Here is a 144,179-nt window from a genome sequence, read left to right as displayed (position 1 = left end):
ATTGCCCTTCATGAGACACAGATAAAGCCAGCTGTAGAGTTAACAGGAAACAGTGTTTCTCCCATGGATATGCTGCAACTGTAATATAACAATCTCCTTAAAGTGTCTACTGCTTTTTTGCTCATTGAGAAACTTTGTTTTCTAAGTCTCATAGACCATCAGAAATTTTGTTACTTAAAATTATGTCAGTAAGATGAAATATTCCACTTTTGTGTCATTTACTTTAATACAGGTTGCCGTGGCTTCCAGATGAGGGGCAGAGCTTCAAATAAGGATTTGGGAACATGTCATGGCACATGTCAGCTCTAGTTCCCAAGGATATAGAACTCTAGGTCCAGTTGGTAGTCCAGACCTTATGTTCAGCCCTTTACGGAGCCCTGCCTTGCTCTGAGCCTATCACAAGGGTAATTTATTGAAATTTGACCCTTTCCCCAGAATTCGTTATTTCCACATTTCCTCCATGTGCAGTCCGTGCAGGTACTTTTACAGTAATGGGTATTGTCAGACTGGTGACTTTGTCAGCTTATTGGTTTGCTCCTGGAAGTCTTACGGTGATTGGGCTAGGACAGAAATCCATTCCAAGTATAAAACACAAAAGGACAGAGAATCTGATTTTAACTGAGGATTCAGGATTGCTTCAGGAAGGCAGCTGAATTAATGATTTATTAGATGTTGTCACCTTTTAAACAGTTCCGTATTACAGATACGAGACCAAATAAACTGAAGTGATTTTTCCACTGTGACAGTTTTCGGTTTAGCATTGAATATATGTATATGTCATGCATTTACATACTATATACATTAATATAGTGGTTTTATATATAGATAGATAACTTCTCTTCCACTAAGTAATACCTCTTCATGGAGGGTGGAGTTTGTGCTTAAAATTCCATGTAATTTTTTTTCAGTGTCTTGACCAGCGTTGTGCGTATAGTAGGTGTTCAATAAAAACTCTCCAAGACAAATATCGCATGATATGACTTATATGCAGAATAAAAAAAAATGATACAGTTGAACTTACAAAATAGAAAAAGACTCACAGACTTAGAAAAGAAACTAATGGTTACCAAAGGGGAAAGGTGGCAGGGGAGGAATAAATTGGAAGTTTGAGACTGACATATGTACACTACTATATTTAAAACAGGTAATCAGCAAGGACCTACCGAATAGCACACGGAACTCTGCTCAGTATTCTAAAACAACTTAAATGGGAAACAGATTTGAAAAAGAACAGATGTATGTATATGCATAGCTAAATCACTTTGTGGTACATCTAAAACTAACACAACATTGTTAACCAACTGAACTCCAATATAACGTAAAAATTAAAAATAAGTAATAAAACACTTTTACACATAGAATCAAAGAAGTTTCACATCTTAGTTATTTCCTTGAGACTTTCCCCAAGTTTGAAACCTAAGGTATTGTGGCATCCTCTTCCTCACATTTCTATCTCTGTATAAAGTACAAGTTACCCAGATAGTGAGGTGCTGTGCAGTTGAAGCTTTTTGTAGCTCCATCTATCTAAATGTCAGTAGATAGATGTATTTGTCATAATGTGCGGTAAGTGCAAATAAGCCCCATGTTAGTAGTATCACTAGAGATAAGATCAATACACAGGAACTCAAAGAAGTGATAAGCTGTCAGATTGCCCTCTAAGGAAATACAGAATGTCATTTGTAGCTGAAAATGTGCAGAAGTAAATGCACAATTTCTCACTCCAACCTGATTTGTTTTTCAAGCCTCCGTGTATTTACTTTTGTTCATTCACCACTTTGGTTGAAATAACCTTTAATTAAAAAGAGCTCAGGAAAACTACTGATGGCATTAATAGATCTCAACACAGCAGCAGCGCAACAACAGTCTGAATTCACTGACTTGCCTTCCAGGCGGGCCTTACCCTTTCTGTAGAGGCTGATGAGAAGCTGATGTCTCTGGCTCTTAGTGGCTGCTGGGGGATCTATGTCCTTGATCTACTTATACCTAAAGTAACACTTTTCCTTGAAACTTGGATATTCAAGGATTCATAAAACCAGCAGAAGTAGGAAGTAATAAACTTTTGAGAAACCAGAAAGGATTGGGTAAAAGCCCACATTCTGACCCCTCGCTCTCTCCTCGTGGTTGGGCCTTAAAATGCATGCTTACTTGACACGTGGTTCTGAAAGCTCTCAGTTCTACTGTTTCGTCCCTAATGAGTGTTAGTATATTAGATTTTGAGTTAGTGTTCTTGTCCCTACCTCCTAGGTTGTCTGGTGAAGCCTGATCACTCAGTGATGTACACCTGGAATGGTTTTTGTTTTCCCACTGAAGGCAGGTGAAGGAACCAGGAGGGAGTCTGTCCCAGGGTTTGCTGTTGCACTCATTGGTGTAATGCACTGCGTATGTGAAAAATAATGAAAATTCCCAGTCATGATCCTAAGCTGCTTCGGTTTTGATAATTTTTCCACAGAAAGATTCAATTCTGTTCAATAAGTATTAAAAAATAGTTGAAAAGGGAAAGTGTAAAAGATAATGTTTAAAGGAGTATTTGCTACCTGAAAAATGAGGCTGACAAGTAGTTGAAAATATAACTACTGAGAATTCCTTGGCAGTTCAGTGGTTAGGACTTTGTGCTTTCACTGCCCAGGGGATGGGTTCAATCCCTAGTTGGGGAACTAAGATCCCACAAGCTGTGAGACATGGCCAAATTAAAAAACAAGACAGGGCTTCCCTGGTGGCTCAGTAGTAAGGAATCTGTCTGCCAATGCAGAAGACATGGGTTTGATCCCTGGTCTGGGAAGATCCCACATGCTGTGGAGCACTGAAGCCCATGTGCTACAACTATCGAGCCTGTGCTCTAGAGCCCAGGAACTGCAACTGCTGAGCCCATGTGCCACAATTACTGAAGCCTGAGTGCCCTAGAGCCCATGCTCTGCAACAAGAGAAGCCACTGCAATGAGAAGCCTGCACACTGCAATGAGGAATAACCCCTGTTTCCCACAACTAGAGAAAAACTCCCTCAGCAATGAAGACCCAGCACAGCTAAAATCATTACAAAAAAATTTTAAAGACAAATACTACTATCTGTTGAGCACCAACTCTGTGCTAGGCAGTGTTTTGGATTGTCGTTGTTCAGTCGCTCAGTCACATCCAACTCTTTGTGACTCCACGGACTGCAGCATGATAGGCTTCCCTGTCCTTCACTATCTCCCAGAGTTTGCTCAAACTCATGTCCGTTCAGTTGGTGATGCCATCGAAACATTTCACCCCTCTGTCATCCCCTTCTCCTGTCCTCTGTCTTTCCCAGCATCAGGGGCTTTTCCAGTGAGTTGGCTCTTTGAATCAAGTGGCTGGAACTTCAGCTTCAGCATCAGCCCTTCCATTGAGTATTCAGGGTTGATTTCCTTTAGGATTGACTGGTTTGATCTCCCTGCAATCCAAGGGACTCGAAGAGTCTTCTCCAGTGTTTTGGATACTTGACACTTAATCCTCACACCTCCCTGCAATCCAAGGGACTCGAAGAGTCTTCTCCAGTGTTTTGGATACTTGACACTTAATCCTCACACCTCCCTGCAATCCAAGGGACTCGAAGAGTCTTCTCCAGTGTTTTGGATACTTGACACTTAATCCTCACAGTCACTCCATGATTTGGGCTTCCCTGGTGGCTCAGAGGTTAAAGCGTCTGCCTCCAATGCGGGAGACCCGGGTTCGATCTCTGGGTCGGGAAAATCCCCTGGAGAAGGAAACGGTAACCCGCTCCAGTATTCTTGCCTGGAGAATCCCATGAACGGAGAAGCCTGGTAGGCTACAGTCCATGGGATCGCAAAGAGTCGGACACGACTGAGCGAGGGGACAGAACGGAACTGGGAAGGAGATCCAACCAGTCCATTCTAAAGGAGATCAATCCTGGGTGTTCATTGGAAGGACTGGTGCTAAAGCTGAAGCTCCAATACTTTGGCCACCTCATGCGAAGAGTTGACTCACTGGAAAAGACTCTGATGCTGGGAGGGATTGGGGGCGGGAGGAGAAGGGGTTGACAGAGAATGAGATGGCTGGATGGCATCACCGACTCGATGGAGGGGAGTTTGAGTGAACTCTGGGAGTTGATGGACAGGGAGGCCTGGCGTGCTGTGATTCATGGGGTCGCAAAGAGTCGGACATGACTGAGCGACTGAACTGAACTGAACTCCATTTACAGAGAAGAAAAATGAAGCTTAGCAAGGAGGAAAGACGACCAAGGCAAGCTCCATTTAGATACAAGTAACAGAAAAATCAAATTCAAATAGATTAAATAAATATCACCTTGTGTGGAAGCAATCTATAGGTAAGTAGCTCCAGGAGTGATTAACCTGATAATCCATTGGAATCATCCAGAGCCCCATTTTCCCCATCTTTCTGTTGTGCCATTTTCAGCAGGAAATTCTGTGTTCAGGCTCTCTTCCTGTGGTTGACAGTGAATAGTTGCTGTTTCAGGCCTCTTATCCATACATCATCGTATCCAGCAGCAGAACAGACAGCTCATCCTGGATCGTCTTTTTTAAGAAAAAGGGCAATTTCCTACATACCTCCCAGAAGAGTTCTTATGTGTTCCATGGTCAGAATTACAACACGTGTCCATGCTGAGTGGATTGCAGTGATGGACTTAGTGAGAGCAGGTGAAAGAGTGTGTCTCCTTGAGACAAATAAGGCTGCATGGAAGGCGTGTGTGTGCACATTTCAGATTGCTGGATACACAGTCAACAATGTCTGTTCCCCTCGGAGCAGAGCAGGGACCTATCCCAAAGCCTGTGCTTGCCTCATGTATTCCCGAAACTCACATGTGCATAAATGCTTCCTGTGTATGGCACTTATGAAATATGTGACTGGAGCAGATCCCAGAGTTTAAGAGATTTACACTTGTAATTACGTTTGGGTTAGATAAGTATTAATATTTGTTCACTTTCTCTGAACATTGGCCAAATGGTGTGTGCAGCAACTGTGGTATTGAAGAGTGTGACTTCATGGAAACAAGACAACATAACTCCTCTGACTGGTTTTAACAGTCGCTTCTTACAGAACGTCCCTCTTACTGTCTCCTTAGTGAGGAGTGGCTGTGGGCTCACGAGTTTGAGAAGACAGACAGATTGAGGAGGCCCTTGAATTTCATTCAGGCCAAGGGGTGGTTTTCTGTAAGGAACCTGGAGTCACTGAAGACTTTAGCCAGAAAAGGACATGCATGTGTGCTAAGTCGCTTCAGTCGTGTCAGACTCTGTGTGACCCTATAGACTATAGACTGCCGGCTCCTCTGTCCATGGGATTTTCTGCACAAGAATACTGAAGTGGGTTGCCATTTCCTCCTCCAGGGGTTCTTCTCAACCCAGGGATCAAACCTGTGTCTCCTGCATTGGCAGGCAGATTCTTTACCACTGAGCCACCTGAGAAGCCCACACTTGTTCTAGAATATAAATAGAATCCTTCAGCTTTCACTCAGCACTCTATATGTGAGACCCCTCCACACTGTTGTGTGTATCAGCATTCATTTTTGGTGCTTAGTGTTACTTTTGTGTTGTTGAATAGCATTCCACCTCTTTATTTTGTAAGTTGTTCCCTGCCTCTCCTCCTCTTTCCTTGGAAGCAACTCCTTCCCCTTGTTCCCTTCCAGAGCATTAAGTGTGCTTTCTCCAATAAAAGCCAGAAAGATTTTTATTAGAGGCAAGGATGTACAAAGTGTTTGGCTGTCTTTATGGAATAGAAGAGGGAAATGGCAACATTAAAACATAAAAGTTAATCTCAATAAATTAGGCTACCACTTAATTCTCCAGAAAAGAGCCAGTTCGGCCTTAAGTTAGAGAGGAGCCTGGGAACAAGCTCAAGGGAGTGGTTATGAAAGCTGGTGCAGAGCGGGTGTCATGGAGCTCAGTGCATCGTTAGGCAGGGCAGAGGTGGAGGAAGGAGCATGCTGAGTAGTGTAGCCTGGATGGTGCTGGAGATGACTGGGTTGGGGGTGAGGAGGCAGGTTGAGAGGTGGATTTGGACTCAAGTTCCTAGGAGAGGACTTCCCTTGTACAGTGGTACAATGGATAAGAATTCACCTGCTAACGCAAGGGACATGAATTCAATCCCTGGTCCAGGAAGATCCCACGTGCCATGGAGCAGCTCAACTACTGAACCTGAGTTCTAGAGCCAGAGGGCTGCAACTATGGAAGCCCGTGTGCCGTGGACCTGGAGCCCATGCTCCGCAGCAAGAGAAGCGACCGCAATGAGAAGTCTACACACCGCAACTAGAGAAAGCCTACGTGCAGCAACAAAGACCCAGCACAGCCAAAATTAAATAAAAGGAATTTAAAAAAAGTTCCCAGAAGAGGTAAGAGCTAATAGGATGGAAAGAAAGAGGGGGCAGGTTAAGCCTGGAGAAGAATGATGGCTGGGTCCTCTTCTTGGAAAGCAACAAAGCAGGAGAGGATGACATATTCACGAGTGCGGATGCTGCAGCCCCAGCTCCAATGCGTGTCCTCAGCATGACACAGCTCCTTAAGAGATTTTTTTGTTCTATTTACTCTGAACAGGTGATGTTGATAAAAGGTCCCGCTTCAGGTTCAAGGAGGTTGGATTTCAGTGCAACACGTGTAGAGGAGGCCTCTCCCAACTGCCCAGGGCTAGATAGTAGAGATCACTCTCCCCAGAGTCAGTCTGTAGCCTGTCTATCACTTGGTGGCAGATGGCAGCAAGCCCTAAGTTAGGAACCACACCATGATGTGTTATCAAGAGACTAGGCACACATTCTTTGATCAGATCAACCAGGGATGGAATTACCTGGCTCTACCAACTGTGATTAACATTGGCTGCAAAGATTGGCAAGGTGAACCTGGGACATGCCAGACTTTGAATTCAGGAGCCCTTCTGGTTTGTAATCATTATCAGAATTGTTATCTGCAGCACAAAAGGGGCTCCTAGCAGACCAAATGGGCTTCACAATGAATGTGATGCTGCAAATGTACAGTTTGCTCCAGCCAGAGTGCTTCTGTACTTCTTGAATGCATGCCAGTTGGTGATACAGGGAGGCAGTGATGCTATGATGTTTTTACTTGACCCCAGGATCCTGGCTGTGTTCTGGAGGGTTGAAGTTGCCAGAAATCTGGCTATGTCTGAAAAAGGATGTATATTTTTTAAAACCCTGGCAAGTATTCTCAGTATGGGCAGTTAACAGGCCCAAATATATACAGATTAAAATATTCATAAGTATATTTTTGACTTTCTAGGCAGAGGATACTGTTCTAAGACTGCTCTGCTCATTCACATTGTAGAGACTTTCTTATCTGATGTTATGGATTTTATCATTGATACTTCTAGGAAAAACTCATTTCCTACCTCCCTTACCCATGAATCTTAGGACTTTTTGTCATTTCCTTCTGAAAGGAATGGCCCCACTCTAGTATTCTTGCCAGGAGAATCCATGGACAGAGGAGCCTGTTGGGCTACATATATACAGTCCACGGGATCGCAAAGAATCAGACATTGAAGAAGGAATTCATAGGCCTGGACTCCATCTTAGGCCTGTTCATGCTGATCATGCTTGGCCACCTTTCCAATGGACTCTGAACTCAGTGTTTAGTGCCTATGAAAACGACAACAGAAGGATAAGACCCCCTCTGGACAGGCAAGATCGTATCTAGGTTACTCATCGCCTAAGAGAAAACATACACTAATCACCCCTTCCTCCATATAGGCCATAAATTTTCTGTATCTATTGGAGTGTAACCTCGGGCTTATTGATTATTGGCTAATTGTTTGACTGTTTGAGCACATGAGCACATAGCACGTGAATGATGGGGTTACTGGGGTTGTATTTTCCTTGGTTTATGTAAGTCTCAAGGAATTTGGAGTGGTGGGTTCAGACACGTACACATGGGGTATAAAAGATTTTCACAAATTCTGGTCAGGGTCCTTGGCTAAGAGGAGACTCTGCCTTGGGCCCGCCGGTGTAATAAACTGCACTCCACTGTCTGCACTGTCCTTCTGAGTGAGTTTGTTTCCCGGAACGCGTGGCTACAACAACATGACTGAGTGACTAGCACTTTCCCCGTCTGTTACCGGTGCCTCTACTCCTGTGCGTGTTGCAGCCATTAACCTTCCGAAGAATAAAGGATATGTCTAGGAGGCTGTCTTTCTGGAAGATGTCTGCCCTCAACGACACTAGTTTCTCTAAATGTTTAGAAGTCAACTCCTAAAATTCTATCAGTGCCCAGAGAGTGGGTAGAACTAAAAACTGGAGGCTCTAACAGTGTGTCTGCAGCAGTTTCTGCTTCCCTCCTCTCTCCTGCTACTCTTTTTTTTTTTTTTTGATATGTAAACTCCCTCTGCCTGGAGGCAGATGGACCCCGCCACTGAGTGCCTGGAAATGTGCTCCAGGCCTTTGAGAACTTGTCCTCTGACAGATGGTGGCAAATTAAACTGGCAATTGAAAAAAGACCGTTTCCAGGTCCTCTGCTGGGGACGCGATTCCAGAGGGGGAGAGGCAGGGAGGACAAATAGCTGAAAGTGGCCAAAAAACATTTGGTGCTTGGCGGCATCAATTTGGCCAATAAGTACTTCCTGAATGCCTATGTAGGAGGAGCTGCTCCAGGCACTAGAGGAAAACAGAAATCACAAAGACCAAATTCTGTCCTTTATCTAGTAAGACTGACAGCACCTGGAGAGGTGCAGGGACAACGCTAGGAACGAAGGCTTCTCTAAGGGTGAACGGAAAACTGTAGCCACCCTACAACGGGGTAATGTGTATTGAGGGGTAGGTCTTGAATACACAAAGAGGAAGAGAAACAAAATTCCAGGGTTGGAGATGACCCTTGGCAATCTTCTCAATTTAAAGGTTGGCAGGGACTTCCTTTGTGGTCCAGTGGCTAAGACACTGTCCTCCAATGCAGTGGGCCCTGGGTTCGATCCCTGGTCAAGGAACTAGATCCTGCATGCTGCAACTAAGACCCAGCACAACCAAATAAATTAATTTAAAAAAAAAAAAAAACATGGGGAAACCAAAGCCTCTTTTCAACATCATGGAGTGGTTTGTTCAAGGTCAAAGCCACTCAGTTATCTGGTACTCAGTGATTACTACTACTACTGGTAGTACTCATACCATAAATAATAGTACTAACAATGCTATGAATGGGAGTGGTAATAATAGCACTAACAGTGCTACTAGCAGCTAAGATTATAGAGCCCTTACTGTGTACCAGCCGCTATCCTCGGTGCTTTGGGTGTGTTATTTAATTGAATACTCACAGCTGGTTATGTTGTTTTTCACCTCCATTTCACAGATGGAAAAACTGAGGCAGACGAGTGCAAGGAGCTTGCCCAAAGTCATAGAACCCGAAAGTGGTGGAAGTGAGATCTGCCCCAGGCAGCGGGGCTGCACAACGTGTGCTCTTCGTTTCTGAGCCACAGGGCCCCTCAGTGCAATGCTCCTCATTCCAGGGTTTCTCATCTAGGGCTCCTAGTCCTTGAACTGGGCAGGTAAGGCACTGAGAAGTCGTTGAGCAAGGGAGTGACATGACGAGAGAGATACTGAGAGTTGGTTTGTGTGGTTTCAGTGGTCTGGGTGGAGCAGGGAAGAAATGGAGGAGGGAGACCGAGTAAATGGCTGTCTAGATATAGGTGAACGTCTGGGCCCCAGCAGGAATAGAGAAGACTGCACTGGGCAAGAATGATGTTAGTCATCATTCAACTCACAGTAAGAAGTAGCCAGTCCAGTGGCTTATCCTCTCAGAAGACAAAACTCTGACCTGTAGAAGGAGGGAATGGAGAGAAGGTGAAGGGCCAAAAAGGCGAGAAGTAGTTCAGTAAAGAGAAGGGGCAGAGAGCGAAAGTGGAAATGCAGTGAATAGGGATGGCATCCCCCCGTTTCTTACTTATAGATCCTGGTTTTGAGGGGATGGTTTAATTTACTTTACATAATGCCTGTGGCCATTTCTCATTGCATGAGGGTAAGAAAGAACAGAAAGAGAAAGCTGTGATCTCCTAGCGCAGGTGTCCCCTACCACCAGGGTCTAATGCCTGATGATCTGAGGAGGAGCTGATGTAATAATAGAAATAAAGGACACAATATATGGAATGCACTTGAATCATCCTGAAAGTAAACCACCCCCAACCCGGAGTCCATAGAAAAACTGTGTTCCACGAAACCAGTCCCCGGTGCCCAAAAGGTTGGGGACCACTGCCCTAGTGGGCATAGACCTTAACAATGGAATAAACATCATGTTAGGAAATGAAGAGCACACACTCTGGAGCCCAGCTGCCTGGGGCTGCCTCAGTTCCAGACAACCACCAGCGGGTTTTCAGTGATTGGAGACGCCCTCAGGAAGGACTTGTTATCCCTCCCCCAGCCCCTCGTTGGGAGGTCTGCAGGGCTTCCTCGTCCCAGGCATTGCCTTTGCCTGGAGACCCTCACCCAGTGACTGACAGAGACAGAGTATAAAGACAGACATCTTGGCCCAAAGTGGGCAACCCTGACAGCAGTCTACACTCCAAACTTTTGGGCACCCGGACTGGTTTCGTGGAACACAGTTTTTCTATGGACTGGGGTGGGGGGTGGTTTGCTTTCAGGATGATTCAAGTGCATTCCATATATTGTGCCCTTTATTTCTATTATTACATCAGCTCCTCCTCAGATCATCAGGCATTAGACCCTGGCGGTAGGGGACACCTGCGCTAGGAGATTACATCTTTCTCTTTCTGTTCTTTCTTACCCTCATGCAATGAGAAATGGCCACAGGCATTATGTAAGGTAAATTAAACCATCCCCTTAAAACCAGGATCTATAAGTAAGAAACGGGGGGATGCCATCCCTATTCACTGCATTTCCACTTTCGCTCTCTGCCCCTTCTCTTTACTGAACTACTTCCCTTTCTGGCCCTTCACCTTCTCTCCAGTCCCTCCTTCTACAGGTCAGAGTTTTGTTTTCTAAGAGGATAAGCCACTGGACTGGCAGCTGAGACTGATTCTGGGCGGTATAGAAATTCAGCTCTCCGTCTACCCAGTCCCGCCTCTGCCCCTGCCCAGAGCTTGCCCACTAAACTTCCGAGGCACTTCCCGGGAACACAGGGACCCTCAGAGAAGCCCCTGACTGCCTTGTCTGCCACCCACTGTGGCCTGACTGCTGTGACGGGCGGTACGTGTCTCCTTCCTGCATCACCACGCGCTTTCTCTCCCAAACCGTTTACGTCATGGAAGATAATTGAAGAAAACTTGCTTTTCGGGCAGGCAGAGGGGTAGCACCTCCCTTGCTAGAACCTTCAGACAGGCCTGGGCAGTATGGTTTAGCTCATTGTTGATCACGGATATTATACATTATTATATAGAGTATAGAATCGCTCAGAAGTTTTCGATTAGAAGTGATTTTTTATCTGTGTGCAGTCCTCAGACTCCCCCAGGCAAACTCAGAGGTCTGGCAGCTCAGGATCTATTGATAGATCATCAGAGTGTGTGTGTGTGTGTGTGTGTGTTAACTACAAATAACCATAGACCACAGGCAGGAGGGTCTCTGCAGCTCAGGATCTATTGATAGATCATCAGAGTGTGTGTGTGTGTGTGTGTGTGTGTGTGTTAACTACAAATAACCACAGACCACAGGCAGGAGGGTCTCTGCAGCTCAGGATCTATTGATAGATCATCAGACTGTGTGTGTGTGTGTGTGTGTGAACTACAAATAACCACAGACCACAGGCAGGAGGGTCTCTGCAGCAGATTCTGCTCTGGGCTGGCGTCTGCTTGCAGCTGGCCAGGCTTGGTCGCCTTCCTGTGTATGACGTGGCAGCAGTTGCCCCTCAGCTCCTGAGTCCACCTCACCGCAGATCTAGTTGCACCATTCATGATTTCTGAATACCGATTACCAATCCCAAATGCTGGAGGGAGAGAATTTGGCTACCTTCCTTGAGTGACATGGCCATCCCGGTTCAACATCTGTGGCCAGGGGCTGGTGGACAAGCGTGCCAGAACCCTGCACCTTCACTGGGGGTGCAGAGTCTCAGAGGAAGGGGCTGAAGTGAGCTAGGGAGAGGACCCCTCCCACCCCCCACGGAATGATTAACTTTATATAATGTGTGAATCTGTCCTTGGAGGGTTAAATGAGGGATGACTAGATGTCTCAAGATATTTACAACTCTCAGAGATGAATGCCCATGATAAAGAGAAGCAGAATTATAGCGTCAGGAGGAACAGAATAGACAATAAACAGCTATTTGATTTACAGCTGTCCCTGCTTACCCATGAGAGGATACCTTCCAAGACCCCACTGGATGCCCCAAACCGTAGATAGTGAGTTCTGAAATCTAATATGATGTTTTTCCTGTACATGCATGAAAGTTAAAGTGTCAGTTGCTCAGTCATGTCCGACTTTTTGGGACCCCATGGAATGCAGCCCCAGGCTCCTCTCTCCATGGAATTCTCCAAGCAAGAACACAGGAGTGGGTAGCCATTCCCTTCTCCAGGGGATTTTCCCAACCCAGGGATGGAATTCAGGTCTCTTGTATTGCAGGCAGATTCTTCACCGTCTGAGTCACCAGAGAAGCCCCATACCTGTAATAAAGTTTAATTTATAAATTGGACACAATAAGAGATTAACAACAATAACTACTAATAAAATACAATTACATAACAATATACTGCAATAGATAGCATATTAAAAAGCAGAGACATCACTTTGCCAACAAAGGTCCATCTACTCAAGGCTATGGTTTTTCCAGTGGTCATGTATGGATGTGAGAGTTGGACTGTGAAGAAAGGTGAGCGCCAAAGAATTGGTGTTTTTGAACTGTGGTGTTGGAGAAGATTCTTGAGAGTCCCTTGGACTGCAAGGAGATCCAACCAGTCCATCCTAAAGGAGATCAGTCCTGGGTGTTCATTGGAAGGACTGATGCTGAAGCTGAAACTCCAGTACTTTGGCCACCTCATGCAAAGAGTTGACTCATTAGAAAAGACCCTGATGCTGGGAGGGATTGAGGGTGGGAGGAGAAGGGGACGACAGAGTATGAGGTGGCTGGATGGCATCTCCGACTTGATGGACATGAGTTTGGGTAAATTCCGGGAGTTGGTGATGGACAGGGAGGCCTTGCGAGCTGTGATTCGTGGGGTCGCAAAGAGTTGGACATGACTGAGCGACGGAACTGAACTGATACTGCAATAAAAGTTATGTGAATGTAATCTCTCTCAAAATATCTTACTGTACAAATTGAATGCCTCTTTCATCTTAACTAGGTGCTTACTACGTGTGGTGGCTCTAACTTCTGCAGTTTGAGGTGTGACAGCAAAACGAGCACAGATTCCTTTTTCCTTTCTCATGATTTCACAGATACATTTGTTCTTTCTGTAGCTCTTAGCAACCTCTGCATATGATTTTTCCCACTTTCCTCATTAAGTTGAAAACTTTCCCCTTTTCACTTAAAAGAGAGCACTTCAGTCTTTGGTATATCCCCCCCGAATCACCAGCAGCACCACTCTTGCCTTTGGGGGCCATTACTGACTCACCGGAAAAGACTCTGATGCTGGGAAAGGTTGGGGGCGGGAGGAGAAGGGGACGACAGAGAATGAGATGGCTGGATGGCATCACCGACTCTGTGGACATGAGTTTGAGTGAACTCCGGGAGTTGGTGATGGACAGGGAGGCCTGGTGTGCTGTGATTCATGGGGTCGCGGAGAGTAGGACACGACTGAGCGACTGAACTGAACTGAACTAAATAAAAGTGACTTGAACTCAAGCCCCAGGATATCACAGCTGTTGATCTGATACCCAGTCTGCTACAAAGTAACCAATGGGCGGATGTGCTGGACCTAAAGCTGATCCACTTCTGGGCGGGATTTAAAATTTTGCGAGATTTCATCGCGCTGCTCAGTGATGCATGATTTAAAACGTAAGGATTGTTTACTTCTGGATTTGCTATTTAATATTTCCTGTTCGTAGTTGACCGTGGGTAATGGAAACCTCCGAGAGCCGAGCTTCAGGTAAGGGGACGGCTGTCATTGTAAAATGGACAAAGGAGGCCGGGAGACAGACTCTGGTGCTTCTGATTGGCTCTGAGAATAGCTGTATGTGGTGTTAGATATTTAAGGGAAGGGATCTGTATTTGGGTGATGAGCTGTCGTTAAGTCTCGGAGTGATATTTCCATTGGCATTCTGTTGGGCAAGCTGCCCTCAGATGCTCCTTTTCAAGCCCTGGACGTGAGCAGTTTCCCCAATATCCACCAGATGGTACCTTCCTACCAGAAATTAGGTTTCAGGCTGAGGAACTCCACGTGGTTTTTCTGCCCTGCAGACACGCTACAGATTTCAGACGCCTGTCAGCTACAGTGGAAACAGGAAAAGTCAGAAAGAATGAATCCCGGGGCAAAAGTGGGTAGGGGAGCCTATAATAGTTTTATTTTCAAGAATATGAAAAAGAAGTCTAGTGTTATTTTTGTAGTGGGGCAGCTGCTTGTGGAGAGTGGACCAGAGTCCTAGCAAAGGTCATGTGTGAGGTGAGGGCTGTGTGGTGAGCCCCCTGAGAGGATCGGAGCCTTCCATGATGCCTCTGTGTCATCCCATGAGTTGCCAAGTGCCTTTTGCTGGCCTTTCTCTGAAATTATAACTGGTCACTGTGTTAAAAAGAGCCTTTGTTGGAGAGACTTCTCAGTTCCTTCAGTACTTTTAGTCCCCACCCCTGGGTTGTTTAGCATCCCTGGACTGGGGAAGGTCATGGTGTTTACTGCAGGATGATTATTCTGTCCTGGTGCCTAGAGCTTTCCTACTTTCAGCACTGAGAGCAAAGCAAAATCATATGGTCAGTGATCCTGGTTGACTGAAATGTTCACCCCAGAGAAAACAGATCTTCACACACGTTCAGTGAGCCGGGCAGTTGAATAGGGCAGTGGGATACCATTTTTTTTTAATATTTATTTTTTATTTACTTATTTGCTTGGATGCACCTGCTAGTTGCAGCACACATGATCTTCAATCTTCCTTGCAGCCTCGGGGGTCTTCTAGTGGGGGAGTACAGGATCTGTAGCTGCCACATTCGAAATCTCAATTGTGGCATGTGGCACCTAGTTCCCTGACCAGGGATGGAACCTGTGCCCCCTACATTGCGAGTGCAGAGTCTTAGCCACTGGACCACCAGGGAAGTCCCAGTACTTTCAAATTATGAGTCACTTTATTGCTGGTATTTTCTTAGCAGACCCCTTTGCTCCATGAAGCCAGAGGGAGGTATGTCAGGAGAGTGCTGGAGAAAAGGGCTTTTTTCTTGACATTTGAGTTTCAGAAGTTTAGGTCTTTCCTGATAGACTTGGGAGCACAAGTGGTAAATAGACACAGTGGTCCCAGGTTGGTAAGAGAGAAGGGAGGGGTGTGGGGTGATCAGAGAGGGCACTGGGGTGTGCCTGAAGCCACGGAGGCTGTGCTGCTCTCATCTACCCTCAGCCAAGTTCCCCAGGGAGGGCTGGGCTTGTGGGACCTCAGGGTGAATGCCTGAGCCCCTAGGGAGGAAACAGGAAGGGTGTGAGAGTCTCAGAGCAGAGGGCCACAGAGATTCAGGTGACTTTGAGAGGCACAAAAGCAGCAGGGGCAACTGAGGCTGCCGAGAATTTCGTTGTGGCCAGGGCATTCAGGCCCACCTTTGCCTGCCTGCCAAAGCCTCTTGCCTTTCCTTATCATTTTTCTGTTTCCTGCTACTTGCCTGATATTTTGGCCAAACTGAACTGGGCCCTGTGCCCCGTACTTTCTGCTCGAGCCCTTGAGTTAGGCTGTATCTTGACTGAAACAGGTCTTTCCTTTCTTGTTTCCTGTCAAAACCTTACCCTTTATTCCAGGCCCAGCTCATGAAGCCTTTCCAAGTCTTTCCGAAACCAGCTGTCAGCTCTTTTTCAACTCTGGCAATGATCTTAGAGTAATTTTTACAGGCAGCCTCTTGGCGTTTGGTATTCCTCTGAGTCCCCATGGCACCCATGGTAGGTCTCAGCTAAGGTCTGTCGATTTGTTGGGTGCAGTCAGCACTGAAAGTAGTGCTGTATTCCACGTGCACTGTGGATAGTACCTCTTGAGGTGTGATCGAAGCAGACCTGTATGATTTGGGGAGGCACTTTGTGCCCTGGCTTCTCTGGTCCTCTGGATGGAAAGCTCTGTTATCAGGGCCAGAATATCATAGTACTTATGGATTCAACCTGTGACTTCCCAGAGTGCTTAGGGAAGAATAATCACTGGGGCCTTCTGTCTGAGAACCTGATCCTCTTGCTCTAGGGGTGGCTCTTCTGTCTCCCTAGTAAAGCACACTGGCATTATCTAGCCCCTTGGGTGGCCTGATTTCAGCACTTTGCTGACTTCCTTTCATTCCCAGATCTTCTGCTGATGCCTGAAACCCTAAACTGGCCACACACATCTGTGTTCTAAGATCCGAGATTGAACATGGAAGGCAGGTTTTTCTGGGTGAGGAAAAGAGTGATTTAAATTTTCACTGAGGTCTAAGTTGTTGATAGCAGAGTTTTTCCTGAGAATGACTTTCCACTTGGAGGAGGAGAGTGGGCTGGGAGAGAGCCCTAAGCTGGCCTGTTGACCAGGAATGGGGTTGGCAGGAAGAAAAGAGCAGTGGGTGGTGGGAAAGCAGTGGGTGGGGACCCAAAGATGAAGTTTATCTCCCTACCCCCTTTTATATCCGGGCTTTGTCTCATTCTGACGTTCTACAGAAATGGATCGCTGACTTTTGATTTCATAAACCTAAAAAGTATTTTTCTAAAATCACTTGCGAATACCAGAAGGTTACCATTATTTATTTGATTAAATAAGAATGTTAACAATAAAAAAACCTCTACCACATATTGTTGCCATCATTTCATAAAATAAAGGAGGTTTTAATGATAAAATATGTATTGGGAAAGGCAATCTCAGATCAAAGTGTATTCCTTCAAATTGAATGAATACCTTTACAGAAAAAAACAAAAAATGACCACTTTGCCTCTGTCTGTCTTCCTTTGCTGTGGTCCCAGGAAAATGTTGGCAGGGTCTGACATCCAGGTTCAACTGGTTTTTGAGAATCACATCCACCCTGGTTCTGAAACCCAATCCTAGTTTACAGTTTAAGACACCATGCTGACCCCTGGTGGTCCAAGGGAGTAACTGTAGCAGCTAAATGGGTCTCAATATATTAATATTTATGGCCTCCTCCTGTTGATTAAGGTATGTTGATTTCACCAACCAGGCACTAAAGGTGGGGCTGCATAGGACAGGGTCACATGAAGATGAAGAGAGCCAGGTCCTTAATACCAAGGAGTTTTCCTACGACACTGACGTTTCAGACAAAAGTTAGCAAAGATGTTTGGATTTGTGTGTTGAAACATCTACTCCCTGCCAAGGTGGTTTTACTTCACCTCTGGGTCCAGAGGCCCAGGGTAGTCATTGACCCCTGTGTGGTGGCATGCAGTCGATCTGTCAGCATCCGAGCAGGCCTGTGAACTAGGGTCCAGTGGCCACCTGGAGCTTGATCTCCATCTCCACGTAGAAGCCTAAGCCCACAGGGGCTGAAGAAGCTGGAAATTGACAGCACTGACTAATGTAGCCATGGTGCTTCTCGCACAACATTCCTGCTTCCAGCTCCTCAGTGTCTGTTTTTTTTTTTTTTTTGGTCACACTGTGTGGCAGGTGGGATCTTAGAAACCCAGACCAGGGATTGAACTCATGCCCCCTGCATTGGAAGTGCAGATTCTTAACCACTGGTTAAGTCCTGTTCCTCGGTGTCTCAATCCTACTTATTAGGCCATCCCCAGGTCAGACAAGGCCACCTTTCTCTTGAAATCATCTGTGCCTCCTCCAAACCCACAATGATCTCTCTGCCCTCAGGACTACTCAGGACTACTCTCTACCATCATTTTTTTCCTCTTGTTTTATTTTCCAAGTAGACAAGTGATTCCTGGATGGCCGAGGCAGTATTTTATCAGTTTTCTCTCCATCACTGCTTCTCAAATAATATCTCAGTGCTTTTAATTTTCTCTTTTATTATGTAGAGGAGCTGCCTACTTCCTTTCAAATATTAGGGCTGCACTTAAGACTAATCAAAATATTTTTCATCAAAGATGAGAAATTAAGTCATTTTAGGCAATTGGGCTGTAACAAACAATCCCCAAGTCTCTATGGCTTAAATTAATGGAAGTTTTTTCTTCCTAATGCTACATGGCCCGTGCAGGTCATTTGGGAGTAGGGTTGCTCAAATCAACAAAGAAAATATAGGACAACCAGCTAAATTTGAATTTCAAATGATCGATCCATTTTTTTTTCCTTTTAGTGTAAGTACGTCTCCAGAAATACATACTAAAAATTATTACTGTAATTAATTGAAGTTCAAATTTAACTGAATACCCTGTATCTTATCTGGCACCCCTATCTGGAGTTACCTGTTGAGGTTTTCTGTTGTCCTGGTAACAGTCTTGGTGAGGAAGAGATTGAGAGTGACATTGGGAAGGATGAGAGGATGAAAAAGGTGGTACCCAACCCACAGCCCATTCTACAAAACAGGACCGAGGCTCAGGTATTGAGTAGATTAAAGAGGGCTGTAAATTCTTTGCTTCTCATCCCCTTGAATCTGGGCCAGGCTTAGTGGTCCAAAAGAATGTGGCTGAAGTGACACTGCATAACTTCTGAGGCTTGGTCAGAAGAGGCCTTGAAGTTCCTGCCTCAGTTTCTTGGGACATAACCTCAAAGCCCCAGTTGACTGTGTTAGAAGTGTGACCACCTTGAGACCACCGTAAGCTGCTCCAGTTTACAGTCCAGCTGAGCTCAGCTTTTTAGCCATTCACACCAAGGCCCCCAGGTATGGGTGAAACTGTCTTGGACCCTACAGTTCATCCTGCATGTGTGCGTGTATGCTAAGTCACCCCACTTGTATCAGACTCTTTGTGACCCTATGGACCATAGCCTGCCAGGCCTCTCTGTCCATGGGATTTTCCAGGCAAGAATACTGGAGTGGGTTGCCATGACCTCCTCCAGGGTAGCTTCCCAATCCAGGGATTGAACCCATGTCTCTTAGGTCTCCTGCATTGGCAGGAGGGTTCTTTACCACTAGTGCTACCTGGGAAGACCTCAGTTCATCCTACTCACCATCTAAATACCACAGACTGGTCTCAGTTGATGCCATGAGGACCTGAAACATCACTTAGCTAAAACTTGGCCTGAATTCTCAACCCACAAGTCACAAGATATAATAATATGGCTATTGTCTTAAAGGCACTGAGATAATGAAGCAGATAATACACACTTAACACTCACTCTCAGGTACCTGATTTTCTTTTCCCTTTTCCCAGATCATTCATATTGTGTGCCTGGATGCTATAAGCAGATTTCACCCATGAGAAGGCATGGTTAGCCTGGGATCTCCATCTTCAACAGAGATGGCCTAGATAAACTTCTTTTAAGTAGAGTTTGGTCTATACTGCAAGTACAATTTTGTTGTCAGCTTAAATCCAATAAGTAATCAGTCCAATGTTGAGTAAGCATCTCCATGGGGAGGAAAGTGTGCTGGATGGTGATGGAAGAAGACTCTCTCTGTACATATCATGTAAAACACCTCACTGCAGTTTAACAAGTACACATGCATGCAAGTCGCTTCAGTCGTGTTTGACTCTTTGTGACTCTATGGACTGTACTCATATGCTTAATTAATTTGCTTTTTACCATTACCTTGTGAAGCAAATATCATTTTATTACACTGAGAAGTCAACTGAAACCAGGTCACATAAGCAGTAAGTGCCAGAGATGGGATTTGAACCAAGACTTACCCACCAATTCAGATCTCCTGTTTACTTACTGATAAACAGGAGACCCTTTGTTCATTTCCAGTGGTGCCTTGACTGAGCATTCCAGCTCTCTTTTGGGCTTCCCCTGTGGCTCAGATGGTAAAGACTCTGCCTGCAATGCAAGAGACCTGAGTCGGGAAGATACCCTGGAGAGGGAAATGGCTGCCCACTCAGTACTCTTGCCTGGAGAATCCCATGGACAGAGGAACTTGATGGGCTACAGTCCACGGGGTCGCAAAGAGTCAGACATGACTGAGAGACTAACACTTTCAGTTTACCCACCAATTATTTTCCATGACGTGAAAGCCTTAAAAGACAGATGCAAACCTTCATTCTACAAATAAGAAGATTGAGAACCAGGAAGAAATAGTATCACTGCTGTGCTTTATCACTAACCACAAATCTATGGCTAGGATCACTCCAGCCTGGCCTTAAAGGCTCCCTCGAGGGTAGACCAAAACTGTGTTGAATGAATGTCTTCAGAACTGTTGCCTTACGAGGGGTGACAGAGATGAAATCTCCACTGCCATTTCTCGTATGTTCCCAAGGAACATGAGCCCTCAGTCATTCTGTTTAGCTCCTGGCTGGGGGAATGTGGGAGCTATAATTAGGCTGATGAACAGTTCGTGGGCAAAGGGCTGGATTGGTAACAAGAGCTTTTTGGAGAGAGCATCCTCCCACAAAACCATCCACCTCTGTGATCTGGGATGGGTCACAGTTTCATCTTTGCTCCAGAGCATGGAAAAGCAGAAAAACAGTAAGTTGGTGGTGCTATTTCTGAATCATAAGTTACTCAAAACACCATTCCTGGCTTGTTCAGGATATGTCAGTCTGCCAGGGTGTCCAGATCCATGTCAGCATTGGTCATCAGCCTGGGGAACAGTGAAGAGGCCAGTGTGAAACATGAAATAGGTATAGACAGAGAGGGACCCTGTGTGACATGGACAAGAATTCCGAATGGAGTCAGACACTGTTAAGTTGAAGGCTCTCTGGAGATTAAGTATTTATGAAGCACTTTGTACCCACAAAGTGAATTTCAATCATTTCTCATCTAAAAACACAGTATTACTGGTGATACATGTATTTGTGTTATGGCTGATGCCCCAAACTTGAACTGCTACCTGTACAAAGGGGGACATCTTCATGCACCTGAGATCTATTTTTAATGCTGTTGTGAAGGAAGAACAGGAATTTTGGACACATATAGGTGAGTCTTGGTCTGGACCCATCATGAAGTGGGTTGCCATTCCCTTCTCCAGGGGATCTTCCCAACCCAGGGATTGAACCTGGGTGTCTTGCATTGCCAGCAGATTCTTTACCATCTGAGCCTCCAGGGAGGCTTTAGTCATTACCCTGCAAACCTGTAATTCTCTCATATGGCACTTGTGGAAGTTCTCGCTCTCCTGTTGACAGGCAGCTGTGCAAAGTGGATTCTTTGGATGAACCTCTGGTAACTCTTCCCTCTTTGTTCGACAACTGGGTGGTTGGCCTTTGTGTAGTGCTTTGTGTTTGAGATGACCAGATGACTGGGCTGAGGGTGATTGTGAGTATGTATGGCTGAGATGACCACACCAATTAATTTTCATCTAGAATTTAAGGTGAACACTGCTTTGCATTGTGGCAGTTGAAGCTGTTTGCAAAACTAAGGGCTGATTGTGGCTCTTTCTAAAATTACCAAGAAGATTCCAAGAAGTGTGCCAACATTTTAGTTTTCCTCTAACTCTTCAAATGACCCCATTTATAGATAGACGTCTCTCCTTAATCTAGCTTCTCTCTGCAATGGTCTAAAATACTGCTTTGCTCTTTAGTTAGGTTTGTTGAACATAAGCTTCCCTGGTGACTCAGTGGTAAAGAATCTGCCTGCTAAAGTAAGAGACATGAATTTGATCCCTGGGCCAGGAAAATCCCCTGGAGAAGTAAATGGCAACCCACTCCAGTATTCTTGCCCAGGAAATCCCACGGACAGAGGAGCCTGGTGGGCTATAGTCCATGGGGTCGCAAAAGAGCTGGACATGACTGAGTGACTGCACAATAGCAACAACAACGGTTGACCATAGTAGCTAAAAAGAATTTTATAGACCACCTGGTACAAACCTCTTATTTTTCTGTGAAGGAGCTGAGATTCTGAAAGGTTAAAAGGAACTGGAATCCATGTTTTCCAAAACTTCCTTCTGCTGTGTATTTTAGAACCTTGTGCTGTTGGATGTTGTTAAATGTGTTCCCCTAGCTCCACTGGATGCTTTTTATGTTGGACTTTTCTACATTCCACAGCATGCCTTGTACAGGGTTCATCCACAGCACAGTCAATTGGCAGTTGACTGGTAATGTCTGCCAAGATAGCCCTGTTGAGGAGGAGTCAGTAAGAACCTCTCAGGCTGGAGAAACTGGCCAAGTTTCTCCTGAGATGTGACCTCTACCAAGAGGACTTGAACACCCCAGCTCAAGTGCCTTCCCTCCTCCATCTTCTCCCACATCCATCTCTTTCCTTGCTTGTCTTCCGCTCACCTTGCATTATCTGAAATACTCTTTCTTGTATATTGCCTTCTTCTTCCATTAGGATATAAGCTCCAAGGGACTTCTAGGGGTTAGGACTCTGTGCTTCCACTGCAGGAGACACAGGATCGACCCCTGGTTGGGGAACTAAGATCCCACAAGCCATGCAGTGCAGCCAAAAAAGAAAAAAGCTCCAGTAGGGCAGGGATCGTGTTTACCTTGTCCACTGCGTATCTGCTGTGCCAGTTAGAGTGCTGACATGTAGGAAATGCTTAGTAAATACTTGTGGAAGGGATGGCCAAATGCCATAGTTGATTAGAGAGGTCTGTTACAGGTAGTGGAGGGACCAGTCATGATGTCAATACCAAGCTTTTGTTATCACAGGATTGGTTAATAATGGCCGAACAATTCTGGATGTGGAACTGGTTTCCTTCTGACATCCAGCTTGATTCTAGTCCATCTCCTGATGTCCAGTTATTAGGTACTATGGAAATAGGAATTTATTTTCATCACTGCTGCTGCTGCTGCTGCTAAGTCGCTTCAGTCGTGTCCGACTCTATGCGACCCCATAGATGGCAGCTCACCAGGCTCCCCCGTCCCTGGCATTCTCCAGGCAAGAACACTGGAGTGGGTTGCCGTTTCCTTCTCCAATACATGAAAGTGAAAAGTGAAAGTGAAGTTGCTCAGTTGTGTCCGACTCTTCACGACCCCATGGACTGTGGCCTACCAGGCTCCTCTGTCCATGGGATTTTCCAGGCAGGAGTACTGGAGTAACAATTTAAAAGGAGAAGGCACATTTTCTGCTGCTATCTCCTTTTCTCAAGAGTATAATAGTGTCATATTCATCATAGAACATCTATGACATAGCACAGTTCTTTGCACAATACCATTTGTGTTTTTCCAGTGTCATTTTTAGAGGGGTTTTCAATCTTCTTGCGAATCTAGAATAGCTTCACCAGGACACCCTACATGGTACACAGTACATAGGGCCCATTGATGTGACTGATTGAGACTCAGATGTGTAAAGCCATGAGCAGAGTTCAGGTAGATATCCAAATTAAACTGTCCTAAAGCAGGGTGAGCAGTGTCCATTACTTTCACACTGAATATTGGCTCTTCTCATCCATCCCCTCCTGCAAGTCAATATCTGAAATTGGCTAGTGTGAGGAGGGAGAGGTTTAAGAAAAATAAAAGACCAAAGAGAGATTTAGGGCTTAAATATATTTGGAATTCATCTCTCTTTCTTTTTATCTCCTTTTAAAAAACTGTGGTACATATGAAAGCATTTGTAGCAGGTAGAGGTTTTCAGAAATTGGCTCTTTTTTAACGCAGTCAATACTGTTGTTTCATGTCAAAACCAAGACATGATTCAGTGCCCTGGTAAATCTGATTTAATATTGCCTAGGACTCTGGGGTTGTATGCCATCTATACTCCTAAATTTGATGGTGTCAATATGACCTGACATTTAATTATTTGCATAGCCTATTTAAAATTAAAATAGCAACAGGCTTGGAGTTCTTTTCAAGCCTTAATACACTCTCCTTTTAAAAATATATTTTTCATAAATTACTGTGCTGTCTGGCAGGCCATCACATTCTTTAGTTCCTGTAATAAAAGGGGAATGGTGCTATGTGGGTGTGAAATGTGAAACGTGGAGGAGAACACAGTAGTTAAACAAGAGTGGACACTGATCAAGTCCATTAATCAAAGCGCCTTTTAAACCTCTGCACATTGAAAACACTAGCATCCAGGGACTGATTAAAGAGGAAATATAAAATGGCAGAGGAGGCCCAATAGCTGCCCAGGCAGGTCACATCTGAGAGCCTCTGATTAACAGAATGTTGCTTTCAGTGGGATTTGTTTTCCCTGGGTTATCTTTTGAAGTGTATTTGCTAAGAAACAGTGGGTCTGAGCTACAGTGTCTCCTTCTCATGACTATGGCAAAATCACCAAATCAACATTACAGAGGCTTGCAAAACTCTTCAGACCAGCATCTTACATTTTTCCATCATCAGATTACGCTCCTGACATCCATGTCACATAAATAACTTCTCTAGTCTTTTAATTCCCCCTTTCCAGTGTTCCGTATCCAAGGCCACAAGGATTCCTTAGCATTTTTGAAGGATACTTTATTTTAATTTTTTTAAGTTGAAAAAATGTTTTTTGATGTGGACAATTTTTAGTCTTTATTGAATTTGTTACAATATTGCTTCTGTTTTCTGTTTTGTTTTTTTGGCCTTGAAGCATGTGGGATCTTAGCTTTCTGACCAGGGACTGAACCCACACCCCCTGCATTGGAAGATAAAGTTTTAACCACTGGACCTCTAGGGAAGTCCTGAAGGGACATTTTAACCTTAGAGGTCATTGTCATTGGTGCCGTCTAGTCATTCTGTGTTGCTGTTGTTCAGTCACTCATTTGTGTCCAACTCTTTGCCACCACATGGACTCCCTGTCCTTCACTATCTCCTGGAGTTTGCTCAGACTCATGTCCAATGAGTTGGTGATGCTATCCAACCTTTCATCCTCTGTTACCCGCCTTCTCCTGCTGCCCTCAGTCATTCTTTGGTTTGCTCATTATTTTATTCACCAACTCATCCAAATATATTTATTAAACATTATGTCTAAACACAGAATCACATGTGAGAAGAAAGGCAAAAAGATTTCATGACTGTTCTCTGGGTGCTTACTGTATGGTGGAGAGAGAGGTCAACATTTACCGTATAACACGGCAAGGTCTGGCTACCCCAGGCTCTCTGCAGTACAACGGGAGCAAGGAGAAAGCAACTCTGAAGTCTCCATGGGTGGTGCAGGGGAGGGGTCTCAGGGAAGTTCTCAGGTAGGAGAGGAGTTGGGGGCTTGGAAGCACAATGTGAGCAAATGCACGTGCAAGGGAGTGGAGGCAACAGAACATGACTTGCTCAAACCAGCAAGTACAGCAAGAGTGAGTGAGAATGAAGCGTTTGGGTGTGGGTAGGCAGGTAGGATCTGGGTTTTAGAAGATCTCTATGCCAGGGGATAAGGGCAAGTCATCCCAGGATTTCCAGTGGGAGAGATGCACTAGATTTCTATGTTGGAAAGACCATTCTGCAGCTGCATGGATGATGGGTGGGAGTCAGAAGAGATTTGAGCAACAGAGAAAACTAGAAGCTGAGCCCTAATCTGTGAGAGAAATGGCTAGAACATGAGCTACTAAGAGGAGTGGCAAAGGGAATTTGAGATATGTTCTAGAATCTCCAGGGCTAATATGAATTAGGCCAGATATGGTGAGAAGGAGAATTTCAACTTGTTCCAAGGTTGCTTTTACTTTAATCTGCTCACAAAACCTCAGGGAGGCAGATGATATGCCGTTTGTGATTTTAGGATGGAGGAAGGTCTCCCATGGCCTCCCTTGTTTCTAGATATGTCCTGTATTTTGGATGTTTTGGCAACCAATGTGTTGAGATGTCTGCCAAGTCAGAGAGAGCAAAGGCTGTGGGTTTCATGACCCAGGACACATTGGCACCTAGAACCACTGTTAGCTTCATGCAAGACCAGTCACACTAGGGTCTGAATTCTTGGTCCTGAGATTCTGAATGGAGTAATTTCCCCCTTTTAATATGTGTTTTGTTTTTTTTTATCCTAAAGTGAGTCTGGAGATGGGTAGCAATTTTAGGATATTTGAGTTTGAGCTGTGTGTGGGACTCACGGAAGATTTGGGTCTGGAGTTGGAGCCTGAGTCATCATTGAGACTTTAGAAAAAGATGGGGTGGAAAACATTACTATATGTGAAGGATGGAGAATGTGCAAGGCATCAGGACAGAGCCCCAGAAAACATTTGTATTTAATCAGAAGAAGAGGAATGTTATGGACTGTTTGTGCTCCTCACCCTCGCCCCCAAATTCATATTCTAATTCCCACTGTGCTGGTATTTAAAGATGGGGCCCTTAAGGGTGGGATTGTCGTGATGGCCTTGTAACAGGAAAAAGGGAGAGAGCTCTCCCCTCCAAGTATATGCACCAAGAAAAGACTGAAGGCACACAGAGAAGATTCTGTCTCAAGCCAGGAAGAACACTCTTACCAGGAATTGAGTCAGTCCGCATCTTGCTTGGACATCCAGCTTCTCAAACCATGAGAAATAAAATTCTGCTGTTTAAGCCCCTCAGTCTAGGGTATTTAATTATGACGTGCTAATGTGTGCTAAGTCACTTCAGTCATGTCCGACTTCTTGAGACCCTATGAGCTGTAGCCCGCCAGTCTCTTCTGTCCATGGGATTCTCCAGGCAAAACTGCTGGGGTGGATTGCCGTGTCCACCTCCAGGGGGTCTTCCCGGCCCAGAGATCGAACCCACATCTCTTATGTTTCCTTCATTGGCAGGTGGGTTCTTTATCACTAGCACCACCCGGGAAGCCCCCTTTGTTATGATGGGTCAAGCTAAAACAAGGAGGCTAAGAAAAAGAATAAAAGCATGATGAAAAGACTAAAGGGAGAAGCCTTCCTGAAGGTAACTTCATAGAGGTCAGGGATTAGACAGATTTAGGAAGAAATGGTTCTCCATCTATGTCAGAGAGGTCCACATCACAGGTGTCTACTGGGCTCTGTCTGTTTTAGGCTTAAAGCCTTGTGCTGTCCACGTGTGCATGACATGTGTCTTTTTCAAGTAGGATAAACTGGTTAAGAAAAGTGTAAAGTGTATTTCCAACTTGATTGTACCTATTATGATCACCAACAAAGTTTTGATTAAAATTTTATGACTTTTTTTTCAATATTGCAATTGTAGCATCTGTTCTTTATAGGAAAAACAGAAAATTTGGATAAAACACATTTTAAAAATCTTCCATATTATTATCATCTAGAGAAACTGCTTATAAAATTTCAGTTTGGCATACATATTCATATATAGATGGATATGTATGTATATATATATATTAATGTATGTATTGTATAAATACAATGGGATTATATTATTTTGTAATCTGCTTTTTTCAACATAATGAACTCATTTGATACCAACAAATATTTCTCCACAGAATAATTTTTTAGAAGGTTGTAACCAGTCTCATACAGTTGGACATTTAGATTACTATTATAAATGATATTGTAATGACTATCCTTATATCCCCAAATTAATTTGCATTCTTAATTAGTTCCTTTGGTTAACTTCCTTAAAGTAGAATTGTAGGGTCAAGAGTGGTCATGCTTTAAAGAGAGCACAGGAGTGTCCCCACATTGTTGTGCTCTATATATGAAATATGAAGAAACATTCTTTTGAGTCAGAATTGGTTGAGTGTGACTAATATGTCACCATTTTGGGGGGAGACTTATATGCAGTTTGCCATGCACATTTGTATAAATATAAACTCAGTTCTGTAGCAAATTATGATGGCAACTTTTAGTTCTTTTATAGTGAGAAAGTGACTCAGTTCAGTTCAGTTTGGTCACTTAGTCGTGTCTGACTCTTTGCGACCCCATGGAATGCAGCACTCCAGGCCTCCCTGTCCATCACCAAGCCCGGGTTTACTCAGACTCATGTCCATTGAGTTGGTGATTCCATCCAACCATCTCATCCTCTGTCGTCCCCTTCTCCTCCCACCTTCAATCTTTCCCAGTATCAGGGTCTTTTCAAATGAGACAGTTCTTCGCATCAGAAAAGTATTGGAGTTTCAGCTTCAGCATCAGTCCTTCCAATGAATATTCAGGACTGATCTCCTTTAGGATGGACTGGTTGGAACTCCTTGTAGTCCAAGGGACTCTCAAGAATCTTCTCCAACATCACAGTTCAAAAGCATCAATTCTTTGGTGCTCAGCTTTCCTTATAGTCCAACTCTCACATCCATACATGACTATTGGAAAAGCCATAACTTTGACTAGATGGACCTTTGTTGGCAAAATAATGTCTCTGCTTTTTAATATGCTGTCTAGGTTGGTCATAACTTTCTTCCCAAGGAGTAAGTGTCTTTTAATTTCATGGCTGCAATCAGCATCCACAGTGATTTTGGAGCCCCCCAAAATAAAGTCAGCCACTGTTTCCCCATCTATTTGCCATGAAGTGTTGGGACTGGATGCCATGATCTTAGTTTTCTGAATGTTGAGCTTTAAGCCAACTTTTTCACTGTCCTCTTTCAGAGGCTCTTTAGTTCTTCTTCACTTTCTGCCATTAGGATGTTGTCATCTGCATATCTGAGGTTATTGATATTTCTCCCAGCAATCTTGATTCCAGCTTGTGCTTCTTCCAGCCCAGCATTCCTCATGATGTACTCTGCATATAAGTTAAATAAGCAGGGTGACAATGTACAGCCTTGACGTACTCCTTTTCCTATTTGGAACCAGTCTGTTGTTCCATGTCCAGTTCTGACTGTTGCTTCCTGACCTGCATACAGGTTTCTCAAGAGGCAGGTCAGGTGGTCTTGGATTCCCATCTCTTTCAGAATTTTCCACAGTCTATTGTGATCCACACATTCACGTGCCCTTATAAAAGGGATGGTAGTGAGCTCCCTTGCTTTTCTTGCTGTGTGAGAACACAATGAGAAGGGTGTGAACCAGGAAGCTATTCTCACCAGACGGAGTCTGTTGGCACCTTGACCTTTGATTTCCCAAGATAAATATTTATTTTTAAGTCAACTGGTCTGTGGTATTTTTTGAAATAGAATCTTGAATCACTAATTGCCCTGGATAGAACATCCAGTATAAGGTTGAATAGAAGTGGCCAAGAATGGTCATCTTGTTTCTTATCTTAGGGGTAGAACTCCCAGTCTTTCACCAGGAAGTATAAAGTTAACTCTGGGATTTTCATAGATACTTTTATCAGGTTGAGGAAATTCCCTTCCATTCTTAGTTAGTTGTGTGTTTTTATCCTAAAAGTGTTGGATTTCGTCAATTTTTTTTCTGTGTCTTTTGAGATGATTGTATACTTTTTGTTTTTACCTATATAAGATGTATTACATTAATTGATTTTCCAGTGTTAAACCAACCTTTCATCCCTGGAATAAATTCCAGTTGGTTATAAGTTCTTATATATTATAGGAAGAGGAAAGAGCACAGAGGAGTGTACATGTGGGGTTTTGTGGTCCATGCCAGTAAGTAGAACATATTACTACCACTCACATTAGTGAGTAGAAATGATGTGTCTCACTCACTAATGGATTGTAAGTATATGCTCAAACTGCACGGGGTGCTGGGCAATGCAGTTTACCGTGTGCTTAGTTTCCCCACATGAATACTTTTTCCCATCCCTTTATTTTTAAGTTGAAGCATAGTTGATTTATAATGTTGTGTTAATTTCTAGTATATAGCAAAATGATTAAGTATATTTATAGACACACATTCTTTTTCATATTCTTTTCCATGATGGCCTATTATGGGAAATTGAATATAGTTCCCTGTGCTTTACAATAAGACCTTGTTTTTTATCCACTCTTGGTATAATAGTTTGCATCTGCTAGTCCTAAACACCTTCCTCCACCCCTCCTCCCACCTGGAAACCACAAGTCTGTTCTTTATTTCTGTGAGTCTGTTTCTGTTTCACAGATAGATTCATTAGTGTAATATTTTAGATTTCACATATAAGTGATATCATATGGTATGTTTGTTTCTCATTCTGACTTAGTATGATAATCTCTAGGTCCATAGTCACATAAATTCTTTTAATTTTCTCATAGTTTATTTGTATTTTATAACTTCCCACAATGAATTTATGTTTATAACAAAATACAAATTTAATTCAAAATAGAGGCCCGCTCCAGTGTTCTTGCCTGGAGAATCCCAGGGACAGGGGAGCCTGGTGGGCTTCCGCCTATGGGGTCACACAGAGTCGGACACGACTGAAGTGACTTAGCAGCAGCAGCAGCAGAGAATAGGTAGGCGATGAGAAAGCAGAGATAGAATATATATGAACATCTCTTTCTGAGAAGTTTTGCTGGTGCCATTTCTGGAGGGGAGGACGAGATTAAGAGAAAGTTATTAAACATGGAGATTCTAGCATATTCTTGCAAGCTGAGAATTATCTAAGAGGGAGGAAACAGTTGATAATGAATTTTTGAGTTGGATGCCCTTAAAACCTTTGTAGACTCTCTTTCTGAAAAAAGGAAAAAAAGTTTGAAAATGGTCACCCATTCTATTTCCACTCATTCAGGATTTCAGATCTTTTCCTGAAAGACTTGTAAGCAGGAAAAAACAGTGTTTATTGAGCTTGACAACATTAACAAATTATGAAAATTTTCAAAGCTAATTACTGTTTTTTTCTAAAAAATTTCCTTTGACATGCTAATAGTTTTAATTAGGGTCATTAGCTACAGAAACTCTTAGGTTGCAAAGAACACCAGAGCAACACACTAATGTGCTGAGTGTGGGTGATTGCTGTTTACCAGTGGACTTTAACTGTGACATACAAATGAGACCATCATGCAATGGGGCTTCTCTCACTAACTTTCATGAAGCTAACCCCAATATCAGACAGTCACTCCAGATGAACCCCAGAGAGCTGTCCTCTCTGGCTGGCTGATCTTCAGCACTTTGATCCAAGCACTTCCCTCTCTGAATGTGTCCTTGGCACTCTCCTCTCCTGATTGTCCAGCCTTTTATTCATTTGTCATCTTGTGTTCAAGTAGCAGGGCTTCACTAGGCACTTTCAGGCTGTTTGCTTTCCTGCAGGGCTCCAGCAGTGAATCCCATAGACATGGTCTTGGTGGGGAAGACAGGCAAACAGACAGGGAGCTCTAAACTCTAGGAAGAGTGCTCTGATGTGGGGGTGGGGGGGGAGACACAGTGCTGGGGGACTCAGGAGAGAGGTGTCTCATATGCTTCCAGGAGGTGGTGACCTGGTGAGAATGTCAGTCATCTTGGATAAATTCCTTTCTCCCACTCCAGTCCACTCCCAGATGGCACAGTGGTAAAGAATCCTCCTACCAGTGCAGCAGACACAAATTTGATCCCTGGGCTGGGAAGATCCCCTGGAGAAGGAAATGGCAACCCACTCCAGTATTTTTGCCTGGGAAATCCCATGGACAGAGGAGCCTGGTAGGCAGTCCATGGGGTCGCAAAGAATTGGACACCACTTAGTGACTAAACCACCAGCACCACACCTATCCCCACACATAATCATCAGTTAATTCTGTTGCTTTTCCTCTGCAACATTTGCCAGATCACTTCTTTCTTTTCGTTCCTTCCTATGAAAGAAGTTGCTTATAGGAGCCAGGCAGTTCTGAACATTTCAGCTGTGGGACCTTGAGCAAGTTAATAAACCCTTCTCCGTCCCAGTCTCTAACTATAAAATGGGGAAAGAAAAACTTCCCTCACAGATATACGTGCTAAGTTGCTCAGTTGTGTCTGACTCTTTGTGACCCTGTGGACTGTATCCCACCAGGCTCTTCTGTCCATGGAATTCTCTAGGCAAGAATACTGGAATGGGTTGCCGTGCCTTCCTCCAGGGGATCTTCCTGATGCAGGGATCAAACCCGGGTCTCTCATGTCTCCTGCATAGGCAGGTGGATTCTCTACCACTGGAGCCACCTGGGAAGCGATATGATGAAGAACAAATAAGATAATACTTTAAAAACAACCCCAGACCTGGCATTTAACAGCTAATCATTCCAGGCTCTTCCCTGTGCCTGTAATCTTTTCCTTTGTTTAATATACTCTGCCCACAGCTGCTGAATTTATCTTTCCCTGGCTTTAATCTTATCTCTCCTTTGCTCAAAAACTTTCAGATTCCCCTAGTCTATAGAGTAAATTCTGAATCAGTCAGGAGAGAGGCGCACATCTAAGGGCTGAGGGGAGAGAGTGTCAGAAAGAGAGCACAGGGGAGGAACCCAGGTCACACAAGCCACTGGGCACCTGGAAGGCTCCTCAAGAAAGAAATCCATTAGCTGAGAACTGAAGGATGAATAGAGTTCACTAGGTAAGAAGAGGGCTGGAGGAGGGGGAAGGTGGGAAGAACATTCCAGTCCGGCTGAAGTGCCGAGAGTAGGCAAGAGGTAGGGGAGATGAGCCAGGTTCCTGTCCAGAACACAGAGCCTGGTGGACCAAGCATTTGTGGAATAATTTCTATGTATGAATCATTGGGAGCAATGCCTAAGTTTTAAGCAGTTATTTGTTTAGATATCAATTTTTCTTGACTTTATTTTCTTGGTCTCCAATATTGCTGCAGATGATGACTGCAGCCATGGAATTAAAAGATGCTTGCTCTTTGGAAGAAAAGCTATGATCAACTTAGACAGCATATTGAAAAACAGGGACATCACTTTGCCAACAAAAGTCTGTATAGTCAAAGCTATGGTTTTTCCAGCAGTCGTGTATGGATGTGAGTGTTGGACCATAAAGAAGGCTGAGTGCCAGAGAATTGATGCTTTCAAACTGTGGTCCTGGAGAAGACTGGAGAGCCCCATGGAGAGCACAGAGGTCAAACCAGTCAATCCTAAAGGAAATCAACCCTGAATATTCATTGGAAGGACTGATGCTGAAGCTGAAGTTCCAGTACTCTGGCCACCTGATGTGAAGAACTGACTCATTGGAAAAGTCCCTGATGCTGGAAAATACTGAGGGCAGGAGTAGAAGAGGGCAACAGAGGATGAGATGGTTGGATGGCATCATCGACTCAGTGGACATGCGTTTGATCAAACTGCAGGAGATAGTGAAGGACAGGGAAGCCTCAGTCCATTGGGTCACAAAGAATCGGACATGGCTTAGTGACTGAACAATAACAGCAACAGTACCTCATTGAAAACCATGCATTAAGTTTTAAACTGTTACTTGTTTAGACATCACTTTTTCTTGTTAAGAAGGACAATTTCTGCATTCTTTATAATAAACATCAAAGGTGCTCAAGAAATTTGACTGATGAAGTGGATGCAATTGTAATTGTAGAAATAGAGGAAAAGAAATCTGGGAGTTGGATTTCCTCATTATTTCTGTGAGTTCATTGGGGTTTCAGCACAAATCGCCTGCCACAGAGTGTCTGAGGACTGCTGCTGAGATGCAGTGTGAGTTGATTTTGCTCTCTGGGACCATATACCTGTGACTAAAATACCCTGCATTTCCCCAGAGTAAGAAAACTCATGCTATCCCAGAGACTCAGACAAAGGGGAATTAAGCTTGCTTGCACTGAAGCCTAGGGACCAAAAAGCTGATGGAAGCTTTTGTAGGTTCTTGGGTCTCTATGGAAACGGGCAGATTCAGGGAAAGTTTCTTTCTTGAAAAGGAGAGTGTTGGCTGCTTCCTTTCGTTTGGACATGCTGAGATGCATGATTCATGAGGTGGCTATCTGCAGGTTCACTGCAGAAACGGGGCCATTTGTACTGTGCCTGCCCTCTCACTCCAGTACACACCCCCAGCAGTGCTTGCTGGGGCTCTAGTACCTGGTGTATCCAGCTGCCATACAAGGAGTGAGGTCTCAGTAACAGGAGACACAAGCCACAGAACCACGAGCCATATGCCTGGTTCACCCTTGGATCTCTGGGCCTAGGATAGCATATTACACAAAGTAAATGCTTAATTATTTTTAACAAAGAAGGTGTGAAAAATGAAAAGGAATGATAGCCAAGTTCCCAGGTGGCCTTCTCCCCAGAGTTAAAAAGCAAAAGCAGACAGCTTAGGCTTCTCAGATTTTACGTGGATACTATTAACTGCAAATCTTGTTTTAGTTCAAAAGTTTGGGGTGCAACCAGAAGTGCTACATTTCTTTCTTTTTAAAAAAAATTTTATTGGGTTATAGTTGCTTTACAATGTTGTATTAGTTTCTGCTGTACAGCAAGGTGATTCGGTTATACATATACATATATCTACTCTTTTTAAGATTTTCTTCCCATTTAAGTCACCACAGAACATTGAGTAGAGTTCCCTGTGCTATACAGTAGATTCTCATTAGTTATCTATTTTATATATAGTAGTGTATATATGTCAATCCCAATCTTCCAAATCATTCCATTCCCTCTTCTTCACTTGGTAACTATAAATTTGTTTTCTACATCTATGACTTTATTTCTGCTTTGCAGTTAAGTTCGTCTGTACCGTTTGTCTAGATTCCACATATAAGCAATATTATGCGATATTTGTATTTCTCTTTCTGAATTACTTCACTCTGTATGACACTCTCTAGGTCCATCCATGTCACTGAAAATGGCATTATTTTGTTTCTTTTTATGCCTGAGTAATATTCCTGAACCCCATGGACAGAGGAGCCTGGGGGTGCTACGCAGTCCATGCAGTTGCAAAGAGTTGGACACGACTTACTGACTGGAAAACAACATTTCATTGTATATATGCAACACATCTTTACCCATTCCTCTGTTGTTGGATGTCTAGGTTGCTTCTGTGTTCTGACTATTGCAAATAGTGCTGCAATGAACATCAGGGTGCATAGAAGTGCTGCATTTCTCAGGAGCTCCCAGGTGATGCTCCTGCTGCTGGTCCTTGGATCTGCCATTGTGTAGTAGGGATATAGATAGAAGAGCTGACTGCAGAGTCAACTTATGTCACTTGCAGCATTTTATAAGTAGTAGGCTGCCTAACTCACCTGAAAGATAAATGTGTGCAGGTTTGAGTTCACATGCTTAAGGTTTGGTGTAGTTTTGGAATACTCATTTTCCCTATGCCTGTGAGATTATATGGACATAGAAACTAACCATATGTATTGAAAATCCACACCCAACAGATTGGTGGTCAGTTCAGTAGTAATTTATAGAGTATAATTCCAAAAGATTTATAACTATTTCAAAACCATTTAATAGCTGCAGTTTTTTTTTTTTTTTTCCACAGCTTCGTTCAACAAATGTTTCTGGAGTATTTACCATAAATCTCTCTTCTCTGGCACTGGAAGGTTCTCTTTTCTCTTTTCCTTGAGCTCCCAGTCTGGTGCGTGAGACAAAGATAAAACAAATAATGGCAGTATAATATGACGAATTGTCTGCTCTGTCCAACAGAAATATAACACAAGCCACAAATGTGATTTAAAATTTTCTAGTAGCCACATGAAAAAAGTAAAAACAAACTAGTGTAATTAATTTTAGTGACATATTTTGTTCAACTCAGTATATCTCAAATATCTTCCCTTAAATATGTAATCAATATGAAAGGTATTAGTGAGATATTTTACATTTTTTGCCTACTAAGTCATCAAAATCTGTTATGTATTGGCCGTGATGGCACATCTCAAGTTGGATCAGCCACATTTCAAGTGCTCCACAGCCCTTGTGACTGATGACCACAGCATTGGACAGTGCGGGTCTCTACAGTGGGGTGTCCAGCACCTTGACTGGAGACTAACACCCCCAGTATTGCACCCACACAGGGCCTGTGGACACATTGCACAGTATCTCCTAACTTCACTTTCCTCTGGGGCTGTCCTGAGGATTTAAAGAGTGAATAACACATGTCTATGCTCCAAAATCACTGCAGATGGTGATTGCAGCCATGAAATTAAAAGACGCTTACTCCTTGGAAGGAAAGTTATGACCAACCTAGACAGCATATTAAAAAGCAGAGACATTACTTTGCCAACAAAGGTCCATCTAGTCAAGACTATGGTTCTTCCAGTGGTCATGTATGGATGTGAGAGTTGGACTATGACGAAAGCTGAGCACCGAAGAATTGGTGCTTTTGAACTGTGGTGCTGGAGAAGACTCTTGAGAGTCCCTTGGACTGCAAGGAGATCCAACCAGTCCATTCTAAAGGAGATCGGTCCTGGGTGTTCATTGGAAGGACTGATGCTGAAGCTGAAACTCCAATACTTTGGCCACCTCATGCGACGAGTTGACTCCCTGGAAAAGACTCTGATGCTGGGAGGGATTGGGGGTGGGAGGAGAAGGGGACGGCAGAGGATGAGATGGCTGGATGGCATCACCGACTCGATGGACGTGAGTTTGGGTAAACTCTGGGAGTTGGTGACGGACAGGGAGACCTGGCGTGCTGTGATTCATGGGGTCGCAAAGAGTCGGACACGACTGAGCGACTGAACTGAACTGAACTGATGAAGATCTATGATCTGTTTTTATTTTTTTCTTTTCCCTTATCCTTAAACTCCAGCTGCTAGGAATCCTCAGTGAGAAAAATGAGAATTTGATCGTTTTTGTTGCGATCATTCACAAGTGGTTGTAGATTGGGATTTTGCTTAATGAAGAAGGGCTGGTCTATGTGTACCGCACTCACTGTTAGTTGAGCGCTCAGAAGTCGCTTCTAGGGACGTCCCTACAGTCCACTGGTTAGGACTCTGTGCTTTCACTGCTGAGGGCACAGGTTCAATCCCTGGTTGGGGAACTAAGAACTGAGATCCCACAGGCTGCATGTGCGTGTGTGTTAAGTCACTTCAGTCGTGTCTGGTTGTTTTCGACCCTCTGGACTGTAGCCCACCAGGCTTCTCTGTCCATGGGATTTTCCAGGCAAGAATACTGAAATGGGTTGCCATTTCCTCCTCCAGGGGGTCTTCCTGACCCAGGGATTGAACCTGCGTCTCTTATGGCTCCTACATTGGCAGACAGGTTTTTTACCACTAGTGCCCACATAAGCTGCATGGTGTGGCAACCCCCCTCCCCCTTGCCCAAAGTAATTCCTAGTCCCGTTTCTCCTGATAGGCTCTTGCTATAGAGGCCAGAGTACCACATATGTGGTACACAGGCTCTTGCTAGTAGAGGCCTTGCAAACTAGCTCTGTCCCATCCATTCTTGCATTCTTCCATGAGTGCCTTGGACAACTCATGTGAGGCTCTGTTCCAGTCACTGGGGGGAGGCAGGTTAAAAAGATAAATAGGTATACACTAAGTCCTTTACATACAGATCTTCCAGTTGTGAACTTTCAAAGATATGAATGTGTGTTCCATCAATGTCAGACTTGAGTGAATTTGCAGCCTGCCCTCACTCTCGTATTGCTGACAATCCTTTAGCTCTACCATCTCCCACCTCCTCTCCCTCCTCTAGTCAGTAACTTTTCTCTCGCCCGATGCCAGCCCCTGTATGCCAGCTGTGGTACTGTACTACTGTACTTTTTAGAATACTGTAAGATTAAAAGGCTTTCTTATTTTTGTGTGTGTTTGTTTTGTGTGTATTGTGTGTCTGAAAAGTATTATAAGCCTTATTACAGTGCAGTACTATATAGTGGATCATGTTAATTGGGTACCTGGGCTCAGTTTGTTGGACCTATGAGCAAATTGGACTTTCAGACATGCTCTCAGAATGGAACTCATTCATATGTAGGTGACTTAATGTATATGTTAGATATGCTCAGTTGCACAGTCATGTTGGACTCTTTGTAACCCCACGGACTGTATCCTGCCACTCTCCTCTGTCCATGGGGATTCTCCAGGCAAGAATACTGGAGTGGGTTGCCATGCCCTCCTCCAGGATATGTTAGATAATGCTATGCAAAAAATAGTGAGATAAAACATGGAAAGCAATGGGGAAAGAGAAGTTGGAATTATGAATAGTGTGGTCAGGGAAGATCTCACCTCTAAGATGAAATGTGAACAAAGATTGCAGAAGGTCAGGGAGCCAATTGTGTAGTAATAGGAGGAGTAGCATGCCAGGCAGCAGGAAGAGCATGTGCAAAGGCCCTGATGGGGAAGAAAAGGCTGGTCTTATTAAAATAGTAGGAGCCAGGGACTTCCCTGATGGTCCAGTGGTTTTGAATCTGCTTTGCAATGCAGGGGACATGGGTTCAATCACTGGTTGGGGGACTAAGATCCCACATGCCATGGAGCAACTAAACCCATGTGTTGCAACTACTGAAGCCCGTGTGCTCTGGAACCTGTGCCACATCTAGAGAGTCTGTGCGCTGCAACAAAGATCCCACATACTGTGACTAAGACCAGATGCAGCCAAATAAATAAATAATAAAAACATAAATACTTAAAGAAACCAGAAGGAGCCAGTGTGGCTGGAGCAGAGTGGATACAGGTTGTTCAGTGGGTAGAGACCACAGATGGAAGGAGATGGCCAGATCATGTGGGCTTCACAACCCCTCCTTGGAGTCTAGACTTCTTCTTGCAGTATGTGGGGAAGCTACTGGAGTTCAGGACACAGCAGTAGCATGATCTCATTTTCTCTTGAATTTGTTCACTCTGGTTGTTATATTGAGAAAAGGCAGACAGGGCAAGGAGAAGAAGGTGGAAGAGAAACGAGAATGTAGTGGGGGTGATAAGATGGTAGCTTGGACTGAGGGTGGGAGTGGAAGTAAGGGGACGCCAGCGGGAGACTGCTGGAAAAGGTTTTCATTTCCTAATAAAAAGAGGCAGAATGTGCAGAGGTGGTCTTTCCCCTTTGACTCTTCTTTGTGGATGTGGTGACCTGATTTGCTACATTCATTTGTGGTCAGAAAAACATCCTGAGATGTCAGCCCAGGGCTTTGTCAATTCCTTGAGCCAAGGCCAGTAATTGCCCATCTCCAGATTTCCTGTATTTAGAGACTCAAGAAAGTTCTGCTGCCTGCAGCTGATGGATATTCTGATGTGGTACCCCCATGGCATGTGTGTGCTCAGTCTTGTCTCTTTGCAATTCCATGTACTGTAGCCTGCCAGAGTTCTCAATCCATGGGATTTCCCAGGCAAGACTACTGAAGTGGGTTGCCATTTCCTCTCCAGGGGATCTTCCCAACCCAGGGATCAAACCTGTATTTCCTTCATTGGCAGGCGGATTCTTTACCACCTAGCCACCTGGGAAGCCCCAATGGCACCCTCCCTCTTCTGCATCTCTCTGGTAGGACCCCAGGGATCTGCACGGCCAGATTCTGAGCTGCTCCAAGAAACAAAGGGCCCCTGTGTGATTGTAGGAGGAGAAAGAATTAAAAACGCATTCTTTCCTAATCCCCGTTCATCTGAGCTAATCTTCAAATGGGCAAAGTAATCAATTCAAGTAATAAATATGGCTTATTCAAAGGGCTGAATAAGTGGCTGGGAGCAATTCCCCAAACTGTTTTCCATTGAATAATTGAAATTATGCAAGGGCATGGAAATTTTTCAACAAATAAAATGTCGGAAAATCTATTAAAGATATGTCTGCAAAAATTGAGAAGCCCAACTCTGCAATAAAAAATAAATTACATTTCTGTTCTTGCTGTTGCTCCCTTTGGGAAAGAGTGTATTACTACCACTTCGTGGACAAATGGAACCAGCACATTTCAGACTAAATGACTCTCCTGGTTATAGCCATGAGGTTTAGATGACTGGATGGTTTTATTCAGAAAAAGAAATAAGAAAAAAAAAATTCCCTGACTTGATGCCACTCAGATAATGTATCTGCTGTTTTGTTTCTTCAGTGGAGGTTTTGGGGGTCTAAGTTTTCCATCTGTGGCTCTGAATGACAGACAACTGTGTCCTGAGATTGTGGAGTTCCTTAGGCCATTTAGACAAGCCCCATGGGATTCAAAAGTCCACTAGCATCTCTATTTCTCTTTTTATCTTATCCTGAGTAAAAGAGCTCAAAGGAGAGGACACCTCCAAAGAAGCTGCTAGAAACTCAACCAACAGAATGTCATTTTTGAACTGTGAATTTAGAGATTTCTGAGTATTTTCTCTGCAGTGTGATGCAGCTTTGTGAATTGACTTCAAAATTTGGTTGGGATTGTGATCTCATAGCCCTCCTGTACTTTCCGTATTGAATTCCAAGCAGCTATTTAATAGCTGGACACCTCTTTAAATAAAGACTTTGTAGCTTAAAACCACATACTTTTTGTCTCTGTTTCTTCCTTTTCAGTTCATTATTTTTGCTGTAGCTCACAGTGCTGGCCTGGGTTTTGCTAACTGCCTTGGGTTGGGCGGGTTCTGTGGCTTTTTCTCTATAGATGACACTTAACACCAGGGGTTGCCCATTTCTGCGGACCCAGGCCAACCATGTCTACCTCCAAGCAGATTCATTGCCTGGGAATCTTGGAACCACCTCTCCTCACACTGAGTCCCGACCTCCTCCCCACTGAGAACAGTCAGCTATGATTTCATTTCTTGAAAGAAGTCGTTGCCTCTGGCCCCCAATTAAGGGGGAAAAAAAAAATCAATTGCCCACCTCAGTGGCCTGCTGAACTGGCTCAGCTTTTGGCAGACTGAGGTGATGACCAGTAGCTGAAGTAAAAAAAAAACAGGCCTGAAGCTACAGCAAGAGCAGCGTCTTGCAAACACAGAGTAAACGTCAACCACGGTGCCGGACTGCATCCTGTAAACAAGGGAAGTGTGTGAATAAGACCAGGACTCTTTCTGGGAGTGGGGGCAGGAGTGGAAGAGAGGTGGAGAGTGGTTGTTCTTTTCTTCCATGGAGAGAGCGCCTTTGCTTTTTGTTTCTGTTTGTTTATTTGAAAGTGTGAAAGTGAAGTTGCTCAGCCGTGTCCAACTCTGCGACCTGTAGCCTGCCAGGCTCCTGCATCCATCGATGGGATTTCCCAAGCAGGAGTACTAGAGTGGGTTGCCATTTCCTTCTCCAGTGGATCTTCTTGAACCAGGGATCGAATCCGGGTCTCCCTCACTGCAGGCAGACTGTACCGTTTTGGTACATTGGGTCTTCATTGCTGCATGCGGGCTTTCCCTAGCTGTGCGCATGGGCTTCTCATCGCGGTGGCCTCTCCCGTTGTGGAGCACAGGCTCTATGCACACAGGCTTCAGTAGTTGTGGTGCGCGGACTTATTAGTTGTTCCCCAGCACATGGGATCTTCCTGGAGCAGACACTGAACCTGTGTCCCCTGCATTGGCAGGTGGATTCTTAACCACTGAACCACCAGGGAAAGGCTAAGACAGTACCTTTGTAATAGATGTTTAGATATTTTCTATCCGCCAGATATCAAACCAAGAACTTTTCTATGTTTTAAGTCATTCAGTCCTTCAAAGCACCTAATGATGGAGCTAGTTTTTTTCATGCCCACTTTATGAATGAGGTAATAGATGCTGAGAGAAGTCAGGGGACTTGCCCATGGGCACAGGTAGCCAATGCTGCCTTGGGATTTGGAGGCAGGCTGTCAAGAGCATTGCTCTTACTCTGGACAGGACTGCTGTGAGGGCAGCCCTGTTGGCGTCTGTGGATGCTCACGGTGTGTAGAACCAAGTTTCTGTCTATAGTGACCTGAAATTTGCTCTCATTCTGGTGCAACACCTCTTTCCTCAGTTTCTCTCCCTCTGCCTTGTCCCTGCTCCCCCACCCGGTCACCCCTCTGTAAATCATGTCTGTGAGGGAGTGGCAGTGGTTGCCTTGAAGGGAGAAGTTGCCTCAGGAGCTTTTAGTCTATTTATAGTGGGGTGCTTGCTGGGTGCTCTCATCTGGGCCTGGCGGCCAGGGGCCTTGAGCAGTCTCCTGGCTTCCTTGGTGTCTCCCACTCAGAGGAGGCCCAAACTTGGTTTCACCCTTGGTGGTTCAGACAGTAAAGAATATTCCTGCAATGCAAGAGATGGAGGTTTGATCCCTGGGTTGGGAAGATTCCCTGGAGAAGGAAATGGCAACTCACTCTAGTATTCTTGCTGGGAAATCCCATGGACAGAGGAGCCTGGTGGGCTACAGTCTGTGGGGTCACAACTCAGTCAGACACAACTGAGCACATGACAGTTTCTAGGTCCGTGCTGCATATGGCATTATTTCATTTTTCCATTTTTTTTTTACCCGCTTTCACCCCCTTTTTTTTTTTATTGGAGGCTAATTATTGTACAATATTATATTGGTTGGTTTTGCCATACATTGACATGAATCTGCCCTGGGTGCACATGAGTTCCCCCTCCTGAACCCCCCTCCCATCTCCCTCCTCCCTTTATCCTCCCTCTGGGTCATCCCCGCACACCAGCCCCGAGCATCCTGTAACATGCATTGACCCTTAACTGGTGATTCGTTTCACATATGACAACATACATGTTTCAATGCCATTCTCCCAAATCATTCATTTTTTAAGGCTGAGTAATTGGGAGGGATTGGGGGTGGTAGGAGACGGGGACGACAGAGAATGAGATGGCTGGATGGCATCACCGACTCGATGGACATGAGTTTGAGTAAACTCCGGGAGTTGGTGATGGACAGGGAGGCCTGGCGTGCTGTGATTCATGGGTTTGCAAAGAGTCGGACTCGACTGAGCGACTGAACTGAACTGAACTGAACTGAATCATTGGAAGGACTGATGCTAAAGCTGAAACTCCAATACTTTGGCCACCTCATGCGAAGAGTTGACTCACTGGAAAAGACTCTGATGCTGGGAAGGATTGGGGGTGGGAGGAGAAGGGGACGATAGACAGTGAGATGGCTGGATGGCATCACTGACTTGATGGACATGAGTTTGAGTGAACTCCGGGTGTTGGTGATGGACAGGGAGGCCTGGTGTGCTGTGATTCATGGGGTCGCAAAGAGTTGGACACGAATGAACGACTGAACTGAACTGAATATTCCATTATATATATATATATATACACACACACACACACCAAGATGTTTACTTTTTATTTTCAGTTCAGTTCAGTTCAGTCGCTCAGTCATGTCTGACTCTTTGTGACCATGGACTGCAGCATGCCAGGCCTCCCTGTCCATCACCAACTCCTGGAGTTTACTCAAACTCATGTCCATTGAGTCAGTGATGCCATCCAACCATCGCATCATCCTCTGTCATCCCCTTCTCCTCCCGCCTTCAATCTTTCCCAGTATCAGGGTCTTTTCAAATGAGTTAGTTCTTCAAATCAGGTGGCTAAAGTATTGGAGTTTCAGCTTCAACATCAGTCCTTCCAATGAACACCCAGGACTGATCTCCTTTAGGATGGACTGGTTGGATCTCCTTGCAGTCCAAGGGACTCTCAAGAGTCTTCTCCAACACCACCATTCAAAAGCATCAATTCTTTGGCACTCAGCTTTCTTTATAATCCAAGTCTCACATCCCTATATGACTACTGGAAAAAACATAGCTTTGATTAGATGGACCTTTGTTAGCAAAGTAATGTCTCTTCTTTTTAATAAGCTGTGTAGGTTCTTAAATGGCAGTGAGAGTTATCATAAAAATCAACAGATTATCTAGTACGAAAGAGAAAAGAGAAAAATTTTATTTTGATATAATGATCCAGACCTTTGAAATCAGAATATCTCTAAGGAATTTATTTTAATTATCCCACACATGTAAAGTGTGTAAAATTAAAAAAAACTAACATTTTATTTTGAATTACATGTGATAGTGACTATTGGATGTCAAAGTCTTTTTACTGCTTTTCGTGTTTTAGGTCTTAATTTTCACCTAGTTAAAACAGAAATACTCACAGGTGACTATAACTTGGTGTTAGTTCTCTATTGCTGTGAACAAATTACTCCACATTTAGCCACTTAACACTCATGAATTAGCTTTGTGATTTTGAGTAAGGCACTTCATTTCTGGATCTCAAGTTTCTGATATGTTTATGGGCAGTGGTTGGCATGGAAGTGTTTTCTAATGGTCTCAGTTCAGTTGCTCGGTCATGTCTGACTCTTTGCAACCCCATGGACTGCAGCACGCCAGCCTTCCCTGTCCATCACCAACTCCCGGAGTTTACTCAAACTCACCCATCGAGTCAGTGATGCCATCCAACCATCTCATCCTCTGTCATCCTTTCTCCTCCCACCTTCAATTTTTCCCAACATCAGAGTCTTTTCAAATGAGTCAGCTTTTCGAATCAGGTGGCCAAAGTATTGGAGTTTCAGCTTCAACATCAGTCCTTCTAATGAATATTCAGGACTGATTTCCTTTAGGATTGACTGGTTGGATCTCCTTGCTGAACAATGGACTCTCAAGAGTCTTCTCCAGCACCACAGTTCAAAAGCACCAATTCTTTAGTGCTCAGCTTTCTTCACAGTCCAACTCTCACATCCATACATGACCACTGGAAAAACCATAGCCTTGACTAGACGGACCTTTGTTGGCAAAATAATGTCTCTGCTTTTTAATATGTTGTTTAGGTGGTTCATAACTTTTCTTTCAAGGAGCAAGTGTCTTTTAATTTCATGGCTGCAATCACCATCTGCAGTGATCTTAGAGCCCAAAAAATAAAGTCTGTAAGTGTTTCCACTGTTTCCCCGTCTATTTCCCATGAAGTGATGGGACTGGATGCCATGATCTTAGTTGTCTGAATGTTGAGCTTTAAGCCACCCTTTTCACTGTCCTCTTTCACTTTCATCAAGAGGCTGTTTAGTTCTTCTTTGCTTTCTGCTCTAAGTGTGGTGTCATCTGCATATCTGAGGTTATTAATATTTCTCCTAGCAGTCTAGATTCCAGCTTGTGCTTCATCCAGCCTAGCATTTCTCATAAGGTACTCTGCATACAAGTTAAATAAGCAGGGTGACAATATACAGCCTTGATGTACTCCTTTCCTTATTTGGAACCAATCTGTTGTCCCATGTCCAGTTCTAACTGTTACTTCCTGATCTGCATACAGATTTCCCATCTCTTGAAGAATTTTCCACGGTTTGTTGTGATCCACACAGTCAAAGGCTTTGGCATAGTCATTAAAGCAGAAATAGCTGTTTTTCTGGAACTCTCTTGCTTTTTCGATGAGCCAATGGATGTTGGCAATTTGATCTCTGGTTCCTCTGCCTTTTCTAAATCTATCTTGAACATCTGGAAGTTCACGGTTCATGTACTGTTGAAGCCTGACTTGGAGAATTTTGAGCATTACTCTGCTAGTGTGTGAGATGAGTGCAATTGTGTGGTAGTTTGAGCTTTCTTTGGCATTGCCTTTCTTTGGGATTGTAATGAAAACTGACCTTTTCCAGTCCTGTGGCCACCACTGCTGAGTTTTCCAAATTTGCTGGCATATTCTAATTGTCTAATCATCTTCTAATGGTCTTATCAGTTTAGATGTTTGGAAACTTGGTTCTAAAACCACAGAAGACCCTCTAGCTTTACATATACTTGGCAGTACTTACAAGGAAGAGTCATGAAAAGAATGGGAATGGCTCCTTACAGTGGAACCCCATTGAACATGCACTGTTGATGAAGCCCTCAGGGTCCCCTTAGTGCCTAGAGGGTAGTGTCTAGAGGATAGCTTTCAAAAAGTAATTTATGTCAGAGAATAAGCAGGACAAGGGCAGCCAGACTGCTGTTTCACCAGTTAACTCATTCAAGTACCGTTTTTCTAAAAAAATATTTATTTATTTATGGTTGTGCTGGGTCTTCATTGCCACACGTGGGCTTTCTCTAGTCGCAGTGAGCAGGGGCTGTTGTCTAGTTGCAGTGCATGGGCTTTGCCCTGTGGTGGCTTCTCTTGTTGCAGAGCGTGGGCTTTGGGTGCACAGGCTTCAGTAGCTGCGGCACATGGGCTCAGGAGTTGTGGCACATGGCCTTTAGTTGCCCATGGCATGTGGAATTTTCCCAGACCAGGGATCAAAGCCATGTCCCCTGCATTGGTAGGTGGATTCCCATCCAGTGTACCACCAGGGAAATTGTCATTCAAGTACTGTTACCCCCAAGCATTTGGACACAACTCCAGACACACCTGGGGTTTCAAAGATCAAAGTAAAAACCAAACAATAACAGGGCTTCTCATGTTGGGGAGCAAAGCAGGTGTGGAAGTCACTAGTGCTGCCTCTCAATATTCCCACTTGCCCTCCTTTAGGTGAGCAGGAAGGTTGGACTTCCCTGGCTTCTGAGGATGGATATCTTGTGTGATCTTTTTGTCTCTGAGAATGGGATTGGAAGAGGTGCAGGCTGCTTCTGGGTGCAAGTACCTTAGGGTCAATGTGAGGTCTCCACGTTCTCGCTTCCTCTTCTACAGTGGTCCTGGGAGCAGGGTGTGTCGTGGGGTGTGACACCAAGGACAGCTACCTGGAAGGTGCCAGAACTGGCGGTGTGCTTTCAATAACTGAGCAATAAGCCATTGTTCTAAGCTTTTAAGATATTTGGGGTTGTCAGTTACTACAGTGGAAACTAGCGTAACCTGATGGATATAGAAAGAAACAGACAGCAACATTTAGTGAATAGGGAATATCACTTTACTGAGAAAAGGAGGAAAAAAGGCCTGATAATCCAAATTCCTGGGTGAAATATTTTGATTTTTTTCTTTTTCTGCTTCTTCTCTGGCTTGATGGAGTTGATGAAGTGTTAAAAAGCAGATAGCAGGGCTCTGAAAGAGATGAAGAATTAGTCTGGATTCACAGATTGAACTGCAAACCTCTGGCCAACTGAGAGTTGGCTGGATTTGCAAGCTTGGTTTTCTGAAGATACACCTTTTATAATCTTGTCTGAAATCTTCTTCTGGTTCACTTGTTTAGTTCTGATGGGCTGCATGTAAAAAACAAGCAAACAAAAAGCATTGGAATTCTGTCTTTCAACTAAATAACTTGGTATTTTTTTGAACTCTGGTTATGTTTGGGCTGATGTATTTTGGCCATCTTTTCAAAAAACTTTTCCTGCTGCTTTTTACTCAGATCAGTTTCCTGCAATTCCTGTGAGCCAACCCTTCACTCTTTCTTTCTTTTCTTTCTTCAGAGAAAAATCTGTTACAAACCAGACATCAGACCCCAAATCTAAACTTTAGGACTTGTTCTTGTGGAAATGAAGGCTCTTGTTGGTCTTCTCAATATGCCATTCTATGAGATTCTGTGATTCTCATTCTATGAGATTCTCAGATCCAAGAAACACAAAGTTTTGAAACACAAAGTTCCAAAGCAGGTGTGTGTGTGCTCAGTTGCTCAGTCGAGTCTTGACTGTGTTGGCATTAACTGTAGCCCGCTAGGCTCCTCTGCCTGTGGAATTTCCCAGGCAAGAATCCTGGAGTGGGTTGCCATTTCCTTCTCCAGGGAATCTTCCCAACCCAGGGATTGAACTCACATCTCTCGTTTCTCCTGGATTGGCAAGTGGATTCTTTACCACTGAGCCACATGGGAAGCCCTCAAAAGCAGGTAGAAGTAAGTGAAGAGAAAACTCAAAGAAAACTCATTTGTTTGCCTGTTTATTTTTATACCAAGTACTAGTTGAGTTCATTTTCTTTATTTTTAAATTTAATTTTGTATCCGTCATATGCTCATGGGATTTAAGATTATTACTAAGAATATTCAGTAAAAGGTCTCATTCCCATCTCCATCCCTCAGCCACTCAGTGTCCCTCTCCATCATAATTAATTTATACATCTGTACAAATGTGTATTATGCATAAGTAATGACATCTCTCAAATATTCCTTATTTTTTTCTCTTTTATACAATTTGGTAACATCCTATCCTTCATTATGTTTCTTGCTTTTCTTGCTAATGGTATATCTATCTTGTAGATCTTTCCACAACAGTGCATAAGGAGCTTCCTCATTTTTAAAATTCTAGTAAGTTCATTTAACCAAATTCTGTATTGGTGGGCATTTAGGTTGTTTCTAGTCTTTTCTTCTACAAACCATGCTGTGATGAATAACTGTCTTTAAGTCAGTTTGTGTCTCTGTGAGTATATTCATGGAAATAGCTTCTGGAAGTATAATTTCTGGACTACTGTGTTAGTTTAATGGTGAAGTTGAGGTGTAACTGATGAGACTGCAGAAGACTCGAAAATATATGATGAGAGTGAGGGGGCTCACTCCCAAACCACAGTGCTTAGGGCCTAACATGGACAATTGTTCTGAATTCCAAAGTGTTATCACAGCATACACTCACAAAGTATATTTTTGTGGTAATTGTGTGCTCAGTGCTATGTAGGCAATAAACAAAATATGTAGGAATGATGCTTCCCTAAGCAACTTGTGAGGCAGGAAGGGTAGTGTGGTTCATTTTATATTTTATGTGTCAATTTGACTAGACTGTGGTAGTAGTTGTCTGGTTAAATGAGAGTCTAGATAGTACTATAAAGTTTTTTTTTCCTGAATATGATTAATATTTACAATCAGTTGACATTAAGTAAAGCAAATTACTTTCCATAATCTGGATGGTCCTCATCCTATTAGTTGAAGGCCTTAAGAACAAAGATTGAGGTGTCCTGAAGAAGAAAGAATTCTCTTCAAGGTTGCAGAATAGAAACCTTTTTAAAATTTTTACTTTGCTCCCCTGCAGAATTCAATCTCAAGTCTGCAACATCAATTCTTACTTGAATTTCTAGCTTGCTAGCCTGCCTTACAAATTTTAGGCTTGCTAGGCCCCACCATTATATGAGCCAATTCCTTAAAATAAATCCCTCTCCATATGCATATGTATATATATATCTCCTGTTGATTCTGTTTCTCTGGAGATCCCTGAGTAATACAGGCAGGAATGATGATCCCCACCCAAGAAATGAGGAAACAGAGGCTGAGAGGGTCCATATCCCTCTAGAGCATGAACTCTAAAACCAAAGCTCTTTCAGTTGCCTTGCAATTTAATTAAAACTCAAAATAGGGTATACACAGTGACAATCCCATTATAGAATACAAGGCACAGATCTCCCTGCGCCCGATTGGCGCAGAGACAGCAGTATGACCCAATGGTAGCCAGACTGCAGACTGGCCATTGACTGATAGGTTGGCCTGTTATAGAAAGATAACCTGGCCCAGTGACATTCAGTCAGTCAATCCTAAAGGAAATCAACCCTGAATATTCATTGGAAGGACTGTTGCTAAAGCTGAAGCTCCAATACTTTAGCCACCTGATGGGAAGAGCTGACTCACTGAAAAAGACCCTGATGCTGGGAAAGATTGAAGGCAGGAAGAGAAAGGGGTGACAAAGGATGAGATGATTGGATGGCATCACTGACTCAATGGACGTGAGTTTGAGCAAATTCTGGGAGATGGTGAAGGACAGGGAGGTCTGGCGTGCTGCAGTCCATGGGGTCAGAAAGAGTTGGACATGGCTTAGTGACTGAACAACAACAGTGACATTCAGGCAGAAGCTGAGTAACAGAGCAGTAAACTGTGGGAGTAGAGGCTGACAGGCTGTGATACAAGGAGAAGCAGGGCAGGGCAAAGAAGATGGATGCACACTGATGTTGTAAGAGAACAGAACACTGACACAGCGCAGAAGCAAACCCATCAGGATACAGTGGGCAATGGATGGTGTGGCTGGGCTCAAGAGTTCCCCAGATCCTCATGGTGTGGCAGCCTCAGGGGTATCCTTAAGGCAGACCTACTTGGTCTTCATGAAACTCAACTCAAACCTCTGTGTTTTATAACTGATTTTTACATTCCTGAAACAGGAGACTTTCAGTGGAATTCCAAAGACAGATTTTACGCAGGCCATTAGAATCAAGAAGTTCAGCCCGGAGTTCTAAGGCTGGAGACAAACTTATTTTGGTCTAACTGAAAGTTGGGAAACCAAGTTGCTCTCATTTTACTAACATCTACATTTTATAGCTAGAGGGGAATTAGTGAACAGTCCGCCTCCCATCCGGCCTCACTGAGCTTCTGAGATGGGAGTGTAGCAGGAGCTCACCCAGGGTTGCATGGACAGGAGGTCTTTCCACTGCCTCTGCAGCAATGCTTGCAAAACTTCCTGGTTATTTGAGTTCTTTAAACAGTTCTCTCTCTCTCAAAACTAATCCTCTTTTGTGGTTTTAGAATTGTATGCATTATAGACTTTAAGGGTCTCAGAAAAAAACAACTGAATCCCTAGGAAATACTTTTTAAGGTCTATATCAGCCCCTAGATGTGTAATAGAACAAAATAGTTCTTTCTTTTTTTTTGGCTGTGCCACTTGGCTTGTGGGATCTTATTCTCCTGACCAGGGATTGAACCCGGGCTCTGGCAATGAAATCACTAAGTCCTAATCACTGGACCATTAGAGAATTCCATGATAGTTTCTTAAAAAAAAAAAAAATTAAAGATAGGAGAAAACTCCTCATATTCCCTGAGAACTGAATAGAACAAATCCAAGTGCTAATTTGGAGGTTCAACCAAAACCTGTGACATCCAGTAATATCATACAATAGGTGTGGAAAACCAACTCTTGGGAAGGAATTGAGTAAGATGCTTTCATATTTTACATATGAACAATTCTCCTGAAGACATGCACTTTTTTGTTATTAATAAACTTAATTTTTTTAGAGCTGTTTTAGTTTAACAACAAAATTGAGCAGTAGTTACAGAGAGTTCCATATACATACAACTTCCTCTGCTCTGCACATCCCTCACCAGAATCCTACACTTGTTACAATCACTGAATCTACACTGACATATCATCACCCAGAGTCCATAATATACATTAGGGCACTGGGATCTTTATTCATATTTGTCAAAACTTAGAAGCAAACAAGATTTCCTTCAGTAGGTGAATGGATAAACTGTGGTACATTCAGACAATGGAATATTTTTCAGTGCTATAAATAAATGAGCCATCAATTCACAAAAAGATGTGGAAGAAACTTAAATGCACATTCAGTTCAGTTCAGTTCAGTCACTCAGTCATGTCTGACTCTTTGCGACCCCATGAATCACAGCACGCCAGGCCTCCCTGTCCATCACCAACTCCCGGAGTTCACTCAAACTCATGTCCATCAAGTTGGTGATGCCATCCAGCCATCTCATTCTCTGTCGTCCCCGTCTCCTCCCACCCCCAATCTCTCCTAGCATCAGACTCTTTTCCAGTGAGTCAACTCGTCGCATGAGGTGGCCAAAGTATTGGAGTTTCAGCTTTAGCATCAGTCCTTCCAATGAACACCCAGGATTGATCTCCTTTAGAATGGACTGTTTGGATCTCCTTGCAACCAAGGGACTCTCAAGAGTCTTCTCCAGCACCACAGTTCAAAAGTGAATAAAGCAAATCTGAAAAGGCTGCATATTACATGGTTCCTGCTATATGATATTCTGGAAAAAGCAAAACTACTTAGAGACAGTAAAAAGATCAGTGGTTGCTAGAGGATAAGGGAGGGAGAGGTGAATAGGCAGAGCACAAGGGACTTTCTTAGGACAGTGAAACAGTTCTATATGATATTAGAATGATGTATATACACCATTTTACATTGATCAAAGCTCATGAAATGTATAAAAACACAATTGTTTTGATCTCTATAACAGAGAGGTTAAAAATTTTCAGTAGCTTAAATAAACTAGAAGTTTATTTCTCTCTTATTTAAAAATTTAATTTGCCAGTCTGGAACTCCACCATAAGAAGGACCCAGGTTTCTTATGTTTTGTTGCTCTACCATCCTTAAAACACAGCTTCCATCTCATGATCAAGACGGTTGCTCTAGCTTCTTCCATCATGACTTTATTGCAATAGATAGAGACTGGTAAATAAAGAGGAAAGGAAGGCAGCCCTTTTCTCTTTAAGGGCATCATCCTGCATTTGCACATAGCACGGCTGCTCACATCTTATTAGCCACAGTTTAGTCATGTGGGGTTTTCTAGGTGGCGCTAGTGGTGTAGAAACCGCCTGCCAATTCAGGAGTGGCGGGTTCAATCCATGGGGTCAGGAAGAGTCATGTGGCTTTGCCTATTGGCAAAGGAGGCTGGGAAATGTAGTCTTTAAAGGGGCAGTCAGGTAACTATAATCCTGCTGCTGCTGCTGCTAAGTTACTCCAGTCGTGTCCGACTCTGTGCGACCCCACAGACAGAAGCCCACCAGGCTCCCCCCGTCCCTGGGATTCTCCAGGCAAGAACACTGGAGTGGGTTGCCATTTCCTTCTCCAATGTGTGAAAGTGAAAAGTGAAAGTGAAGTCGCTCAGTCGTGTCCGACCCTTAGCGACCCCACGGACTGCAGCCTACCAGTCTCCTCCATCCATGAGATATTCTAGGCAAGAGCACTGGAGTGGCTTGCCATTGCCTTCTCGAACTACAATCCTATTACTATGTAATATGGAGCGGGCTTCCCAGGTGGCTCAGTGGTAAAGAATCCGCCTGCCAATGCAGGAGATACAGGAAATGTTACTTCAATCCCTGGGTCAGGAAGATCCCCTGGAAAAGGAATTGGCAATCTACTCCAGTATTCTTGCCTGGGAAATTCCATGGACAGAGGAGTCTGGCGAGTTATAGTCCATGGGGTTGCAAAGAGTTGGACATGACTGAGCATCCAGGCATGTAATATGGAGAAAATATATCCTAAGGGCTAACTATCAGCTCTGCCACAGGGCCCAAGGCATTGCTTGCCTACTTTCTTTTTCACATTTGAGAATGATCAGAAAGTTGATAGTTATCGTTAATAGATATTGAAAATTCTCACAACTGTGAAAAAGCAGTTTTAGGTACTTTGGGAATACAAAAAGGAATAAGAACCACTCTCTGTTCTCAAAATATTTACTCTCCAGTTGTCAACTCATACATTGCAATAATTAAGAATAAAAATGTATATATGTTAAAGAAAATTCCCAGAGGCACTCTTTTTCTGAATTACCATGTAGATGGCTTTAATGGATTAATTTTTCGATTTTAATTGGAGGATAATTGCTTTACAGTACTGTGGTGGTCTCTGCCATACATCAACACAAGTCAGTCATATATATTCCCTCCCTCTTGAGCTTCTCTCCCCACCCCATTCCACCCCTCTAGGTCATCACAGAGCGCCAGCCTGGCCTTCTTATATTATACAGCAGCTTCCTGCTAGTTATCTGTTTTACACATGATAGTGTATATATGTCAATGCTACTTTCTCAATTTGTTAAGACCAGAAACTATAGAACTCTCAGAGGATTGATTTTATTAACACTATAACCTGCATAAATTGTGCAACACCTCAAAGCTTGGTTTGGACAGGGTCTTATGTTCAAGTAAGCAATATGTTGGCCAAAAGGTTATAAAAATACCTCAGCTCTTTACTCAAACTCTTACTGAAATGGAAAAGAAGCTTGTGTATTCTTAAGACACAGTAGCCTCTTTCAGGATATATTTTTTCTCCATCACTGCTCCTTTTAATAGCTTTTGCCATTCTGACTGGTGTGAGGTGATACCTCATTGTAGTTTCGATTTGTATTTCTCTAATAATCAGTGATATTGAGCATCTTCTCATGTACCTTTTGGCCATCTCTATGTCTTCTTTGGAGAAATGTCTATTTAGGTCATTTGTTTTTGGTTGGGTTGTTTGTTTTTTGATATAGTTCCATGAGCTGTTTGTATATATTGAAGATTAATTATTTGTCCTTTTGTAAATGTTTTCTCTCAGTGCTATGGTTGTTTTTTTTATCATCTTGCTTGTGGCTTTCTTTGCTGTGAAAAAGCCTTTAAGTTTATGTAGAGAATGGACATGTGGACACAGGTGGAGTGGGATGAACTGGGAGATTAGGATTGTCAAATATACACTACCGTGTATAAAATAGAGAGCTAGTGGGAAGCTAGCTCAGGGAGCTCAGCTTGGTGTTCTGTGATGACCTATGTGAGTGGGGTGGGTGCTGGGAGGAAAGTGCAAGAAGGAAGAGATATATGTATACATAAGCTGATTCACTTCATTTTACAACAGAAACTAATACAACATTGTAATGCAGCTTTACTCCAATAAAAAAGTAGTTTTTGTCCACTGTAAATCCTTATCTTCTACTCTCATTTCCCTATTCCTGAAAAACATCTCCTGACAGTTGTAAGCATAATGGCTCTCTTGATTTTCCCTTTTGCCCTGTCCAGACCCTTCATAATGACAGCCCAAGAGCTGACCTGACTTGTGAGAATTCTTCCCCCTTAGATGCCACAGTGAAGAGTTACACATACATTTTTGTCCCTGTTTCATAATACTATTTTTGTCTCTTAAAATATTGAGAATATTGACACTAGATATTAGTTTCAACCTTTGAACATTTCCAGAGCATTTCTCCATTGCCATTTGAGATTAAGCAAGGCATAGCATGGGCTTCCCTGGTGGCTCAGTGGTAAAGAATCCACCTGCCAATGCAGGAGATGTGGATTCAATCCCTGGGTCGGGAAGACCCCTCAGAGAAGGAAAAGGCAACCCATTCTAGTATTCTTGCCTGGGAAATCCCACAGACAGAGGAGACTGGAGTGCTACAGTCCAGGGGGTCACAAAAAGTGTCAGACACGACTTAGCCATTAAACAATAACAACAATAAGACATAGGGTAAAATATACTGGGCTAAGGGGAGGGGTGAAGAGATCTGCCCCTACTGGATGCCTTATTTTGGAAAAGTCACTGAACACTAGGATTATTTGATTCCTTAACCTGTAAAATAAGAGAGATGGATTAGCTGGAACTTTGAGGTCTCTGATTGTATAATTAGTGGAATCCCAAGTAATCCAGGCCTAGGTGAGGGCAGGCACTGAGTGGAGGAGAGGGCTTGTCACTTCTGTGTGGCCAGAGCAAGGAAACACAGCTAGAGAAAGCTTTCCTTGCTCACACGATTTTCAGTTCAAGTGCAGAATGTTTGGTGCTATATTGAACCATGAAACATATCAATGATTGTTAATCAGTCTATAACAAAGATAGGAATATTTTAGCAGTTTGAAAGGAAAGTTCATTCACCCTGCATTCTTTGACAGTCATAGCTCACTTTTCCCTGCCTTTTCTTTTCCTTTGGTTAATCTTTACCGCACAACTGCAGCTAGTGATTCCTAATGTGGATATGGCTTTCCCATGGTACTCTTTGGATGTGTGGCAAGTAGCAGGGACTGTTGTTGTAAGTACATGAGATGCTCATGTGTCTATCAATGTAACACATTGTGTTAACTTTCCTGTTGCAGTGTCACCTTGGGCTTTTTATTTTGGCAACAATTATAGTGAGATATACTTCACAGATCACAGAATTCATCCAATTAGAACATCTAACTCAGTGCTTTTCAGTATATTTTGAGTCACATAACCATCACCACAATCAATTTTAAAATATTTCCATCACCCCCAAAAGAAACCCTGTCCCCATTAACAATCACTTGCCATTGCCCTTTTCCACAGCCCCTGGCAACCACTAATCTACTTTCTGTCTTTACGCGTTTGCCTATTTGGGGCATTTCACGTCAATGGAATCTTACACTGTGTGCTCCTTTGAGATGGGCTTCTTTTACTTAGCACAGTGTCTTCACTGTTCACCATATTATAGAATGTATCAGCACTTCAGTCCCTTTGGTAGTCAAATGGTATTCTATTGTATGGATATAGTGCATTTTGTTATCCACTGTTCGGGGACCATAGTTTCCTTTTCCCCTCTGTCTTCTCAAACTTAGTCTGAAAATTTTGCTAAAAACTGTGATGATTCAAAAAAGTTGCTGGATAGGAAGTCCACTGCAGTTTCCTTCTCTAAATCTATTTATATGCAGAGTGGAGGGGCACCCCCAAACCGTGTGGTGAAATCCCACATAAAAGCTGGTTGATCCTAGTTAAGAACATGAGACTTTGAGTCAGACAGCCTGGTGTGGAAATTTTGGTTTTACCACTTCATCTCAGGCAACACAGTCTCTTTAAGCCTTGGTATTCTTATCTTCAGTGGTAAAGAATGTCTCAGTGGTAAAGAACCTACCTCCCAATGCAGGAGCCACAGAAGTGAGTTTGATCTCTGGGTTGAAAAGATCCTTTAGTGGAGGAAATGGCAACCTGCTCCATTATTCTTGCCTGGGAAATCCCATGGACAAGGGAGCCTGTTGGGCTACAGTCTATAGGGTTTCAAAGAGTTGGACATGACTGAAGTGACTTAGCACACACACACGCACATATTCTCATCTTCAAAATGAAAATTATATTGGGACTCCTGAGAAATCTGTATGCAGGTCAAGAAGCAACAGTTAGAACTGGACATGGAACAACAGACTGGCTCCAAATTGGGGAAGGAGTTACGTCAAGGCTGTATATTGTCACCCTGCTTATTTAACTTATATGCAGAGTACATCATGAGAAATGCTGGGCTAGATGAAGCACAAGCTTCAAGATTGCCAGAAAGTAATATCAATAACCTCAGAAATGCAGATGACACCACCCTTATGGCAGATAGCGAAGAAGAACTAAAGAGCCTCTTGATGAAAGTGAAAGAGGACAGTGAAAAAGTTGGCTTAAAACTCAACATTCAGAAAACAAAGATCATGGCATCCAGTCCTATCACTTCATGGCAAATAGATGGGAAACAATGGAAACAGTAACAGACTTTATATTTTTTTGGCTCCAAAATTACTGCAGATGGTGATTGCAGCCATGAAATTAAAAGACCCTTACTCCTTGGAAGAAAAGCTATGATCAACTTAGACAGCATACTAAAAAGCAGAGACATTACTTTGCCAACAAAGGTCCATCTAGTCAGAGCTATGGTTTTTCCAGTAGTCACGTATGTATGTGAGAGTTGGACTATAAAAAAAGATGAGTGCCAAAGAATTGATGCTTTTGAACTGTGGTGTTGGAGAAGACTCGTGAGAGTCCCTTGGGCTGCAAGGACATCCAACTAGTCCATCCTAAAGGAAATCAGTCCTGAATATTCACTGGAAGGACTGATGCTGAAGCTGAAACTCCAATACGTTGGCCACTTGATGCAAAGAACTGACTCACTAGAAAAGACCCTGATGCTGAGAAAGATTGAAGGTGGGAGGAGAAGGAGACGACAGAGGATGAGATGGTTGGATGGCATCACTGACTTGATGGACATGAGTTTGAGTGAACTCCGGGAGTTGGTGATGAACAGGGAAGCCTGACGTGCTGCAGTCCATGGGGTTGCAAAGAGTCAGATATGACTGAGCGACTGAACTGACTGACTGATCAATGAAAGAGACTACTAGTCAGCCCTTATATCATTGTCACTTCCAAGGTGATAAAAGCCCAATTTTTTGGCGAGGCATCAGGCTCCCCAGGATGGAAACTGCCTTTCTTAGCTCTTCCTTGAGCTCTTCTTAGTCTCTACCTTCTGGCAAGCAAATGATACTCAAGCAAAAACATCTTTTAGTAGCTTTTAAGAGCCTTCTTTTAAAGACACGGCACATACCCCTTTCCCTTTTTAACTTTGCCTTGTCTTCCATAGTGTTCCCTGGAGCCTGATGCTATAATCTTGGACCAAAGATGAAAGCCAAGAATAGCTACAGGAGAGAATTCAGTTCCTAAATGGGAGACTGCATTTACAGAACCTCAGTGTGTGGCGCAGGATGAGCTGAAGTGGTCAGGTAGTGAGTGGGAATACACAGATATTGCTGGCTAAGAAGCTGGTGAACTTCTGGTTTTGTGGTGACAAAATATTTAGTAAAAACTCTTGCCTGAGTTCACTGGGAGATGGTACAGGGGTAATATTCAGGAACAGGTAGAAAAATTTTACAATGTTGCGTGTGTTGACTGTTTCTTGACACTTTTGCCATAAGAGAGCTGAGCTCTGGCCAGGGTTAACAGTCTGTGGGCATTGGTGGAAGCGAGCATAACTCTGCTAAAATAGGATTCTACCGTGTCCTGCAATCTTAAGTCGAAGGAGTACTTGGTAACTGGGAACCGAGGGCTGAAAGTGCCAATGCATCTGTGTCCAAAGCCAAAGTGGTTAGTGGTGACTCTGAAGGGGCAGCTTTGCCTGGACAGAAATTTTGGGCCGCAGGATCTTCTTAAGCTTAGACTATGAAGAGCTCTCTGCATCTCTACAAGCAAAGTAAAGTAATGGACAAAGATCAGATCAGCTGTTGTCCTTTCTTTAAAGCCTGCTGTCTCCGATGGCTTTAAGACAGCTGCTATGAAGATGAAAGGAAGGGTGTGGAACACCGAGGCCCGTAAGTAATAGATTAGGGGCAGGCTCACTGCTGATGTGCAGGCATGTCTGGCCTGCCACTGGTTTCTGTGTGACCCTGACCTTAAAACAGGTGGAAAAAAATGTCAATATGTGCTCTCTCTAATATTCTGTAAGTACCTACATAATACTTCTGATTTTGTGTTTTGGCCCATTAAGCCCCATATGTTTATTCTCTAGCCTTTTTAGAAGAAAAGTTTGCCAACCTTTGGACTGGTATCATGAGCACATATAAAATCTTGGGCCCAAAGTTGTGTGTGTGCTCGGTTGCTCAGTCATGTCCAACTCATTGTGACCCCGTGGACTATATCCCTCCAGGCTCCTCTGTCCATGGGATTCTCTAGGCAAGAATGCTGGGGTGGATTGTCATGTCCTTCTCCAGGGATTAAAGGAGATTCATCCCAGCCCAGGGATTGAACCTGAGTCTCCTGCATCTCCTGCATTGCAGGTGGATCCTTTACTGCTGATCCACTAGGGAAGCCCATACACAGAGAGACTGCAGGCAAATAAGAAACTTGGCAAAATTTGGGGGGAATTTTATTGTTTTAAGTCACTATTACCTTCACCTGCAAAAGTCTGGAATCATTCAAGCCTGAAAGCAATGCTGCTGATTCCATACCTGCATGAGCCGGAGGTGGGTGGTCAGTCTCTAAAAGGGGCACACCCTCCAGGGCCCGCCTCACCCTCCAACGACAGGACAAAGGGCCAGCAGCCAATGTACTCTGTGGCCTGAGACAAAGCCTACACAATACTTACCTTGTGGATTTGATAAAGGACAGATGGGACAGTGGCTGCTCTGCGTTTCCTGAGTCCTCTTCCCCTGGCAGGATGTTTTATTTACCACCGTTGAGACTTACTCCATCATCCCATATTGTGTGGGTGTGTTCTTCAGTTGATAGGTCACTGAGCTCCAAGGAGCCATGCATTTCCTGGTGGACTGGAGGTGATGGGATATGAGTTAACTTCAAAAGTAGCCCCAAGAGTCTTATCTGGTCCCAAGAGAGACCATCGTAAAATTGCATTTTCATTTTGCCATGTCAAATATTTCTGTGTTGTTTGCATTCTGTACAAATACTTGGCAATTTTTGTCCTAAAAATAAGGGCATTGTAAAATAAGAAATCTGCAGTGCCTGTTTGGCTGTGGATAGTATCAATATTTATGAGGGCTCATCAGTCTTTAGAAACAACAGAAGGTACAACTTTTACGTTTTAACACCTAAACCTCAGAGGTAACATCCCAGTTCAGAATCACTCTTGAGAAAGGGATGAATTTTGCCATAGTACTTCTGTGCTTTGGCATCTTAGATTTTTTTTCATTTTGTTAAACCAGTATCTTAAAGTGAAACTCTTCATTTTTTTCTCTTAGGGACCAGTGACTCTCATTAATTAATTACACAAGCATTATAACACTATTAGTGAGTTTAGACTTTATTAGCATGCAAGGAGATCCAACCAGTCTATCCTAAAGGGAATCAGTCCTGGATATTCATTGGAAGGACCGATGCTGAATCTAAAAGTCCAGTACTTTGGCCACATGATGTGAAGAACTAACTCACTAGAAAAGACCCTAATGCTGGGAAAGATTGAAGGTGGGAGGAGAAGAGGGCAACAGAGGATGAGATGGTTGGATGGCATTACTGACTTGATGGACATGAGTTTGAGTAAGCTCCAGGAGTTGGTGATGAACAGGGAAGCCTGGTGTGCTGCAATCCATGGGGTTGCAAAGAGTCGGACACTACTGAGTGAATTGAACTGAACTTAGTAATACCATTCTTGGGCTTCCCAGATGGCACTAGTGGCAAAAAACCCCCCTGCCAATGCAGGAGACTGAGAAGCGAGTTAGATCCCTGGGTCAGAAAGATCCCCTGGAGGAGGGCATGGCCACTCCACTATTCTTGCCTGGAGAATCTCATGGACAGAGGAGCCAGGGGGGCTACAATCCATAGAATGGCAAAGAGTTGAACACGACTGAAGCGACTTAGCACACACATACCATCCTCATATTACCAAACCAATACCACTCTTAACATTGTAGTCATTCCATTCTAGTCCTTTTCAGTATGGATCTTTAATGCTTACAGTCATAATGTGCAAAAATTGTAGTCTTGCTTTTTCACTAAATATTTTGTAAAAGAATCTTCTGAGTTTCTATATAATCTTTTTAAAAAAAATATATATATATTTATTTAGCTGTCCCAGGTCTTTGCTGAGTCACTTGGGATCTTTGTCGAGTCTTGTGGATCTTTGCTTGTGGTGCACAGACTCTCTAGTTGTGGTGCATGGGGCCCTGGCGTGCAAGGGCTTCAGTAGTTGTGGCACGTGGGCTCTCTAATTTTGGCATGCGGGCTTAGTTGCCCCTCAGGGATTTATAGTTCCCTGTCCAAGGATTGAAACTGTGTCCCCTGCATTGGAAGGCAGATTCTTAACTACTGGACCACCAGGGAAGTCCCTCTACATGGTCTTTTAATTAAGCTTTTTAGTGGCTGCCTCATGTTCTGTCTAGTAGAGATTCCTTTTCTAGGCATCTATTGTAACTACTCAGAAGTTAGTGACTAAAACAACAAAATCATTGAATTACTTCTCATGGTTTCTGTGTGTCAGGAGTTTGGAGAAGGCTTGCCTGGGTGGTTTAGACTCAAGTAGTTACCATCAGAGGGTGGTTGGATCCTGGACAGAGGTGACTGGGGGCAGCTGGGTCTGGCTGGGCATCTATTTGTCTTTCTGTAGTTTCAGGGCATCTCAGTGTAGACTCTCCACTTGGACTTCCTCACAGTACGGCAACCACAGGATGCTAGGACATCATAGGTAGTGGTTCAGGGCTCCAGCAGGAGTATTCTAGCAAGCCAGGCAAAAGCTTTGTCTCCTATCACCTTCAAATAGTGCCATTCAGCTGTCCCCCTTGGTAACCGGTAATTAAGGTCAGCACGGATTCAAGGGGAAGGAATATGTCCCTCTGGCAAGGGGTTGAAAGAATTTGCAGAGATGTTTTAGAACTGGCACAGGTCCAGAGCCAGTTTAATTGTCCTAATTATCCTTTTGTTACTGGACATTATTTGTTTTTTTCCTACTAAAGTAATATTGTGATAAATATCTTCATATATATATAGCCTTTCCTATATTTTGTATGAAGTAAGATGATCAAGTCAAACAATATAATCTTTCATTTGGTCCCTGAAATATATTGCCAAGTAGCTTTCCAAAAGGACTGTATCATTAAAAATGCTGTACACAATGTAGGTGATCATATTTTCAATACATCATTAATAGTAATCTAGATTACCATTAAACTTTTCTTTATGAACTTAATATGTAAATTGTGCACCTTAATGTTTACTTAATTTGCATTATTTTTATAATTGGCAAACTTGTCTTTCACATTTCTGAATTTTATTATCTTATTGTTTTCCTAGTTTTATCTGCTGGGGTCTTAATGTGTTTATTGCAAGTTGCATGCACTTTTATCATGTTAAAAATAGCCATTTCCAACTATATTTGCCCAGTCTGCCTATTCTTTTTCTTTGGGTTGATAATTTTCCTTGAGAGTAGGTATTTTTAATTGTTTCTATCAAATGGGTCCAGGGAGGACCCATTTCCACCGTGTCAGATCATTTCTGTTTGCAGTTTCTTTGAGGGAACCTAAATATTGTTCTTCACAGTCAGAAGTGGCTGAAAATGCCTGGAGCGAGGACGATTAGCTTGAAGTCGGAATGACTGATAACACCTCCTCTCCTCACCTCTGCAAGGAAACGTCGTCGCGAGCACTGGGGTTGCTAATAAAGGGATATAATAAGGGGAAAGGAGGACAGAGGAGAGCCACTGGGTAACAGACTCTCATTGCTCTAGATTCACATTGCCTGCTTTTGGCTGGGTCTGTTGAGTTGGGACAGTCTGGAGAGGAGATGCAGGGTAGGGACGAAGGGGTTCAATGTGTGTTGTCCCCCCTTTACTTCCCAGAGGAGACGCACCTGGTGCCCTGCTGTTTGAGCCCTGTCTTGTGTTCATACTCTGTCGCTTCAGTCGTGTCTGACTCTTTGCAACCCCCTAGACTGTAGCCTGCCAGGCTCCTCTGTCCATGGGATTCTCCAGGCAGGAATACTGGAGTGGGTTGCCCTCCTCCAGAAGATCTTCCTGACCCAGGGATCGAACCCGCATCTCTTATGTCTGCTGCATTGGCAGGTGGATTCTTTACCACTAGAGCCACCCGAAAAGCCCCAGCCCTGTCTTAGGCTCATTTTAAACATCCTGGTCTCCGAAACCCAGAGACGTGCGTGCGGGCATACCTCTCCTTCAACGGGATGACCAGTGGTAGAGTCATTTGAATTGACAGTCCCTTCCAGTAAGTGCTGAAGTCTTGAGCCACATCCAGGAAGACAGACAGTAAGAAAAGTAAGGAAAGGAGGCCCAAGGGGAGTGGGGGTGAGGCCTGAAAAAAAGAAAGTGGTGCTTAAAAGGCTCTGAAGTACCCATGGTCGAAGTCCAGCTCTGCGGTCATCTGTAATGTGCTCTAGGAAAGAGCATCCACACGCCACATCACCACCAAAGTCACCTCTGCGGAGTGACACACGGAAGCCGATGGCCCAGATGCAGGCCATCGAAGCTTCTTCTGGTCTCAGGCAAACCCTCACATTTAATGCTCAGGGAGCACATACATCACACACCATTAAAGCTGCCAGTTTCCATCTCTTTCACACCATTAGTTGAATATATATATCATTAAAGGAAGTGAGTTACAATATAAAAATACGGTAATTTAGACAGTCAGGTCACAATTGACAGCACATTTGGGGGCCTGCTTTCCTGAACTGTCTCCAGAGACCCTATATTTAGTGAAAAGACATTTCCCAGAAAAGTTTTCATAAATATTCTCCAGGAGGAAAAAATGTATATTTATCACTTCACATAAAAAGAAATCTGAAGTAAATGTTTTAGTAGCTGACTTCTCAGAAAGTGAGTGGCTATTTTTAATCCAGGACTGGAAGAATTTTTCTTATCAACTTTATGAAAGTCAGGGAATGCTTTCAGCTGGGTTACCAGCAATGTTATTAGCAGCAGCATCCTTATTTTTTTTCTTCCTTCTTTGTCCTCCCTGCCACTGTACTCCATATTCCATCTGATCCTGGTGTGGATATTTTTAATTTTTTACATTTTATTACACTTTGTCATCTTGGAGACTCACTGGCCGTGGAGAGACTGCCCATCCCAGGGTAAGCTAGTTCTTGGAGATAGCAGATGAGTCCCCTACAATTTCACCTGTCACGTTTCCCCTACAATTTCACCTGTCACATTTCACCTGTCACCCCATCCAGAGCCCCGCCTCTGATCACCTCCTTGTTTAGACTCTCAGACTTCCAGGTACTCTTGCCTTCCCTAAGCACTTCAGGCTCAGATACCAGACAATGAGGAACAGCCCCTGTGCCCTGGAGCACACTGAAAGTATTCAAGCTAGCCCATCCTGCCATGCTCAGTTAGCTTGTCCTGCTGAACTTATTCCTTTCCCCTCAAACTATAATAAAGGTTCTTCCCCACTCCCTCCTCACTCCCCCTGCCTCCTGACCCACCTGGCCCTTCCTTGTGGAGGCCCTATTGGTGCAGTGTTGCCCTTCCTCTTGGGGAGTGTGAGGAACACTCGATGTATTTTCAGTGGCATTCATCTCCTAATTTATAGTCACACCAGAATTTAATAATAAAATCTGCACTGAAAAACAAGGAGGGATAGTTAGGGAGTGTGGGATGGACATGTACACACTACTGTATTTAAAATGGATAACCAGCAAGGAGGTTAAAGAAGAGAGTGAGACCATGGGGTTGCAAAGAGTCGGACAAGACTGAGCAACTGAACTGAACAGATATCTTGCCTGAGTTCAATAGGTCTCTCTGTCTCCAATACTGGCCCCATGTAAAATTAGCCTTACACACAGTTACTAGAGTGATCTTTAAAAATTAAAGTCTGCCATGTGATTCAGCAGTCCTGGTTCTGCATATTTACCCAAAAGAATTGACAGCAAGATCTCAAAGAGAAATTTGCACATCCATGTTCCCTGCAAAACTATTCACAATAGCCAAGAGGTGGAAGTAACCCAAATATCCAACAATAGGTGACTGGATAAGGAAAATGTGATATACACATTCAATTGAATATCATTCCACCTTATAAAGGGAGGCAATTCTGTCACATGCTACAGCATGGATAAAACTCCAGGACATGATATTAAGTGAAATAAGCCAATCACAAAAGGTAAATGCTAAAGGTAGCTAAAGTAGTCAAACTCATAGAAACTGAAAGTAGGATGGTGGTTACGAGGCAGTAGTTATGAAACTGCAGAAATACATCTTGGATGCTCCAAGGAACTCCAGTTCTTTACATTTCAGCTTGAAAGAATTCAGCAAGAGGCAAAGTGATAGAGAACTGACTTATCAGAATAGAATGCTTGTGAGGTTTATAAGTGGGTTGGCAAGGGAGTACCGTGCACAGATTTTAGTGGGCTATTGTTTTATAATTGAAGGAAAGGTAGGGAAGAGGAGAAGACCATCTTCTTCCACTTTCTTGAGTAGATGTCAAGCTTCCAACATCAGCTCCTCCTCCATGTCAGGCAGGGAGTTTTATCTCTACATAGTCAAGCCAGGACTGTCACAGTGTAATGAAAATGAGTAAAAAAAGTAACATATATTAAAAATGGTAAATTATCTCAGGTTTCAGTATAATGTCACTTTTTCCTTATAATTTTGTTCTAAGTGTGCCCGGAGGAGCATATCCTGACTCATTAACTTACTGACTGAGCTCACTGGGCACCATGTGTGGCTCATTCCACCATTATTTGTTTTGGGGCATGTCTCATGCTTCTATTCTATGGTTGCAAAGCAAGCCTGCTGGGGTTTGTGGTTAAGCAAACTTGCTTTCTTAAGTGATTTTTAACTTACAAGGGTCTCTTGTTCTTTTTTCTTTTGATCCCTTAGTGGGATCGACTATTTAACCATGTACTTTGTCCCTATAAGGGGGAGAGGGGAATGAAGAGTTTTTCAATGGATATTGGCATTCAGTGTTGCAAGATGAAAAATTTTTAGAAATCTGTTGCACAACAATGTGTATATTCTTAACTATTGAATTGTACACTTAAAAATGACAAAGTAAATTTTGTCATGAGATTTTTACTACAAATTAAAAAAAATTTAATGGAAATCTGTACCTATAATTCTTTTATAAACTTTTCCTGGGCTCATTTTCTCTGTGGCCTTCGTGCAGTCTGTCTGTTCTGTTTGGAACTTGCTTCAAAACACTTCCTCTCCCCTACTCACTCTGCTTCAGGTAAATGCCTCCTCCTGGTCCTGATGACTTCTCTGCCCTCCCTGCTTTGTGCCCCAAACCTACCCCAGCAGGGAACTCACACCAAGTAGAGGCTGCCTGCTATCCACGTCTGCCCACCCTAAGAAACTGTAACGCACACAGGCAATAAACCAGGTACTCATGTCTCAGGATGAGCATGTTGCCAGTTTATTTGTCAGGGCATTCATCAGAACCTAAAGCTCTGCTCAGGAGGACTGCTGTTGCATTAAGGTTTTTCCATCTTTTTCTACCTGAAACTGACTTCTCTTTCTCTCTTTTTATAATCTTCTTGCCTCGATAAACATCTGACACCAGCCTGGTCCTGCCTAGACTAACCTCAGGCTTTCCAAATTTCATTTTCCTCATACTTCTCTCCCACAGTGGCTAGACTCCAAAGGTTTTCGTCACTGTAGAGTTTCCTGAAGACTGTGTGCAGGACGATCCATTGAACCAGAAGAGAGTCTCATTTTAACTGAGGCCCAGTATGATGAACCGAGACTGGCTGGGAATATTTACATGCAGTGAAGGACTGTCCTTAGGCTTACTGCTCAGAGCCATTAAAAAGCAGAATCATAATATTCTCCATCTCTCTGGGTTTTTTTTTTTTTTTTAATTTATTGGCATATAGTTGAATAGGGGTTCCCTTGTGGCTCGGCTGGTAAAGAATCCACCTTCAATGCGGGAGACCTGGGTTCAATCCCTGGGTTGGGAAGATCCTCTGGAGAAGGGAAAGGCTACTCACTCCAGTGTTCTGGCCTGGAAAATTCCAAGGGGGTCGCAAAGAGTTGGGGCTTCCTTGATAGATCAACAAGTAAAGAATCTACCTGCAATGCAGAAGACCCAAGAGACGCGGGTTCAATCCCTGGGTCCTGAAGATCCCCTGGAGGAAGAAATGGCAGCCCACTCCAGTATTCTTGCCTGAAAAATCCCATGGACAGGGGAGGGACCCTGGTGCACTACAGTCCAAAGGGTCACAGAATCGGACCCAACTGACAGACTAAGCACTTAAAGTTGACTAACAAAGTAGTAATAGTTTCAGGTATACATCACAGTGATTCAGTTATACAAATATGTGGATCTATTCTTTTTCAAATTTTTTTCCCCACTCAGGTTGTTATATAATATTATGCAGAGTTCCCTGTGTATACAGTAGTTCCTTGCTGGTTCAGTTAGTCAGTTCAGTCTCTCAGTCGTGTCCGACTCTTTGAGACCCCATGGTCTGCAGCATGCCAGGCTTCCCTGTCCATCACCAACTCCCAGAGTTCACTCAAACTCATGTCCGTTGAGTCGGTGATGCCATCCAGCCATCTCATCCTCTGTTGTCCCCTTCTCCTCCCACCTCCAATCTTTCCCAGCATCAGGGTCTTTTCTAGTGAGTCACCTCTCTGCATCAGGTGGCCAACATATTGGAGTTTCAGCTTTAGCATCAGTTCTTCCAATGAACACTCAGGACTGATCTCCTTTAGGATGGACTGGTTGGATCTCCTTGCTGAACAAGGGACTCTGAAGAGTCTTCTCCAGCACCACAGTTCAAAAGCATCAATTCTTTGCCACTTAACTTTCTTTATAGTCCAACTCTCACATCCATACACAACTACTGGAAAAACTATAGCTTTGACTAGATGGACCTTTGTTCTCAAAGTAATGTCTCTGTTTTTTACTGTGCTGTCTAGGTTTGTCATAGCTTTCCTTCCAAGGAGTAAGCGTCTTTTACTTTCATGGCTGCAATCACCATCTGCAGTGATTTTGGAGCCCCCCAAAATAAAGTCAGCCACTGTTTCCACTGTTTCCCCATCTATTTGCCATGAAGTGATGGGACCGGATGCCATGATCTTAGTTTTCTGAATGCTGAGTTTTAAGCCAACTTTGTCACTCTCCTCTTTCACTTTCATCCAGAGGCTCTTTAGTTTTCTTCACGTTCTGCCATAAGGGTGGTATCATCTGCATATCTGAGGTTATTGATGTTTCTCCTGGCAATCTTGATTCCAGCTTGTGCTTCATCCAGTCCAGCATTTCTCATAATGTACTCAGCATATAATTTAAATACGCAGAGTGACAGTATGCAGCCTTGATGTACTCCTTTTCCTGTTTGGAACCAGTCTGTTCCATGTCCAGTTCTAACTGTTGCTTCCTTACCTGCATACAGATTTCTTAAGAGGCAGGTCAGGTGGTCTGGTATTCCCATCTCTTTCAGAATTCTCCACAGTTTCTTGTGATCCACACAGTCAAAGGCTTTGGCATAGTCAATAAAGCAGAAATAGATGTTTTTCTGGAACTCTCTTGCATTTTCCATGATCCAGCGGATGTTGGCAATTTGATCTCTGGTTCCTCTGCCTTTTCTAAAACCAGCTGGAACATCTGTTTGTTAAAGCTAAGGGAGCAGAAGTAGAAAGAGAGTGGATGGATTTTAGGCAAAATGATTCTGACTGTGTTGACAGGTTGAATGGGAAATAAGAAGGAAGAGCCAGTGGTGGAGCTTAGGTTTCTGTTTTGGGACGTAGGTGGATCATGGAGCCTCTCTTGTGGTAGAAGTATTAGAGGAAGAGGGGGATTGGAGCCTCACTGTTTTGGAATGATGCCTTAGCAACAATGCAGTGTGATGGAGTTGGAGAGGCTGAGATTTACAGTCTTAAAAGAAGGCCTGGACCAGGGTAGCCACAGCAAGAGTAGAAAGGAGAGCTCAGAACACAAGTGGAATCTATAGTATTATGTAGTGTCTCATGAATTGTGGGGGCCTTCCAGAAGAGATGCTTCTTAGAATTTTGGTAGAATTTTGATTCTACCAAATCAAAAGTGAAACTAAGCTACATGGAATTTTAATAAATACTTTGCATGTTGCTGCTGCTGCTGCTAAGTCATTCAGTCGTGTCTGACTCTGTGCGACCCCATAGACGGCAGCTCACCAGGCTCCCCCGTCCCTGGGATTCTCCAGGCAAGAACACTGGAGTGGGTTGCCATTTCCTTCTCCAGTGCATGAAAGTGAAAAGTGAAAGTGAAGTCACTCAGTCGTGTCCGACTCTTTGTGACCCCATGGACTGCAGCCTACCAGGCTCCTCCATCCATGGGATTTTCCAGGCAAGAGTACTGGAGTGGGTTGCCATTGCCTTCTCCAATATTCTGCATCAGTTCAGTTCAGTTCAGTCGCTCAGTCGTGTCTGACTCTTTGCGACCCCATGAATCACAGCACGCCAGGCCTCCCTGTCCATCACCAACTCCTGGAGTTCACTCAAACTCATGTCCATCGAGTCGCATAGTTTTAGATAAATTGATTTTGAGATATAAATGGAACATATATAGATAATTAGTTGGAAACACTGGAATGCCAGTTTAGTACTTTTAAGTTAGAACTTATGACAAGGGTCAGGTTAAAGTTGGTTGTCAACATGTAGGTGAGAAAGGAGGTTGGGATAAGTGAAACTTAAACAAGGAAAGCAGGATGAAGGCTGAAGGATAAAACCTGGTGGAACATCAACATCTTAGGGGAAAGTGAAGGAAAAAGAGCCAGGAAAGGAACATGAGAAGGGCTAAGGATGGAATAAAGGAGAAAGTTGTGGGGAGAAGCTAGGGAAGGAAGAGAGAAAGAAGGCAAAGAAAATTTGAAGGTCAGTGGCCAAACCTGGTCTAAGGATGTATGGACAGAGCTGATGAGAAAGGGTAGAGTTATTCTCCCTCTACCTTTAGCTGCCAGATAAGCCTTGTAAACACAAAGTTCTCCCCAAGTTGACAGTGGCTTATTTCTGTTACTTTCTACAGGCTAGTGGTTCTCAATGCAGTAGGGTGTGATTTCATTTCTCTGGGTAATTTGTAGTTGTCACACTGGGGTAGGGAGGCTTTTGACCCTCTGGTGGGTAAGAGGCAAGGGATGCTGCTCAACATCCTGCAATGTACAGGACAGCTCCTCGTCGTCCCCAAGAAAGCATCGTGTGTGTGTGTGTGTGTGTGTGTGTGTGTGTGTGTGTGTGTGTTAAGTCCCTTCAGTCGTGTCCCACTCTTTGCGACCTTATGGACTGTAGCCCACCAGGCTCCTCTATCCATGGGATTCTCTAAGCAAGAATACTGGAGTGGGTTGCCACGCTCTCTTCCAGGGGATCTTCCAGATCCAGGGATCGAACCCACATCCCTTATGCCTCCTGCATTGGTGGGGGGTGGGGTTCTTTACCACTAGCGCCACCTGGACCGAATCCCTTGGACTGCAAAGAGATCAAACGAGTCAATCCTAAAGCAAATCAATCCTGAATATTCATTAGAAGGACTGATGCTAAAGCTCTAATACTTTGGCCACATCATGCAAAGAGCAGACTCATTTGAAAAGACCCTGATGCTGAGAAAGATTGAAGGAAGGAGGAGAAGGGGAAGATAGAGGATGAAATGGTTGGATGGCATCACCAACTCAACGGAGCTGAGTTTGAGCAAGCTCTGGGAGATGATAAAGGACAGGGAAGCCTGGCGTGCTGCAGTCTATGCAGTCACAAGGAGTCGGACACGACTGAGTAACTGAACAACAACGAAGTGCCACCTGGGAAGCCCCAGCAAAGCATCGCCCAGCACCAGACATCAAGTGAGAAAGCTGAGAACCCATGAGGGAGACTCTGTGTGTTGGGTCCACTCATTCGGCACAACTTATTAAAGCCTCCGGCGCTGTGCTCCCAGGGAGAACTGTCTGTCACCACAGGGTACTGCAGCTCTTTCTAGTTTGTGTTGCAACAGCAGGACCACCTTTGAAAGTAGAATTTGAAAGATTCTAGCAAGTCAGCCCGCCTTTTCAACCAGTGCAAGCAGTACATGAGCACAGTGATTTTAGGAAAAGTTCATAATAAGTGCCATCAGAGATTTAAGGGAAACATATTCCAAGAACTGAACATCTTAACTTAGCAAGGTCACTCTTTCCTTGGCACCTTCTTGGTACGCCTCTGAGTCTCAGAGTGAACTGAGTCTTCTCCGAGTTGTGCTTTGAAGCTGTGGCCCTGCTGATAGCCCCCAGGCATGTCAGCTCCGGAGCCTTTGAGATCTTTCAACTCAGCTTAGAGCTCTGGAGCTTTCTTAATTGAAAGCACTCACTAATAACTCCACTTCCTGGAATCCAACAGCATTAACTCCTACCACCCAGCAGCTAAGCTCCCTGCTTGTCCAGCTGAATCTTGTTGGTTCTGATGTCTGCTTATCAGGCAGGTGGAGCTAGAGGAGGAACACAAGATGCTGTGTTCACACCGATGCTGGCCCTTATGTGCATCTCAGTTTCACCTCCCAAATCTCAGAGCTCATGGTTGGAGGCTCTGAGTCGGGGCTCTGAGGTGGCACTGCCTGGGCGAGAGCCTGCTTGTCTATCCATCAGCTGGATAACAAATGTGGGTAAGTGACCTAGTATCTCTTAGTAAAATGAGAATGACTATCTCCCTCAGAAGGTTGCTTTGACGATTAAGTGGGTAAATACATGTACAGTGTTCAGAGCAGTGCCTGGCCACAGAGCAAGCTCCCCAAATAATGTTAGCAACATTACTTATTAGATACTCTATTACTTTCCCAGACTTGCTTTAGCAAAGTGCCATGAACTAAGTATCTTCAAACAACAGAAATTTATTTTGTCACAGTTCTGGAATCTGGAATCTGACATCAAGGTGTTGGCAGGGCTGAATTCCCTCTGAAGGTTCTAGGGAGGAATCCTTGCCTTTTCCTAGCTTCTAGTGGTTGCTGGCAGCCTTGGTGTCTCTTGGCTTGTAGCGCCAGCTTTTGCCTCCATCATCACCTGTTCTCACCTGTGTACACCTGTGTATTTTCAAATAGCCTTCTCCTTATAAGCACATCAGCAGCCATTGGATGTAGGGCCCTCTCCTACATAATCCGGTAAGTTGTTGTTTAGTTGCTAAAGCATATCCAACTCTTTTGCGACCTCATGGACTATAGCCTGCCAGGCTCCTCTGTCCATGGAGTTTCCCAGGCAAGAATACTAGAGTCAGTTGCCATTTTCTTCTCCAGGGGGTCTTCCTGACCCAGGGATCAAACCCTCATCTCCTGTGTTGGTAGGCAGATTTTTTACCACTGAGCCACAAGGGAAGCTGGACCCAGCATGTGCTCAGTTGTGTCCGACTGTTTGCAACTGAGCTTAGTTGCTCAGTTGTGTCCGACTCTGCAACCCTATGGACTGTAACTTGCCAGGCTCCTCTGTCCATGGGGATTCTCCAGGCAAGAATACTGGAGTGGCTTTCCATGCCCTCCTCCAGGAGATCTTCCCAACCCAGGGATCAAACCTAGGTCTCCCACATTGCAGGCAGATTCTTTACCATCTGAGCCACCAAGAAAACCCCAATCCAGTATAGCTTCATCTTAACCAATTACATCTGCGAAGACCCTATTTCCATCTAGGGTCACATTCCAAGGTTTCTGGCGGACATGAGTTTGGGGGAACACTATTCAACCCTCTATAGTACCATTAAAGTTAATTGACAAATTCATTTTGATTTAGCATGTTCTTCTCTTGGTGAGGAAAATCTATCAGTATGTTTAGTTTTTTAATTCCAGACAAATTTTAAAAACTGTTTCTTTAAAACACACTGCATGTTATAGCCTGAACACCATCCTGTAGAGACAATTTATAAAAAAAAAAATCAAAAATAGTGTTTAACTCAGACTTCCTCTGGTACGAGATCTGGTGGGTGAGTTGAGGTGGGAGGAGGAGGCTGAATCCAATTCAGCCTACCACCTGTCCACTGACAAGATGACAGACCTCCACGAAATCCACTCAGGCAGCATAATATGTCATGGAAGAGTCATTTTTTTGGTCTGTGCCAAACAGAATTGGATGTGTGTGTTCAGAACATTAAGCCCCCGGCACCCTAGTGCAGCATCAGGAAACACGTAGTGAGTGAATGGTGCCAGTCAAAGCCCTATTTCTGGGCAGAATATCTGTGGGTGCCTCTCTTCCTGTGGGTGTCTCCTCCCCCAACCCCCATCTCCCCCCTGCAGGTGGGAGAGACTGCCAGCTATTCAGCAGTTAAGTTTGCATTCTGATGTGTGCTGCTTGAAGTCCAAGGAGAGTGCTAATTCCTTTACATTCTTGTCATGCGTGAGAACCAGGTGATGCTTTCCAAGTTAATATCTGAATGTAGTAGTCAAATGAGATACCCCATTTAACTCTCACAGAATCCACCAGAGAATATTCAGCTTCTTTCTTTATGTCTGTTGATGACTGCCCTTGTGAATATGTCTTCCAGAACAGTGGTTCTCAGACCTTTGTGTGCATACAGATCATCCGAAGATCTTGTTAAAATGCAGATTCAGATTCAATATGTCCTGAATGGGCCCAAGACTCTGCATTTCTAATAAGCTTTCAGGTAATGCTGATGCTGCCTGTCCATTCGTCCATCACAAGGGCAATGGAGAGCTTAACTAGCAAGGCTTTGTGTGAAACGCCCTCCCCCAGTCCTCTCCAACAGGTGTGCAGCCTGAGAAAAGGTACTTGTGGAATTAAACCTATGGAGTCTGAGAATAAGGAATACATTCACCATCCAAGAAAAGAATGCCTGACCAGCAAGTAGGAAGCAGGTATTGGCATTTAGGTCCTGGTTTTGCTGCTGAGCAGCTGTATGATGTTGGATACATTATTTAACCTCTTTAATGCCTCAGTTTCTTAACCTGCACAGTAGGTGTGAGAATACCTCCTTTAACTACAGAATTAACAGGGGTGATGCATTTTTAAAAACTGTGAAAAGTGTAAGACATGATTAAAGGCAAGTTATTTTTCTACAGTGTCTGAAGAATGAAAGACAAGTATTGGCCTATGGAGAAGAGCACTCTTACATAAAGAGCTTCTCCATCCGTGGCGCCTGCCTGGGCTTCTTTGAGAAATGTACCCTCCAGGTCACTCCAGGACAAAGCCACATTCAAATATAAAGCTTTTATTAATACTTTCTAATAATTTAATATATTTAGCATTTACTCAGCTCTTTGTACATGCAAGGTGTCCAGGAGCTATGGATGTATCAAAAAAAGTGAATCAGAGCTGTGACCCTGGAGGAGTTTAACTGCACTATGAGAGCTAGTGGGGGGCTTCCCCAGTGGCTCAGCAGTAAAGAATGTGCCTCTAATGCATGAAATGTGGGTGATGTGGGTTCAATCCCTGGATCAGGAAGATTCCTTGGAGGAGGAAATGGCAACCCACTTCACTGTTCTTGCCTGAAAAATCCCGTGGACTGAGGAGCCTGCTGGGCTGGAGTCAGATATGATTGGACAACAACAAGAATGAAAGCTGGATCACGGACCTGGAGTCCCATTCAGGATGGGTTGGATCATGTGTAGTCGGGAGTGGGGGGTGGTCTTCATTGCCCTGTGCCCCACAAGTACTGTGATGCTTTACCTTCTGCTTCCCCGACTCTCTTGTTTCAAGGGTCTTACATGGGTCCTGAGTGATGAGAGGTGGTATTGAACAGTGGTTGAAACTAGGTATCTGGAGCCAGACTGTTTGGTTTGAAGCTCAGCTGTGTGTGTCTGTGGGTAGTTTATTTAACCTCTCTGTACTTTGGAGATACTATAATAGAGTGCTGTTGAGCAGATTAAATAAGTATAAATATATGTAATTTATATTATATATAGGTATAAATATATCTATTATATTGATATATTAGAGATACCAAGGGAACACTTCATGTAAAGATAACCACAATAAAGGACAGAAACAGTATGGAACTAACAGAAGCTGAAGATATTAAGAAGAGGTGGCAAGAATACACAGAAGAGCTATACAAAAAAGATCTTAATGACCTGGATAACCATGATGATGTGATCACTCACCTAGACATCCTGGAGTGTGAAGTCAAATGAGCCTTAGGAAGCATCACTAAGAACAAAGCTAGTAGAGGTGATGGAATTCCAGCTGAGCTATTGCAAATCCTAAAAGACGATGCTGTTAAAGTGCTGCACTCACTATGCCAGCAAATTTGGAAAACTCAGCTGTGTCCACAGGACTAGAAAAGGTCAGTTTTCATTCCAGTACCAAAGAAGGAGATCGCCAAATAATGTTCAAATTATTGCACAATGGCACTCATTTCATGTGCTAGCAAGGTCATGCCCCAAATCCTCCAAACTGAGCTTTAACAGTAAGAACTTCCAGATGTTCAAGCTGGATTTAGATAAAGGCAGAGGAACCAGAGATCAAATTGCCAACATATGTTGGATCCTTGAAAAAGCAAGAGAATTCCAGAGAAATATCTACTTCTGCTTCATTGAATATGCTAAAGCCTTTGACTGTGTGGACCACAACCAACTGGAAAAGTTTTAAAGAGATGGAAATAAGAGCCCATGTTACCTGCCTCCTGAGAAACTTGTATGCAGGTCAAGAAGAAACAGTTAGAACTAGAAATGGAACAAAGGGCTGGTTCAAAATTGGGAAAGGAGTGTGTCAAAGGTGTATATTGTCAACCTGTTTATTTAACTTATACACAGAGTACATCATGCAAAATACTGGGCTGGATGAATCATAAACTGGAATCCAGATTTCTGGGAGAAATATCAATAACCTCAGATATGCAGATGACACCACCCTTATGGCAGAAAGCAAAGAGGAACTAAAGAACCTCTTGATGAAGGTGAAAGAGGAGAGTGAAAAAGCTGGCTTAAAATCCAACATTTAAGAAATGAAGATCATGGCATCCGGTCCCATCACTTTATGGCAAATAGATGGGGAAACAATGGAAACAGTGACAGACTTTATTGGTGACGGAGCCATGGAATGAAAAGACGCTTGGTCTTTGGAAGAAAATCTATGACAAACCTAGACAGTGTATTGAAAATCAGAGGCATTACTTTGACAAAGGTCCATATAGTCAAAGTTATGGTTTTTTCCAGTGGTCATGTATGGATGTAAGAGTTGGACCATAAAGGAGAGTGAGCACCCAATAATTGATGCTTTTGAACTGTGGTGTTGGAGAAGACTCTTGAAAGTCCCTTGGACAGCAGGGAGATCAAACTAGTCACTCCTTAAGGAAATCAACACTGAATATTCATTGGGAGGACTGCTTTTGAAGCTGAAGCTCCAAAACTTTGGTCACCTGATGTGGAGAGCCGGCTTATTGGAAAAGACCCTGATGCTGAGAAAGATAGAAGGCAGGAGGAGAAGGGGATGACAGAGGAGATGGTTGGATGACATCACTGACTCATTGAACATAAGTTTGAGTAAGCTCTGGGATACAGAGGACAGGGAAGCCTGACCTGCTGCAGTTCATGGGGTTGCAAAGAATTGGACATGACTGAAGAAATGTATAAGTATTTACATTTTTTCACAGTAAGGTCTATGGGTTAGCTATTAGTGTTGAGTGAAAGGTCAGTCCACAGAGAGCAGTGTGGGTGGGGCTCCGCCAGTGTGGGACCCAAGGTAAGTGCATGTCTTCCCTCCGGTGGAGAATCCACAGGCAGAGTACAGGTGCCTGAGCTGGAGGGCACCCCACCCCAGCAACGCAAGCTGGACAGTTCATGGGGCTTCCTGCTCCCACAGTGTGGTGCCTTGAGTGAGAAGGAGTGACCCATAGGCGTGGCTTGGCTTTTACCTTCTGGTTCAGCTCCCTGAAGATTTCTGTAGCCGCCACCCAGGTCCTGACTCCTGGGCTGCCCTTCCTCTTCTCCAAGCCCCTGGGGTGGAACCCCCTGTCTCTCCTCCCAGATCTCTTCCAGGGTCACATCATTGCACTCACTCCAGGGGATCTTCTCTTGGTGTTCCTGAGGGCAGAAGAGAGTGGAGCTACAGTCTCCTCTTTTCTCTGTCTTCCCAGTTCTCCTGTGGGGTATAAAGTATCACCTGATTATCTCAGGTCTTCGGTTTCAAGAGTAAAATACATAAAGAATTCTTCCTTCTTTTGACAACCCTCAGTCTGAAAACAACTTGGAGACCTCATGCCCTGATGTAGGGAAAAGAAAAAAATTTAATTCATTAATAATTTACGAAACCTCTACCTGTACTGCAGGAAAGGTACAAATCCAGGAAAGGAGGGCAGAAGAGGGACCAATAATCAACCATCCCACATATTGATTTGTTGTCATTTTCATATAAAACACTGCGGGGACAAGCAGAAGGCACTAAACCTGCAAAGGCAGGTTTCCCAGTGCTGTGTGGTCAGAGGAAGACTAATCCCTCAGGGGATCTGAGAGCAAGGAAAGTGTTCACTGTGCCCGAGTTTCTGAGAAAAGAATGCTAGCTTCCTAATTGTCACCTCTTCCAGGAGGCCTTGCTAGCTCCAAGCTGGAGGAGTACACCCATCCATCTATCCATCCCTCCATTCGTTCAACAGGAATTTCTGGTAGAACTTGCTTTCCTCCTATTCCAGGCCCACCTAAGGCTATAATGGGCTTCCCATATGGCTCTAGTGATAAAGAATCTGCCTGCTAATGCAGGAGGTGCAATAGATGCGGGTTCGATCTCAGGGTCCGGAGATTCCTCAGAGTATGAAATAGCACCCCCACTCCATTATTCTTGCCTGAGGAGGAGCCTGGTGGGCTACGGTCCATGCGGCTTCAGAGAGTCAGATATGACTGAGTGACTGATCACACGGCTATACAATGGCTTATACATTTCTCACTATTGTCTGATGAATTAGGCTGTCTCCCTTTCCTGTAGCAGTGTTCAGTTCAGTTCAGTTCAGTTCGGTCACTCAGTCATGTCCAACTCTTTGGGACCCCATGAATCACAGCACGCCAGGCCTCCCTGTCTATCACCAACTCCCGGAGTTCACTCAAACTCATGTCCATGGAGTCCGTGATGCCATCCAGCCATCTCATTCTCTGTCGTCCCCATCTCCTCCTGCCCCCAATCCCTCCCAGCATCAGAGTCTTTTCCAGTGAGTCAACTCGTCGCATGAGGTGGCCACAGTATTGGAGTTTCAGCTTTAGCATCAGTCCTTCCAATGAACACCCAGGATTGATCTCCTTTAGAATGGACTGGTTGGATCTCCTTGCAGTCCAAGGGACTCTCAAGAGTCTTCTCCAGCACCACAGTTCAAAAGCATCAATTCTTTGGCGATCAGCTTTCTTCACAGTCCAACTCTCACATCCATACATGACCATGGGAAAAACCATAGCCCTGACTAGACGGACCTTTGTTGGCAAAGTAATGTCTCTGCTTTTTAATATGCTATCTAGGTTGGTCATAACTTTCCTTCCAAGGAGCAAGCGTCTTTTAATTTCATGGCTGCAATCTGCAGTGATTTTGGAGCCCCCAAATATAAAGTCTGACACGGTTTCCACTGTTTCCCATCTATTTCCCATGAAGTGATGGGACCAGATGCCATAATCTTTGTTTTCTGAATGTTGAGCTTCAAGCCAACCTTTTCACTCTCCTCTTTCACTTTCATCAAGAGCCTTTTTAGTTCCTCTTCACTTTCTGCCATAAGAGTGCTGTCATCTGCATATCTGAGGTTATTGATATTTCTCCCGGCAATCTTGATTCCAGCTTGTGCTTCTTCCAACCCAGCGTTCCTCATGATGTACTCTGCATAATTGAGCATGACTTTACTAGCGTGTATAGCAGTGTGGATAACTGTAAATGTGGTTTTCCTTCAGAAACTGAGCTTGGCAAAATGAAAACAGTGTGGGGTGGACCTTTGGCTCTGGTACTTCCTGGCTGTATGATCTTGAGAACATTATCTCGAACCTTTATGAGTTCAGTTTTCTAATCTACTAAATAAAGGTGACAATACCTATACTAGTTAGCTTGGGTTGCCAAATGGAATGCCTTAGACTGGGTGATTTAAACAACAGACATTTATTTTCTCACAGTTCTCCAGACTGGAAATCTCAGGTCAAGGTCCAGCAAGGTTGGTTCCTGGTGAGAGCTCTCTTCCTGGCTTGTAGACTGCTCACTTCTCTCTGCTGTGTCCTTATGTGGCAGAGAGAGAGAGATAGACAGACGGACATTCATGGAGAGGGCTCCGTGTTCTTTCAAGGCTGTAGTCCTATCAGATCAGGACTCTATAATCTTATTTAACCTTAACCATTCAGTACTTCGTAATGATCCTGTCTCCAGAGATAGACACAGAGGGGGTTAGAACTCCAACATAAACCTTTTGGTTGAGCAGCACAGTTCTGTCCATAACAAACTGCATGCAGTTATTACCCATGAATTTCTTCCTCTGTGGAGGAGGCGGGTCCAAAGGGAGGCTTCAAATGCCAGTTCCAGGCCTCCCCTGTGAGGAGCAAGATCTGAGTTGAATGATACTTGTGGTCCATTTCTTCCAGGGAGCCCCATCGTCCTTTCCTGCCAGCTGCTGCCTCAATCCATGGATCTGTCCAGTAGCTTTAAACCACGGCGGGCAGAGGGCCCTGGTCCTCCTCCCCTTCCTGTCAGGAAGCTCCGACCCCGGGGAACGTGAGCAGATGCAGATACTCACAAGGGAAGGGCGTGCACTGACTGCTGCTGCCTCTATCTCAGGTCTCCTTGCCCAGACAGAGGCATCTGGGTAGGGAGTTTTTCCAGAATGAATGGGCACTTGCTTTCATCTAAATAACTTAGAGAAGCCCCCAGCTCCCTCTTCTTAGAGAAGCAGTCTGCTCCAAGGTGGTATTTCTGACTCTAAAAATAGGCAGAACTGGGAACCTGAGAAACTCTGTTTTCTTCCCAGTGTTCATATGTGATAAAAATGTGGCTTTACTGGGCATGTCACTATATTTTAAAATGAAATAAAATCAACTTTATTTTTTCTAATTGGGTTTATTGTACTTCTAGTAGGAGGGTTCTTTGCTGGAAGCCAATATGAAGACTGAGCAATGAAAGACAAGCTTCCTGCTCTTGAAAAGGCTTCCAGTTTAGCCTTAAAGACAAAGCAGACAAATGTGAAAAGACTGATGAGTGTGGGATTTTAAAAATAAAGAAACGTGATTTATTTGGCTGCTCTGGGTTTTAGTTGTGGCACTTGGGATCTTTGATCTTGGTTGCGGCATGCGGGATGCTTAGTTGTGGCATGTGGGTTCTTGTTCCATCCCTGATCAGGGATGGAACGTGGACCCCCTGCATTGGGAGCTAGAAGTCTTAGCTGCTGGACCATCAGGGAAGTCCCTGCTGTGTAGGGTTTAGTATCATTTCAGGACCACAAAATTAATAAGTGAAGGCCGAGGTAGTTGGATAAATGGATGAATGCATGGTAGCCAATGAGGGTGGGGTACAGGAGACAAATGGGCCAACAGAATAGGGTGGGGGATGTTGTCCTGGCTCTGGACAAAGCCTTGGAGAACACAGACCTGCTGCATGGCAGGTGGGTCAATGTTGTTGTGTTTTTAGATGTTAATTTTTTTTTTTAACATTCCACTTTTTCCTTTGGATTGATAGAGCAGATGGAAATCTTGCTTCTCAATTACCCAGTGTCCCCATTTGATCCGAGTACATCTGGAAGGGGATTATTTACATACATTGTTTTTTTAAAAATGCGCGTGAAAACTGGCATGGAATTTGGGGAGGCTTTTTGTCTTTTTTCTCCCTGTCTGTCCCATCAATATAGTTTCCCAAGAAAAACAAAGAAATAAACTCTTACAACATTAAGTCACAGCAGGAACTACTTCTGTTCCATTCCTTTCATCTCAAAATAAACTTAATTTATAAGGACTGGGAGGGCTACAGTGATATTCTGCAATGCAAATAAAACACAGCATGAACACATACACAGGAAGAAAGTTTTGCGCTGTAAATATACTCAGGAAGTTCAGAGAGGCATAAAAAAGTTGGGGCGGGCACGAGAAATGATTACTTTGGAAATGAATTGCAATTTTCCATTTTTAAGGGAACATATGTCGCTACAGTTTTCTCTTCCAGGATTGACTAGAGGGTGGCCTTTGGCCAGTTTTTTTTTTTTTTTTTTTAAGTGTGATTGATTTGGCTGGCTGTGTTGCATTTGAAATGCCCATGACAATGATGTTCTTTGGATATTTTCATTCCCACATCTCTTCTTGCAGCCTGAGCTGTTTAGAGTAATGTCACCACCAACTATAATTCAACCATTTACCATTTATTTCTGTGTCAATTAAAGCGTGTGTTCACCAACCGAAGTATTTCTCCTTCCACCTCACTTTTCTGAAATTTTAGCTATAAAGCTAGAAGCAAGACATGTGCATGCTTAGTTGCTAAGTCTTCCCCATCTCTTTGAGACTCCATGGACCTTAGCCGGCCAGGCTCCTCTGTCCGTGGGATTTTCCAGGCAAGAATACTGGAGTGGGTTGCCATTTCCTACTCCAGGGGATCTTCCAGAGCCAGGGATTGAACTCACATCTCCTTCACTTTCTGCATTGACAGGTGAATATTTTGCCACTGCACGACCTGGGAGGAAGCAAGAGCTGAATGGTAAATTTTCCTGAATTTGCTGTTAAGTCAGAGGAAGATGTTTGGAGAAAACAGAGACTGAGGACCAGCTCTCAACAAACTTGTGAGGGTAGAACGTTTGTCTCTGGGCACTACTGGTCTTCTTTCTCAGCTGCTGGCCCTTTTATAACTCTGTAGGCACTTCATCTCCAGCATCCTTGTTCCTCTAGCAGGAGAGAGGGCATCTGATGGTTGTGTTCAGCCTAAGGTGTTAGAGACACAATGAGCTATCAATCTTGATAATTCTGAATTTATGAAATAATGCCTGCAAAGGGCATGCACTACTTAACCAAAAGGCAAGTTCATGATGGGATTTCAGACACAGTGGATCTTGGGGAAAATATGTGGAGATATGAGAATTTCTTGATGCTGGAAAAAAGATAGTAGGTATTTACTTATTTTCCTATCTATCCATCCAGCTTTGATGCTGAGAGTTTATTATTATTTATAATAACTATATGCTATGCTCAGATATTTAAGAGCTTGGGGTCTCTCTTCAGACCAGATCAGAGTTCTCCATACAGTACCTGTGGAGTTCAAAATTCTCATCCCTGGTTGTAAGAGCCTGGTCATCAGTAAAGTGGATGGAGAAACAGTGCTGATTGCATGTCCTTTCTCTTTCCAACTCTTCTCTTCCCTAGATTCTCTTTGGAGACACAACGATACTTTTTTTTTTTTAATTTGAGGCAAAATTAAGGTTGCTCAGTGATACTATTAGATGATCAAAAGTTTTAAATAGAAGCTGAATCCCAAAAGTAAAGGGGAGAAGCTGATTGTTGCACAGAATCGGCAAAAGAGACTCACAGTTCAACTTAATTTCTTAAAATCGTTTGAATTAATTTTAAGGACAGTAAGACAGAAACGGTATGGACCTAACAGAAGCAGAAGATATTAAGAAGAGGTGGCAAGAATACACAGAAGAACTGTACAAAAAAGATCTTCACGACCAAGATAATCACGATGGTGTGATTACTCACTTAGAGCCAGACATCTTGGAATGTGAAGTCAAGTGGGCCTTAGAAAGCATCACTACAAACAAAGCTAGTGGAGGTGATGGGATTCCAGTTGAGCTATTTCAAATCCTGAAAGATGATGCTGTGAAAGTGCTGCACCCAATATGCCAGCAAATTTGGAAAACTCAGCAGTGGCCACAGGACTGGAAAAGGTTAGTCTTCATTCCAATCCCAAAGAAAGGCAATGCCAAAGAATGCTCAAAGTACTGCACAATTGCACTCATCTCACACACTAGTAAAGTCATGCTCAAAATTCTCCAAGCCAGGCTTCAGCAATATGTGAACCGTGAACTTCCAGATGTTCAAGCTGGTTTTAGAAGAGGCAGATGCACCAGAGATCAAATTGCCAACATCCACTGGATCATGGAGAAAGCAAGAGAGTTCCAGAAAAACATCTATTTCTGCTTTATTGACTAGGCCAAAGCCTTTGACTGTGTGGATCACAATAAACTGTGGAAAATTCTGAAAGAGATGAGAATACCAGACCACCTTACCTGCTTCCTGAGAAATCTGTATGCAGGTCAAGAAGTAACAGTTAAAACTGGACATGGAACAACAGACTGGTTCCAAATAGGAAAAGGAGTACGTCAAGGCTGTATATTGTCACTCCGCTTATTTAACTTATATGCAGGGTACATCATGAGGAATGCTGGGCTGGAAGAAGCACAAGCTGGAATCAAGATTGCTGGGAGAAATATCAATCACCTCAGATATGCAGATGACACCCTTATGGCAGAAAGTGAAGAGGAACTCAAAAGCCTCTTGATGAAAGTGAAAGAGGAGAGTGAAAAGGTTGGCTTGAAGCTCAACATTCAGAAAAGAAAGATCATGTCATCTGGTCCCATCACTTCATGGGAAATAGATGGGGAAACAGTGGAAACAGTGTCAGACTTTATATTTTTGGGCTCCAAAATCACTGCAGATGGTGACTGCAGCCATGAAATTAAAAGATGCTTACTCCTTGGAAGGAAAGTTATGACCAACCTAGATAGCATATTAAAAAGCACAGACATTGCATTACCAACAAAGGCCCATCTAGTCAAGGCTATCGGAGAAGGCAATGGCAAGCCACTCCAGTACCCTTGCCTAGAAAATCCCATGGATGGTTGAGCCTGGTAGGCTGCAGTCCGTGGGGTCGCTAAGGGTCTGACACGACTGAGCGACTTCACTTTCACTTTTCACTTTCACACATTGGAGAAGGAAATGGCAACCCACTCTAGTGTTCTTGCCTGGAGAATCCCAGGGATGGGAGAGCCTGGTGGGCTGCCGTCTATGGGGTCACACAGAGTCGGACACGACTGAAGTGACTTAGCAGCAGCAGCAGCAGCAGTCAAGGCTATGGTTTTTCCAGTGGTCATATATGGATGTCAGAGTTGGACTGTGAAGAAAGCTGAGTGCCAAAGAATTGATGCTTTTGAACTGTGGTGTTGGAGAAGACTCTCGAGAGTTCTTGGACTGCAAGGAGATCCAACCAGTCCATTCTAAAGGAGATCAATCCTGGGTGTTCATTGGAAGGACTGATGCTAAAGCTGAAACTCCAATACTTTGGCCACCTCATGCGACAAGTTGACTCACTGGAAAAGACTCTGATGCTTGGAGGGATTGGGGGTGGGAGGAGAAGAGGACGACAGAGAATGAGATGGTTGGATGGCATCACCGACTCAATGGACATGAGTTTGAGTGAACTCCGGGAGTTGGTGATGGACAGGGAGGCTTGGCGTGCTGTGATTCATGGGGTCACGGAGAGTCGGACACGACTGAGCGACTGAACTGAACTGAACTGAAGACATCTTAATGAACCTCTAGCTTGTTTTCCCACCTGATGATTGTGGAGTGGTCTCTTAAGTGATATGATTAAGGGGGTTGGTCTCTGAAGTAAGAGTCATCTTTCTCCAGAGATCTTCTTCCCAAATCACTAGATGATATACAAGATGGCTTGGTTGACAAGAAGATTGCCCTTCACCAGCTTTCTGTTCTGTCTTTTTGGGGACTCCCCTGTAAAGAGAATGAAAGGGCCACCTTCTTCACTCATAACAGCATGTGGAGTGTTTGAGAGTGTCCATGGGCTTTATCTGTCTTAACCCCTTTAGTCATTGTAACAACTCAGTGATGTAGATACTGTCATTAACCTGGCTTTATGAAGGAACTAATGCACAGAGAAGTTAAGTCACTTTCCCAGAGTCACACATTTTGTAAGCAGTAGAGCAAGCATTTGAGCCCAGGCAGTGGTATGCCCCTGTGCCAAGGATGCTAACCACTTCACCCCTCTGCCTCTCAGCTTGCCCCTGACTTACACTTTTCACCCATCTCTTAGCCTCTGGTCCTGCATTGTAGCTGTGTCAACTCTTGCCTCTTTCCCCATCACAACACCATGAACCTCCTGGGATTGGGAATGATGTCTTCTATTTGTGTTGTGTTCCTTATCATGTATTGCTGACACAGAGCATAGTGGGTGAACAATACACAGTTCTAACTTTATTACCAGACAACTTTAGAACAGTTCCCTGGAGGAAGAGAATGCTGCTGTAGACCCTGGATCTCCTGCTTCAGTTGTCCTCAGACCCAGGGACTGGGTAGTGAGCTGGCCCTAGGCCTTTCCCACTAATCTCCACTGGGGAACCTGCTGGAATCTGAAGAGGGGCCTCTACTGGTCTGTGGACTGAACTGGGTGTCTTGGTTTTGTTAACTTTGTCCTGAATAATCTTAAAGTTGCCATAATGACTAAGATGCAGATGAAATTGTAACAGGCCAGAACAGAATCTGACCCCATGTTGGATCTGTTTCTTTTGCTTTAATCTTTACTCTCCACTGCTTTTATTACTATGATCACTGAAAGGATGCTGTCTATAGCTATAACGGTACATAATGGCCTGGGGGAACCCTTCCCTTCTGCTTGAATGTTAAACTGAAGTGCCTTTGTTCGGCTCACAGGGCAACATTCTGACCCTGCCCACCTGTGAATGGCTGCAGAAAAGAAGAAATCAACACACCCCCTCCCTAATGCTGGCCAAGCCAGGAGATATCTTGCAAGTCTTACTTCCTCCCCTCCTCCCCTCTCTGTTCTATAAAAGAAACTGGCATCCAGATCCTGATAAGCTGGTACTTTAGGGCACTAACCCACCCTATTCTTGGATGCCTGGCTTTCTGAATAAAATTGCTATTCTTTGCTTCAACATCTCACCTCCCAGTTATTGGCCTGTTGTGTGGCAAGGACACCAAGCTTGGATTCAGTAACATAAATCAGAGAATATGAGTGTTGAAAGAGATCCCTGGAAAATCCCTCTAGGTAGATGACTGTGTGACCTGCAGGAGAGGTATTTTTTCTTCTGAAAGATTGCTTAGTCACTCATGACTGATACCTCCTTAATTTTTAATTCCTTCTTGTTGAAAATATGAGCTCTCATATAAAATTCAATCTGACATAGAGGAGTCGAATTAAAAATAGCAGTAGTGCTCATGCTTTGAAAGGAACAAGAATAGATGTTCCCAGGCATCTAGGATGTGCTAATTTAACAGTTTTTTCCATTGATCTTGGCTCCAAAAAGTGAAATAAAGTTGCATAATTTTCTTGTAAGATAAAAAAAAATCTTACAAAATTTTGATCAATGATAAATGCTCCGTGGGACTGCATTCATAGTGGAACTTACCCCCAAGGTCCTTTAAATGGGACATTTAGTCATTAATGAGCATCATATTTACACATAAATGGTGCCACTTGAATGGATATCTCTTATTTCAGGCCTTTCCTGACGCATATCTTACCAAAGGCAATTGTTGGGTGTTGGGAGATCTATATGGTGGTAGCGGATCATCTGAAGGTACTCAAAGCATGTGCACAAACTTGAATGATCACCTCACTCATTACAAGAACCCTATAGAGGTCAGTCTACAGAATGATTGTCTTTATGTTTCATGACAAATTAGTGTTGGACCTGGGACTTGGAGCCAAGACTCCTACCATGAATTCTTCACACTATTATGTATAAATCCAAGTTCTTGGCTTTCTGGAAATGGCAATCCACTCCAGTACTATTGCCTGGAATATCCCATGGACAGAGAAGCCTGGTAGGCTACAGTCTATGGGGTCTCAAAGAGTCGGACACGACTGAGTGACTTCAATTCACTAATCTAATGACCTAATAAGGAGAGCCTAATAGCTGTTGTTCAGCTGCTTATTCATGTTCGACTCTTTGCGACCCCATGGACTGCAGCACACCAGGCTTCCCTGTCCTTCACAATCTCCCAGAGTTTGCTCAAACTCATGTCCATTAAGTTGGTGATGCCATTCAACTGTCTCCTCCTCTGTCTTCCCTTTTCCTCCTGCCCTCAATCTTTCCCAGCATCAGAGCCTTTTCCAGTGGGTCAGTGCTTTGCATCAGGTGGCCAAAGTACTGGAGCTTCAACAGCAGTCCTTCCAGTGAATATTAAGGGTTGATTTCCTTTGGGATTGACTGGTTTGATCTCCTTGCTGTCCAAGAGACTCTCAAGAGTCTTCTCCAGCACCACAATTTGAAAGCATCAATTCCTTGGCGCTCGACCTTCTTTATGGTCCAACTCTCATATCTGTACATGGCTACTGGCAAAACCATAGCTTTGACTATAGAGACCTTTTTTGGCAAAGTGATATCTTTCCTTTTTAATACACTGTCTAAGTATGATGCTTTTGAACTGTGGTGCTGGAGAAGACTCTTGAGAGTCCCTTGGACTGCAAGGAGATCCAACCAGTCCATTCTAAAGGAGATCAATCCTGGGTGTTCATTGGAAGGACTGATGCTAAAGCTGAAACTGCAATACTTTGGCCACCTCATGCGACGAGTTGACTCACTGGAAAAGACTCTGATGCTGGGAAGGATTGGGGGCAGGAGGAGAAGAGGACGACAGAGAATGAAATGGCTGGATGGCATCACCGACTCTGTGGACATGAGTTTGAGTGAACTCCGGGAGTTGGTGATGGACAGGGAGGCCTGGCGTGCTGTGATTCATGGGGTTGCAAAGAGTTGGACACAACTGAGCGACTGAACTGAACTGAATTGAAGTATATTATAGTGAAAGCTGATCACTGAATAATTGATGCTTTTGAACTGTGGTGTTGGACAAGACTCTTGAGAGTCCCTTGGACAGCAAGGAGATCCAGCCAGTTCACCCTAAAGGAGATCAGTACTTGATGTTCATTGGAACGACTGATGTTGAAGCTGAAACTCCAATACTTTGGCTACCTGATGCAAAGAGCTGACTCATTTGAAAAGACCCTGGTGCTGGGAAAGATTGATGGCAGGAGGAGAAGGGGACGACAGAGGATGGGATGTTTGGATGGCATCACCGACTCAATGGACATGAGTTTGGGTAAACTCCAGGAGTTGGTGATGGACAGGGAAGCCTGGTGTGCTGCGGTTCATGGGGTCGCAGAGTTGGACACGAGTGAGCGACTGAACTGAACCAAGTGTATTATAGCTTTTTTCCCTAATAGCTCACATCTTTTAATTTCATGGCTGCAGTCACTGTCCATGATAATATTTGAAGCCCAAGAAAATAAAGTTTGCACTATTTCCACTTTTCCCCTATCTATTTGCTGCGAAGTGGTGGGACTAGATGCCATGATGTTAGTTTTTTGAATGTTTAGATTTAAGCTAGCTTTTTCGCTCTCCTCTTTCACCCTCATCAAGAGGCTCTTAGTTCCTCTTTGCCATTAGAGTAGCATCATCTGGATATCTGAGGTTTTTGATATTTCTCCCGCCAATCTTGATTCCAGCTTGTGATTCATCCAGGCTGATATTTTGCATGATGTACTCTTCATAGAAGTTAAATAAACAGGGTGACAATATACAGCCTTGACATACTCCTTCCCCAATTTTGAGCCAGTCCATTGTTCCATGTCCAGTTCTAATTGTTGCTTCTTGATCTGCATATGGGTTTCTCAGGAGCAAATAAGGTAGTCTGGTATTCCCATGTCTTTCTGAATTTTCCAGTTTATTGTGATCCACACAATCAAATGCTTTAGCATAGTCAATGAAGCAGAAATAGATGTGTTTTTTTTTTTTTAATTCCCTTGTTTTTTCTGTATCCAATGGATGTTGGCAATTTGATCTCTGGTTCCTCTGCCTTTTTAAAATCTAGCTTGTACATCTGGAAGTTCTCAGTTCATGTACTGCTGAAGCCTAGCTTGAAGGATTTTGAGCATGACCTTGCTAGCATGTGAAATGAATGCAATTGTGTGTTAGTTTGAACGTTCTTTGGGATTGGAATGAAAACTGACCTTTTCCAGTCCTGTGGCCACTACTGAGTTTTCCAAATTTGTTGGCATATTGAGTGCAACACTTTAACAGCATTATCTTTTAAGATTTGAAATAGCTCACCTGGAACTCTGTCACCTTCACTAGCTTCATTGGCAGTAAAGTTTCCTAAGGCCCACTTGACTTCAGACTTTAGGACATATGGCTCTAGGTGAGTGACCACATCATTGTGGTTATCTGGGTCATTAAGATCCTTTTCTGTAGTTCTTCTGTGTTTTCTTGCAAATTTTTAGTCTCTTCTCCTTCTTTTAGGTCCTTTCTGTTTCTGTTCTTTATTTGTGCATTGCCCATCTTTGCATGAAATGTTCCCTTAGTATCTCCAATTTTCTTGAAGAGAGCACTAGTCTTTCTCATTCTATTGTTTTCCTTTATTTCTCTGCATTGTTCACTTAAAAAGCCTTTCTTATCACTCCTTGCTCTTCTTTGGAACTCTGCATTCAGTTGGGTATGTCTTTCTCTTTCTTCTTTGCCTTTCACTTCTCTTGTTTTCTTAGCTATTTTTGACAAATAGATTTAAGGAATTAAGATCTGTTAGAGTACCTGATGGAGAAGGCAATGGCAAGCCACTCCAGTACTCTTGCCTAGAAAATCCCATGGATGGAGGAGCCTGGTAGGCTGCAGTCCATGGGGTCGCTACGAGTCAGACATGACTGAACGACTTCACTTTCACACATTGGAGAAGGAAATGGCAACCCACTCCAGTGTTCTTGCCTGGAGAATCCCAGGGATGGGGGAGCCTGGTGGGCTGCCGTCTATGGGGTCACACAGAGTCGGACACGACTGAAGTGACTTAGCAGCAGCAGCTGCTGCAGCAGCAGTAGAGTACCTGAAGAACTGTGGACAGAGGTTCTTAACATTATTCATGTTATGTCCATGTTATTGTCCATGTCCATGGTGACCAGAATCATCCCACAGAAAAGGAAATGCAGGAGGGCAAAATGGTTGTTTGAGGAGGCTTTATAAATAGCTGAAAGAAGAGGAGAGCCTAGAGACACTAGGAAATCATCTGGTTAACTTGTTTATCCAGTCCATTGAGAATCAAATTGCCTAGCAAATGGCTTCAACACTGATTCTTAGTATTATGGAAATTCTACAGTGTTGGCTAAAATGATTGGATAGACAGAGTCCCCATTCTGTTGAGAGAGTGACAAATTTTAGGTCCTTATAAAATCGCCCTAACTGGCAAATGGACCTTATTTCCTACTATCTTAAAAGGGCTGGGGTAGCTGTCTTCCTCTGGGCTGAGAAAGGTCTGAGGCTGCATTTGAACTCAGCAGATAGGATTGGTGATGGCTGATTGGTGGGTGGGAGGGGAAGTGGAGTCAGCACATAGATATATATTATTCAAACCTGAGACAGTTTTTACTTGAAAAAAGAGAGGCAGATGTTACAAATGATGGCAAAAGTACATAGTTTAGTCTCAAAGGTCTGTATTATTTATTATGAAAAATTCAGGGCTTCATTCATCAAAGAGTCTTAGTATAATCCTTGTGAAACTTCTGACTTCTTTGTATGTCTACCGCTTTCTCTTTCTCTGCAGATTGACTTTCTCTTCTTCTCTATTCCACAAGGTATAAAATGTCTCCCCTTCCAGTGTGAAGTAGGAAATGACCACCCACTTTGGTATTCTTGCCTGGAGAATTCAATGGACAGAGTAGCCTGGCATGCTACAGTCCATGGGGTGGCAAAGAGTTGGACAGTACTAAGAGACTAACAATTTCACTTTTCTTTCATACTTCCAGCTACAGAGTCTGATGTGATTTCAGTCTAATTCTTAATTCCCAGTAGAGTAATATAATTGGCTCATCTTGAGGAAGATATCAGCCATGGTTAACAAGTGACATTACCACACAGGCATGGCTATTGGGGTCCATTAAGGGGAATGGGGATAAACTTCCAAGAATTGGGAAATCAGGCCATTGGAATAGATAGATAATTCCAAAAAGCTTCTACTATAATCTCCACTAGTGTGTGAGGACCTCAAGAGTACAAGTTATCTTCTCTTATTTTTTTCATTTTCTCCAAACTCTCATTTTTCCAAGGTCTAAATACGTCTAGTCTTATAGGGGTGTGTGATGCTCAGTTGCTTCAGTCATGTCTGACTCTGCTACCCCATGGACCATAGCCCACCAGGCTCCTCTGTCCATGCTCCAGGCGAGAATACTGGAGTGGGTTGCCATACCCTCCTCTGGGGGATCTTCCTGACCCAGGGATCTAACCCAGGTCTCCTGCATTGCAGACAGATTCTTTATCCTCTGAGCCTACTCAGTACAATAAGGCAATTTTGTTAAGGACAATAAATACAGAAGAGTAAAAAGTTGTTAGATGTTTCTGTTATTGGTAACAGCTTGTCTCATATTTATGGTGACGATTCTAAAGGCTGAGAACAAACTAACTACTGCCAAGTATCCACACTCATCAGGCAGGCCGTATGTTGGACAAGACCACCTGGGCAGAACTCAAGAAATGGTGAACTGGTCTGTCCTTATTAGCTCATCATCCATTTCCAGCTTAAATAGTGGTGGAGAAATTGAAACATTGTAAGAAAGGAATTCTTGGAGGGATTTGAGAGAGTTATATGCATTTCTACCATCCCTATGAGGACTTTTCACTGATTTTAAGCCAAGTGAAGGGGTGTTTCAAAAGAACTATTCAGAAAGATTGGCTGCATTTTTTAGAGTTTAGGAGACTTTGAGGTTGGTATCTGACTCCGGCTTAAAGTGAAGGAAGGCAAGTGGCTGAGGCTGTGACTAGCCAACAGCCTGGGACAGTGGAATTAAGAGGTGGTAACTAAAGACTGTGCTACTCAAACTAATGGGGAAAGGTGAGAAAAATAAAGTCAGTTTTTCTCTTTTTCTTGTTAAGTCTAGTCGATTCAGTAAAACATGATTAACACTCAGAAGGAGAGATCTCTGTGGGCAAGGATGATCTAAGAATGTATCATGGAATAGGAAGCACTTGAGCTGAGTGTGTCTTAAAAGGATGGATGGATGCAGATAGATGTTTGACCTTGTTCTTCCCTGTGAAACATTTATTACAAAACCTCATTTCCTGTGCTCATTGGTTCTTGGAACCGCTGAAGTTTCTGACACCACTCAAATTGAGTTGGAGCCAATGAACTGTGCAAATTTTATGCTATTTACTGACCACTGGACAGAGAGCTTAGTCTGACAGAGACTTAGCAGTGACAGTCACAATGTCACTTGAAAGGCTCAGTCTGCATTTGGAAGTAACTTGTTAAAAGGCAGTGCTTGTGAAAACTCTGGGGACAGGGCAACACCCAAGGCAACATATCTGCTAAGTGACTCAGTATTGATGCCAGACATCCACATGATTTGAATTAAGATATCTCAGGTTGATCAGTATGATACCCATGTCACTTAAGGAGACTGATAGAGCACATTTCTTCCAAAGAGTTTTCACATCTGATCTCATAAGGTCTGTGTGAGAAAGGGAAAGATGAGGATTGGTTTTCTCTTTTGATAAGGAAAAATGACTTGTTTGTATTGACACCGTACTATGTCATAGCCCACAGTATGCATCTCATTACACAGAAAATTATTTTTCTAGAAAGGGGTATCTGAACTCTACCCCTACTGGGGTGAAGTTCTTCAGGGGTGAGAGTGAACCAGTTATTATTTGTTTCCATCACAACATGTTGTGGGCTACAACAATGGTCACAAATTATACCCCTCCCTCTATCCATGTCCTGAGGTGCATGCTAAGTCGCTGCAGTTGTGTGTAACTCTTTGTCCATGGTAGCCTGCCAGGCTTCTCTGTCCATGGAATTCTCCAGGCAAGAATACGGGAGTGGGTTGCCATGTCCTCCAGGGGATTTTCCCCACCCAGCTATCCAGCTTGCGTCTCTTAGGTCTCCTGCATTGGCAGGTCAGCTCTTTACCACTAGCACCACCTGGGAAGCCATGTCCTGCAGTAGTGCCATCCTACACTGACTCTGGCCTTGAGACTACCTTTGACCAATAAAACTTAAACAAGTACAACACAAGCAGAGGTTTACAAAGCACTTGTGTTGGGCTTTTTCCTTGCTGTGCTTGGAACCCTGAGGCCACCATGTGAATGAGTCCATGAGATGAATTGTGTCCATAGGATGAATTTTGCCCCTCCAACCCCCACCCCCACATTCATATGTCAGAGTCCTCAGCATCTCAGGATGTGACTATATCTGGAGATAGAGCTGTCAAAGAAGTAGTGAAGGTTAAATGAAATCAGTAGGGTAGGCTCTAATTCAGTATGAATTGTGTGCTTATAGGAAGAGGAGCTTAGGACACAGACTCACACAGAGGGAAGCCCATGTGGAGAGCCAGGGAGGAGATGGCCATCTAGAAGCCAAGGAGTGAGGACTTCAGAAGACACCAACCCTACTGACTGCTTGAGCTTGAACTTTTAGCCTCCAGAAATGTGAGGAGGTTAATTTCTGCTGTTTAAGCCCCCCAGTCTATGGTATTTCACTATGGCAGCCCTAAAACACTAATGCACAAGTTTAGTGGATGGTGAAAGATCATATGGAATAGAACTGGTGCTCCATTTAAAAGTCGACCAACTTTCAGGCATGTGAGAGAGGCCATCTTGGATCACCCAGCTTCCAGCTGACTGTGGATGGTGCATGAGGAAGCCTAGCAGAGATAAACTACTGGGGTTGGCAAGTGAAGACCGTGGGAACGGTTGCACCTTCAACTGGGAGCACTGTTGCTGCAGGAAACTGAGTCTTGGTGTAGGTGCTCCCATCAGGAGAAAAGTCTACATGGGCTCCTTGTCTGGGAAACCCAGGGTAAACTCCAAGGATTGTTTTTAGATAATCCTCATCAAACCACACTTTGTCTATGGAAACCCAAACAAAATCAAAGAGGAAAGAGGAGCATTTTAGATTCTCATTGGGGTTTTCCATCATCCAAAAGCAAGTTCTTGTTTTCCTGGGTAACAGATGGGAGAACCAAAGATAATGTCATGGAACTGAGCCATCCCTCACATATAAAGGTGATTGATTTTTCCCGTTGGTGCCATAGATCTGCCCTGAGCCTTTTACTTATTCTCACTAAATTTCCCTATTGTTCAGGGGAACACATTTTCTAAAATGGTTGGTTGAATTTAGCAATACTGTCAGTGGCTGGAGAATAGAGGGTAGTGCACTGTCTTACATGGAGATCGTATTAGTTCACCTTGATCTTACTGTTGTTTTCTTTCAATAAACTGAGCTAACCTGTCTCTGTGGGGCTTTCCTGATGTCCACATGGATCGTCAAGTTTGAAGTTAATTTTTTGATTTGCCCTTTCACTTTTAGACTCAGAGAGAAAAAAAAAAAAACACTTCCTTAGGACTATTTCTACTGAAAAAATCAGCTTAACAACAAAAATGAATATTATCTCATAGGAGCTGTTTCTTCTCTCCTTCCCTCCGTCTTCTGTTTCTTCTATCCCTTCCTCCCTTCCCTTCCTTCTGTATATTTTAAGCCACCATAGGATCAATAGGTAATTCCAACACTTCAAGAGCAGTTCTTCGTATCGGTTCCATTCTGATTATCTGCTGGAGACTACCAACATTTCAGTTTCAGTGGGAGTCCTTGGAAACCTGCTTAAAGATAATCTGTCTGAAGCCTTTGATTTGGAAAAATGGAAAAGGGGAAGTGATTTTCAGGTTTTTGAGATCAAAGGATTTGGTTAATCCTTTATGCTATTTGCTGTAACTTTATAAATCCGGGGGTGCAAGGCTAGTCTCCAGAAGTCGTTACTATGTCATTGTGTGTATGGTGTTCCCAGGGTTATACTCTCAGAAAACCCACAAATTTGCTTAGTTTTGGTTAAATTCAGTGGTTTTCAGCCTGGACGGCATATTAGAATCTCCTGGGGGGCTTTAAAATTTACAGAGGCCCATCCTTAGAGTAAGGAAATTGTATTTTCTAGAGGCCAGACCTAAGAATCAGCATTTTAAAGTTTCCAGATTATGAAAGGTCATCAAGATTGAAAACTGAGACAACTGAATCATAGAAAACAGAAAATTCGATCACACCTAAATATTCTTTTAAAAACAAATGAAAAGCATGATGTTTGGCAGAAATCAACACAATTCTGTAAAGCAATTATCCTTCAATTAAAAAGTAAATAAATTAAAAAAAAAATGATACTGGAGCTTCCCAGGTGGCTCAGTGGTAAAGAATCCTCTGCGGTTTCGATCCCTGGGTTGGGAAGATCCCCTGGAGGAGGAAATGGCAGCCCACTCCAGTATTTTTGCCTGGAGAATTCCATGGACAGAGGAGCCTGGCAGGCTACAGTCCATGGGGTCGCAAAAAGTCAAACATGACTGAGCACAGCACAGCATTAAGATACTAGTCTAAACAGTACCTTTAAGTAAGATGTAAAAATTAAATTGTTAAGTTTTAAAAAATTGTTAAGTTTAAAGCAATATAAAGACCTATGCATAATTAGGTGCCATTTTAACGGAATGGTCTATGATCTCCAACTCTTGCTTGATCTTTTCTTTTGTAATATTTTATGATTTTTCACTGTCTTCCTCAGGTTTGAACAGGTATTGTTCACCTAGACTCTTTCTGATTATAGTCAAGTGTAATCCCTCTCTGTGAATGTGTCCTGATATTTAAGATCTCCCAGTGAGCTTGTGTCTGCAGGGAGAGAGATTTTTCTGCCACATGGTCAGTTTAACCTCTTATCAGATAATATTAAGTAAAGCCTTGCTATTGGAGGTGTGTTTTGTGGATCAGCAGCAGCAGCACACCTGGGAGCTTTGTTAAATATGCAGAAATCCAGACCCTGCTCTGCCTCCTGTTGAATCAAAATCTGCAGTTTAACCAGATTCTACATAATTCATCTGCATATTAAGTTTGAGAAGCACTGAACTCAAGAAACTCTTTTTTACTGTTTTTGCGTGTGCTTTTACCTCTGGCTTTTACCTGTCTTTCCAATGCAGGCATAATAAGAAAGATTTCTATTAAGAACTTACACGTATATGTATGATTTATACTTTCTCTTTGAATTAAAATGGATTTTCATATATGGGAAAAGAATCTGGAAAATAATAGATCTATGTAAATGCATAACTGAATCACTTTACTGTATGAAAGTGAAAGTGTTAGTCGCTCAGTTGTGTCTGACTCTTTGTGACCCTGTGGATTGTAGCCCCCCAGGCTCCTCTGTCCATGGGATTTCCCAGGCAAGAATACTGGAGTGGGTTGCCATTTCCTTCTCCCGGGGATCTTCCCAACCCAGGGACCAAACTTGGGTCTCCTTCACTGCAGGCAGATACTTTACCTTCTGAGCTACCAGGGAAGCCCAGAAACTAATACATTATAAATCAATTATAGCTCAATATAAAATAGAATTTAAAAATTGTATATCTTTCATCACTCTTCTTGGCTGTATTTTTTAAAAATGTAGCTTTATGAATAACTGTAGACAATGGATTTTCAGAGCTCTATGGTCACTCTTTTAAAAATTAATTGCTGGGCGGCGCAGGCGCAGACGCGGGAGACGCCCGGCTCCGGCGGCGCAGGCGCAGACGCGGGAGACGCCCGGCACCGGTGGTGCAGACGCGGGAGACGCCCGGCTCCGGCGCAACTGACCACGTGCAGAATCGTGGCTGAGATGAGCTACCCCATGCCCAGGGTTAAGGCGGTGGCCGAGAGGAGCTGTACCACGTCCAGGAGGCGGTGGCTGCTTGGGCACCGGAGGGCCGAGAGGAGCTGATCCACATTCAAAGCAGGAGGGGCGGCCTTGAGGAGATACCCCTCGTCCAAGGTAAGGTACAGCGGCTGTGCCTTGCTGGAGCAGCTGGGAAGAGCTACTCCACGACCAAGTGGAATATAAGAATCCAGTGTTCTGGGGAGGAAGGAACAAGATGGCAGAGGGATAAGACGGCGAGACCACTTTCTCCCCCACAAATTCATCAAAAGAACATTTGAACGCAGAGTAAAGTCCACAAAACAACTTCTGAATACTGGCAGAGGACATCAGGCTCCCAGAAAAGCAGCCCATTGTCTTCGAAAGGAGAGAGAAGAAATCCAGCTCCACCCACCAGAACACCGACACATGCTTCCCTAACCAGGGAACCCGGACAAGTCACCCGTCCAACCCCACACACAGCGAACAAACTACATAATAAAGAGAACTCCACAAACGGCCAGAAGAGGGAAAGGCCACCCCAAGCAAAGCAATATAAGAAAGATGAAGAGGCAGAGAAATACCCAGCAAGTAAAGGAACAAGATAATTGCCCACCAACACAAACAAAAGAAGAAGATATAGGGAATTTACCTGATAAAAAATTTCAAATTTTGATGGTGAAAATGATTCAAAATCTTGAAAGCAAAATGGAGTTACAGATAAATAAGCTGGAGAAAAGGATTGAGAAGATGGAAGAAAGATTTAATAAGGACTTAGAAGAAATAAAAAAGAGTCAATATACAATGAATAATGCAATAGATGAGATCAGAAACACTCTGGAGGGAACATACAGTAGAATAACAGAGGCAGAAGACAGGATAAGCGAACTAGAAGATAGAATTGTAGAAATAAATGAAACAGAGAGGAAAAAAGAAAAACGAATTAAAAGAAATGAGGACAATATTAGAGACCTCTGGGACAATGTTAAACGCTCCAACATTCGAATCATAGGAGTCCCAGAAGAAGAAGACAAAAAGAAAGACCATGAGAGAATACTTGAGGAGATAATAGGTGAAAACTTCCCTAAAATGGGGAAAGAAATAATCACCCAAGTCCAAGAAACCCAGAGAGTGTCCCCAACAGGATAAACCCAAGGCGAAATACTCCAAGACACATATTAATCAAATTAACAAAGATCAAACACAAAGAACAAATATTAAAAGCAGCAAGGGAAAAGCAGCAAATAACACATAAGGGGATTCCCATAAGGATAACAGCTGATCTTTCAACAGAAACTCTTCAGGCCAGAAGGGAGTGGCAAGACATACTTCAAGTGATGAAAGAAAATACCCTACAGCCCAGATTACTATACCCAGCAAGGATCTCATTCAAATATGAAGGAGAAATCAAAAGCTTTACAGACAAGCAAAAGCTGAGGGAATTCAGCATCACCAAACCAGCTCTCCAACAAATGCTAAAGGATCTTCTATAGACAGGAAACACAGAAAGAGTGTATAAACTTGAACCCAAAGCAATAAAGAAAATGGCTACGGGATCGTACTTATCAATAATTACCTTAAACGTAAATGGGTTGAAATTTTCAAAAAGACTAGGAACAATTCTCATAGCCATCAATAGTTCAGTGTTGAGTTCATGAATAGTTTTTAAAGTTTGGGACAAACTGTAGTATTTGCTATTTGAAGTACTATTTGTAATTGGCATATTACAATGTAACATTGGTCTTCATTTCCAACTTAAAACGCCTAAAAATGCCTAACAGGTTTTTAGATTTGTGAACTTTAGTTGAAATGTATTTTACGATGTTACTAAACCTGCAGAAATATTGAAATATTTCAGAGAACTTATTCACTGTACATTTAATTTATTTTATTTATAAAAGTTATGAACTGTAGAAAGTTTTACTTGTTGGGTCAAATGCTTGTTGCTTCAAATGCTTGTTGCATTTGAAATGCTAGTTACAAGAAAATCAAATACCTTCAATGTATAAATGCTATTAAGTTTTTAAAGGACTCTGGAGTATAAGTAAGTTTGTTTAAAGAAATTTAGTCTGTTCAACTTGAAAAAAAATAAATAAATAAAATTGGATTATTTGATTTAAAAAAAAAATTAATTGCTTACTTACTCTTTAGAAGTCATATCATTTCCAGGTGATCTACTAATTAAGTTTTACTAGTAAAACCAAAATTAATCTGTGACTTGATTGATAAAAGTTGTTTTAATCAAGATCAGAAGATCTATGCTTTAAGGAAAACTACCTTGGCTCCAGAGTCAAAGCTGTGTTCCTTCATAATGCCACCCTTGTCTTCCCAGCATCGGGTACCGTTGCAGCCATCTGTCCACCAGAATTTCGTCATTCAGTAAACGGAATGATGACCTGCAGTTCCTTTTGTCTTGCTGCAATTTATGTCAAATGTGTTCTGCCTATGTTTTACTCTAAGAGTTTTATAGTGTCAGGCCTTAACGTTTAGATCTCTAATCCATTTTGAGTTGATTTTTGTGTATGGTTCCAGGGAGTGTTCTGATTTCATTCTTTTACATGGAGCTGTCCAGTTTTCCCAGTACCACTTGTGTAATCTAGAAAAATGGTACAAGTGAACCTTTTGCAAAGCAGAAATAGAGACACAGACATAGAGAACAAATGTATGGACACCAAATAGGGGGAGGTGAGATGGGGTGAATTGGGAAATTGGTATTGACATGTTTACACTTTATTGTTCTTTAGTCATGAGGTTGTGCCTGACTCTTTGCAATCCTATGGACTGTAGCCTACCAGGCTCCTCTGTCATGGGATTTCCCAGGCAAGAATACTAGAGTGGGTTGCCATTTCCTTCTCCAGGGGATCTTCTTGACCCAGGGATCTAATCTGTGTCTCTTGCACTGGCAGGCAGATTTTTTACCACTGAGCTACCAGGGAAGCCCATATATTCACTGTAGTTGTTTAGTTGCATCTGACTGTTTGTGACCCCATGGACTGCACCATGCCAGGCTTCCCTGCCCTTCACCATCTCCCAGAGTTTGCTCAAACTCATGACTATTGAGTCAGTGATGCCATCTAACCATCTCATCCTCTGTCGCCTCCTTTACCTCTTGCCCTCAATCATTCCCAGCATCAGCGTCTTTTTCAATGAGTCAGTTCTTCTCATCAGGTGGCCAAAGTATTGGAGCTTCAGCTTCAGCATCAGTCCTTCCAATGAATATCCAGGGTTGATTTCCTTTAGGGATTGACTGGTTTGATCTCCTTGCATTCCAAGGGACTCTCAAGAAGAATAAAATTGATAACTAATGAGAACCTACTGTATAGCATAGGGAACTCTATAGTGCTCTGCAGTGACCTAAATGGGAAGGAAATCCAAAAAAGAGGGGATATATGGGTACATATGGTTGATTGACTTTGCTATACAGAAGAAAATAACACAACATTGTAAAGAAACTGTACTTCAATAAATTTTTTTAAAAAATCAATGTAGAAATCATTGATTTTTCTCATACTGACAGTTCAAGAGAAAGATGTTATAAAGCTTCTGACAATAAACATTTCAGAAGGCCCTACTGACTACATAACTCTCCTGCTTCTCCTGTTTGCACTGCTGTGTATCACAGGGATGGTTATTCCAGTAACAAGAGGAGTGCTGGGACCATAAGGGGCCAGTGAAATGTGATGAAAACCCCCAGGTTTTGTCTTTGCCAGTCTTTGCTCCTCTTTCTACACCCACTCTCCCTCCAACTAATGGCTTTAAGTACTATTCGTATGCTGATTCCTAAATTTCCATTTCAAACTTCTTGCAGAAGTCTAGTCTCTTGGATGTCCAACAGGAATTTCATTTGTCACAAGTCCCAAATCAAACTCGGTTATCTTGTCTGCAAACCTGCAACTCTGACCTTCTAGTTGCTCAGTCCTAAACAGAGATGTTCTTGACTTTTCTCTTCCCTCACATGCACATCCAATTCATCAATGAGTCCTGAAGACTCTTTCTTCAAAATATACCCTGAGTCCACCACTTCTCAGAAGCTCTTTTTCCATCACTGCTGCCTGGTGCAGACCATCATTTCTCCCCTGGACTGAGTTATCCTCTCCCTGCTTCTAACCTTGTCTTCCATTCTCTCTACAACACAGCAGCTGGGGGATCCTTCTGAAATGTCAGACCAAGCCAGCTCTGCTCCAAATACCACAAAGCCCTCATCTTACTCAGGAAAAACCAAAGTCAAGGTCTCAGATAACTTCCTGAACTTATCTCCAACTACCCTCTTCCTTGGCTCACTCTTTGTGGCAGACTGGATTTTCCAGAGATGGGCTCTGGAGACAGAGTTGGTGATGTTGTTGTTCAGTTGCAAAGTCATATCCGACTTTCTATGATCCCTTAAACTGCAGCATGCCAGGCTTCCCTGTCCTTCACTATCTCCCAGAGCTTGCTCAGACTCATGTCTGTTGAGTTAGTGAAACTATTTAACCATCTCATCTGTTTGTCAGGGTATTTATTAGGGTTTAACACCTATGGAAAGAAGTAAGCTGAAGTAGGATGGGGAAAGAGAGAGAAGTAAGAAAGAGAGAAATCTAACTGTGAAACAGCTCAACAAAGCTAAAGGCAATCCTTCAAGGAACTGGGCAGAATTCATGGCCTGCTGGAGGTGCCTCTCCTGAGGCCAAAATAGCCTTTACACCTGCTCATTAGCCATTAGGTGAGTGCTGCTGTGAGAAGGGTTTGACCTGGTGCAGGGTGGCTCTCTCAGCCTATAGCTGAGGCACACCTTGAAGGAGCTACTAGTAATAGGTTATCTTCTGACCCCATAGGCAGTGTATGTCCATGTCCACTGCATCCACTGCACACTTCCTCAGCCATGTTGACTTCCTTAAACAAATCCTGCCCACCTCCCTCAGGGCCTTTGCACTTGCGGAACGGCAATTTCACTAGATACTTTTCAAATATTTTGCTCCCTCCTGTCCTTCAGACCTCTGCTTAAATGTCACTTTATGAATGAGGTCTTCCTTCCCCAATTATTCTATTATAAATTAAAAACATTAACCCTTTACTTTTCTACATATAATGTATCATTGTTTGATATACTATATATTTAACCCCTGATTTACTTTCTGTTTCTCCAGATAAACCCCAAAAAGGTCCTATTATATAGTAGGTGCACAGAAAATATTTGCTTATTGAATGAGTGACCAAGATTTTGTTTATGTGGGCTCAGATCACAATGTATCTCCTTGTGATTATAGGATATAAAAACAACCTTATTCTTATGATATCAGTAAAATCTTTTGGAACCACATTTAGTAAAGGAGATTTCCAAAACTGATTTTGAGACAAGTGGGAAGGGGGCAGGGCACAACCTGTAATACATCCAGAGCCATTGAGGATTGACAGAGACTTGTGAGAACTGATTAGACCCAAGATAGGAGATCTGACTTTCAGTGAACCTTGAGCCTCATTTCATGTTCATCATAATACATTAGCTAAATGACACGCCCACCAGCACCATGACAGTTTTGAGTTTTGTTGTTGTTTAGTTGCTAAGTCGTTTCTGACTGTATAGTCTGCCAGACTCCTCTCTCTGTCCGTGGGATTTCCCAGGCAAGAATACCGGAGTGGGTTGCCATTTCCTTCTCCATTTTCTTCCCGACCCAAGGATAAATCTCTGTCTCTGTGTCTCCTGCATTGGCAGGTGGATTCTTTACCACTGAGTCACTAGGGAAGCCTGTTCCAAGACCGACCATGAAAAGCCAGGAATGTGGGTGGTGCCCCAGTTCCTGGAAATGTCCCGCTCCTCTCCCCAGATAGTTGGAGTAATCTTCCCACTCATTGTTCAGTACTTAAGTTGTGTTTGACTCTTTGCGACCCCATGGACCGCAGCACACCAGGCTTCCCTGTCCTTCACCATCTCCTGGAGTTTGCTCAAACTCATCTCCATCGAGTCAGTGATGCCATCCGACCATCTCACCCTCTGTTGCTCCCTTCTTCTCTTGCTCTCAATCAGGATCTTCTTCAATGAGTTGGCTCTTTGCATCAGGTGGCAAAGGTATTGAGCTTCAGCTTTAGCATCAGTCCTTCCAATGAAGTGGTGATTTCCTTTAGGATTGACTAGCTTGACCTCTTTGCTTTCCAAGGGACTCTCCAGAGTCTTCTCCAGCATCACAATTAAAAATCATCAATTTTTGCTCAGCCTTCTTTATGGTCCAACTCTCATGTCTGTACATCACTACTGGAAAAACCATAGCTTTGACTATACAGACCTTTGTCGGAAAAGTGATGTCTCTGTTTTTTAATATGCTATCTAGGTTTGACATAACTTTTCTATCATGGAGCAAGCATCTTTTAATTTCATGACAGAGGTCACCATCTGCACTGGATATGGAGCCCAAGAAAATAAAATCTGTCACTTCTTCCACTTTTCCCCATCTATTTGCCATGAAGTAATGGGACTGGATACTATGATCTTAGTTTTTTGAATGTTAAGTTTTAAGCCAGCTTTTTCACTCTCCTCTTTCACAGTCTTCAAGAGGCTCTTTAGTTCCTGTTTGCTTTCTTCCATTAAAATGTTATCATTTGCATCTCTGAGGTTGTTGATGTTTCTTCCAACAATCTTGGTTCCAGTTTGTGCTTCATCTAGCCTGGCATTTCACATGATGTACTCTACATAGAAGTTAAATAAGCAGGGTGACAATATACAGCCTTGTCATACTCCTTTCCCAATTTTGAACCAGTCCATTGTTCCATGTCCAGTTCTAACTGTTACTTCCTCTCCTGCATAAAGGCATCTCAGGAGATTTGTAAGGCAGTCTGGTATTCCCATCTCTTAAGAATTTTCCACAGTTTGTTGTGATCCACATAGTCAAAGATTCATTAGCCTTTGAAATTACCCACCCCATAAAAACTAACCACCCTGAATTCTGGGGCCACTCTTGTATTCTGAATTGGCCCACATTCTGTCTGTGGAGTGTGTTTCTCCCAAGGATGCTTTTGCCTTTTGAGGCAGACATGCATTCTTTTTTTTGTTTTTTTTTTTTACAAGTTTCTATTTTTTTTTTTTATTTATTTTTCCAATTTTATTTATTTATTTTTTTCAAGTTGAACAGACTAAATTTCTTTAAACAAACTTACTTATACTCCAGAGTCCTTTAAAAACTTAATAGCATTTATACATTGAAGGTATTTGATTTTCTTGTAACTAGCACTTCAAATGCAACAAGCATTTGAAGCAACAAGCGTTTGACCCAACAAGTAAAACTTTCTACAGTTCATAACTTTTATAAATAAAATAAATTAAATGTACAGTGAATAAGTTCTCTGAAATATTTCAATATTTCTGCAGGTTTAGTAACATTGTAAAATACATTTCAACTAAAATTCACAAATCTAAAAACCTGTTAGGCATTTTTAGGCGTTTTAAGTTGGAAATGAAGGCCAATGTTACATGCATTCTGCCCATGGAACGTGCATCTCTGCTTTTACTTTACTGTGGCTAACACTTTAATTCTTTCTTGCACGAAGCCAAAGACCCTCACTTGAGAAGGAACTCACTTGAGACCTGGTTCATGACCATCCTCTCACACCCCATTTTCCTGTAACATCTTTACAAAGATTATTAATAAATCAACTTCTTGCCTATCACATTGTCTCTTGCTGTATTCCTTCAGTGCTAAGACACAGAGTCTGAGCTTCATGAAGTCCCGAGATCAGGTATGCAGTTTCAGCTGTGAGACTGTGGGTTTGAGTCCCCTCCGAAGCCAGAGATTGTGGGTTTGAGTCCCATCTGAGGTGCAATTGGTGTGGAGTACACATTTGAGGGGTGTGGTTTCAATTCCATTAATTTATATCTGATCAAATTCAGAATTAATGATATTTTCAAGTGTTTATATTTTTCCCTATAAAATATCTAAGGTAACAAATAGTGTATATGTTTTAAAGAGATTAATGTTTAAGCTCTTAAAGAAAATAAATGTTCCAGAAATATTTTTATCTCCTCTTTGATGTGTTGTTTAAAAATTATTCTCTTTCATTAATTAAAATTCTCCAATTCTGCTTGGTGAATAATCTGGGAAGCACTCCATAGATCTTGTTGATGTTACTATAATTTCTTAAGAAAATAGAAATGTACTTAAAATTCTTTATATTTTCCCTCAATCCTCTTTTCATAATTAGTTCATTTGCTTCTTTGTTGTTTTACTGAATTTAATGCTTATTGGGGAAAGGGGTGACTCCTGTCTGCAGAGTTAGGAATGGGCTGCGGTCCATTCGGTTTGGTGTCACATGCTGTTTGCAATATTGTTATTGGATTTTTGAATTTATTGTTCTGTTTAAAATTGCATTTGTTATAAACTGGGGAAAACAATCAGCATTTTAATTAAAAGCAATTTAAAGGCTTTCAATGTGTCTCTGATTCCCACCCTCATTTCCTGCTTTTCCCTCATCATCGACATTCCTTTATGCTGCTTTCTCCTTACACTGTCCAGACCATTTTGCTGTGTGACCCAAGCCACTCTCCCAAGGGAATAAAAAACTCATCCACATGTTTGAAAACTGCCCACCTGATGGTCAACTCAAGCTCTGATTGCCAAGGTGGTTCAGTATCTTCTTTCTTTTCTTCTCTCTCCATTGGGAATCCTGGTGTTTCCAGCATGCCTTTTTCTATGAATTTCACCAAGACTTCTTAAATGTTAATTTCCTAAGATTTGCAAATTGTTCCGATGCTAGCTATATATTCATAATTGAAAAGAAAAACTGACAATTTTAGAAGAGTCCAGTATTTTTCAACATCACCTCCAAAACCAGCAAACATGAAATGTTTGCAATGGGGAAAAAGGGGACCCGGCACTTGAATGCCACACAGCACATCCACTGGGATAATTGTAATGATAACCTTTAAGTCTCAGTTGATAGTAATTTATATATATATATCTGAAAGTCTGAGAAAGAATAGAAGAAACCATGTACTTACACCATATGTCTCTTAAAAGTCTTGCTCATTCTTATCTTCCCATATCTACATAGTGGCTGGCACAAAAAGGCAGTAATAATGATGTAACATCAAGATGGACGATATCTGAACGTCATGCGATATAAAAATGTTCAGAGTTCAGAAAGTACAGAACCCCTTTAAAACCAAACATATAATGATTTTAAATATGAAAACGTGTAATTATAAAATGTAAAGCATAAATACAGTAAAATGTAAATAAACATATTTCCATTCTAATTTAATTAATTAGCAGATAAAATGAATGCAATGAAGTGGTATTGAAAAGAAACCAGAGATTTCCCTGGCAGTCCAGTGGTTGAGACTCTGCACTTCCACTGCAAGGGGCATGGATGCTGCAAGGTTTGCCAAAAGAGAAAAGAAAAGGAACCAGAATTATTATTAAAGAGGAAACAAAAATACATAAGAAAGTTTAATTTTAAAATTTAAAATTAAATGATTGAAATACTTTTTAAAAGGAATATCTTAAAAAGAGACAAACTGTAATCATCATGTCATCACTGAGTCATTGACAAGTGAGTTTTGTGCAAAGTTTTCCATGTGGTGAAATGGCCCTTTTGACACCCCGATTGGACGGAGGAGTGGAGAGGAGATAGTTACAAGCTAACGTCAGGTATTATCTTCTGATTTCTTCATTTTTGAACAGTTCTTTTCCTTCATTAAACATGTTGATATCTCTGAATTTTTCTTGTTAAGGAAATGCAACCTTTTTAATTTCTACCAAGCTTAAGTTTGTTTCCAAGAAGACTACACTGGTTTGTCCTTGTTTTATTTATTTATTATTATTATTATTAATTTTTTTCTTTTTAAATTTTTATTGGCGGCTAATTATTTTACAATATTATATTGGTTGGTTTTGCCATACATTGACATGAATCTGCCCTGGGTGTATGTACAGAGAATTTACACTTTGGAGGAAACTATCAGTTTTAACGCCATCATGCACATTTTTGGTTCATACAACAAGGCTTTAGTCCAGGGTGGAACTTTTTGTAATAGAACCTTTACTTTGTTTATTGTCATTTCCTTCTACTTAGAGAGGGAGAGAAAAATAATGCTTTCTAAATTATTCAAATTAAAAGTTTAATGCCTTTTATCACTCTCCAGATATATTATATTTCAGATTAATTTTTCTCATTTAAAAAATGAACATTTTTTGGCATTTCACCAAAAAAGTACTGCTATTTTGGCCATTAAAGATAGCATAGAACCCAGAATGCCAAACATCAACCACAATCCTTAGTCAATAACTGTTGAGTGAATTTGGTAAATGCTTAACCATTAATCTGATACTTTAATCCTCATATGATTTCACTTGCATTTCACAAAGAGAAAAAGAGAGGGTCTGAGAAATTATGGAACTTGTCTAGGGTCACACAACCAGGAAGTTTTGTATTTCACACTCTTTATTTTTTAATTGGAAGCTAATTACTTTACAATATTGTAGTGGTTTTTGCCATACATTTGACAAGAATCAGCCAAGGGTGTACATGTGTCCCCATCCTGAAGCCCCCTCCCACCTCCCTCCCCATCCCATCCCTCAGGGTCATCCCAGTGCACCAGCCCTGAGCACCCTGTCTCATGCATCGAACCTGGACTGGCGATCTGCTTCACATATGATAATATACATGTTTCAATGCTATTCTATCAAATCATCCCACCCTCACCGTCTCCCATAGAGTCCAAAAGACTGTTCTATACATCTGTGTCTGTTTTGCTGTCTCGCATATAGGGTCATCGTTACCATCTTTCTAAATTCCATATATATGCGTTAGTATACTGTATTGGTATTTTTCTTTCTGGCTTAATTCACTCTGTATAATACGTTCCAGTTTCATCCACCTCATCAGAACTGATTCAAATGCATTCTTTTTAATGGCTGAGTAATGTACTTCACATTCTAACATAGCTCAGTCTGATGACTCCAAGGAGTCTTTCCTCTACAGTGAGTGTGGCCCTGCACTAAGTCCCACTACCTGTGGACAGGTGTCCACAGGGAACAGGTGACTTTATCTTACCAGGAGGCAGCAACTAACACTGAGGTGGAAGTGGGGGATTCTCTCCCTGTGGGGCTTCCTCCTTCCTTCTTTCTCTATCCTCCATCCACTCTGGCTTTATGACACCAAATTGCCCCAAGTGGTTAAACCTGGGGACCTTTGCCCGCTGCCCCAAAAGTTGATGATGGGGATCTAGTTCTTCTGTGATCAACGCTGGCCTTTCAAATGTCTCAGATGGAACATCTCCAACAACAGACTTTTCTTTTGCTAATGATTTCCCTTGTGGCATAACCTTGATGAGTTATTATACCTGCCCACCCCCTACACACCCCTATGTGGCTCATTTTGACATTCCTAGTGACTGTCCTTTCCCCCTGTCTCACCCAGGGCTCTGTGCTTGGCTCACGTGAAGGCTGAAGCAAGCTCGGAAGGCTTTCTCAGCTTTTCAACACATTTCAACAGCTTGCAGATCTCAGTGTGTTGCAGGATTCGAATGAGAAGGTGACAGGTGTCTAATATTGATTATTGTTTTAAGAGAGAATGTATTTCACGTAAGTGATATCTTGGATGATAACAGCTTTGGCCAAGCAAGGTGGAAAATTGCATTTCTTAGGCTGGATTCTGCAGCTGCATTTATTAGGAAACAATAGCTGATGCTGCTCTGTTTAATCACTCTTGAGTTTGACGCTGAGTCCCTTTGGTGAGGAAGAAAAAAAAATCTCTCAGTGCCATGTTATTTTGTTTTTAAGCCACCTACCTGGATGATTTGAGCCTGCCAGGAGGATTCCTCTGTCCAAATCTAAAACCCTATATTTGGGTGCAGTGGAGTTAGTGATCCCAGTCACTGGGTTCAGCATTCTCTTCCCTTAAGGATATTTATTTTTTTCAACTCTTAACTTTTCTGCAAGGATAATCATGCTAAACTCTCTAATGTCTTTCTTTGAAGGATCTTTTTCAGAGTGTTTTCCTCTGTTATAGGAGAGAAGTGGAAGAAACAGGGTGCAGGATTCTGGGAGGGAAGAATTAGTTGAAGTGCGGAAATGACTGTGGAAAGAAGTGAGGCACCAACGGGAAGCACCTATCTCCCCGACTTGCCAAGGACTAGGGCTGCCTTTTGGGGAACACTCAAGAGTGCTCCAATGGCTGGGACTTTCTTTGATCTATTCCTGAGGAGTTTTTCTTAACAATGATACCCATTTTACAGATGAAGAAACTGATGCTCAGAGAACCCAAGTGATTTTCTCAAGTTCACACAGTAACTCTGCCAAACACTCTGGAGCAGAACCCAGATTATTAATTGTCTGCTTTAAGACTCTGTCTATAATAACACCCTATTCTTCATTATGCTTAGTTTATGTGAAGGCATTTTAAAGATCAATGAGTTTTTTAATGTAATCAGTGACTTCTATAGATAGGAAAAGACAAAACTCTGAATGAGAATCTTTAAGAATCAGGAAAAATAATTCTAACATATTTGGATTTTAAGTCCATCATTGGAAAAATAGGGTCCATTGTCTAGTCCATCTCCCAGGACGTGTAGTCACATGTCAGTCATCACAGACGCAGAGCTGTTTTCTTACAATTTCAACACAGTCAGTGATGGGCAGCCTACTCCTGTTTTGGACAGCTGGAATTATCATAATTCCATATGAAAAAAAATAATATTTTTTTCATCCTACGCTGAAAACTGTTTTCCCGTAAATTCTTCCAAAGACCTCATTTCTTGTTGGAATTAGTAAAACGCTAAATTAATTTTCCGTGTAGGCCTTTAACTATTAACAGAGAGTTAACTCTTTTCTAGGTTGAAGGTTCCAAGTGCCTTTGGTTATCTCTCGATTGCATATTCTCTCACCTCAGTCACCTCTAAGAGTATTCAACACTCCAGTCGACATATTTCAGTTTCGACATTCTGCTTACAGAGTAGAGATCAGAACTGAAGGGGAGACCAGTAGTTCGACTATTTATCTTTCTCAGACTGTGCAGAGGAGCCACATCAACAGTGCTCTCCTTGTGTTCAAGCCAGGTCTCCTCTTCTGTTCGTTTGAGCCTTTGTTTTGTACCAGATGAATAGAGGTCTCCTTCAGTGTACTTATAAAATATCAGGTCTGAAGCCTCCATAACACAGCTCCTGGGCTGATCTTTCTCTGCACTGATTCTTACTGATGTTTCCTCCACTGGGTTACCTAAAGATGCTGCTGATGGTACCTTTGCCTTGAGAGAACTAATGACTCTGCCAAAGGTGCTCATTGCAGGGCTGGGCTATGTGTACAGGTGACAAGAGAAAAGCTTCCCTGAGGCTCGCTCACTGGTTTCCTGTTCTGCTGGTACCCAGAGCACCCCGGAAAGACTCCTGTTACATCAGGTCCTCCAGCATCTGAACTTTCCCTTCCAACAAGTATAATTCAGTACCAGTCTGAGGGACCAAGTAGGCAAACTTTATCAGGCAAGCTTCATCCCTAAATTGTCTCTTCTCTGTCCCCTCAGCCTCCTTCTCCTTCTCCATCTTTCCTCCCTTTTCTCATCAGAAAATAACAAAGACTTCAGGGTAGAGTCAGGCAAAGAACTGTGATGGGGGGAGAGGATGCTGTCCACCCAGACGGTGCTGAAGCTCTGGCTTAGCATGGAAAATTTCAGTGATTAATTATAATTTTTCTAAACTGTAAAGTAATGATAATTATAGCACCCATATCTTAAAGTTATGGGGAGGATTAAATAAACTTATGTATTCAGGGCTTTGAACAGTGCTTGGTGTATGACAACTTCTCAGGGTTTGCCATACAATGATGGTGGTGATCAGCATTACTACCAGTGCTTTTTTATTTTTTAAAAAAAATATTTGTTTGGTTGTCCTAGGTCTTGGTTGCAGCATATGGGATCTTCAGTCTTCATGGCAGCATGCGGAATCTAGTTCCCTGACCAAGGATCAAACCTGGGCCCCCTGTGTTGGGAGTGCAGAGTCTCAGCTACTGGACCTACGAGGGAGTAAGCTGGGAGGAACCCTAACAACAAATGACATTCCCAAATTCATATTCTTTCATAGTTATAATGAACATAAAAATTTCTGAAGACTTCTTTTAAATTTGAAATTTCCAGATTCTCCTATAATTTTCTAGTGTGCCTGCAGGTTTTTTATTTTTATTTTTACTTCCCATGGGAATATTTTAGGAAAATAATTATTCCCTTAAAATACTTCTATCAAGCTTTAAAAAATATTAAAGCATTCACTTTTGTAACTATTCCAACAGAAAGGGGGGATATTTTTTTCATTCTTACTAAAAATACCATATTTTACATTCTTTATATTTTGAGTTTAAAATTAATTCAAGAAACACATTGATTAAAAAGTCAAAGTAACTTTTCATGTTTTACCTCACTTTATTCTCATAAGCACTAACCAGAATAAATATTTTTTCTTTACTTCTTTTCTCCTTTCTTTTCTACCATTCAAGCAATTGGCCAGGTTAGTTCTCAATATCTTGTATGAATGGCAAGTTGTCATGTGAAGTAACTTGTACAGAATTCCTCATTTTTGTTTTCAAAACTCAAGCCTCTTGTAGAGCCTGGAGAGTTTACAGAGGCAATAGAAGAAAAGTAAAGAAAGGAAGTGCTTCTCGGAGTAGTTCTGGGATGCCTGGGGCTGGGAGTGACAACTGGGAGTGACTACAAGTGTTCCAAGGAATCTTACTGAGATGATGAAAATGTCCTAAAACTAGGTCATGGTGATAGCAGAGCAATTTGGAAACTTTACTGAAAATTATTTTTCTTCATAAAATGGGTGTATTTTATGGTATGTAAGAAAGATTTGAAAGTGAAAGTGTTAATTGCTCAGTTGAGTCCGACTCTTTGCCACCCCATGGATCATAGCTTGCCAGGCTCCTCTGTCCATGGGATTTTCCAGGCAAGAATACTCCAGTGGGTGGCCATTCCCTCCTCCAGGGGCTCTTCCTGACTCAGGGGTCAAAACCAGTTCTCCTGCATTGCAGGCAGATTCTTTAGTGTCTGAGCCACCAAGGTCTATTTTGGTATGTAAACTGTATCTCATTTTATAAGAAATTAAAAATTTAAAAATTATACAGTTGTTAAAAAATTAAAACAAGAAGATCAACTTTTTGTCCTGCTTATTTTGCAGAATGCTGTAATACAGGGCTCTTCAAACTTGTTTGACATAAAATACATTTTCCTTTGCACTAATGAATTTTTTTTACCATCTCTGTTCATTTCTTTGCATTTGTGCTTTTTTAATAAAATTCTTTTTTAGAAATAAAAAAAAAATAAAATAAAAAAAAATAAAATAAAATAAAATAAAATAAAAAAAGAAAAATAAATAAATAAAAATCACTCTTTAAGTTGTCCATTACTTTTTTTAGTTTTTCAAGACAGTCTAGATAAAGCAAAAGAAAATTATTTGCTATTGTTTGCCTTTAATTGGGGAGTGTGATATTCTTCATACATCTTTAAAAATTATTTATTTTTAATTGGATAATTGCTTTATAATATTGTGTTGGTTTCTGGCATACATAAGCATGAATCAGTCATAGATATACATATGTCCCCTCCCTCTTGAACCTCTCTCCCACCTTTCACCACACCCCACCCCACCCCTCTAGGTTGTTGCAGAGCCCCAGTTTGAGTTCCCTGAATCATACAGCAAATTCCCACTGGTTATCTAGTTTACACATGGTAAAATGGATCCCACCTCATCCCTCCCTCTCCTCCCCTCACACCCTATGTCCATAAGTCTGTTCTCTATGTCTGTGTGTCCATTGCTGCCCTGCAAATAGGTTCATCTCTACCATCTTTCTGGATTACATATATATGTGTTAATATACTATATCTGCTTTTCTCTTTCTGACTTACTTCACTCTGTATAATAGGCTCTACGTTCATCTACCTCATTAGCCCTGACTCAAATGTGTTTCTTTTTATGACTGAGGGGGCAGGAGGAGAAGGGGACGACAGAGAATGAGATGGCTGGATGGCATCACCGACTCTATGGACATGAGTTTGAGTGAACTCTGGGAGTTGGTGATGGACAGGGAGGCCTGGTGTGCTGTGATTCACGGGGTCGCAAAGAGTCAGACACGACTGAGCGACTGAGCTGAACTGAACTGAACTGAATATCCCATTGTAAATATGTATCACAACTTCCTTATCCATTCATCTGTTCATGGACATCTAGGTTGCTTCCATGTCTTAGCTATTGTAAATAGAGCTGCAATGAACATTGTGGTACATGTATCTTTTTCAATTTTGGTTTCCTCAGTGAATATGCCTAGTCGTGGGATTACTGGGTCATATGGTAATTTTATTCCTAGTTTTTAAAGGAATCTCCATACTGTCTTCTATAGTGGCTGTATCAATTTACATCCCCACCAACAGTGCAAGAGGGTTCTCTTTTCTCCACACCCTCTCCAGCATTTATTATTTGTAGATTTTCTGATGATGGCCATTCTGAGTGGTGTGAGATGATATCTCATTGTAGTTTTGATTTGCATTTCTCTAATAATGAGCAATGTTGAGCATCTTTTCATGTGTTTATTAATGATCTGTAATACACTGGATGTGGAACAACAGACTGGTTCCAAATAGGAAAAGGAGTACATCAAGGCTGTATATTGTCACTCTGCTTATTTAACTTACATGCAGAGTACATCATGAGAAATGCTGGGCTGGATGAAGCACAAGCTGGAATCAAGATTGCCAGGAGAAATATCAATAACCTGAGATATGCAGATGACACCACCCTTATGGCAGAAAGTGAAGAAGAATTAAAGAGCCTCTTGATGAAAGTGAAAGAGGAGAAAGTTGAAAAAGTTGGCTTAAAGGTCAACATTCAGAAAACTAAGATCATGGCATCTGGTCCCATCACTTCATGGCAAATAGATGGGGAAACAGTGAAAACAGTGGCAAACTTTATTTTAGGGGGCTCCAAAATCATTGCAGATGGTGATTGTAGCCATGAAAGTAAAAGACGCTTACTCCTTGGAAGGAAACTTATGACCAACCTAGACAGCATATTAAAAAGCAGAGACATTATCTTGTCAACGAAGTCCGTCTAGTCAAGGCTATGGTTTTTCCAGTGGTCATGTATGGATATGAGAATTGGACCATAAAGAAAGCTGAGTGCCGAAGAATCAATGCTTTTGAACTGTGGTGTTGGAGAAGACTCTTGAGAGTCCCTTGTTCAGCAAGGAGATCCAACCAGTTCATCCTAAAGGAGATCAGTCCTGGGTGTTCAATGGTAGGACTGATGTTGAAGCTGAAACTCCAATACTTTGGCCACCTGGTATGAAGAACTGACTCATTTGAAAAGACCCTGATGCTGGGAAAGATTTAGGGCAGGAGTAGAAGGGGATGACAGAGGATGAGATGGTTCGATGAGATGGTTGGATGGCATCACCGACTCAATGCACATGGGTTTGGGTGGACTCCGGGAGTTGGTGATGGACAGGGAGGCCTGGCATGTTGCCATTCATAGGGTTGCGAAGAGTTGGACACAACTGGGCAATTGAACTGAACTGAATACATCTTTTTTTAAACTTTTCACTTTCTTTATATAATATTTACTTCTAGGGTAAAGAGTTTTCTCCAGACATCAAAGGAGGTGGAGGAGAGATTTGTGCTAGAACACTGGGAAACCAAGCCCTGTTTCCCAGCAGAGAGATAGCGGTTTGGAGAGACCCAGAGAGAAGTAACTGCAGGATATGCCAAGACTGAAAAAAGGAGATTCAGGGCAAAGGGTCCCTGCCCTTGGAATAGCGAGTCTCTGGAGCCGATGGGATGACAGCATTGATGGTGTGTGTAGCCAGTGTGGACAGGTACCTGAGGCTCAGCTTCCTATTCCTGCCCCAGTTCATTGCACTGACTTACATAAGATCCCATAACTGGGGCATCAATGGGGTAGGGAGGCACTTCAGAAAGTCATGTTAGAGGAATATCCTAGTCCCATAATAGTGGTTCTAGATTTATCAGTGTTATGTCTTTATCCTCTGTAAGCCTGCATGCTCCATGCTCAGTTGTGTACAACTCTTTGTGACTCTTTGAACTGTAGTCCACCAGGCACCTCTGTCCATGGGATTTCCCAGGCAAGAATACTGGAATGGGTTGCTATTTCCTCCTCCAGGGGAATCTTCCTGACCCAGGGATCGAACACAAATCTTCTGCATCTCCTGCATTGGCAGGCAGATTCTTTACCACTGAGCCATCAGGGAAGCCCTCTCTCTGTAAGCCTCAGTTCAGTTCAGTTCAGTTCAGTCACTCAGTCGTGTCGACTCTTTGCGACCCCATGAATTATAGCACACCAGGCCTCCCTGTCCACCAACTCCTGGAGTTCACTCAAACCCACCTCCGTTGAGTTGGTGATGCCATCCAGCCATCTCATTCTCTGTCGTCCCCTTCTCCTCTTGCCCCCAATCCCTCCCAGCATCAGAGTCTTTTCCAGTGAGTCAACTCTTTGCATGAGGTGGCCAAAGTTCCTACTTAGATTCAAATTTGAGCCTGTCTCCCATAAGCTGGTGGAAAACAGAATATTATATATTTGTTAAAACCTGTACATAGACAAATTAGATTATATTTATATATCTCTTGGCTTTTCATCTTGATAATTTACCTCTTTCTTTGACATAAACAATTTTGTTGATATTTTTTCCAGATATGTAATTTTCTAAAGTATGGAGATATTTTAACTATCTCAGGTTCCTAAGTATTTGACAAAATCAAGTGTGAGCCAATACAGGTAAACTGACTGGCAAGAATCAGCTCCCCAGCTGGCTCAATGGTAATGAACCCTCCTACCAGTGCAGGAGACATAAGAGCCATGGGTTTGAACCCTGGGTCGGGAAGACCCTAGAGGAAGATATGGCAACCCAGTCCAGCAGAATCCCATGGACAGAAGAGCCTGGCAGGCTACAGTCCATGGAGTCACAGTAGAGTCGGACACTACTGAAGCAACTTAGCACGCATACACGCATGACTGGCAAGCACAGGACCCAGAGGGGACTCTGGTGAGCCCTTGGCTGGCAGGCGGCCCTCCCAGAGGAGCAAGAGCCCAGTTCTGTCTTGGGCTCTGCTGTGACTTTCCCTCACAGACCACTGTGACTAAGGGTTTAGAATCAGAAAGGACAGAGAGCTGTGCAGACCTTCACTGTAGCCACAGGCTCCTGGCACAGGGTACAAGCTGGAGTAGCACAGCCTCTCTAACTCCCTGGCGCTGCACTTTTGTTTTTGTGATTAATGTCCAGTGCATGGGTGAGTTATGTAGCAATTCATTGTAGTAATTCGAGTTATAGGGACTATATGGACTCCTTCGTTCAGCATCTCTCTCTCCAGCTCCCTGTCACATGAAAAGAATCAATACTTTGGGAATACATTGCCATCAACCCCAGGGCCAAACACAGATGAAACTCACACACCCCAAATATCTCTACTGCCTGCAATTAAAACGTGACTCTTAGAGCCCTTCTTTGTTGGACTGGAAAATGCTAACTGGACCCAAAGGGTGGCCAGGAGAACTCCCAATTTTCTTTGGCCTTACTTGTTTTGGTTGCTATTTAAGAATGACAGGTTAGGACTTCCCTGGTGGTCCAGTTGTTGAGAATCTACCTGTCAATACTAGGGACATGAGTTCGATCCCTAGTCTGGGGAGATCCCACTTGCCAAAGGGAAGCTAAGCCTCTGGGCCACAGCTACTGATCCTGTACTCCCTAGAACCCGTGCTTCCCAAGAAGAGAAGCCACTGCAATGAGAAGCCCAAGCACCGCAACGAAGCCTCAGCACAGTCAAAAAAAAAAAAAAAATGACAAGTCAAGTATAAATGACTCACAAGAGCTGCTAAATTAATTTACTTGGAGCTGTTTAGTTTCATACTGTATCATTAGCACTGCAAAGTAACTGTTGAAATCCTGGGAGAACTTGGGGAGGGGAGATAGGGGAAGTGTTGGGAAGACCTCCTGTTCCAGTAGGTCTAGGACAGCCTGGCCGCTGTCACCTGGCAGGGATGGAAAAGCAGAGGAGCAGATGAAATGCAGATGCGATCCTGGTTACAAGGGAGAAGGTGGCATACCTGTGAGGCTGAGGACCCTGAACTTCAGCAGCTTCAGAAGCCAGTGACAGCACACACCTTACTTAGCATTCCCATGGCTAGATAGGAAATGCCTTAAATCTGGATTTTTCTGTTCTCGCCTGTGGGGCTTCAGTCATGTCATTTTGGCTGTCAATATTATGAAAACGTTTCTGAATTTGTTAGTGGGTAGAGTTCAAGACCTTAGGTTCTTCTTTTACTAACCTGAGGTAGACAGATTAAAGTTGGAAGTATTGAAGCATACTTGGCTGGGTTGATCTGTATCACAGTCTTTCTTGAAAAAAATTCCCTGTTGGTGGAGAAATTGTGCAAAAGTTAGGAAAGAGGGGAATTAGCTCAGGCCCTATTATTAACTTGCATTTTGGCAGGTGACTCCCTCCCGGTGTGCTGTGAGTGTGTGCAAACCTCTGAGTGTGTATGTGAGAGAGAGAAGAGAGGAGAACAAAGGGCAGGAGAAGAGAGAAGAGCGCATGCCCGTCTAGCCCTCGGAACCTGGTCGCACAGAAATTTCCTGCCATATCTGAATCTCTGCCACTTCCTGTCCAGCTGCTAAACCTTCTGGGTGGGAGCAGGTTTAAGATGAGATAGGCGAGGAACCTGAATCCCAGTTTCCTCCATCATTTTCCTCTCTCATTCTCGGAGCCCAGGGCTCCCCATGCAAATAGTTCCAATACATTGCATCCTGAGCCCAGGTTATTATTCTTTGAGATGTATAAACAACATTATCCAACTCCAGCGAGCAGTAGCATATGTTATTTTTACAATGTTCCTGTTCAGTTTTACAACACCTAAATTTCAGGAAGAAATGTTGTGTGCAATCTCGCTTTCCGCTCCGTGCACCACACACCCCTCACCATGTCGAGGCTCTCTCCATCCAGTGGGTGTCTGATTGAAAATTCAATTCAACTCACTTCAAATATGTATTGAACACCTTCATGTCGGCAGCAAAGTGGTAAAAGCCACAGGGGATACAAAACAAGTAGAAAGCACGGTCTCTACCTTCAAAAAGTCTGCCACGCTATTGGGACTGAGATGGAAGAACAAGAGCCCAACATGAGACAGAATATATTTACTTATCAAGATGTGTTGTTCTGACATTAAGTGCACTGAATGTCCAGAAAACGGAACTCTTGGTGAAGGCTGGAGTTGTCAGAGCAGAAAGGTTTCTTGGAAGGACTGAGGGCTGGCACAGGGCTTTGAAGGATCAAGAAGATAAATATGTGGCAGGATCACATGCAAAACTTTCCTTGTTATTTCAGATTTTCTACAGACGCCTCAAAGCTGAAACAACGCGACCTAATTACTCCCACAGCCCGCAAATCTGGCCAAGGAGCTGCCAGACTTAGACAGGCCTTCCTCAGAGGGGGCCGGGTCATCCTGTGATGCTCACTGCCACACTTCTGTGCTTCCCACACCCTCCCACCAGTTTACAAAAGCGGAAGATTATAAATGGGAAAGGAAGATCTTGCTGGGATGTTTAGTAGTAGATGGTCTGCCTAATGAAAGTGGTGGGTGTTTTCTCTTTCACGTAGAGGAGGAGGAGGATGGGATGTCCCCACTTGTCCCCCAAGACAAGAGAGAAGAACCTGGCAGCCTACCTACACTTGATGCTTGAGCTGTTGAAGCTGTGGACCTGCTCTGGAAGTGCCCCTAGAACAGAGCATGGAGGAGAGGTCTTAGAACTTGGCACCAGACCTTGGATGAGAAAAGGCATTGTGAGCATATAGACTGGTACCTGCTGCTTGCTGAGGACATCTGGAAGGTGGGGGCAGGTGGGACCACTCTGTGATGTCAGGGCTGTGGGCTGCCTGCATCTGCGCCGCTTAGCCTGCCAAGGATGGGTGAGTTTCCTGCGGACCAAGTGCATGCTGTGGGACAGAGCTTCTGGTTGAAGAGGGTGTCTGGCCAGGGGAAGACTCTCAGCCGTGAAAAGTTATGGGGTGAATGAAAAGGCAAGAAGTGAGAGGAAGGAAATTATAGAAAGTCACTGGGGAGTTCTTCCTTCATGGAGGCCCTCCCTGGGATCAGGCAGCCACAGTGGGGACCTCTGACACATCAAGGCTGTTGCTGGTGAAGGGGAGCAGCCCTACTGATGTCAGAATGTCCTCTCCTTTCTCTCAGGCTGCCTGCTGACTCCAGCTCTCAAGGAGGGGATGGGACCGGGAGAGGGATGGAGGGTGGGGAGGGGGAGTGAAAGGGCAACCAGGTGCTTTCTCTCTCCGACTACAGTTCAGACCTTAGCTGGGAGACGGGGAATGACTTTCCACTGCACGTGAGATGGGACTTTGATTTATACGAGGCAGGACTTTCCAGTTCCTGAAAGGTGACCTGAAATGATTCAGATGAGGCTCTTCTTAGAGTGGCTGGACAGAGTGGGAGCTGCTGTCCTAAGATGCTTCCAGAGCTATGAAATGGAGATGACACAAGGCTCTTTCCAAGGGTGTCTCCTCTGGCAACCCACAAGGGTGCCCCCCCACCAATTACAGAGAGATGGAGGCACCAGGAAGTGGCATTCAGGAAGATGGAGGGGCAGGGGGAGCCTGAAGTGTCTCAGGGACTTGGGCTGGTGGGGAGCAGCCGGTGACAAGGATGTGATAAAGACAGGCACCCACCGTGAAAGCCTTGACATAGAATGTAAGTGTTTTTGAGAGGATTAGCAGAAGAAGGAGTCAAAGCCGTTAAACACTAGCAGAAGAACTGGCCCACTACTCAAGCCTGCATCCTGGGAAGAGCTTATTTTCTCTGAAATTGCCTCCTCCTCCTTTTTAGCTGCTAACCAGCTTTTCTCCCCAACACGTGCTGATCGATTTGTTGTTGCCCCATGCATTTGAGAGTGTCTTCTCATAACATTCTCACGATGGCCTTTCTGAAAAGAGAGCCACTCTGTCCTTTTTTCCCACTCCCAGTGTCGGCAGGAAAGACTCTCTGAGCCTGGATTAATGTAACTGGACTTTAGTCATCTTGGAACCAGACCTGGTAGTTAATGTCTTGTTCACAAAACAAATGAGCAGCAAGGAGGAGAGAGGAGGCATGTTTTTGTGGGCAGGGCGTTGGGAGAGGTGACCCACTGGGGTTCCCTGGAGAGCAAATTTCCAGAGAATTTTAATCATGATCTTTGAGCCGGAGCTTGCAGGTTACCACTGCAAAAAGAAGCAATTGGTGGCTGTCTTATTTATATACAGCTATCTGGCTGACTTGGATTTGCCTCTATAGGAGTTAAAATTTTGATTCACACTCTCAGGGGGCAAGAAATGTCTTGTTTTTACAAGTCAAATTTATTCTGACTTAGAGTTTTAACTCTTTAAAGAGTGAGAGATCATATCTCAGTCCTCTGCCATGTTGCTCCATTTCCGTGCATGAACACAAGGTCAGGGCAGCGGGGATGGCAGCGGGGTCTCTGGTCCATCCCATTATTAGGATGGTCTAATCCCATCATTAGGATGACTTCAGATCCTCGCTGTTCACACTCACGTGGTCCATTTCAAGGTGGGTCGCATTCCTGGTTACCCATTAAGCATTTGTATGCCATCTTTGCCTGCTGTTAGGAAAGCTGCCTCTCTTAATGCTTGGTCTCTTCAGTATCCCTGAGCCAACTCTGATATTTCTTAAGGGGCTGCAAAACCTTTTCTCCTTTCCAGGCTCTTTTGGAAAGAGATACTAGCTGCTTTTTTTTAAAGTTAATTTTTATTGGAGTATATTTGCTTTACAATGTTGTGTTAGTTTCTGCTCTATAGCAAAGTATATGAAAATCAGCTATGAAAAGTGAAAGTGTTAGTTGTTCGGTCATGTCTGACTCTCTGCAACCCCATGGACTGTAGCCCACCAGGCTACTCTGTCCATGGAATTTTCCAGGCAAGAATACTGCAGTAAGTAGCCATTTCACTCTCCAGGGGATCTTCCCGACCTAGGGATCAACTTGGGTCTCCTGCATTGCATCACTTTCTTTACCTTCTGAGCCCCCAGGGAAGTCCATAAATCTGCTCTACATATAAATATGTCCTCTCTTTTTCTGATTTCCTTCCCAGTCAGGTCACCACAGAGCACTGAGTAGTGTTCCCTGTGCGCTACAGTAGCTTCTCGTTAGTTATTTATTTTACACATAATGTCAGTAATGTATGTGTGTCAATCCTAATCTCCCAATAGTTCCACCGCCTCCTTCCCTACTTGGTATCCATGCTCTTGTTCTCTGCATCTGCATGTCTACTTCTGCTTTGCAAATACAGTCATCTATATAATTTTTCCAGATATACGTGTTAACAAGTGATATTAATTTTTCTCTTTCTGACTTGCTTCACTCTGTATGACAGTCTCGAGGTCCATCCATGTCTCTGCAAATGACCTATTTTGTTCCTCTTTGAGACTGAGTAATATTCCACTGTATATATGTACCACATCTTCTTTATCCATTCCTCTGTTGTTGGACATTTAAGTTGTTTTTCATGTCCTGACTATTGTAAATAGTGCTTCAATGAACACTGGAGCTGAATTATGGTTTTCTCCAGGTATGTGCCCAGGAGTGGGAGTGCTGGTTCATATGGTAGTTCTGTTTTCAACTGCTTTTGAAATAGCTTCTTCCCTACCCTCTGCTCAGCCCCACTCCATCACCTGGGGGCCATTTAGCCTAACTGCGTCAATGAATCGTGGGTCTGGTACACAGCAGTCTAGATGCGGGAAGGGAGTGTTAACTCCTGGGTGCTTCTCAGCTCCTGCTTCTTGCAACACAAAGGCACACAAGAGAGGAAACACCAGGCCTGGCTCCCTCTGTGTATTTGCTGGAGTGGAAGGAAGAGTCCTACAGTTAGAAGGGAGAAACCACAAATATATTATTCCATCTAGTCTTTGAAGTACAAATAGTGAAAGTGAAAATGAAGTTGCTCAGTCATCTCCGACTCTCTGTGACCCCATGGACTGTAGCCTACTAGGCTCCTCCATCCGTGGGATTTTCCAGGCAAGAGTACCAGAGTGGGTTGCCATTTTCTTCTCCAGGGGATCTTCCAGACCCAGGGATTGAACCTGGGTTTCCCACATTGCAGGCAGACATTTTACCCTCCGAGCCACCAGGGGAGCCCCACAAATACTGACTAGATTGAGACAATTCCCAGCCAGAGACTTGCTTCAGCTGTCCCTGAGACCACCTGCCAGCTGATGTTCTCAGCAAGAGGGTGTAAGTGAGTGAATGAGTGTAGCGGTCCTGGGGCTGGATTCAACTGAGCACTGTGACCTTCTCTAGGGCATGTGCCACCAAGCATCTACCATCAGCCCTCACTGCCATGGCCCACCTGGCAGTTGTTACTCAAAATACATGAAGGGCCCACCTGGCAGTTGTTACTCAAAATACATGAAGGGGACTTCCCTGGTGGTCAGACTCCACACTCCCAATGTCGGGGACCTGGGTTTGATCCCTGGTCAGGGAACTATATCCCACATGCTGCAACAAAGATCAAAGATCCTGTGTGCTGAAATGAAGCACAAACAAATAAATAATAAATAAAAAAAATTTTTAATGACTTAAAAAATACATGAGAGAATTTGGCCATGACACTTTACCCACTGTCAAAGACAAAAACAGAACAAGCAAGGACATGAATGTATCCAGCCTGCTACAGTAGAGAATGCCCCAAATCTGAAGACCCACTGGAATTGCCAGGTGACTCTTCATAGGGAGGGGTAAAGTGCACTGCAGATGGGTTGCTTCATAGTTGGGGTTCTTCATAGTTGGGGTAAGCAGAGGAAGCCTCAGACAGTTATCTGCATAGGAAATGGCTAGTTGCATCTGGGGGTCCAGGGGAACAAACAGCTTTAATCATTCATGAGATAAGGAACGGGAAGTTGGAGGGTCTGTGTTATGCATTGAATTCTTTCTCCCTCTCCTGCTAACTCCCAGTATTTGTGAATGTGACCTTATTTGAAAATAGGGTCTCTGCTGATGTCATCAAGTTAAGATGTCATTGAATGTGAGTTGCTCAGCCTTGTCCGTGTTTCTGACCCCATGGACTGTAGCATGCCGGGCTCCTCTGTCCATGGAATTCTCCAGACAGGAATACTGGAGTGGGTTGCCATTCCCTTCTCCAGGGGATCTTCCCTACCTAGGGACTGAACCTGGGTCTCAGACGGTAAAGCATCTGCCTACAATGCCGAAGACCTGGGTTCGATCCCTGGGTCAGGAAGATCCCCTGGAGAAGGAAATGACAACCCACTCCAGTATTCTTGCCTGGAAAATCCCATGGACTGAGGAGCCTGGTAGGCTACAGTCCATGGGGTCTGCAAAGAGTCGGACGTGACTGAGCGACTTCACTTTCACTTTCTTTCTCCTGCTTTGCAGGCAGATTCATTACAGTGTGAGCCACCAGGGAAGCCTAAGATGTCATTAAGGTGGGATTAATGCAATGTGACTGGTATTCTTCTGTGAGGAGGTGAAGATAGAAACACGCAGGGAGAAGAATGCCGTGTGATAACAGAGGCGGGGGTTGGGGTGATACAGTGACAACCACACCAGAGGCAGCGAGAGAAAGCTCAGAACAGGTTCTCCCTACAGTCTTTTTTTTCCCTTTTCTTTTTTGGCCTCACAGTGCAGCATGCAGGATTTTAGTTGTGTGTGTGTGTGTGTGTGTGTGTGTTAGTCAGAGTTGTGTCTGACTCTTTGCGACCCCGTGGATAGTAGCCCACCAGGTTCCTCTGTCTGTGGGATTCTCGAGGCAAGAATACTGGAGTAGGTAGCCATTCCCTTCTCCAGGGGATATTCCTAAACCAGGGATCAAACTCAGGTCCCCTGCATTGCAGGCAGATTCTTTACCATTTGAGCCTCCTGGGAAGCCCTTGATCAGGATGGAAGGATCAGGATGCAGTCCTGCAGTGGAATCACAGAGTCCTAACCACCGGACCACCAGGGATTTCTCCTCCCTCCAGTCCTGCAAGGGCAAGTCCTTGCCAACACCTTGATTTCAGGCTTCTACTTTCAGAACTTCAAGATAATAGATTTCTGCTGTTTAGAGCCACACCGTTTGTGGTACTGTGTTAGGGCCACTCTAGGAATCATGACTTCTCTTCTGGCTTAGCAGTAAAGAATCCACCTGCAATGCAGGAGCTTTTGGAGATGTGTGTTTGATTCCTGGGTTGGGTAGATCCCCTGGAGGAGGGCATGGTAACCCATTGCAGGAGCCTGGTGGGCTATAGTCCACAGGGTGAAGCAACTTAGCACTCCTACACACGGTAATCTAATACAGAGAGTATTAGACCTTGTCAACAGTTCCAGCAAAAGGGGAAAATTGTGTTCGGTCTCATCATGGGTAAACAGGGGAGGCACCCATGGTCTGGGAATCACCCCAAAGAGTGGATAGCAAGTCCATCTTAAACCATGTGATTAAGAGGGTGGTTCTTTCTGGGAAACCATTTCAGGAATGCAAAAGGGTAAGGAGTTTTCTTAAAAACTTTTCTAAGAGCTCAGCAGTGTTTGACCCACTTAAAACCCATTTGTGGAGTTTCATCCCAGCGTGTTAAATTCCAGTATTCTTAGTCTGATATGTGGGGGTGGCCTCATCAAGCGTGCTTATTCTTCCAGCAACCTTTCACACATCCCCTACGCCACCCTGTGTGCTCCTGCACAAGCTTGCCTTGCTGGTCACCAATGTGTATTTTATTTTATTATTATTATTATTTTTGGGGCCAGGCCACGTGGCATGTGGGATCTTAGTTCTCCAACCAGGGATTGGACCCGAGCCGTCTGCAGTGGAAACACGGAATTTTAACCACTGGACCTCCAGGGAAGTCCCGCCGACTTCCTGTGCCCGTGTTAGTGTTTTCCTGTGCCCGGAACACTCCTTCTCTCCTATTCCTCTCCTTTAGTTTCAGCCCCCTTTATATCCACGTCTCTTACCTGCTTCCAGACCTCTGCTCGGGGGTTGCAGGGAAGTCAGTGCCCATGTCCACAGAGCACTCTGCTGGATGCACCGAATTCGTTCGTTCCCATTTCTCACTCTCCTGCGGGACCGCAGATTCCACACGGTTCTCTGTCTCCGTCTTACTGTGATGCTCAGTGCCTGTACCAGGCAGGTGATAAATAAGCATTTGCTGAGCTGAAGTGAACTCTGTCTCCTCCAGACACCTCTCCCTGATCCTTAGAAATGTTTCCTCTTCAACACTTCATGCTATCTCTCTCTCTCTCTCTTTTTTCCCCAGGAGCACATTTGTTGCTGTGAGTTCAGTCCCAGCAGAGAGGTCAAGTCTGTATTTTCAGGTTTCATTGCCTTCTCCATATAAGCATTGCATTGACAGTTTTAGTATTCTACCCACAACCAGAAAATATATCTTCTTTCTTTGCATAAGTTTGAAAAAATGTATTTTTTCTCAACACAAAAATATTGCATACTCATTGAAAAAAGTTTTGAAAAAATACAGAAAGCAAGACACTCCAAGAAAATACAGCTGTGTATAATTTTATAATCCAGAGTTAACTATATATTGATGTCATTATCTCCAAACAAAATGACTGTCGTGTTGTATTTTGTAATCTGAGTTTTGTTGCTTAAAATTTAAAATCAGTATTCCATGTTAATAAATATTTATTTGTGTGAAGAGCACAAATGTTTTTCAGGAATGAACTTTTCAGCATAGAGACAGAGTCACTGTTTTGCTGAGAAAACCCCTTCCTTTCCTCTGAGGACAAACATATTTGGCTAACTGCCCCACCACCACCACCTGCATGCACAAGTTGGGAATTATTAGAAATCTCTCTCACAGAAGGTGATGTAGAGATTGGTTGCTATAAGTAACAACTAAACTAAAAAGTAAAATGAAGAAATATCTAATGTATCAATCTAGTTTCTCTTTGCAGCTTCCATGATTGTCTTTTAATGTACTCAAGTAGGTTAAAAACCTGGACTTCCCAGGTGACTCAATGGTAAAGAACTGAACTGCCAACACAGGAGACGTCGGTTTGATCCCAGGGTTGAAAAGATCCCCTGGAGAAGAAAATGGCAACCCACTCCATTGTTCTTGCCTGGAGGATCCCATGGACAGAGGAGCCTGGCCGTCTATAGTCCTTGTGGTCACAAAGAGCTGGACACCATAGAGTGACTGACAACAGCAGCAACGTTAAGAACCTAGAAGTGCACACCCATCCTTTCCTTACCACCGACGCCACCATCATCTGCATCCCCAGCACCATGTTCACCACTGTCATCATCACCACTGCCATTTCCTTCTCTTCCTCTTCCTCCTCCTTCCCTTCCTCCACTTCTTCACCAGCCCCCCACCTTCTTCTCTTTCTCCTCTTCTCTTTTATTATTTTCACATCATAATTTTCATTCCCATTTCAGCTTTCACTGTTTGGAGATTTGGAAGTTATATGACTATTGAAATACATGAGAGCAGAAGAGACAACCAACATAACATTGTAAAGCAATTATACTCCGATTAAAAATACACACAGAAAATCGTGAAAAAAACTGGTGGAATACATTTGGGACTTTTCCCTAACTATTTAAATCGCTAGGGCCAATTTAATTTTTTGATGTGGAAACATGACCTGTGAGAAATCCTGATGTCAGAGCTTTCTTTTCAATCTCATCAGTTAAAAAAAGTTCCAAAATAACATTAATAAAGACAGACCAGAGAGAGTATCTTTTGACTCATCTGCATTTATATCTATCAGACTCATGCACCTGCTTGATGTGTAAAGGTCAAGCTTTTAGACAGAAATCTCATGTGGATCTCCTTGAATTATGTAGAAGTTTATCTGGCCAGATATTTTGTATATTTTTTTCATTGAAACTGTAGAGAATGCATTCCAAGTCATAGTTTACAAATTGATGTTTATATGTTCCCCTCCGGAGAGGGCTGTAACCCTGAGAAGGATATCAGGGCTGATACTGTGGAGCAGACCTGAGTAGGAGCACCTGGCGTCTCCAGTGATTGAAATGATATATTAATGAGTTCTCATTATCAGTGACATTTTAGCAGGAGCCAATTAACCGTAGTAATTACATCTTTTCCATTGCATGCTTTGAAATGCGAAGTGCATGAGTGTTGGGTTGCTGTGTTTGTTGAGCATTGTTTTTCCATTTAAAGCACTAAAAGTTTGAGTCATTTATTATGTTCCCTTTGCCTTCTTGGTGTCGCAGCATGGCAGTTTTTTTTTGCAAAGAAGTTTTATGACCACACAGATACTGCTGCATATAAATTAATATAATCTGATACAACCACAGCTGTGCTTTAAAAGGTGGCAGAAAATGCGGTGGGGAGACTGCACACAACTAAGAAATGGAAAAGAGTTAAAGCTTCATGCTAAAAAACAGATTGCTTGGTAAATGAGAGACTGAGTAAGAGGTCCTGGTTAGTTGGCTCTTCTACATAATGGGGTGAATGCTGGTGAATGGAAAACATTTGTTTCTGTTTTTTGATATTGTTTAAAAACTGTCAAAAAATTTTCTAAAATATACATTTGGTTTTCCAAAGTAAATAATATTTTATGCTTCAGTTTCCTCACTGTAGGATTTGGATGATAACTGTACCTGCATAATAAGCTTGTTGTGAAGATAAGTTAATACATGTATTTGGATGGTATGGGGTATATTATAAATGCTCAATAAATGCCAGTTCAGTTCAGTCACTCAGTCCTGTCTGACTCTTTGCGACCCCATGGACTGCAGCATGCCAGGCTTCCCTGTCCATCACCAACTCCTGGAGCTTACTCGAACTCATGTCCGTCGAGTCGGTGATGCCATCCAACCGTCTCATCCTCTGTCATCCCCTTCTCTTCCTCCTTCAATCTTTCTCAGCATCAATGTCTTTTCAAATGAGTCAGCTCTTTGTACCAGGTGGCCAAAGTATTAGAGCTTCAGCTTCAGCATCAGTGCTTCCAGTGAATATTCAGGACTGATTTCCTTTAAGGAAATCAAGTTTGATCTCTTTGCAGTCCAAAGGACTCTCAAGAGTCGTCTTCTCCAACACCACAGTTCAAACGGATCAGTTCTGCGGTGCTCAGATTTTTGTTGTTATTATTCTATTAATTTAATGAATTAGAATTTAGATTTTGACATTCTGTAACTTGAAGCTTACAGAGTTGTATAGTTATTTTTTTAAAAAATAACACTAGTATGTTTATGAAATATTTAATTGGGTAAAAATTAAAACAGTATACAAGAATGAGAAAGCAAAAGAAACTAAAACGAGCTTATCTCACAAGTTCAATGATAACCACTGTTAAAATGGTTTGGGAAATCCTTTCAACATCAGTCTCCCTGTATTTCCAGCCCAGGGATTGAACAGGGTCTCCTGCATTGCAGGCGGATTCTTTACCATCTGAGCCACCAGAGGAGCACAAATATGAATATATTCACAGATAAATACACTTAATTTTTCATTATTGAATTCTAATATATTCTTTTGTAACTGACCTTTATCCTTTATGTGGTGTGTCCGGATGTTTTTAAATCAATTAGTATGACCTCTGTCATCACTTTTCATGACTGTGTAATAGTCTACAGAACATTCAAATCATAAATCATTTTTCTGGTCCTCCAGTGATGAATATTTGGATTGTTTCCCTGGTACATGCCTCAGGTTTCACTTATACATTTATTTATTTTTATCTGTTTTAAATTTAGAGGTATAAGATGGTTGGGTCCAGTGGTTATACATTTTATATTTTAAATTATATTTTTGTACTGCTTTTTCCAAAAGTTCAAGCAAATTTATAGTCAACAAGGGTAAGATCTGCTAGACAGAGATAAGAGGTTGATGTCAGGGAGAAGGATCTTTTCAGTGGAATGCACAATGTGAAGAAAAAGTGTAGGGAATTGGGAAAATATATACTCCACTGGGGAAGTCTTCATACTTTTCTTGAGCTTGCTATATTTTTTGCCCAACATTTTATGGAAACTCCTTTATATCAGTTGGTGTAGGTGATATTTATTCTTTTAAAAAGTGTGCTATGGGTGAATCCTAACTTATTCAGTCTTTTCACCACTGTTGGTAATTTACTTCTTTTTTAAATACCAGTGTTTACTACATGGACAATTCTGTAACAAGCAGTTCTTAAATTCTGGTGATTTTATTTATTTCTGTGAGATAGATTTCAAGGACTGGGTTTGCTGAGTTGAAGAGTACATATATTAAAAATTTTAATCTTTATTTTAATCTGTGTTACCAGATTGCTTTTCCAAGAGGTTGTAACATTTCATGCGTCCACCTAAAAGTACAGTTTCTCCACACTTCAGCCTGCTGTAGGTATGTATTTCAAAATTTATGCCAGCTTGATGGGCGCAGCATAGCTTCAGTTTTGCATTTTTTTTTTTTTTTTTGGCTGCACTGGGTCTCTGTTGCTGCACATGAGCTTTTCTCTGGTTGCAGTGAGTGGGGACTACTCTTCCTTGTGGTGCAGTGGTTTTTCCCGTTGCAGAGCACAGGCTCTAAGGTGCGCAGGTTTCAGTAGTTGGGGCATAATTTTGCATTTCTTTGGCTAGGAGTGAATTGGAGAACTATCCGCATGTTTGTGCCTATTTGAATTTGCTAATCTGTGAATTAGACACAAAGCCTCATTTCTTTTGCCCATTACTACATTAAAATGGAAAAAATTCTTTTCAAAGTAATGCATGCACAGAGCAAAAAGATAAAACAATACAGAAGCATTGGTAAGGGAAGCCATAACCATGTGTTCTTATAACCTCTTTACTCTTATTCTTAATCCTCAAAGGCAGGCAACAGAATCCATATTAGCTTTTCTAAGCAGAAAGGGCTTTGAATGTATAAGTGTTAGTAGCTTCAGTCATGTCTAACTCTTTGTGATCACAAGGATTATAGCCCATCAGACTCCTCTGTCCATAGGATTTTCCAAGCAAAAATACTGGAGTGAGTAGCTATTCCCTTCACCAGGAGGTCTTCCCAACCCAGGAATCCAACACGGGCCTCCGGCATACAGGCAGATTCTTTACCATCTGAGCCACTAGGGAAGCCCTAGAAAGGCCTTTATGTCAGGGTAATAGATAGTTTATAGATTTTCTAAGTTCTTCAGAGATGTGACAGAGCCAGGAATGAACAGTTTTTTCAGGAGGAACACCCAAACACATGATGGTAAGTTTTGGCAGAAACTTCCTTGCTTATACCCTGATGCTTAGTACCCAGGAGGTTAGAACCTGGGGAGCAGGAGTTAAACTCTGGCCGCCTTAGGACAGCGGTCCCCAACCTTTTTGGCACCAGGGACCAGTTTTGTGGAAGATAATTTTTCCGTGGATTGGTGTGTGTGTGGGAGGATGGTTTCAGGATGATTCCAGTACATTTATTGTATGCTTTATTTCTATTATTATTACATCAGTTCCATTTCAGATCATCAAGCATTAGATCCCAGAGATGGAGGACCCCTGCCTTTGGCGACATCATCTCTCTACCTGAAGCATCTAGATGCAAATGAGTCAGACAAGAGGAGTTTTTGATTTTCCATGCTCAGGAGCATCCAGGCACATAGAAAGGGAGTTGGCAAAGGTGTTGGGTAAGCTACCTGCAGTATCCACTGTGGATGTATGCCATCTTCCCCTGGCTTCCTCTTTTATTTTCTGGCGTACTTCCCAAGTTCATTACCATAAGCTTGCGACTTGCTGAATGCCTTTCCTGAACAAACTTCCTGAAACCTGTCAGAAAATATATTAACTTCCCCCTTGTTCACAATGGATAGTTTGAAGATTCAAATTTTAGATTCAATATTATCATTTTCTACAGAACTTGGAAATCATGACTCATTGTATTCTAAAGAATGTTGCTGTTGAGGACAGTTCTGCCTTCCCTTGTAGATTAGATTTTTAAAAAAAAATCTCTTTGGAGACTTTTGAGTCTTTTCTCTTTTCATGGTGGTTTATAATTTTGTGAGGATATGAATAGAAATATTCACCCTGTTCAGTTCTTAGCTGGCCCTCTTGAAGGAGAGTTATTTCTCTGTGCAGTTCAGGAGAATTTTCTTTTACTTTGTTGATTAGTTATGCTCCTTATGAACTGAATGTTTTCTCAGATTTATCCAGGCTATCGTATTTTTGTCCTACAAATCATTAGCTTATTTTTCAAGAACTTTATTTTAATTGCTCCCTTTTCATAGTAGACTCTTCTTATTTATGAGTATAATAAGTTTAGAATCTTTTTGAGGATACCTATTAGAGTTTTTAAATCTCTTTTCCTCTCATCTCTCCTCTTCCACTCATCTCTTTCCCTTAAGATCAGTTGTTCTGTGTTCTTCTTGATCTTCTCTTTTGTATGGGTACCCAAGACCTTCCGTGGCAGACTGTTCAATTTTGTTGGAGAGTGTTTATCCAGCTTTATTCTGGAGTAAACATTTCTGCTGCCAATTGTTCTGACTGCTGTATACAGAGCCAACTTTTGTGGCTGCTTTGAGCTATTCTGCCTCTAAAATCTTATTTGATGTCCTGCTTCTTACTTTACTTTCTGTGTCTGCTTACCAAGCATGCCTGGCAGAATAACAACAAAAACGTCCTCTTCCTAATTCCTAGAATTTCTGATATGCTGCGTTACATATCTGAAGGGACTTTGCAGTGAGCTTTAAACATCTTGAAATGGGAAGGTTATCCTGGATTATACAGATGGACCTATTATAATCACAAAGTCTCTTAGAAGAGGTAGACAGCTGAGTCAGAGTCAGAGAAGGTGGCATGGCAATGGAAGCAAGGGTAGGAGTGATGTGGTCACGAGCCAAGGAATGTGGATGGCTTCCAGAAGCAAGCAAAGGCTTAGAAACAAATTTCTCCTGAGAACCCCAGGAGGAACACAGTCTTTGATTTTAGCTCCATTAAACCCATTTCAGACTTCTGAGTGCCAACATTATTAAGATAGTAAATTGGTATCTTTTTTTTTTAGGTAATTAATTTATTTTTTATTGGAGGCAAATTATTTTACATTATTATATTGGTTGGTTTTGCCATACATTGATATGAATTTGCCCCGGGTTTACATAAGTTCCCCCTCCTGAACCCCCCTCCCACCTCCCTCCTCCCTTTATCCTCCCTCTGGGTCATCCCCGCATGCCAGCCCCAAGCATCCTATAACATGCATTGACCCTGAACTAGTGATTCGTTTCACATATGACAACATACGTGTTTCAATGCCATTCTCCCAAATCATCCCACCTTCACCCTCTCCCATAGAGTCCCAAAGACTGTTCTATACATCTGTGTCTCTTTTGCTGTCTCGTATACAGGGTTATCATTTGCATCTTTCTAAATTCCATATATATGTGTTAGTATGCTGTATTGGTGTTTTTCTTTCTGTCTTACTTCACTCTGTATAATAGGCTCCAGTTTCATCCACCTCATTAGAACTGATTCAAATGTATTCTTTTTAATGGCTGAATAATACTCCATTGTGTATATGTACCAAAGCTTTCTTATCCATTCGTCTGCAGATGGACATCTAGGTTGCTTCCATGTCCTGGCTATTATAAACAGTGCTGCAATGAACATTGGAGTACACGTGTCTCTTTCAATTCTGGTTTCCTCGGTGTGTATGCCCAGGAGTGCGATTGCTGGATCATATGGCAGTTCTATTTCCAATTTTTTGAGGAATCTCCATACTGTTCTCCATAGTGGCTGTACTAGTTTGCATTCCCACCAACAGTGTAAGAGGGTTCCTTTCTCTCCACATCCTCTCCAGCATTTATTGCATGTAGACTTTTGGATAGCAACCATTCTGACTGGTGTGAAATGGTATCTGATTGTGGTTTTGATTTGCATCTCTCTGATTATGAGGGATGTTGAGCATTTTTTCATGTGTTTGTTAGCCATCTTTATGTCTTCTTTGGAGAATCTTTAAGCTGTCGGGTTTGTGGTAATTTGTTAACAGCAGCAATAGGAAAGTAATAAAGTCATGAAAAACCTATAGATCTACAGGAAAGATCACCTCCCACCACCACAGACTTTCCTCCTCAGTATATGCTGGGCTGTACCTTCCTCTCTCTATTTATTGACAAGTACGATCCCATCCCCTTTGTAAATTCTGGAAGGCTGTGAACATTTCTGATCTGTCAGTGGTCCACTCTTTCCTGTACCTGGTGCCGCCACGAGCTGATTTCCTTTTCTGTTTCTTTATTGTCACACAGTGGGTTTGGGAAGGATGAGAAGTTTTTGGCATTCTTTTAGAATCAGTGACACTCTGATGAATGCAGAATGTTTCCAAAAGTCTTATTATTTTAAAGGCACAGCCGTCAAAGATGATCCATCAAAAGTCATTCTTCTGGCATGCTCTCAGGCTCCGTGAAGCTGCGCTTGAGTCCAACACTGGCCTGTGTGAGACAGCTGGTAGAGATGAGCAGTGCAGACTCTGGAAATTGTGCAGTTTCTTTTTACAGAAAGAGAGCTGGAGTGGAACAGCAGCCTTGGCCTCAGAAATATCAGTCTCCAGGCCACAGTGCCAGCCGTGCAGCCATCTGATGTGAATTCCAGCCAGGTACTGCTTCGCTCTTGGCACCGGGCACCGCCCGGCAATGAGGAGGAACGTTGCATTTCTCCAGGAATCTTTGGGGAAGGAATAGAAAGCTGGGCAGGACTGCGTGAGAGCCTGTGTTCTGGAGCAGCCCCTGCCATCTCGTGGTCTTCTGTGCCCCTTCAGGCAGTGACCTTATTTTCTCGTTAAGGCTCATTACTTGATTACTGAACTCAGCTCCCATACTTTCCCAAGTTCTGGAACTTTGCTGTTCTTTGTAGAGAGAAGTCCTGTGTCCAGGGTGTTGGCAGCCTTGGCTTATCAGAGAGAGAAACTTTACTTTCTTCCTTAGCACAGGCACAGTCTGCAAAACATAGACGTTTTCTTCCCCAGTCATTTCTGAGACTTGGAAGGTAAAATATCACTTTAATGATTTCATCGTTTGGCTCTTTCTGCCAGTGGAGAAACAGTAGAATGTGTCCAGGTTGTGGAAGTCAGACAGAGCTCTACCACTTTCTAGCCATGTGATTGTGAGTTAACTTCTGAAACCTACATAAATCTCAGTTTTTTCCCTCTCAGTTAAAAAATGTGGATAACACCTATATTGTAGGCCTGTTGTAAAGATTAAATGAAATAAAGAACATAAAAGTTGTTAGAATGTAAGTGTCCATTCCCTTGTCTGCTCTGATCATAAGAGCCAGTACAGTTATTTAGAGACACTAAAAAGACCTGATAGTTCTCACATACTTTTTTAAAGCATCAATTTACTTTTTTTCTGATTATAAACATTATAAAATGTAGGTGAATGTAGAAAATTTGAATCAACAACGAATGCTATAATAAAATTCTCGTGGTCAGTCTCATCCTCTAGAGATAATTATTATTAGCATTTTGGTATTCTTTCCATTGTTTTTATAAACAATGAGAGAGCAGTTGTTCACTTCATGTTCCACGGACACTCATCTTCTTGAAGGAGGAATTTCCTCTCCCAGCAGCTGGGGAAGGACCCACCTTCTTTGTGTCTAGACTTGATAACATTGAATACGAGAAAGATTAGACTGAGGAGCAGGGTGGCGAAGTCAAAGCCAGGAAGTAATTTGACCTCTGAAAGGACAGCATTCTAAGGTGGTGAAGTGTAGTGAGTTGGTTTTGCAACCGTATGTAGTAATTATGCTGATATTTCGAGATAGCATGCTTGGGGCACAAGAGGTTTAGCACGGTGTTCTCTGGCCTGCCTGGACTTCACCCTGCAAGGCAGGAATCACCACCATCAACCTGAGCTGGGAGACCACACTCACCAGATATCCTCCTGTCTGTATCTCCTTACACACTTTGGGGAGAATGCATCATCTGGATCTAAGTAACCCACAGCTTCTGCAAGATGCAGGTATCAGTGTGCTTGTTTCCATCAAACTTCAGCCCTGCAGGAACCGGACAAGGACCCAGCACGTGACTGGGAATGTGTGCTTACAGAGGCGAAGTCCAGTGGTGCAAGTATAGTCACTGGAAAAAGGCATTTAGTAACCAGTGTTCCCTCAGGAATCCATAATGAGACTTGAAGGACTATTTATGAATCCTCTAAAATTTTGTGTATTTATATTTTTCTAGGAAAGGGTCCATAGGTTTCATAAGATTTATAAAAGGGTCTATGCCTGCATCTCAATCATTAAGAGCTATTGATCTCAAAGAAGGAGTAGAGTGCATATTCTGCAGGCAGTCTCCCAGGAAAATTGATTTCTTATCACTGAGTTAAGGATCAGAGAATAGAGAATTTGCAGTTATGTTCTTTGGCAAGAATTGGAATGCAAATATTGACTATTGCTAAGTAAGGGGCGATTCATATGCTTTCCAATCGATCATTGTATCTTCCTCCCTCCCTCTCTCCCTTCCTTCCTTCTGGTTTATCTATCATCTGTCTCGTCACATCTATTACCATTTCTGTTGAGAGACTAGTTTGGTTTTAGGCAGATTTGTAAGTAACTTATCTTTTTGTTGCTTTCTTCATTCCCCATGTAAAATTGGGGCTTCCCTGGTAGCTCAGCTGGTAAAGAATCTCCTGCAATGCAAGAAACCCTGATTCAAGACCCCTGGGTTGGGAAGATCCACTGGCAAAGGGAAAGCTACCCATTCCAGTATTCTTGGGCTTCCGTGGTGGCTCAACTGGTAAAGAATCCACCTGCATTGCGGGAGACCTGCTTATGATATCTGGGTTGGGAAGATCCCTTGGAGAAGGGAACAGCTACTCACTCCAGTGTTCTGGCCTGGAGTATTCTGGTTGCATAGAGTCAGACATGACTAGGAGAATTTCACTTTCATGTAAAACTGGGATAGCTTTTTCACTCATAAGGTCATTATAAGGATTGAATGAGATATTTTTGTTTTAAATCATTTAGCACAGTGGTTAATATTTTGTAAGTTCTCATTAAATATTTGCAATTATAATGATACTAATTATTAACTGTAGCTATATTATAGCACTCAGGCCATTATATGCTCGGAGGAATTACCAACACTGTCTCACTCTAGCCTGCTTTCCTAGAATACTGAGTGTTAATGATTTTGCTTTTATCTATGTTTCATTTCTTTAAAAATATGCTCTTTCCATAGTTAATTTGTTAATTGGTTATATATTAATTAATGGTAACAGTTGAGTTAGAAACTGCCTTTAAGGGAAACTCAATGTTGGAGTAACTGTCAGACTCCCATTAACAAGTGATCTCTAAATCATGTCTCTCATGAAGTGGTTAGGGGGCTCTGCTTCTGTATCTTGACCTTGGTTGGCAGAGCAGCAGCCATATTTGGTGAAAAAGAGCCCTGGAAGCATCTGACTGGCATTTAAATCCTCTGGTCTTAGGAGTACCTGAGACTTTCAGGGGCTCCTTGTTGGTTAGAGGCTGTCATGTGGCCATATCCAACCATAAAGAGACGGAGTAAGCAGTACAATCCTGTATGTGCCTCGAAGGGTGGAAAGCCAGAAATATTTGATGAGTTTGTCCATGATTAACACAGTAATGATAAGATTTTAGGTTATATATAGTAGTCGGTTTTGAAGACACAGCTGTCTGGCCTTCCTGATGGATTACCACCTAGAACAACTTCCAGCTAAAACATGTAAAAGTTTTGGAGGCCTGTGCTGATACCTGGAATATTGGAGAAGGAAAGGGGCTTGCTCACCTGCTTTATTTTTTCAACTTGAGTTTGGATTGAGTATGTCAGGACTGGTGTTGATATGCCTACAGAAAAGTGGTCTTTGGGCATAATATTCTCCTTGTGTGGTGTCTAAAATGACACAAGGAAGAGTCTGTGCTCATAGCCATGGAACATACCTGTTCAGAGGAGGGATTTTTAGCCTCAAGCTGAGGCAATATATTAATATTATTTTATTTTTTATTGGAGTATGGTTTCTTTACAATGTTGTGTTAGTTTCTGCTGCACAACAAAGTAAATCAGCTATATGTATAGTGGCTCTGAGTGCCAGGCTCACAGGAAGGCATTCAGAACTAGTGTCACTACCCTGGGGCTTGCCAGGTGGTGCAGTGGTAAAGAATCTGCCTGCAGTGCAGGAGACACAAGAGACACAAATATGATCCTTGGGGTGGGAAGATATCCTGGAGAAGGAAATGGCAATCTTGCTTGGAAAAAGCCCCGTGGACAGAGGAACCTGGTGGGCTACAGACCATGGGGTTGCAGAGTCGGAAATGACTGAACGACTAGTGCACATGCACGACACATATAATATATCCCCTCCCTCTCAGACCTCCCTTCCTGTGGTATGGGGCAGTATTTTTGAAAAGGAGATGTAGAGGATTTCTTTTCCTTTTGGTGAGCAAAAGATATCCTCTGTGGGGTTTTAGGAGGTCATGTGACGAGTTGACTCACTGGAAAAGACTCTGATGCTGGGAAGGATTGAGGGCGGGAGAAGGGGACGACAGAGAATGAGATGGCTGGATGGCATCACCGACTCGATGGACATGAGTTTAAGTGAACTCCGGGAGTTGGTGTTGGACAGGAAGGCCTGGTGTGCTGTGATTCATGGGGTCGCAAAGAGTCGGACACGACTGAGCGGCTGAACTGAACTGAACTGATGCTGCTGCTGCTGCTAAGTCGCTTCAGTCGTGTCCGACTCTGTGTGACCCCATAGATGGCAGCCCACCAAGCTCCACCGTCCCTGGGATTCTCCAGGCAAGAACACTGGAGTGGGTTGCTGTTTCCGTCTCCAATGCATGAAAGTGAAAAGTGAAAGTGAAGTTGCTCAGTCATGTCCGATTCTTTGCAACCCCATGGACTGCAGCCTACCCGGCTCCTCTGTCCATGGGATATTCCAGGCAAGAGTACTGGAGGTAGCATATATTAAGATAATGTGGATTAATTTTCAATTGTACCTATATTTTACATGAGCTGAAAAATGTTCATTTTCAAGGCATTTTTTTCTTCATCAGTTATATCTTGAATATTGTTAATTATCATTTTAATTTGATTTATATATGTGTCTGTGTGTATGTGTTTGTTTTAGAGATGATAGTATTGATACATAAAGGAGGAATAAGGAGAAAAAAACTCAAGTTATTCATTGAACACCTGTTGTATGCTCGGCCTTCTGTTAGGCACTTTCATACGTGTGATTTAATTTTAATCTCCCAAGTCATGTATTATTATCATATTAATAAGAAGAGTGAAGCTCAGAGCATTGAAATGGATTGCATTTGAACTGCATTAGAACCAAGCTTTCCTAATTGCTAGCATCTTCTTCTCAAGGCATGCAATCTCTTCTCTGCTTCACTCAGGATTGTTGGGACTGAAGACATGTTTTTGAATTAGTGTTGCCTCTATTCATCGTATTTCTCCTTGACACATTCAATTTGACTAAAATGATTAAAGTAACATTTCCATTTTGTTTGGTGAAGTTATTATAAGAGCATCATAGAGAGGGCTCCGTGTTGAGAGGGTTGATTGCACTGACATTCTAAACATGCCAGTGCAGTGTTAAGATTTTCTGCACCAGTGAAGCAAGATAAAAAAAAATTATCAGTGAATCTGGCCTGATATTAAAAAATGGTTACATTGATCAGTCTTCTTTTTCCAGTTTCAGTTGGATTTAATACATATGACTTCAATAATTTGTCCAAAATTTCCAAGATCTCTGTTTACAGATTAATGGATTGAACACAATAGCATCAGCAGTAACATTTTTTTTCATGGTTTGAAATCTACATGTGTCTTTGTTTTAAATTGGAGGATAATTGCTTTACAACGTTGTGTTGGTTTCTGCCGTGCAACAACGTGAACAGCAATAAGATTTTTAAAGATCGAGATGGCAAGATTTGTTTACTCAGCTTAACACATACATCTTATGCTTTTACTTGGGGTTTTATTCTTCATTGCTTAACAGTCCCTTGGGATTTTCTGTCTGACATCTATGTCTTCGATTATGTGCCAGGAATCTCCAAGGTCTAAGACACATAGTAATTTGACATTTTGTTGAAGCATGAATTTGAACTGCAGAGTTGGTGAGAAATATGATTTGTGGAACAAATTATATATCTAAAAATGAGCTCAACCTAGAGCCTAGCATTTGTATCTCATTCTAGCTATGCTTCGTACTCTTTGTCTTTGTGTATAGAAATAACAAAGCAAATTATATTCTGCAGTAGTAATCAGAAATTGGTGAGTTAAGAAAAGTCTAATAATACTCTTTCTCTTATTCTTGGGCACTGGCCTCCAAGTGGGTAGGAGAAAACATAATTGGAGTTTTTCTATTATTTATGTTTCCATTTAGGGGTTGGCAAAATATGGCCCATGGCTGAATCCAGCCCACCACTTCTCTTTGTAAAGAAAATCTTATTTGAATATAGCTGTGCCTGTTTGTTTAAATATTGCCAATGGCAGAGTTAAGTAGTTGCAAACAAGACCATATGGCATGCAAAGCCTAATGTGTATCTGGTGCTTTAAGAAAAAGTTAGTTGACCCTATTTTAATTTTATCTTTAAATTTTAAAAAATGTTTTATACTGTACTTTATATAGTATAATAGTAGTCATACATGTACACAGTTTATAAATAATCATACACATATACTGGTGGGATATTTAAAAATCACTTACTCAAATGGCACATTCAAAAATATCTGATAATTGCAGTTTTAGGGCTTGCTATTTAAGAAACACCCACAAATGATTGCCCTTTTTGTTGTGATTGTTGTCATTAAAGGAATACATCTTGTTCTGAACAAAGTTTGTATATTTTTGGTTGGATCATTTTTAGTCTTTACTGAATTTGATACAATATTGCTTCTGTTTTGGTTTTTTGGCCTTGAGGCATGTAAATCTTAACTCCCTGACCAGGTATCAAACCCATACTCCCTGCATTGGGAGGTGAAATCTTAACCACTGGGCTGCTGGGGAAGTCCCAATGTTTCTATTTTTATTATGCAAATTGTATGGGAGAAAGCATGAGTACAGTGACACATGAAAAAAGGAATTGTGACCAAATATGAGGCAGAGAGACAGGAGGAAAAGAAAAAAAAATGGAGGAAAAAGGAAAAAAAGAGTGGAGGAAAGAAATAAGAGAGCCAGCCATGCCTATTCCGAGCTGGTCTATTCTCTTGCATTAGGTTAGACATCAAAACCAGCTTTAATCTGATTGCAGTAGGCAGTGGCCTGCATGGTGTGATGTGAAGTATTTGAAAAGCTCCTCCCATTAACCAAGAAAGAAAAAAAAATTCTCCATAGATTTTTCTCAAAACCTGAAATTCTCGCATTAGTCAACCTCTCAGATTATGAGATTTTGATCCTCTCAGATTACGAGCCTCTCAGATAGAGGCTCTCTATATTTCTGTCCTGATATTGTGGGGCAACGTACTGCACCATCTTTTGCCATTAACTCTTTTGTTCATAAGCTCATCAGATTACTTAGAGCTCAGCTGCTTGATTGAAAAGTAGCTGAAGAGACCTTGAACAGAGGGTAATTCTTTTGTTTTGGCAAGGGCAAACCAGCGCAGGGATGGCAGAGATGGACCAGAGTTGCTGTGGCCGAGGGCAGAGGGTCTGATGGGGAAGCCTGCTCCAGGCTGCTCTGATCCCTCGTCCATCTGCAGAGAACATGCATGATCAGAAGTTCCTCCTTCTGAGCTTGAAGGTTCATTAGTCAGCAAAGTAATAAGGACTATATATTACCAAGGACTCAAGGCCTACTGAGAATTTCTTGTGTGTGTATTAATCTCAGCAGAGCAAAGCTATGCCAAGCTTAAAACTAATCTGCATTAATGAACAGCCTCCTTGATTTCCATTTTTATGATGTGTGCAGCATGGTGATTTGTTTCTCCGCGGCTCGTAATGGGATGGCTGACTGATGAATCACCTTCTCTGAGAAGCTTGTCTGTGAGCAGTAACATTGCAAATGGGTGCAAATCAAAAAATCTGTTATTATTTCATTAAAGGGATGACACAGGCTCCTAGTTTCCAAAATTATCCCCTCTTTTCACACGGCCCACTGAAGTTTCTGTCTTGTTATGTGGGTGTGTGTTGAACCAGTCTCTGCGCTCATGCTGTATAGAAAGATGCAGGCTACTTGGGATGATTTTGACATATTCTAACTCTGGCAGTCAAGCAGGAGAAAAGGCTGGAGGAGATTATTTGAAGGTCAGATACAGGTATTTGGAGTGAGTTGAATAGAAGTGTTTGGAACCAGGACCAGATCTAGGAAATCTGGAAATAGTGGGGTGGGAACATGGGAAGGAAGAGGAGGAGGAAAAAAATAAAGCAGGGTGCAGATCGGCGACTCTTGGGGTTTAAATTTAGGCCTTAAACCTGAGAGCACAAGATACTCTTCAAGATGATAGCACAATCATCATCACCACCACCACCATAATCATCGCCACCATCATCGTCGTCCAGGCTGGCACTACGCTAATTGCTTTATGTGTCTTTATCTTTAATCCTCATGGTAACATTTTGAGAGAGATGTTACTATTCTTCCTCTTTCTTTTCTTTGAAAAAAAATTGAGATAGAATTCATAAATCATAAAATTCATCCTTTTTAAGTGCACATTTCTGTGGTTTAGTGTCTTTCAGAGTTGAACACCTTCATCACTATCTGATTCCAGAATATTTCATCACCCAAAAGAAACCCTGCAACTACTAGCAGTCACTCCTTATTCTTTCCTACCCTATAGCCTCTGACTGCAACCAGACTATTCTCTGTCTCTTCAGACTGCCTATTCTGGACGTTTCCTATAAGTGGAATCATACAGTATGTAAACTTTTGTGACTGGCATCTTTCACTAAGCATAATGTTTTCCAAGTTCATTTATGGTGTAGCGTGTATCAGTTCTTCATTCCTTTTTAGGGCTGAATAAAATTCCATTGAATGAATACACCATCTCTTGTTTATGCACTCACTGATGGGTGTTTTCTTTGTTATTGTGAATGGTGCTGATATGAATTTTATTTTTTTTAATTAATTTTAATTGGAGACTAATTACTTTACAATATTGTATTGGTTTTGCCATACATTGACATGAATCTGCCCCGGGTGTACATATGTTCCCCATCTTGAACCCCCCTCCCACCTCCCTACCCATATCATCCCTCTGGGTCATCCCAGTGCACCAGCCCCGAGCATCCTGTATCATGCATCGAACCTGGACTGGCGATTCGTTTCCCATATGATAATATACGTTTCAATGCCATTCTCCCTGATATGAAGTTTAATGCACAAGTTTTTGCAAGGACGTTTTTGCTTTCAATTTTCTTGGATATATACCCAGAAGAGGAATTGCTGCATTGTATGATAATTCAGTGTTTTTTTTTATGTGCTTATTAGCCATAGAATGGCTTCAGAAAAATGTCTATTCAAATAATTTGCCCAATTGGTAATTAGATTATTTCTTTTTTATTGATGAATCATAATGTTTCTTCATATTTTCTGTATACCAGACCTTCATCTGTTATGTGATTTACAGTTATTTTCTTCTATTACATGGGATTGTAAAAAATTTTCTTAATAGTGTCCTTTGAACATCTTTGTAGTTGTTCAGTCACTCAGTCGCTTCGGCCTTTTTGTGATCCCATGGACTGCAGTACACCAAGCTTCCCTGTAATTCACCATCTCCTGGAGCTTGCTCAAACTCATGTCCATTGAGTCGGTGATGCCATCCAACCATCTCATCTGTCGACCCCTTCTCCTCCTGCCTTCAGTCTGTTCCACCATCAGGGTCTTTTCCAATGAGTCAGCTCTTCGCTTCAGGTGGCCAAAGTATTGGAGTTTCAGTTTCAACATCAGTCCTTCCAATGAACATTCAGGACTGATTTCCTTTAGAATTGACTGGTTGGATCTCCTTGCAGTCCAAGGGACTCTCAAGAGTCTTCTCCAACACCACGGTTCAAAAGCCTCAATTCTTCAGCGTTCAGCTTTCTTTATGGTCCAACTCTCACATCCATTCATGACTACTGGAAAAATCATAGCTTTGACTATATGGACCTTTGTTGGTAAAGTAATGTCTCTGTTTTTTAATGCACTGTTTAGATTTGTCATAGCTTTCCTTCCAATGAGCAGGCATTTTTTAAATTTCTTGTCTACAGTCACCATCTGAAGTGGTTTTGGAGCCCAAAAAAATAGACTGTCACTGTTTCCATTGTTTCCCCATCTATTTGCCATGAAGTGATGGGACCAGATGCCACGATCTTCGTTTTTTGAATGTTGAGCTTTAAGCCAACTTTTTCACTCTTCTCTTTCACTTTCATAAGAGGCTGTTTAGTTCCTTTTCACTTTCTGCCATAAGAGTGGTGTCATCTGCATATCTGAGGTTATTGATATTTTTCCTGGCAATCTTGATTCCAGCCTGAGCCCGGCATTTTGCATGATGTACTCTGCATATAAATTAAATAAGCAGGGTGATAATATATAGTCTTGATGTACTCCTTTCCCAATTTTGAACCAGTCCATTTCTCCATGTCCATTTCTAACTGTTGCTTCTTGACCTGCATACAAGTTTCTCAGGAGGCAGGTAAGGTGGTCTGGTGTGCCCATTTCTTTAAGAATTTTCCACAGTTTGTGGTGGTCCACACAGTCAAAGGCTTTAGCAAAGTCAGTGAAACAGAAGTAGATGTTTTTCTGGAATTATCTTGCCTTTCCTAGGATACAACAGATGTTGGAAATTTCATCTCTGGTTCCTCCGCCTTTTCTAAATCCAGCGTGAACATCTGGAATTTCTAAGTTCACATACTGTTGAAGCCTAGCTTGGAGAATTTTGAGCATTACTTTGCTAGAATGTGAAGTGAGTGAAGCTGTGCAGTAGTTTGAACATTCTTTGGCATTGCCTTTCTTTAGGATTGGAATGAAAACTGACCTTTCCAGTCTTGTGGCCACTGCTGAATATCCAAATTTGCTGGTATATTGAGTGCAACACTTTAACAGCAACATCTTTTAGGGTTTGAAATAGCTCAACTGGAATTCCATCACCTCCACTAGTTTTGTTTGTAATGATGCTTCCTAAGGCCCACTTGACTTTGTGCTCCATGATGTCTGGCCCTCAGTTCAGTTCAGTCACTCAGTCATGTCCAACTCTTTGCGACCCCATGAATCACAGCATGCCAGGCCTCCCTGTCCATCACCAACTCCCAGAGTTCACTCAAACTCATGTCCATCGAGTTGGTGATGCCATCCAGCCATCTCATTTGCTGTCGTGCCCGTCTCCTCCCGCCCCCAATCACTCCCAGCATCAGAGTCTTTTCCAGTGAGTCAACTCGTCGTATGAGGTGGCCAAAGTATTGGAGTTTCAGCTTTAGCATCAGTCCTTCCAATGAACACCCAGGACTGATCACCTTTAGAATGGACTGGTTGGATCTCCTTGAAGTCCAAGGGACTCTCAAGAGTCTTCTCTAGCACCAAAGTTCAAAAACGCCAATTCTTTGGTGATCAGCTTTCTTCACAGTCCAACTCTCACATCCATACATGACCACGGGAAAAACCATAGCCTTGACTAGATGGACCTTTGTTGGCAAAGTAATGTCTCTGCTTTTTAATATACTATCTAGGTTGGTCATAACTTTCCTTCCAAGGAGTAAGCATCTTTTAATTTCATGGCTGCAATCAGCTTCTGCAGTGATTTTGGAGCCCCCCAAAATAAAGTCTGACACTGTTTCTACTGTTTCCCCATCCATTTCCCATGAAGTGATGGGACCAGATGTCATGATCTTTGTTTTCTGAATGTTGAGCTTCAAGCCAACCTTTTTACTCTCCTCTTTCACTTTCATCAAGAGGCTTTTGAGTTCCTCTTTACTTTCTGCCATAAGGGTGGTGTCATCTGCATATCTGAGGTTATTGATATTTCTTCCGGCAATCTTGATTCCAACTTCTTCCAGCCCAGCGTTCCTCATGATGTACTCTGCATATAAGTGAGTGATCACACCATTGTGGTTATCTGTGTCTTTATCTTGAAGATAGTTAGATGTCTTAAATAATCTTAAAGAAGTTCTTTATCTTAAAAGAACTCTTTTGTGTCATTCTTCTGTGTATTCTTGCCACTTCTTTTTAATATCTTCTGCTTCTGTTAGGTCCATACTGTTTTTGTCCTTTATTGTGCCCATCTATGCATGAAGTGTTCCCTTGGTATGTGTAATTTTCTTGAAGAGATCTCTAGCCTTTCCCATTCTATTGTTTGTCCTCTGTTTCCTTTGAGCATAAAAGTTTTTAATTTCATTGGCATTATTCTATCATTTTTTTCTTTTGTTGCTTGTGTTTCACATATCATGTCTAAGAAACATTGTCTAATCTGAGATTACAAAGATTTCTATGATTTTCCCTGTTTCATAGTTTTAACTCTTATATTTTGATCTTTGATTCATTTTGATGTATTTCTAAGATAATTTGTATATAATTTTTGTATATAGTATGAGGTTAGGTTCCAATTTCATTTTTTGTATAAGAATATTCAGTTGTCTTATCACTGTTTATGAGAAAATCTTTTTCCCATTGAATAATCTTGGCAGTGGTTGAAAATCAACTGTCCATAAATGTCTGCATTTATTTCTTGATTATGAATTCTATTTCATTAATTTATCTGCCCATCATTATGCCAGTATGAAGCAGTGTTGATTACTGTAGCTTTGTCATAATTTTTGAAATTGAAATGTGTGAGTCTTCTGAATTTGTTCTTTTTTAAGATCGTTCTGGCTATTCTAGATCCCTTGCGTTTCTATATGAATTTTAAGATGAACTTGTTAATTTCTCAAGTAAGCAAATGAGATTTTGATAAGTGTTGTGTTGAATCTGTAGATCAATTTTAAGGTACTGCTATTTTAGTGATATTGTCTTCTAATCTATGAACATGGGATGTTTTTTATTTATGTTCCTAAATTTCTTTAATTGTGTACTTTTCAGTGTGAAAAATTTTCACTTTCTGGTTAAATTTATTTTTAAGTATTTTTTGATGCTATTGTAAATGG

This window comes from Moschus berezovskii, chromosome 2, assembly GCF_049115385.1.
Source record: "Moschus berezovskii isolate FMDL1 chromosome 2, NW_MosBer_1.0, whole genome shotgun sequence".
NCBI lineage: Eukaryota > Metazoa > Chordata > Mammalia > Artiodactyla > Moschidae > Moschus > Moschus berezovskii.
This window is presented reverse-complemented; position numbering follows the sequence as displayed.